This window comes from Daldinia childiae (assembly GCF_008694065.1).
Source record: "Daldinia childiae strain JS-1345 chromosome Unknown Scaffold2, whole genome shotgun sequence".
In the NCBI taxonomy this organism is placed as follows: Eukaryota; Fungi; Ascomycota; class Sordariomycetes; order Xylariales; family Hypoxylaceae; genus Daldinia; species Daldinia childiae.
In genome coordinates, this window is record NW_022984643.1 from 1,260,930 (window position 1) to 1,382,825 (window position 121,896).

At 46.7% G+C, this 121,896-nt stretch overlaps 35 protein-coding genes across 39 annotated transcripts in view; 16 read left to right on the forward strand and 19 right to left on the reverse strand.

The window, feature by feature from the left end:
- The window catches only part of GL218_01256 (Calpain-9), a gene marked incomplete at both ends in the record, with an annotated part of 3,463 nt that extends 2,065 nt beyond the window's left edge, over positions 1-1,398 (forward strand). The window contains one exon of the mRNA XM_033577716.1: positions 1-1,398. This exon is cut by the window's left edge and continues 682 nt beyond it. Within this exon, the coding sequence (XP_033439396.1) occupies positions 1-1,398 (1,398 nt within the window).
- A 708-nt stretch (positions 1,399-2,106) lies between these two features.
- Positions 2,107-3,555, reverse strand: GL218_01257 (High-affinity nickel transport protein nic1; the record flags this gene model as incomplete). The annotated part of the gene is made up of 3 exons (XM_033577717.1): positions 2,107-2,510; positions 2,614-2,749; positions 2,929-3,555. The coding sequence occupies 3 exons, from the start codon at positions 3,553-3,555 to the stop codon at positions 2,107-2,109; spliced, it is 1,167 nt and encodes a 388-aa protein (XP_033439397.1).
- A 4,367-nt stretch (positions 3,556-7,922) lies between these two features.
- On the reverse strand, positions 7,923-10,145 carry GL218_01258 (the record flags this gene model as incomplete). Of its 2 annotated transcripts, XM_033577718.1 has the most annotated exons (7): positions 7,923-8,297; positions 8,358-8,466; positions 8,525-8,805; positions 8,884-9,292; positions 9,338-9,822; positions 9,911-10,076; positions 10,126-10,145. In XM_033577718.1, 7 exons carry the CDS (start codon positions 10,143-10,145, stop codon positions 7,923-7,925), a joined length of 1,845 nt encoding a protein of 614 aa, XP_033439405.1. The 2 variants fall into 2 exon arrangements, with proteins under 2 accessions (XP_033439405.1, XP_033439404.1); XM_033577719.1 differs by lacking the exons at positions 7,923-8,297; positions 8,358-8,466 and having other exon boundaries at positions 8,482-8,805.
- Positions 10,146-13,852: 3,707 nt separating this feature from the next.
- Positions 13,853-15,662, reverse strand: GL218_01259 (Pantothenate transporter liz1; the record flags this gene model as incomplete). Its single annotated transcript, XM_033577720.1, has 4 exons — positions 13,853-14,005; positions 14,076-14,756; positions 14,922-15,392; positions 15,525-15,662. The coding sequence occupies 4 exons, from the start codon at positions 15,660-15,662 to the stop codon at positions 13,853-13,855; spliced, it is 1,443 nt and encodes a 480-aa protein (XP_033439406.1).
- Positions 15,663-16,918: 1,256 nt separating this feature from the next.
- Positions 16,919-18,673, forward strand: GL218_01260 (Acetamidase; the record flags this gene model as incomplete). Its single annotated transcript, XM_033577721.1, has 3 exons — positions 16,919-18,266; positions 18,352-18,495; positions 18,561-18,673. The coding sequence occupies 3 exons, from the start codon at positions 16,919-16,921 to the stop codon at positions 18,671-18,673; spliced, it is 1,605 nt and encodes a 534-aa protein (XP_033438453.1).
- A 415-nt stretch (positions 18,674-19,088) lies between these two features.
- GL218_01261 lies at positions 19,089-21,874 on the reverse strand (the record flags this gene model as incomplete). Of its 2 annotated transcripts, XM_033577723.1 has the most annotated exons (10): positions 19,089-19,183; positions 19,241-19,350; positions 19,399-20,274; positions 20,329-20,376; positions 20,426-20,623; positions 20,684-20,971; positions 21,048-21,282; positions 21,340-21,563; positions 21,646-21,685; positions 21,775-21,874. In XM_033577723.1, the coding sequence occupies 10 exons, from the start codon at positions 21,872-21,874 to the stop codon at positions 19,089-19,091; spliced, it is 2,214 nt and encodes a 737-aa protein (XP_033438451.1). The 2 variants fall into 2 exon arrangements, with proteins under 2 accessions (XP_033438451.1, XP_033438452.1); XM_033577722.1 differs by having other exon boundaries at positions 21,048-21,563.
- A 2,052-nt stretch (positions 21,875-23,926) lies between these two features.
- GL218_01262 (putative RNA-dependent RNA polymerase SHL2) lies at positions 23,927-27,299 on the forward strand (the record flags this gene model as incomplete). 2 transcript variants are annotated; one of them, XM_033577724.1, is made up of 3 exons in its annotated part: positions 23,927-24,314; positions 24,363-25,136; positions 25,192-27,299. In XM_033577724.1, 3 exons carry the CDS (start codon positions 23,927-23,929, stop codon positions 27,297-27,299), a joined length of 3,270 nt encoding a protein of 1,089 aa, XP_033438449.1. The 2 variants fall into 2 exon arrangements, with proteins under 2 accessions (XP_033438449.1, XP_033438450.1); XM_033577725.1 differs by lacking the exons at positions 23,927-24,314; positions 24,363-25,136 and having other exon boundaries at positions 25,281-27,299.
- A 2,284-nt stretch (positions 27,300-29,583) lies between these two features.
- Positions 29,584-30,736, forward strand: GL218_01263 (Versiconal hemiacetal acetate reductase; the record flags this gene model as incomplete). The annotated part of the gene is made up of 2 exons (XM_033577726.1): positions 29,584-29,748; positions 29,816-30,736. 2 exons carry the CDS (start codon positions 29,584-29,586, stop codon positions 30,734-30,736), a joined length of 1,086 nt encoding a protein of 361 aa, XP_033438448.1.
- A 1,001-nt stretch (positions 30,737-31,737) lies between these two features.
- On the forward strand, positions 31,738-32,399 carry GL218_01264 (putative poly polymerase protein; the record flags this gene model as incomplete). Its single annotated transcript, XM_033577727.1, has 2 exons — positions 31,738-32,053; positions 32,131-32,399. 2 exons carry the CDS (start codon positions 31,738-31,740, stop codon positions 32,397-32,399), a joined length of 585 nt encoding a protein of 194 aa, XP_033438457.1.
- Positions 32,400-33,890: 1,491 nt separating this feature from the next.
- GL218_01265 (Serine/threonine-protein kinase ksp1) lies at positions 33,891-35,837 on the reverse strand (the record flags this gene model as incomplete). The annotated part of the gene is made up of 1 exon (XM_033577728.1): positions 33,891-35,837. The coding sequence occupies one exon, from the start codon at positions 35,835-35,837 to the stop codon at positions 33,891-33,893; it is 1,947 nt and encodes a 648-aa protein (XP_033438456.1).
- Positions 35,838-41,770: 5,933 nt separating this feature from the next.
- Positions 41,771-42,946, forward strand: GL218_01266 (Enolase-phosphatase E1; the record flags this gene model as incomplete). The annotated part of the gene is made up of 3 exons (XM_033577729.1): positions 41,771-41,813; positions 41,934-41,974; positions 42,302-42,946. 3 exons carry the CDS (start codon positions 41,771-41,773, stop codon positions 42,944-42,946), a joined length of 729 nt encoding a protein of 242 aa, XP_033438455.1.
- Positions 42,947-45,299: 2,353 nt separating this feature from the next.
- On the reverse strand, positions 45,300-46,340 carry GL218_01267 (25S rRNA adenine-N(1) methyltransferase; the record flags this gene model as incomplete). Its single annotated transcript, XM_033577730.1, has 2 exons — positions 45,300-45,524; positions 45,687-46,340. 2 exons carry the CDS (start codon positions 46,338-46,340, stop codon positions 45,300-45,302), a joined length of 879 nt encoding a protein of 292 aa, XP_033438454.1.
- Positions 46,341-46,786: 446 nt separating this feature from the next.
- On the forward strand, positions 46,787-47,630 carry GL218_01268 (60S ribosomal protein L25-B; the record flags this gene model as incomplete). The annotated part of the gene is made up of 4 exons (XM_033577731.1): positions 46,787-46,814; positions 47,011-47,078; positions 47,172-47,464; positions 47,543-47,630. The coding sequence occupies 4 exons, from the start codon at positions 46,787-46,789 to the stop codon at positions 47,628-47,630; spliced, it is 477 nt and encodes a 158-aa protein (XP_033438447.1).
- A 492-nt stretch (positions 47,631-48,122) lies between these two features.
- GL218_01269 (Mitochondrial import inner membrane translocase subunit TIM8) lies at positions 48,123-48,627 on the reverse strand (the record flags this gene model as incomplete). Its single annotated transcript, XM_033577732.1, has 2 exons — positions 48,123-48,289; positions 48,510-48,627. 2 exons carry the CDS (start codon positions 48,625-48,627, stop codon positions 48,123-48,125), a joined length of 285 nt encoding a protein of 94 aa, XP_033438446.1.
- Positions 48,628-49,175: 548 nt separating this feature from the next.
- Positions 49,176-50,871, reverse strand: GL218_01270 (uncharacterized protein; the record flags this gene model as incomplete). The annotated part of the gene is made up of 2 exons (XM_033577733.1): positions 49,176-49,208; positions 49,267-50,871. 2 exons carry the CDS (start codon positions 50,869-50,871, stop codon positions 49,176-49,178), a joined length of 1,638 nt encoding a protein of 545 aa, XP_033439481.1.
- Positions 50,872-51,781: 910 nt separating this feature from the next.
- GL218_01271 (Alpha-actinin-like protein 1) lies at positions 51,782-53,977 on the forward strand (the record flags this gene model as incomplete). Its single annotated transcript, XM_033577734.1, has 4 exons — positions 51,782-51,828; positions 51,923-51,989; positions 52,051-53,030; positions 53,080-53,977. 4 exons carry the CDS (start codon positions 51,782-51,784, stop codon positions 53,975-53,977), a joined length of 1,992 nt encoding a protein of 663 aa, XP_033439482.1.
- A 1,108-nt stretch (positions 53,978-55,085) lies between these two features.
- On the reverse strand, positions 55,086-57,370 carry GL218_01272 (Vacuolar protein sorting-associated protein 9b; the record flags this gene model as incomplete). Its single annotated transcript, XM_033577735.1, has 3 exons — positions 55,086-55,268; positions 55,323-57,012; positions 57,069-57,370. The coding sequence occupies 3 exons, from the start codon at positions 57,368-57,370 to the stop codon at positions 55,086-55,088; spliced, it is 2,175 nt and encodes a 724-aa protein (XP_033439483.1).
- Positions 57,371-58,953: 1,583 nt separating this feature from the next.
- GL218_01273 (putative lipase atg15) lies at positions 58,954-60,909 on the forward strand (the record flags this gene model as incomplete). The annotated part of the gene is made up of 2 exons (XM_033577736.1): positions 58,954-60,422; positions 60,474-60,909. 2 exons carry the CDS (start codon positions 58,954-58,956, stop codon positions 60,907-60,909), a joined length of 1,905 nt encoding a protein of 634 aa, XP_033439484.1.
- Positions 60,910-61,543: 634 nt separating this feature from the next.
- GL218_01274 (Bifunctional purine biosynthetic protein ADE1) lies at positions 61,544-63,916 on the reverse strand (the record flags this gene model as incomplete). Its single annotated transcript, XM_033577737.1, has 1 exon — positions 61,544-63,916. One exon carries the CDS (start codon positions 63,914-63,916, stop codon positions 61,544-61,546), a length of 2,373 nt encoding a protein of 790 aa, XP_033439477.1.
- A 942-nt stretch (positions 63,917-64,858) lies between these two features.
- GL218_01275 (uncharacterized protein) lies at positions 64,859-65,683 on the forward strand (the record flags this gene model as incomplete). The annotated part of the gene is made up of 1 exon (XM_033577738.1): positions 64,859-65,683. One exon carries the CDS (start codon positions 64,859-64,861, stop codon positions 65,681-65,683), a length of 825 nt encoding a protein of 274 aa, XP_033439478.1.
- A 610-nt stretch (positions 65,684-66,293) lies between these two features.
- On the forward strand, positions 66,294-68,759 carry GL218_01276 (uncharacterized protein; the record flags this gene model as incomplete). The annotated part of the gene is made up of 1 exon (XM_033577739.1): positions 66,294-68,759. One exon carries the CDS (start codon positions 66,294-66,296, stop codon positions 68,757-68,759), a length of 2,466 nt encoding a protein of 821 aa, XP_033439479.1.
- A 1,234-nt stretch (positions 68,760-69,993) lies between these two features.
- Positions 69,994-71,352, reverse strand: GL218_01277 (putative eukaryotic translation initiation factor 5; the record flags this gene model as incomplete). The annotated part of the gene is made up of 2 exons (XM_033577740.1): positions 69,994-70,281; positions 70,339-71,352. The coding sequence occupies 2 exons, from the start codon at positions 71,350-71,352 to the stop codon at positions 69,994-69,996; spliced, it is 1,302 nt and encodes a 433-aa protein (XP_033439480.1).
- Positions 71,353-74,228: 2,876 nt separating this feature from the next.
- GL218_01278 (Transcriptional regulator CBF1) lies at positions 74,229-75,259 on the reverse strand (the record flags this gene model as incomplete). The annotated part of the gene is made up of 2 exons (XM_033577741.1): positions 74,229-74,551; positions 74,608-75,259. The coding sequence occupies 2 exons, from the start codon at positions 75,257-75,259 to the stop codon at positions 74,229-74,231; spliced, it is 975 nt and encodes a 324-aa protein (XP_033439475.1).
- A 2,626-nt stretch (positions 75,260-77,885) lies between these two features.
- On the forward strand, positions 77,886-79,439 carry GL218_01279 (Protein FYV10; the record flags this gene model as incomplete). The annotated part of the gene is made up of 3 exons (XM_033577742.1): positions 77,886-77,936; positions 78,163-78,708; positions 78,801-79,439. The coding sequence occupies 3 exons, from the start codon at positions 77,886-77,888 to the stop codon at positions 79,437-79,439; spliced, it is 1,236 nt and encodes a 411-aa protein (XP_033439476.1).
- Positions 79,440-81,490: 2,051 nt separating this feature from the next.
- GL218_01280 (CCR4-NOT transcription complex subunit 8) lies at positions 81,491-83,051 on the reverse strand (the record flags this gene model as incomplete). Its single annotated transcript, XM_033577743.1, has 2 exons — positions 81,491-82,540; positions 82,608-83,051. The coding sequence occupies 2 exons, from the start codon at positions 83,049-83,051 to the stop codon at positions 81,491-81,493; spliced, it is 1,494 nt and encodes a 497-aa protein (XP_033438518.1).
- A 667-nt stretch (positions 83,052-83,718) lies between these two features.
- Positions 83,719-84,189, forward strand: GL218_01281 (putative nadh:ubiquinone oxidoreductase subunit protein; the record flags this gene model as incomplete). The annotated part of the gene is made up of 3 exons (XM_033577744.1): positions 83,719-83,732; positions 83,809-83,913; positions 84,024-84,189. The coding sequence occupies 3 exons, from the start codon at positions 83,719-83,721 to the stop codon at positions 84,187-84,189; spliced, it is 285 nt and encodes a 94-aa protein (XP_033438517.1).
- An 836-nt stretch (positions 84,190-85,025) lies between these two features.
- Positions 85,026-86,186, reverse strand: GL218_01282 (uncharacterized protein; the record flags this gene model as incomplete). The annotated part of the gene is made up of 1 exon (XM_033577745.1): positions 85,026-86,186. One exon carries the CDS (start codon positions 86,184-86,186, stop codon positions 85,026-85,028), a length of 1,161 nt encoding a protein of 386 aa, XP_033438520.1.
- A 2,393-nt stretch (positions 86,187-88,579) lies between these two features.
- GL218_01283 (Eukaryotic translation initiation factor 6) lies at positions 88,580-89,504 on the reverse strand (the record flags this gene model as incomplete). The annotated part of the gene is made up of 3 exons (XM_033577746.1): positions 88,580-89,126; positions 89,220-89,378; positions 89,470-89,504. The coding sequence occupies 3 exons, from the start codon at positions 89,502-89,504 to the stop codon at positions 88,580-88,582; spliced, it is 741 nt and encodes a 246-aa protein (XP_033438519.1).
- A 796-nt stretch (positions 89,505-90,300) lies between these two features.
- GL218_01284 (uncharacterized protein) lies at positions 90,301-91,893 on the reverse strand (the record flags this gene model as incomplete). 2 transcript variants are annotated; one of them, XM_033577747.1, is made up of 2 exons in its annotated part: positions 90,301-91,051; positions 91,100-91,893. In XM_033577747.1, 2 exons carry the CDS (start codon positions 91,891-91,893, stop codon positions 90,301-90,303), a joined length of 1,545 nt encoding a protein of 514 aa, XP_033438522.1. The 2 variants fall into 2 exon arrangements, with proteins under 2 accessions (XP_033438522.1, XP_033438523.1); XM_033577748.1 differs by lacking the exon at positions 91,100-91,893 and having other exon boundaries at positions 90,301-91,038.
- A 1,925-nt stretch (positions 91,894-93,818) lies between these two features.
- On the forward strand, positions 93,819-95,386 carry GL218_01285 (DNA damage tolerance protein RHC31; the record flags this gene model as incomplete). The annotated part of the gene is made up of 2 exons (XM_033577749.1): positions 93,819-94,170; positions 94,224-95,386. 2 exons carry the CDS (start codon positions 93,819-93,821, stop codon positions 95,384-95,386), a joined length of 1,515 nt encoding a protein of 504 aa, XP_033438521.1.
- A 1,845-nt stretch (positions 95,387-97,231) lies between these two features.
- GL218_01286 (uncharacterized protein) lies at positions 97,232-100,150 on the reverse strand (the record flags this gene model as incomplete). The annotated part of the gene is made up of 4 exons (XM_033577750.1): positions 97,232-98,169; positions 98,296-99,409; positions 99,483-99,578; positions 99,662-100,150. 4 exons carry the CDS (start codon positions 100,148-100,150, stop codon positions 97,232-97,234), a joined length of 2,637 nt encoding a protein of 878 aa, XP_033438525.1.
- A 2,173-nt stretch (positions 100,151-102,323) lies between these two features.
- On the forward strand, positions 102,324-103,175 carry GL218_01287 (25S rRNA (uridine-N(3))-methyltransferase; the record flags this gene model as incomplete). The annotated part of the gene is made up of 1 exon (XM_033577751.1): positions 102,324-103,175. The coding sequence occupies one exon, from the start codon at positions 102,324-102,326 to the stop codon at positions 103,173-103,175; it is 852 nt and encodes a 283-aa protein (XP_033438524.1).
- Positions 103,176-105,509: 2,334 nt separating this feature from the next.
- GL218_01288 (uncharacterized protein) lies at positions 105,510-106,619 on the reverse strand (the record flags this gene model as incomplete). Its single annotated transcript, XM_033577752.1, has 3 exons — positions 105,510-106,369; positions 106,419-106,533; positions 106,590-106,619. The coding sequence occupies 3 exons, from the start codon at positions 106,617-106,619 to the stop codon at positions 105,510-105,512; spliced, it is 1,005 nt and encodes a 334-aa protein (XP_033438527.1).
- Positions 106,620-110,292: 3,673 nt separating this feature from the next.
- Positions 110,293-113,274, forward strand: GL218_01289 (Histone-lysine N-methyltransferase, H3 lysine-36 specific; the record flags this gene model as incomplete). Its single annotated transcript, XM_033577753.1, has 3 exons — positions 110,293-110,683; positions 110,764-112,376; positions 112,432-113,274. The coding sequence occupies 3 exons, from the start codon at positions 110,293-110,295 to the stop codon at positions 113,272-113,274; spliced, it is 2,847 nt and encodes a 948-aa protein (XP_033438526.1).
- Positions 113,275-114,923: 1,649 nt separating this feature from the next.
- On the reverse strand, positions 114,924-116,520 carry GL218_01290 (4-aminobutyrate aminotransferase; the record flags this gene model as incomplete). The annotated part of the gene is made up of 2 exons (XM_033577754.1): positions 114,924-116,130; positions 116,195-116,520. The coding sequence occupies 2 exons, from the start codon at positions 116,518-116,520 to the stop codon at positions 114,924-114,926; spliced, it is 1,533 nt and encodes a 510-aa protein (XP_033439543.1).
- Between the last annotated feature and the right edge of the window lie 5,376 nt (positions 116,521-121,896).

The following is a 121,896-nucleotide window of genomic DNA, read 5'->3' on the forward strand; positions in this document are numbered from 1 at the left end:
AGCTCCTCGCGTATGCAGGAACGTCGCAAGATGTGGGAAAAGCGACATCTAAACCGCGATATCACCAAGAAGCAGACGAAGAAGAACCAAGAGAAGCGCGATAAGTGGCGCGCAGCGGAGGACGAGAAGAGAAAAGTCAAGGCAGAGGCTGAAAAGGCCAAAGCTGAAGCTGAAGCTGCTGAAAAGAAAAAACAGGAGGAGGCAGAGGCAGCCGAGAAGAAGAAAAAGGAGGAAGTCGAGGAAGCCGAGCGCAAGAAGAAGGAGGAAGAGAAGCCTAAAGATGTAGCCGTCCAGACAGACGATCATAAACAGAGCGAGGATAAAAGCAGCCAGACTGAGGAGGCTGTAGATACTAAAAAGGAGGATGCTACTTCCGACTCTGCTGAGAAGCCAAAGGAGGAGTCAGATGATACTCCAAAAGAAGCCGCAGCGGACGGCCAAACAGACGAACCAAAGGTTAAGGAAGAGGCCGACGACACTAAGAAGGATGAGGATAAACCCGCCAAAGAGACACCTACAGAGGAAAAGCCTACCGAGGAAAAAGCTGCTGAAACGAAAGTTTCTGAAGAGAAAGCTGCTCAAGAGAAAGCCAACTCTGCTAGCGACGCCACCGCTGCTGATACCAGTAGACAAAAACAACAACCCCCTCCGTCCCCTCAAGCCTACTCATCAGAATGCGATTCATCCGACAGTCCGGTCGAAGACTGGGAGCTACTCTACTCATCGGACGACATGTCCAAGAAGCCACGGATGGCTACAGCACCGCCTGCGACCACTAATAATGACAATGTCGTAGAGAGTGACGGCGAGTCAGGGATGCCAGACCCATGGAACGCGATCTGCATCGTGGGGTTCCGGGTGTACTCGAAAGACGAGGACTTGGACCTGCGCGTCGTGCTCGAGGGCGGCGACATGGCCGAGAACGGCATGGGCGAAAAGGGCCCCGCGGACATCGACAACGCGCAGATGAACGCCGGCGGCGAGCGCGCGAAGCAGAACAAGGATACTACGGATGAAGTCGAGATCGTCGACGGCGAACTCGTTCACAAGAAGAAGATTGTGCCGGATAATGACGACGAGCAGAAGAAGAGTGATGAAGATGAAGAGAAGAAGAAAGATGAGGAGGAGAAGGAGAAAGATCATCAAGAGGTGAAAGATGATAACGAGGCTAAAAAGGAGGAGCAGGAGAAACATGAGGATGAAGAAGGCGAAGCAGACGTAGATGCTCACAAGTCAGACGATAAAGACGACTGTGCCAAATCAGACACCTCCGAGTCCTCCGTCGAATCGACGCCCATCCCAACACCTGATTCCGACTCGGGAGACTGCAGTCCGCAGTACTCGGCAGCCGAAAAGACAGCCGGCGACTCATCATCAGCAGCCCAGCCCTCGACTTAAGAGAGATATTATTTTCCAATTCCATTCCATCATACGTTTCCCGACGGAACGAAACTCCCCCCAGCATTGCGTATTCCTTTCAACAATTAATTACATAGGTACCTACATACCTATTTCATCGCGTTCGGAGCATGGATACCTTTTCTTTTTCTTTCCTTTCTCTCTCATTATCCGCGGGCATCGATGACGATTTTACGATTTTCGGCTATACAAGTCGTTACGAATAGGACGGGCCCGGTTGGTTGGTTGGTTGGTTTTACGAATCGGACAGGGGTTGTTGGGGACGGATGGCCTGGCTATTATGCATCGGTGTGGTGGTTGGCGGTGGTGGTGGTGGTGGTGGTGACGGCGGGCTAGATGAAGCTATAGAGTCACGAAATTGTCACCTTACTTAGGTAGTCTCTCTGAATATCTCTTTCCACTCCATAGGATCGACGACTCGACTCAAATAAAAATGAAAAATTTAACATCATGTCACATTTGCAGAGGTTTACTAGTAAGATATTACTTATGCTTGTTCGATAAAGGCTACCCCTGCCTGGGTAGGTTAGGTGGGTATTATTATCGACGTATACGCTTCCTCTAAGGTGCCCAATATGGGTGTTATCTCTATAGACTCTAACAGCGTCATACGGTGTGGTTTCAGCTGCACAAGTCATGACCGTTCAACGGTAATGAATACCTCCCACTAATCTATATTCCAGCGAATCAACCCTCCACATCGTGGAATGCACCATCAGCATCATCCGACGGTAACCGTTGCGCCTCGCTAGCAATGCGACGCCTCCTCTCGACCCTACGCCTCCAGGGTCTGTAGGCCAGAACGGAGCCAAGTCCGACAACGAGAAATAGTCCGCAAATGGAACCGCCAATGATGTCGAAGTGATCTCCAATCTCTCCGAGGCCGTCCCAGAAGGAGCCCTCGGGTTCGGCGACATTCTGCACGAGCGAAAGGACCTGGATGATGCCAATGAATGCTGAAACGACGACCGTGATGCCCGTCAGTACGATTGAGTAGTACAGGATGGCGACTGTATCACGCGCGAATGCCTTGGATGAGTATAGCGCCATCATGAGGGCTCCGTCCGTCGTGTCCAACATACACATTCCCGCTAGAAGTTTCGGCGGATGTTAGCGAATGTGAATCTAACCCAAACAATTTTTTTATCATTCCCCCCGATCTACTCATGAAAAGTGGCAAGAATAAAAGCATACCTGTGAACAAGAGCGGGAATATGAGAATAACCCAAAGACTCGTCCCCTGCGCTCCTTGAATGCTTGCGATACCCAAGATGGCGATCTCAGAGCTTGTGTCGAATCCGAGTCCAAACAAAACACCAAGAGGATACATCTAGCCGTACCAGGTCAGTAAATTTAGTTCAAGAAGCATATATAATGCGGTAGTTGAGTTACGAATACATGGTGGAACATGTTGCTCTTAAGGGGTCAATAAATCACGGGCTATATCCGAACCCAATGAAGAAAAAAGGGGGGAGTGCAAAGATAGCGAACAAAAATATCTGCGCATACTTTCCACGGCCGATCGACGATGCGAAATAACTTCCGGAACACAGTAGCAAGGAACCCAGCGCCCTCGAGCTGCAAGTTAGTCGCAGCCTGATCCTCGTCCGCCCCGTCTTCCTCCGAGTGATGCGGGTCGGCCTCGCGCAGGACAACACGGAGACGGCGCACGAGGCGATACAGGACCCAGCCGTTTCCCAGACACAGCAGGATGAGGAACGCCGCGCTGACGCTGGTGCCTATAATGCCGCCGATGTACTGGAAGTTGTCGAAGCGGTCGCGCAGGGCGCCGCTAGTGGCCGCCACAACGATGCAGGTGATGATGACGATGGTAGAGTGGCCCAGACTGAAGAAGGTGCCTACGGTCACGGGACGCTGTCCCGACGCGATCAGGCGCCGGGTCATCAGGTCGATGGCGCTGATGTGGTCGGCGTCGAGCGCGTGGCGTAGCCCTAGCGTGTATGATAGGACTGCCGGACTGATCATCGTTGGGTAGTAGTGCAGTACTACGCCGACCGCCGCCCAGATGATCATGTTGGCGAATATCAGCGTCCCGATGATTTGTACCACGGGTAGTGGGAGAGCCTTCAGCCGGCCCGGAAGCGGAAGGGCGCATTGTGAGGATAGTCGTGGCATCTCTACTCTTTTTTTTCTCTCTCTCTCTCTATCTAGACAGGGTGGTTGTCTATTGGAGATTTTAGTGCCGTAGAGACTTGATACCAAGTAGAAGAGATAACTTAGAAACTCTCCTAGAGCGCATTGATGTCCCAACAACTATATTTCGATATTTCGATATCAAAAATTTCAACTCCTTACCGGTTATAGTATCATATTGCAAAGAGTATAATACCATGACAAAAAAACAGCAAAAGAGGTAATTATCACAAGCTCGCCCCCGCACCCGCCGACAAAACGGGAATATGAAATTGAATAATAGACGTGTGCCCCGCGCGTACGGTATAAGATAGACGCTTGATCCAGGATGCCGGTGCTAGCCCTAACCATCCCGGGCCCGATCTGGCAAAGGCCCGCTTGGTATTGTACTATATAGTGTACTATAATATGCAACCTTCTATTCCGGCGCTGGCCGAGGCCGATAAGATAAAAGTTTAAATTGATTACTATCATCTTTTATAATTATTACAATTATTTTCTTTTTTTCTTCCTTTTTTTCGCTACTAGATTGCTTGGCGTTTTCACTTGGAGTTATTGATGCTATGCCGATTTTTATTATTCCTAAGGGCGATAAATGGTTTTGTTATACGGAAAGCGTCATTTAAGGAATAATTCATTAATAAGACATATCGAAAGAGATGCCATTCGTATTTCAATAAAGTATTGCTTATAGTCCAAGTTCAACTCTATCATCTATCATTCGCATTTTGCTCATATTAAAAACTTCATATGATAAAAGCATTGTTAACGGTGAGGCTGTTATGTCTATCTACTACAGGATATATAATCAGGTTTATAGTAGTCAAATGAGATTGACTAAGTATTTAAACGTTTATAAAAAGCTCTCCTAGTATAGATCAGGTGGCTTTCCTTCTTTTTCTTCAACCTCCAATCGATAATAATCAGGCACACACTTAAACCTTTCAAAGACATACACAAGCCCAATATTCAGTAGCAGAGAGGTGCTGGACAGGTTGTTGCAGCTCTACGTAAAACGGTACCTAGGTAAACATGGGTCATATCCATAGAGAACTTGTACTTGTGCGAAGAGGAAAGTAACACATAAAGCACAACTCTACTTGATCCCCCTTTAGGTACTGCCTAATCTCTGTCTGTAATTAACAAGTGCACGAGGTAGCTTCTACTTACATCAACGTCCGCTTATACATATCCTGCCCATATGAGTCCCGCACACAACTCCTATACCCCATAACATCCTTAGAAATGTAACTGATACCACCCGCGCTTCCTATTGGGCCAAGTGGTCCGTCCCAATGTAAGATCTCACGGTTTCTAGAGATCTACCATATGAAGCCCATATGAGCGTCTGTGTAACAGTCGGTTTCTCGGCATCTCTCTTCAAAATGCTATAGAAGACCTATGTATGGTACACATATTCTTACCAGTTGCCCACCAGACTCAGCACGACGAAGAGACAATCCACCACAAGCGCCGACACTCGCCAAGCCAAGTATTTTCATCAAATTCCCATTTAACGTCGCACCTATGATACTATCCTTAAATCACCCTACTCTCAGTGCCTTCCACGATTCAAAAGGGGCACAGGGGACTGAACACTCATAGTTATCTGACTGGGTTAGCGGTATACTGTCGTATTGAGAGTATAAAATTAACGTTCGTTGTCTTTTATCCTGTCGTCGATAGTCACTTTTAAAGGTAGACTCAAGACGACATGCTATACCTATATAAAAAGCAATGCAGGGTTCTTCCGCGTGGCCAATCTTACGCCTACCAAGCAAGCCACAAGTACCTACTAGTACCACTATCACCATTGCATGCATGCATACGAAATGCGGCGTACGCAGTCTAGTCACCAAGTATATAGTGTTCAGATCGAACAGTGCAGTCAGTATTGGGAAAACATCGAGAAGTTGCGCCTTTTTCAGTCGTAACTCGAACTTTTTGCGTAGTATCTGGTCCTATATAGTTTCCCTCTTAGGCATGAATAGAAAAAAAGTCATATACAGCTTGAGCGTTTTGGTAGTTTGAAGCGTAATGCTCTAACTCGATCTAATTCGTTATCATGATCTCATTCCGGTATTTAAGGATGAATGCCCCGTGTAAATTCGAATAGCGCCATCTATGAAAGCCCCCCGTGTTATGATGATGATATGGTAAGAGGAAATAATTTGTAATCGCCCTCGTCGAGACTATAGCTGATCTTTGAAGTCGGCTGGTGGGCGTAGTTGTACGTAAGAGGTAGGCAGGTAGGAAATTGCGTGTTTATGACTATATGAACTCGAGCCGCGTATATGATTGGGTTGTCGTATATTTCTATCGTTACTGTCGTAGTGCTTCTGCTGGATTTATGCTAAAAAAAATCCAAAATATTCCGGATTCGAGAATTGAACCGGGGTGTTGGGGTGTTCCACGAAATAATTGCTTTGCTACGTGATGTAGCATTTGAAAAACACGACCACGCCTTCGGATGATATCCAAAATCTTTCTCTTGGCCAGCCCAACTGATAAACACACCATGTTACTCTTCTGCCTCGTACCCGTCTCCTCCAAAATTATTCTTCTGTTAAGTAATGCGTTGATAGCTGCTAACGACCCTATTTGTGTAGTATTGGACCTTGGGGAATTCCTTCTATCTTAACTGGGTATCGTGGTAGTATAACGTGGCCGACTTGATATTTTCTGGTTGGGAAGGAGAAAGGTCGGGATGAAGTCGTCGGGTCTCGATGTATATTTATAGCCTTGATAGTGTGTAGTGGTACGAGCACTCAGCCCATGCTCGGGAAACCCTCTTACAAGTTAGTGACCCTGTTAGCATAATAAGGAGTGAGGGCTCATAGGATAGTTACTGAAGTTTAGTGTTAAAGATACCACGCCTCGAGAACTGGTAGGTTACCCTTTCAGGGCATTTCAATACCCGTGAGCCATACGGAAGTTTTAAACGTAAATAATTACCCGGGATGCAGATTTTATAGCCCTTCCCATAATCTGTCCGAATAGCACGGTTCTGGTTAGGTTTAGCGATGGCTATGTCCTTATCTTTGTGGGGTACCTTTATGATTCATCACTATTTATAACTTCGTCTTCCTTGGCTTTTAGCAACACGAAATATCTTGGGATGCTGGGTTATTTGTTAGCTGAGCTAGCTATCCTCACCAGTTTGGCTATACTACACAAACAATTTAAACAGAGGCCGGGCGCTCGTCGGTCTGGGGTAATTAAGGAGGGCGACGTGGACCTTTTACTTCCTCCGATTGAAGCGAAGTCTCGTCCTATGAGGGTAAATCCTGCTGGGACAACGTCCCTGGAAGCTGTTGACGGTTCCTAACCCTTTATATTAGAGGGCTTTGTGCTTTGGGGGGGTAATTCCTTGCTCATGCTACAGGTATCGAGCTCTTGCTTACCTGAGCTCGCCAGTTGTGAACTCCCGAAATATTGCCAACTCATGAAAAGCGCTCGCTAGGGTCTGTACTTGTGCCTCCCTTGGGTTTGTCATCGCTAGCTCAAGGTCGACCATGAAGCTTGCTCGGACTGTAAATTGGGAATCATATCGTTGTCCTATTTTTCTCATATCGTTTAGGACAGTGTTTGCCTCGGGTGCAGATAAAAATCCATTACGCAAGGCCATGCTTAAGAGCCCAAGCATAGTCACCTCAGCTACCTGAAAAGAGCCGTCTACTCTGAAATTAGCATTCCACCTAGAAACATGGGGGCGTTCGTCATTTCTGAGAAATACAATCCATAAATATGAATTGGTGTGATACATATGTGTTCACAAATACATAATCAAGTATTGTGAAGGAGCGGGCATAAGGAGACAGCATCACATACTGAGGAGAAGTTAGTATCTGCATGAACAATTCGAGACACAAGCTCCATAGGGGACGTTAGATTCCCGAGGTACAAGAGAGCCTGCGTTACGTACCACATATTCTCGTAGCCCGTCATGCAAAGCATGAAGTAGAACCAACACTCCGGGTTTCGCAGCTTACCAGAACGCATGGTTTCGCAGAGCATTGCGTTTGATAAATATAAGAGAGCGATATGCCACAACGTTGACGAGCACGCATTGGTGAAATTAATGCAATAAATGAGAGCAAGTCGTTTCAGCTGATTTACTGAGGATTCATGTATATCTTTTATAGCAGCCGTAGTTGTGAGGTGCTTCATCTTTAATTCTTTGTTGGCGGACTGCTGTAGGAATGGCCAAAACAATTCCATCACGGTACAATGGTAGTAAAGACTACGCCGAATTTATGTTAGAATGATGAGGCGAACTGAAGCGAGCAATTAAGAAGCCGAAATAAATCACGTCTGGCCTGGAATGGCCATATTCGGAAAAAGGGACCTTACTGTAACATCAAGTTGGAATGGCGGTTGCGTCTTCCACGCGATAGTCCAAGGGGAAGCGATGCTGCCCATTCGAACATCCTTCGATATATCTGTTCTGCAAATTCAACTGTCGCTCGGGCAGCAGGAACGGTATTACTTGTCCCAAAATAGGCCCAGATTATTTCATGAACGATCAAATTGAACTTACAAATCGCTTTAAAGGCCTCGCTGACTTGAGTCGACACAAGAGTCCGCTGGGGTGGATATGTATAGTTTGTGTGTTCATGGGTCTCATGGTACTGCCCTGGCATGGGAAGCAAGGGTGGGGTTTCGATCTCGGCTCGATGGAGATGCAAGGAACGTATGCTAGGATATGTGGCTATGAGTATTTGCTAGAAAAATAATATATGTCGGAAGCAGATTATAGATCTGGGCGGTAAGGGACAACTCACCAAGCGCATGAGAATATACCCCACGAGGTATGACTTGCAGCTCTGAGCCAATCTTGGTGGTGATCCAACCAGGTTAGGGCCGATGCGTTTTCGGAACCCACCCCGAAGACTGCCGCGCTCGGGGTTAGCATAGCCAATGATTTGCTTTGTCCAGTGCATAAAACCACAGGGACACGGGCATCTTAGTGACGTCGCCGCCGCCGCACCAAGTACGTTCCGGAAGTTTTGACTTACGGCCCATACGTTTCCCCATTTGGATACCTTCATCAAGGCATTGGTTCGCAAAATCATCACGACCTCTAGAGGCTGATGTACTATTTAGAAATTGAGCAGCCGCCGCTGCAGTCAGCGTGTTAGTGAACTTTTCCACTTGCCATAATCTTTCAGCTTCTGACTCGAAAGCAATGCTATAGGCCGCTGCCTCTGGCTGTAAACTCGAATACGATTGCTAGGTCGCGTCAGCAACCGATCGTAATAATAGCTCACCGTACTTCTTGGACGGCCCCGTATCTAGATCAAGACTTACACAGGCCCACCCCAGTAGGGCATTCATAAGTAGGGTAGAGCAGAAATGAGTCTTCCCCTGCATACAGTCATTTAAGAACAAATCGGCATCAAATAAGGGGCACCATGGATGATCAATCTCCAAGTACAACGAGATCAAGTTTGCAGCTAGCTCGTTTGTAATAGGTACGGTGGTCCAGCTCTGGAAGTTCACACTCTTCAGTCGGTCGTCAACAACCGTGTGCATCGATTGCAATGGTTCAAAGTTTCCTATCTCACGGTCACTCGCGTTTAATACAGTTGGTGACGCCCCACTTCTAATGCTGCCCTCACTCGGGCCAGCAGGGACGATTGATGATGATGATGATGGTATGTCTCCTTGTCCGGTGCTGCGAACGCACGTTAGCATCGTGGTGGCGAGGTTATAAGGCCTATAAGGTATGGTATCCACAAACCCAACCATAAGGGAAGCATACAAGCTAGACACTCTTGGCGGTTCAAGAATAATTGGGCGTAATAGATCGGCTAGGTTAATAAATGCAATCTCAACCGGAATCAACATCGGGTAGGCGGTTGGACATCGTATCATGAGTTCGTATTCGGGCGTCTTTTGGGTCTCGGGTATAAGGCCTGCCATTAGCTGCCGATTGGATAGCTTCACAGGTAAAAGAGGATCGTCCTCGAGGTCTTTTTTTACAGATGTTAAGATATCGGAAGTGTCGCTCGCTCCCTCAGCTAGATTCCTGGTAGATTTTAGTCGTCTTAAAATGTCTAGAGACACGGCGTCAGGGGCTGATTCAAGCAGATCGAATATCTCTAGCATGTCTTCCGTGGATCTCCTGAGGGATTCGACCTCCCGCTTCAGAGCCATGAAAGGAGTCTCGTCGCTACTGGCGGTGACGAAGTTGCATTCCACGCCAGCCTTGCTGCAGGCCGTGCAGGCAGGTCTTTTTCCATCACACTAACGGGCATGGGTCAACGATTCGAAGGTATCAAAACGACAGCCTTAGGGGGGGGAGCAGAAGGCAGGCAGAAAGTATGGTACTTACACGTATCTTCTTGAGACGGCAGTTATTGCAGGCAGCCTTGGAAACTGTACGTTTCTTGACGGGCGGACCGGTCTCCTTCTGAAAAGCAGATTCCGGTGCCTTGGCCTGAGAGCCGGGAGGCATGGGCGCCGGAAGTAGGCGTTTGTAATTTTCGGACATTGGATTCCTACAAGTCGTTTTCGACTTACAGACTCCATAACAAACCTCATGCCTACCTCACGTCGAAATCGGACATTTTGGCCCGGATGTTCTGCAACGTTAAGAATTGGATCTATTAAGAGAGGAGTCCTGGAAGCCTCCCTCGACATCGGAAACGATAGATCGAGTGTAGCCAATCATACCTGTGGGATGGTTCGGGCCTCACTCCGCGAAGCTTGGGGATCTAATCTCTCTCAAACTCGTTGCGCCTGGCGTGGTCCGGCCTCGATTAAGCGTAATTGATAACTTGAGAAAGCAAGTTAGGTATGAACTATCCTAAGGGAATTGTAGCCAGTGCCAACATCCGTCAGTCATCTGGCGGAGGCTTTAGATTGGAACGCAGCGTAGTCCCGGTTATACCACGTAACACGCAGCGCATCATTGGTGATGCAAAAGGATGTGTAAATTGTATCGAGTACTATCGACCTTCCTAAGCTAAAAGAAAAAAAGGCGCCTAAGCCTACCTTAGTTACTTATCCCGGACAGAAAGGTACAAGTACAGACTTTTTTTTTTTTTTTTTTTTTGCTTACAGGCAGTCAAAGACAATAAAAAAAGAGAGCATGTGAGTGATCCAAGAGAGGGAAACTTAGATCGGGGTCCCATTTTCTCATGTCGAACAGTAGCTAACTAAACTACTATTAGTTAGACCTACACTGCCAAGAGTTGTACAAGCTCTCCCAATGGTCAGGTTGACTAGACTTGCAGGGAAAATCTAACCAATCAAATGAAGCTGGAGTGCGCTCCGGACCAATCAACTTTCTTTCTCAGCAAATATTATCCCATTTTGGGATTTATAAGATGTACCATAGACTTCATGGGACTTCATAGGACTTGAATTTTTTTTAGGATTGCTTCATTCATCTTAAAGCAACTTAACTATACTTTAAGTCTACTTGAAGCTCTTTATACTTACATACGTCTAGGCAACTATCTAACAATAGTACATTGTCAGTAGATTTGTCATTAGCAACAACGTATGTAACTCTCGTTTATAAAAGCATTTCCTGATACAGACCTATAACAGCAAAAAAAAAAAAAAAAAAGATATGCGTCCTTTGCCAAACTTCGCTTAGAACTGACCTTATCCAGGCAACTATTTGTTTTCCTTGTTAGTGTTTGTTTCGAAAGTAAAGTAGCATAACTGTGCTTGTTTGTTACATACCTAACCTATGTATCGGCTACAGTTAAGCCTTTGCCGAGACTTGATCTCTGTTTTGGGGATTGAGCGCATACTAACCTAAGTAGAGACATGTTTCTGATTTCTTGCCTCTAGAAAATAACGTGAGGTAGCTCTGCGGTACCTAGAAGAAAAACTGCGTCTTATATGGTTTAATGTTGTTGAGTGGATTATCTCGTTGATGACTTTGTTGATGTTTAGGGATAAATTAAAAACTAAAAACTCTGGTCCGAGGTGTCATCGACTCTTAAAGGTGTTATGCTCAGCGCTACCTAATTCAAATACCTACACACATGTATTAAAGTTACATACATGACTGTAAACGACCTACATATATGTACCAAAGTTGCATGTAATCTGTAATCTCAGTAACTCATTATAATATAATTCTGTATACATTAATATCTCGCATAAATGCATATAAAATGGTGGCAAAAGCTTATGAAGGCTTTTGTCGCATGACGCCCGACGAGATTCTAAAATCAAGAGATCGAGTTTGACCTTGCGCAATGCAAAATTATATATACGGGTACATAGTAGTTAATGATATTTTAAGTATATAGTAGCATGTATATATTTGCCATATGTTTGTCACAACAAGTATAATAGAACATCTCACTGGTAGCACTTACAAGTAAGTTGCTATGAGGTAGTTCAGGGGGGTAAAACGGGACCCCCTGGTATTTGCGGGCAAACGTTGCCGGGTTCTATCTATTACATATATAGGTACATACTACTATTCCCACCTTTAGACATATATATTACTTCTTTTGTACCTTAGGCAGATACGTTGGCTCCCGCCACTTAGCGCCGTCTTATGGTTGCGGAGATCAACCCGCATCCAAGAAGACATATCATTGCGTCGAAGGTTCCAGGGGAAGGAAAGGTGGAAGGGGGGGTTACTCTACCTACCGTTAGCTTAGGGGGGCTACATGCCGCCCAGACGCGGTCCTCTTTCACTAGAGGGTCCTAAAAGTAGATGAAGCCGCCACTGATAAGTATCTTGTTTACACCTCGCAGGCCTCTCCGCCACCACTCACAGCTTGCCGTGGCCTTCCGCATCCGTACCCCTATCGAGATCCGACACGACAATCAAAAGTCATCTCGGAACCTCCTCCGATCCAGGATTTTCGTCTAATATTTACGTCGACCAGCGCCCCCCTCCAAAGAGCGAACCTCGTGTCCTGTACAACTAAGACGACCCATCCCAATACCAACCGAGTCCGCCGCATGCAACACCTGTCTGCCCGAGAAAGAACCAGAACGCAATGACTCATAGCATAGTCTGGGCCACGAAGCTTTTTTGTATTGAGAAGTATGACTTACGTATCAACTCGATAAAGCCGCGACGAGTCGTGGAGCTGCCGAATCGAGCTCCTTGCGTCGTCCAACACTGTCGAACCCAAATACCGATAGGTATTGCCGAGCCCTTTTTACGCAGGAATAAGACGTAGATAATCGAATAGCAACACAGGGACGAAATTCATAGATAAGTACTGGTGGGGGGTAGGTCGGTTTCGTAACCGTCACTAACAACAACAGGAGGGAAAAAAAAAAAAGGAAAAAAGAAATAGAAGTTATAGATGTGCACAGCAGCTCGTTCCGACTCCGATCCCTTCTTCGAATCATGAATAACGCGCCTCGATCGAGATCTCTCAAATATAAACGAGATATCTTCATTCGTTTACGATCGAAAAAATTTGCCCCTTTGTTTAGGCTTGAGGGCCGCTAAGCGGCAGATTAGAAAGCGAACACGCGCAGATACACCGAAAGACCATCATACGTTATACCCTCTATTATTCCTCCGCTGCAACTGTCGTGTTTTCCTAATTTAGTATATATCGATATCTCTACCGAATCATAAGCAACCCTAATACGCCGGCGCTAGTAAGAAATATATTCATTTTATACTAGATGGTCTATGTTACTTTCATGTATCATGCACATCTGTGCCGGATAAAATATAAAAGAGGCATATTTCGGGCCATTTTCCGAAGTAAGGTAGGTATTAGGCTTACAACATCATCTTGGATCAAGTTCTCACTGGTGGTAGAAGAGGAACCTAAATACCGCGTTTGCCGGAGGGCCTTGTGTCACATACGAAGCCAGGCTCAACAACGATAGCATACTCCGTTAGGCACTATACAACCCAAAGGTAAAGTATCAGGATATGAAGTGCTTAGGAGGTCTTTAGGTCGAGACATAAGAAAGCCACACTACTTACCAACGAGTCATCGGGTTGTGTAGTCGAGACCGATCTATCCTCGAGATAATCAATCATCGCCAATTCGAATATTTGTGGCCGTATCAATACCATGACCATATGCTCAAGAAATAATAAAAACTACCTAGGTCTGTCTTCGAGGTTTGTCAGACCAACTGTCACTTCTTTGACTAAGGCATTAATAATGGGCTATCACCCTATCATGTCTTCGGTTTCCTAAATCGTGGTTCCAGTATGAATGGTTTCTTAATCCTGAGCGCTAATCGTAGTGGTAATAGTAACACTCCATTCTATTATTATTATTAAGTACTGGACCTCTCGAAATGCCATCGGCCGTAAGTATCATGCATATTCGGTAACACTCTTGTGCCCACCGGCACTAGATTGCTCGAATTCCGCTTTCCGTATCCTTTCATGTTTGGCAGTCGTGTACGACAGTCCGGCAGTCCAGAGTGCCAACAAGATAGAGACGGCAATCATAGCCCACATTCCCCTCTATAGGATAGTTAGTGTGACAAGTCTTCAGCAACAGTTTCGAGATGTTGTAAGTAGTGTAAGGACTTACAGTGAACCACGGTGCCATCGACGCCCCATAGAAGACAATACTCCACCAAGCGTTCACAGCGTTACTTCCTAGGTTCATACCCGCTAGAACAACAGCTCGAAACATCTGTTCCTCGTAGCGAAGAGCATCGTTAGCCCATGCGAAGAAGGTAGCTTGGCAGGCATACACGGCGCCTGCCCAGTAATAAGCGCCAAACACCACAGAGGTCGATGCCGAACTCGTCGGGTCTTTGGAAGCGGCTAGGATCATTGCAGAAGTAGCTACGCCTGTGATGCCGATGAAATAACCGACAAGATAACGCTTCCCATTAAGATAGTCTGTGAGCGTCGCCCAGAACAAAGTCGATATAATGCCAACAGCAGGCACACCACTAGGGTAGTTGTTCAGCTGAGGAACAGTATATTTGTTCGTCGGATGACTCTTCATGTACAAGGCCAGCAGGGAGTTTGAACTAAAAGATTCGGTCTCGCCGGCAATGATCCAGAGCACAACGAACCCCCAGAAGAACCAGGATGAGAATGATTTCTTGAAGAAGGTCCAAGATATTGGCGATCGATCTTCTACAGGTGGCACGCGAGATACGGCTAAGGCCTTCTCGGATTCGGTAAGATAGAAAGCCTCAGTTGTTGATGGCGTATCTGGGAAGAAGATGAAACCGTAGAGTGCGACTGGCAATGTGATCTAGAAGTACGCATCAACACCTTGCATGCTCGCTTTCCTATCCCCCTTTTATACCAAACACGAATAAGGGGTCCCAGAAATAAGACAAACAGCATTTAATAAATCAAAAAAGGTAGAAAAAAAAGCTAATAAAAGAATGAAACATAGATAAAAGCTAAGACTTACGATGCCATCCATAATGAACAACCAACGCCATCCACGGAGACCATTTCTACCGTCCAAACTGGAGTGAATACCCGTCTGGATAAAGCCTCCAATCATAGTCCCAGCCAAGCCGGAAGCAGTGAATATGCCAGAGCGCTTCCCCAACTCGCGCTCCGTATACCAGGACCCGAGGATGTAATGGGTGCCGACGAAGGTAGTGGCCTCGACTATGCCCTGGAAGAAGCGGATAGCCATGATGCTCTGCGGGTTATGCACCGAGGCCGTGACCATAGTCAAGCAAGCCCAGATGAACATGCAGGCCGGGAAGAAATATCGCGGTTTGATATAGTGCAGCGATAGATTGGCAGGGATCTGGCCGATTACGTAGCCGACCGTGAAGCAGGTGTTGATCTGGTTCAGCTGGTCGCCTACGAAGCCCAGATCCTCTTTCATACCCGAGACGTAGGCATTGCTGAGATTGGACCGATCTAGCTGCATTTATATATATGTTTTATTAACCAAACTGATATAATCAAGCAAGACCGGGCCTCTCTATCCAACATCAAGGAAGATGGAAATACATAGTGCTGGGCGAGGGAAAGGGATTATTGCGAAAATACATACATAATTGGTAAAGTAACTCAGACAGCAAAAGGTCAAGATGAAGAAATCTATCTTTTGCACGAGTTTCTGCTCTCCAGGTTGATACTCGGTATGGAAATACTCCCGCAGCTTAGACCTCGTCGCTATCGTCGCCGCCATATTTTTTTTTCGGATTTTGAATCTTTCCTGTCCAATCAAAAGGGGAATTGAACAAAATCGCGAAGTTTGCGGTTCCACACTTTTTTTTTCTTCCTTTTTTAAGTTACGTCGCGGTAATAAGCAGCGACCGCCATGTTATATATATAGGTAGGTATATATGTAAGATATATGTCAGATATGTAAGATGTATATATATTTGCGTACCAAGCCTGATCAAGCCCAAAGAGAACGCGCTACGATGATAAGTTATCTGAGATTCAGGGCCTCTCTGCTTTGTGTTTGCTGAAATGCTTGTTCCTGGAGAGATAATCCGTACAGATACTAGGTTAGATACTAGATATTACGTATCAGGCAAGCTAGGGGGGTAAAGATCCATGATGCTGGAATTTGCGGGGAAGCTCAAGATAAGAGATAGGTCACAGGAACCTAAAAGGGGATCCACAGGGGGGATCCACAGGGGGGTTTAAAGGTCCAAAGCTCAGATTTGAAAGCAAGATAGCGTCTTAGAATCTTGGCCTGGTGTTTTTTTTTTCTCTCCTCGCCTCGGCTTACTGGTTTTGGGGAAGATAGGATAAGATTCCCTCGGGTATGATAGACGTCGGATGTTATATTCCCTTTTTTGTTGTCATCGAAAGGAAAAAAAGGTAAACCTCACAAGCGGAGAAGACAGATTCCAGTTCAGGTCGTATTAGCGCAGACGGAGTTAAGTAACAATACCAACGATATCGGATGCGTTCGAGGGGGTATCGAGTTAAAACAGCACCCCTATCTTTCCAACTTTTACCATATAATGTTAAAGATATAAGTGTATCTCGTACATAATATAAACTACATTATGTTATAATATAGTTAATAAGAAGTAAATCACCATCGAACAGTCGCTTTTAGACAGTTCACTCAATGGATGCTAGATTTCGCATTTTCCATAATAAGGTAGGTTACGTACCCCCATGAAGTTCTAAATCAGGGATCACTTACACAGATCCAGGATATAGCACAGCCTGCCATTATTTCTGCGTCGAAATTGTAAGTCATCTAAAATCCAACCGTTGTTCTTTAGTAATTGGTAAGGGAAGAGGCCTCCTAGTACGAGTAGTCGTCTCCAAGTCCGGGGCTGTATAAAATGAACAAGACTTCCGTTGCTGGTTTATAATTAACTTTATGTACAGTTTCATATTATTATAGTTACTAGACATTCGTTCTATAAAAGGCTAGAAGGGGAACATCATAGAGTCCACAAGATTATAACAGCAAAGATGTCGAAAAGAAACTGGGAAGAACTCGCCGCCAAGAAGCGACAGGAGCTGGCGAACTCCATACCCCAAGAGTGGCGCATCCCGAGCCATCTCCTCCCGCCCGCCGACCAGGACGACGTCACCGGCTTCCCCGAGGCCTCGGGATGGTTCACAGCCGACGAGCTAGCTATCACAAACCAGACAGCTTTGCAATTACTACCGAAGCTCGCATCCGGGGAGCTAACATCCGAAGCCGTCACGCGTGCCTTCTGCAAGCGCGCCACCGCGGCGCACCAGCTGATAAACTGTCTTTCCGAAACGTGTTTCGACCGTGCTCTCGAGACGGCCAAAAAGCTAGACGAGCACCTCGCGCAGACGGGCAAGCCAATCGGACCTCTACACGGCCTGCCCGTCTCGCTCAAGGATAACTTCAACCTAGCCGGCCTAGACGCGACCGTCGGCTTCGCATCGCACGTCGGCGACCCGGCGAAATACGACGCCGTGCTAGCGGACCTCCTGCGCGCGGCCGGCGCCGTCTTCTACGTCAAGACGAACGTGCCCACAGCCATGATGATCGCCGAGTCCGTCAACAACGTCGTCGGCCGCACCGTCAACCCGCGGAACCGCCAGCTGACCAGCGGCGGCAGCTCCGGCGGCGAGAGCGCGCTCATCGCGTTCAAGGGGAGCCCGCTGGGCGTCGGAACCGACATAGGCGGGTCTCTGCGCATCCCCGCCGCCTGCGCGGGCATCTACACGCTGCGGCCCAGTTTCGGCCGGTTCCCGACGCTGCGCTGCCGATCCGGCATGCCGGGGCAAGAGGCCGTGCAGTCCGTCAACGGGCCGCTGACGCGCACCCTCGCCGACCTCGAGTTCTACTCCAAGACCGTCGTCGACGCCGAGCCCTGGCGCCTCGACCCGCGATGTCTGCCCATCCCCTGGCGAGCCGTGTCGCTGCCGCAGAAGCTGAAGATCGGCGTCATGTGGCACGACGGCATGGTGCTGCCCACGCCGCCCGTGACGCGAGCGCTGCGACACGCGGTAGCGAAGCTCGAGGCGGCTGGTCACGAGGTGGTGGAGTGGTCGCCGGAGGACCAGACGCAAGGCGCGAAATTGCTAGGCCGCATGTTTTTGGCAGACGGTGGTAGAGCGATCATGCGAGAATTGGAGAGGACGGGGGAGCCGATACGGCCTGAAATGACGATGTACGCCACTGCGCGGGAGCTAAGCGGGCTCGAGTACTGGGATCTGCACCTCGAGCGTCAGCAGTTCCAGAAGCAGTATCTTGATCGGTGGTTAAGCGCGGGTATCGATGCGATCCTATGTCCTACGACGCCGTATAGCACTGTTGAAAACGGCAAATTCAGACATGGTAAGTCCTCTAAATCTCCTTAACACGGAATAGGTGGCTCCTTGTTTCTATCAGAGCAGCGATGGAGAGCTTACTACCTATTTAGTTGGCTATACCGGCGTCTACAACGTGCTAGACTATTCCTGCATCTCCTTCCCTACGGGCGTCACTGTCGACAAGTCTGTGGATGTTGCGTTAGGCGATACATATAAACCCCTTTCGGATCTAGACAAAGCCACCCAAGCCGAATGTAAGTACTGATACTCATATCTCCGACTATTTATTAAATGGATCACATTATTGACTGTCGAGTAGACAATCCCGAAGCAGTACATGGAATGCCTGTGAGCTTGCAGCTGGTAGCGCAGAGATTAGAGGAAGAAAAGTGTGTAGAGATGTGCAAAGTTGTACTAGACGTATTATCATAGACATTAGATCTGGCCCAAAGGCACCTCTATCTAGATCAAAACCGACATGGAAAAGAATAGACTAATATCGTTTGTCCAAGCGGCAATTAACAAATTTGTGCCTGTTGATAGATTCCAAAATGGCAAGATATATATGCCTAGGTACCTAACAAGGATATCTGAGGCCATAGTATGAACATGTTTACAGATAAAATAGACCAGTAAATATCCGTTGGTTCCAGTTATGATACCCCACAAACTCCGATAGACACCAATGGAGTTTCCTCGCTAAGCCATGATCAAGACAAATTTTTGTGAACCAGAATCCCAGGTTCGAAAGCTAACGTCATCGACATGAAAGAATATAAATAGGATAGTATAACATATAAATCGTCCGATCGTTCGATTGCTGGTCGCCGTGACTCACCATATAGACCTAAAAGTAGAATTGTTGTTGCGATTGCCCGGGGGGAGCTTGTGGGAGGAAGTCGAAATTCATATCAGCTCCGGTATAAAAGGGATCTGGTGATTCTGTAGAGGGTAATTAGGTAACCTATGAAGGAGGGGAAAATAGACTCGACTACTTACCCCAAAAGATTGAATCATAAAGGTCCATGGGCGCCAGGGACGTAGGATCTAGTTGGTTCATGTCTGGCATCCCAACCTGTTGTTGGATTGACGGTTGATACGGCATCGTCCTACTAATCAGTCAGTAGCTTGCTTAGTGAAAGCAATAAATAACTCACGTTGAAAAATCCGGCATATTATTTCCATTCTGCAGCTCCGCCATAGCAAGAGCAGCGTCCTGGTGTCTATCGAATCCGGGCTGTAAGCGGAATTGTTGATTCATATTTTGAAGCCCTTGGGGAATTGCTGCTCCAGTCGGCGTGCGAGCCCCAGACGCGCTCTCGCTCTTGATTCCAGATGCTCCGTGTAGAGATCCATAGTCGTATATGTTCTTCAGCGCTGTTAACGCTCGAGAGAGAGGGCCTGATAATTCAATATCTCTGTCGATCTTAGGAATATGCTCCGGGGTAGGGCTTGTCTGTTCCTTTGCCGCTGCAGCTGATAGAGCAGAGATCAGATCTCCTTGGAGCCGACGAACTTCGGGATCCTGCTTCGTCTCACATAATATACCAAGGAGAACTGCGGAAGAAAGTCCGTGATAGGTGAATGCCCAACTTCGAGTCGGGATGAACGATAATTGGTGCATCGATAGAAACATTCGTACAGTCTCGGTTAGATTATCCTTGCATTTATCGGCCAAAGCCTTTTTCTCGACAGCCTCTAGCCTAGTACAATCTCGACGGAGAGCTGGGCGACAACAAACGGATACCACGAAGGCGGTGTGCAAACGTATGGCGTAGTGCTGTAATTTATCAACCACACTCTTGCAAGCTTCTTTGCTGCGCAATTGGGGGAAAACTCTTTCCCGGATGGATTCGATAGCTCGGCAGTTCTCGAGTATCGTTTCGTACGAGTAGTCGGCGGTAGCGTCTGGGTTGAGTTGTTGCGAGATTAATTGGCACAAGGTGTACATCGCTTCAAGATACGACAACCCCTCTATATTAGAGCTAGGCGACAACGGAATCGGACAGCATTGAATGTTGGTCATATTAGGGCTGTAACAAATATAAGCGACGCGGTTTGGACTATAGCGGATTGGGATTCATTACCGGTCGAAAGACAACGATGTCAACGTATCATGCCATACACAGGTCCACCTAGGCTATATTAGTAGATAGACTCAATGAGCCCTTGGATTATTCTTACCATAACTTTCTTCGCGCGTATGTCTTCAACGATAACTCGACCGAACTAGACTCGTCTTGTGCAACAGCCCGGTGAAGACCAAGTGATTGTGCTAATCGGCATGTCATCCCGATCAAGGCCCATGAAGCCTCAGCTTTCATGTCGTTGAGAAGACAGAACCCCGTCAGCAGGAGCGCTTGGATAGAATCTAGGTTGGGTCTATTATAAAAAAGGTCAGAACGAATAAGAATACCTATGTTCAACTGACTTATGGCATACCGTAATAAAAAGTTCCCGAGCCTAAGGAAGTGGAACGATATCTGAACGTATCTCTGGGCATCTCGCGTCCGAATATGGTATGGCGAATCGCGGTATTGCGAGCCGACGGCCATTACAGAAAAGAGGATGGCTAACCATGATGCGGAAACACGCCGGCTTGATTTGCTATGTTCCCTAGCATTTTTAGCTCGTTCCTCGAGATAGATCATAATACGAGATTCTAAATCATCGATATCAATAACAAATCCCCAGAATGGGTGCGCAATCTCTTTATAAGCTCTGAAAAGACTATATTATCGGTGTATTAGTATGCTATTTCGAAAGCCGGTAACAATCCAGCTAGTGATTTTCCTTCACTACTTACATCATTACTTCTCGATCTGAAGGAAGCTCAGAGAATATGTCTTGTGTTAGTCGATCAAGGTGCTTCAAGGACATTAGCGGGAACGGCGCGGAGTTGTCGAGCCCGAGGATTGGACGCATATCACGACGAATATCAACCCCATCTTTAGTATCTATTGGGGACGGCTGATCTCGTAATAACGCAGGAATACTATTTTGGCCAACGTAGCGTGTCATCTCTACAGGCTCGGGTTCATCTTCCAATATATACCAGTCAGCGCATTTAGATGCCTTAGATATTTGATAGAGCACACCTATTGCTTGAGCCCAACCCTCTGGCTGATGATCACTACCCTGGTCATTGTTGATACTATCGACGGGAGAATGAGGTCTTTTTCTCCCCTGGCTACCCTCGACCGACATGGAGGCCTGCTTGGAGGCGCTCGAGCGATTTGGTTTATAAGAGCATAGCTGTGGATGTTCCCTCTTGACACAGTTTTCACAGGGTTGCTTGTTGTCGCATTTCACCTTCCGCTGCCTAGATAGATGGATAATATTTAGTTTAGATGTTCACCTATAATATAACGAGGATAGATCGAGTATATTTAATCGCGACACACCTGCATGGCCAACATGCCGTACCTAGAAAGTGCTCGTAAGCTAACGTGAAAGTATAGATTCTACAATTATAGACTGCAGATATATAGCCCTATGCAGAGAAGCAATAAGTGTGGAATGGTTTAACATACCATATCGTACTTTGCGATGAGAGTGGATAATATGACTAGCTTGTTCTGGGGTCAGGTCCTGAATAGGGACCTGATTAATGTCTTGTTGTTCTGATGACATGAGCGATGATTCCGATTGTCTACCTATGAGACAAGACCCCCGCCACGTAAAGGCTCAAGCTACCTAAGGCTTGAACTTGGACTTGGAACTTGGAACTTCTTCGGGCTTTGGTTTGGAACTGGGAGCTTTCCGCCTCGCCCCAGAAAAAAGCCGAGGCTACCAATAAACGAATAGAAAATATAATTCGGTTATAGTAGCCGATCAGGGATGCGTAGTTAGCGCAAAATGATTGAAAGGTAATGTTAAACAAGCAAGCAGGTTGGCAGGGTCGGCCAGCCTTACGCGATGCGATGGTGATCGTAAATCGAAGGAACAATAAGACAAGAAAAATACCGAAGACCGAAGATCCTCTGGACCGCTGTTTTGAACGGAGCGGGGCAAAAGTCGTTAGAATAATCTTTGCGATTTGTGAATTTTAGAACCAGAAGTGCCTTAGCTTGCCAAGCTTTTCAAACACTCCGAACTTTCCGAACCTGCCATAATAGCTGTTACAGCTCATTTACTGCCCGTTGCAGCTGTCATTACATGGGAGAACCCCGCAGTTCCCCGCCTTTTAGGCCCGGACAAGACAAACAAATTGGGTACCCACATGAAAGAGCTCGGGCCATCCCGCAACCTTCAAGATCTAGCAGTTTGGCAGTTTACCTCCAAATCCACTTTCTCTTTTGGCAAGGGATTACATATCCAAACACCAAAAACGGGCATCCCTAAACCTTTTCTAAGCTTCCCTAAACCTTTTTGGCTCGATTTTGCGTCACTAGTATATCCTTACTAACACCTTTATTATTACGATCGCTTTATTGCCAATCGATTTGATGTGTCTTACTCTCTTTTATCCTTAGCTGCCCCCGCACCTAACGGTCGTATACTCGACATCCAATCGAACTGAGTCAAAGTTGGTTACTATACATGAAACTATCCTCCGCAGTGGAGATTCGGGATTTGAGATTTGAGATTTGGTAAGGATCACTGATAGATTTCCTGCTGCCTGTCCTGTGCCTCTTCGTTACCGTCTAACTTAGCGTGTTGTACGCACGTAAGTTGTGTGATGGTGAATAACACTGATTGGCCTAAAAGCTAATATGTCTTACTAGTCCTTCACTTTAGCCTCTCAGTTACATCCGTGGAACCCATCCCATCCTGTCAGCTTGTCTTGTCCCGTCCGTTTGGTTTGCCGAATCGTAAGGCGGTATATGCAGTAATATGGCTCCGCATCCACGGCTTGAACCAAACTCTACATACCCAGTTACACCATCTAAAAAACGGCTTAACGCTGCTGAGTTTGACATTTGGTTTCTCGAATTTTCTAATACCTATAACCTCAATTTGAGGCGAACTCCTCCAGACTTGTCTCCGCAGAAGAAACGATCTTTACCGTACTATCCAGAATTGCGATATTATGAGCACCTTAAAGTTCAATACTTCAAGGGAAAGCATGTGTTAATACAGGACTTGTTTGCCCAAGGGGCGAAAGAGATTCATAGCAAGTGGATAAAAAAGCCACATGCGGAACCTGGAGTTATCCCTTTCCCTAGCCAACTCCCTCGGGCAACTACTGAGCCTGAGCGTTGTCAATTGCTGGAGCTGCTTGGGGCAATTTTGGATGACATTAGCTCGCTAAATGTGTCACGACGTTCTTCCGTCGCACTTTCAATCTCGTATCAATTTTATGATGAGCCTTCGTCTCCCACGAGGGACCAACGCTCCAAGCGTTATTCCGATGAATGGCGGGGAAGCCCTACTCCTAAAAGGAATAGGAGCGCACCCTCAGAAATTGACACAGAATGTGATCCTGATGATGAACGGCCACCTAGTGTGCTTGATGCTCTTGATAGGGGTCGCGTACTCACGGCTAGTCCCGTACCCAGCCAAATATCGTCGATTCAAGGGCCGAGTAATTCAAAATTAGGTCGAAGTAGAGACTCTTACCGGGTAGACGTTACTGCGGATACAAGTAGGTCAACTTTTGCGTCTCGAGTGTTCTCAGATCATGACGAACATCAACCCATTCCGGTCTCTCAGGAGACCCAAACCACTGTAATTGCGAGCAACATGGGGAGCATGAAGTTTCCGTCCTCGCGAGTAATCGGGTCTGATTCGGATTCCCTGGCACCGTCTTCTAGCACCGAACGTGCCCTCCACATCTCATTCGATCACCACCATCAACTACTTCAGCAGAACGTGAGTGAGCTCCTTAGAGACAGATCGTCAATGTATTCCGACTTCAGCTATTCAGAGCAAGAGACCACACGTTCTGTTACCCCTTCTCAACTTTCTCCCTCTTTGCGTCCAGCTTCTCCACCTACAACTATTCAACATCCGGTGCCTCCCAGAGTTCCTTCTCCGCTCTCTCTTGACAATGGAAAAATAAGGAATATACCGCCACCTGTAGTATATGGAGGTAGCCAGGAATTTGAGCATCGGCTTCATGATGTTTGGGGTAAGAATTGCCCCTTTTTAAAATAGAATTGCAGTTAACTCTTGCTAGCTCATCTTCCCGATCACTATGATCGTGCCCCATTTGTGGTTCGCTGGGAAATTCTACGGATTGCTCTTCACTGTGACGTGCAAGTGCAGGACCTGCGCATTGAATACGATCCATCGTGGACCGACCAAAGGACGCTATGGGCGAGGCTTCAAGCTTTACCTATATTCCGTGGCAAGTCCTTTCCTGAAAGGTCCCGACCTGAAGCCTGGACTGCCGCCCTAAATGATAAGTTTGGTACCAGGGATCAGGTAGTTGTGCTTACTGCCTCGCTCACAGCGAATACGTCAAGGAATGGGCCTTCATTTCTTCTTAGGCTTAATCCTCTAAAGTTGGATCTCCCTCATCGTCTAAGTCGTAGATTTGGATCAGACCGTTTCCTTGAACTTGTGATACCATCTTTAGCTTCCCAGGATGTAAAAAACTTCGGTGAATCCGCTATAGAGAGTATCCAGCAGTGGCTAGTCAATGGATCGCACGTGCTGCTTGGCCGTGTATGGGCTTCGTTCTATCTCAAATCAGCCTTGCCCAAAAAGATTACTAACGAGAACGCCCTGGGGCCCCAGTCTAAAACGATACATCAAGAGCGGATATACCTCTTCGCTGAAGACGGTAACGATTTTCGCCGTCTAGGAACAAATGAGCGTTTTTCACCAAAGGGTGAGCCAACGGGAATGCATAGCAAGATGAGACGAGGAGATCTTATCGAATGGCTCTTACAAACCCCCAACAATCAGACCCAGCCAGTGCTGAAGCTCTTTTCGCGTATCGCGCTAGGTATGATCAGCCAATATCTATAATCCCCCATCAAAACATTACTAAGGGCATTTAGGTCTAAGTCGTACGCATCCGACTATTATTCTCCAACCTGAACAGATTCGACACCGACCCAGTGACATCTTATCACCCACCGACAAGGTTATGAATGACGGCATTGCCCTCATGTCTTATGGCCTTGCGCGAGCTGTACGTGACATGATGGGTTTGCAAGACGTACCGGCAGCTTTTCAAGGCCGATTCGGTAGTGCAAAAGGTGTTTGGCTCCGAGATGCCAATGATACCAGTGATGCGATATGGATAGAAACAACTCCGTCTCAACGCAAGTGGAATTGCGATTACATCGAGGACGACCACCGGACATTCGAGGTTCGTAACGAATCCAGAGAGCTTAAATCTGCCAATCTCAATTTACAGCTTCTGCCGATTCTTGAAGACCGGGCCATCAATGCAGCTCAAATGAAGATCCAGGTTGGAAACTTCATGAGAGACAGCCTCATGAGAGATCTCGATGCCCAAAAGGCTGCTATGCAGAGCCCTACCCAGTTTAGACTCTGGGTTTACGAAAACTCACCGTCAAGCCGTCGGGCGGAGCGTACAAAGCATTGCCAGGTGCCGTTCACAGCTGGTCTCCCAAGTAGCCGGGAGGACATTATGGCCTTTCTTCTAGATAGCGGTTTTGACCCCGCTAAACTGAAATTTCTGAGCGACATTGCTTGGAAGCTACGGAAGGAAAAATGCCAGGAACTCCAAGAGCGGCTCAATGTAAGAGTTGGCCGTTCTACTTACGCATATATGGTTGTTGATTTCCTCGGGATTTTAGAGGAAGATGAAGTTCACCTTGGATTCTCCTCCAAATTTACCGATGAACAATCCGGGTTTTCCGAAACCTTCCTCCACGGATTTGACCTCCTAGTTGCTCGTACACCTGCGCATTATCCCAGCGATATCCAAAGAGTAAAAGCAGTTTTCAAACCCGAGCTAGGCTCGTTGAAAGACGTCATCATTTTCTCAACAAAAGGCGATATACCCCTTGCTGAAAAGCTCTCTGGTGGTGATTATGATGGCGATATCGCCTGGGTATGCTGGGAGCCGACGATTGTGAACAACTTTCATAACGCAGACATGCCTGACGCTCCAGACCTGTTCAAGCAAGGCATCATACGCAAGGAGGCTCTGAAGTATAACGAACTTGCGACAACTGATGACATTACCTCAGAGTTCCTTCTAAGAGCATTTAAGTTTAACTTGGAGCAGAACCTACTTGGTGTATGCACAAATTATAAGGAAAAGTTATGCTATGCCCGAAATTCAGTGCAAGATGGGCCTGCGATCCTATTAAGCACGCTTATCAGCAACTTAGTTGACCGGGCCAAGCAAGGCATCGTTTTTACGGACCAGGATTGGGCTCGGCTGCGCAGAAACCTGAGCAAAGCTGACCCGCCAGATCCTCAGTACAAGAAGAATAGTTGGAGTGCTCAAGGCAGGCCTACACATATAATCGACTATGTGAAATTTGGCGTTGGTCAGCCTATAGTCGAAAGAGAGCTGAAGACATTCCATGAGTCTCTTAACCAAGCCGAGAATTTTGATAAGGACCTCGTAAGGTATTATCAATATTATGAAAAACTCCAGAGACCATTCACCGAGCGGAGGGAGGCCATAAAAAAGCAGACTTGGGAAAGGATTCTAGAAAAGCTCAGGAAGGATATTGATGCTGTTGCCCAAGATTGGCCGAAGTCTCGCGGCGAATGGGACGCCAGGCTTGCCGGTATTTACGACAAATGGCAAGAAATTGAACCGACGGACAAAGTAAAGTCGGATACAGTCAAATCTCTGCTACTACAAGAAGACCAAGCTAGAATTGGCCTTTCAAGCTGGGATCTATTGAAGGCATCATTTGCCTTTAAGATGTACTACAGCAAATTCCCGAAATTTGTCTGGTATATCGCGGGCAAGCAATTGGCGTATTTAAAGGCTACATATACCAGTCAAGAGTCGAGTGCTCCGCCAGTGCTCATGACTCCCAGCATGTACGCCGGTTCAAAACCTGACAATAAATATGCCCGGGTCCTGGCGGCTAAAAACGACGGTCGTAACCTAATCGAAGGCGAAGCAATCAACGAAGAGGCGGCCACGACCTTATCAGACGAGGAGGTTTAGGAGAGTTCACCGACTAAGGACGACACGTCTCGTTTATGGATTGTTATCATCCCGGTCATTTTTGGCCGTTGGTTACGTTACGTTTTATGAATGAATGATGATACCCTTTGATTGATTTGTTTCTTGGATCCGATGCGAGCAATTCACTAATATTTAGCCCTGCGCCACTGACACTGAGCTTTATAGCATATGATATTAGAGAAATTATTGGTAAGTGAGCGTGTTCTCGTCAATAGCGGCTCCGTGCGCTGCGGCGCATGCTCGTATAGGTATTACCTACCTAGGTACCTAAAACATATCCATCGATAATAATCATTTCGGCGTGGCTATAAGCGAGATGCGTTCGCCGAAGACGTAGTTGTGACTTATCCGAGAACCATCTTAACCCGTCGTCAGGTAGATCTGATATGTAAAGTTTCTAAGCATATACAGTACCATATTCTCCAGCTATTAGAGTTATTTTTGGCATATTCTTTCTAGTTCGAGATGGAGCCTTATGTGAAAGCCATTCCTATTGGTTGGCATTACGTGACAACCGTGAACAACGCAACGTGAACCGTGCCATGATACTTTCTCATGATTCGGTAGATATGTCGATACGGTAGCCAAAGCCAGGCTACTATGTATGTAGATGGGATGTTCGGTTCGGTAACCACGCTGCCATGGCAAATCATGGCCCAACCATCCGGCTCGGTAGCTTACTGTCAGCATCGGAGGAGTGGATCATAAGACAACCTCATCTCGATGCTAATTGGATCGTCGTACTCTTCACGACTTCGCTCTTCAGCTTGAACCTCGTATCAAGTATACCTAGGTACCTCACCGCCCATCGGCTGTGGGGATTCCAAGGCCGTCCTCCCTGTGACATAGGGTAAGCGAACTGCGCCCGTAGGGACGGGAAGCAATAACACCCGTTGCGGTGGCGTTGCTCAGGTCTATTGACTATCGATGGCGACTATAAGTATAAGCTATATTTCTCTTTGAAGATGTTATTTGGATATCAACCACATAATTCAGTCATCAGTCAACTCTGCATTTACATAATATTTAATAACAATCTTTAATAATAACTAATAACTTAGAATTTCGAGTCTAAGAGCAATACCACAAACATGTATTTCAAGTCCGGAACAACATTACTCGCCACCGCACTCTTCTCTCACTTAGCGGCGTCACAAGGAATCTTCAGTTGCCATACTCGAGAGGAGTGGGGATATTACCCAAAGTGCTGCATGAACATTGACGGCCAAGTTGGAACAAACTGTGAGTTTCGCAATAGGCGACACTATTTTATATCCTACGAAGAAAGATAAGAGCACGTGCTAATATATTCTTCAGGCGTCACGGCGCATCAAATGGGTGCAACGGATCCGATTTGGGAATGCAACTTATTCGTATACAACATCACGGGATGTTGTCAGTCGATTGTAAGTTCATAGACAGCCCATATACATATACATATACATGTCTAGGTTATAACTATATGTATAAAAATGTATTCGAAAGTGTTCTAGTGCTGACCGGCATACAGGGATACAAGAACCCGTACAATAATATCACGATCGATCTCTGCGCAACTTCAGTAGATCCACGATAAATAGGAGGTGGTACCTATTAATACGGGGCCGGAGTTAAACAACAACTAATTGGGAAGTGTAGTGGGTTAAATGGAAGCAAGACGGAGATAAACGTATATACGTGATGTGATTTTAGCTAATAAGATGGGCTAGTAAAGATTAGTACATAATGTCCGTGGTTTGTAACAAGATACAAGTGTTGATATATGGGGGTGTGGAGGATGTTACTTTTTTATCATCCTGGAGATCCATAGGAAATACGACTCATACTTTGCTATCTTGCATATTTTCATGCCGGTAGACTTGGCGGTGATGTGATTAAATTACTTTATATCCGATCTACAGGGTATGAAAATTCAGCTAGTGTGTTGTAAATGTCAATGTCATAGACCTTTTAGGTACTTCACCTTAAACCCTAATGGAGATTGGTGATAACTTCACCTTATTGGCGTTAACCCCGCCACCATGTTACAGTTATGCCGTACAAAGGACCGGTTAGTGCGGGGGGGTATTTTGGAGATCAGCCAGAATGGGGGGGTAACTTGAGTATATCAAAGTAACCTACCTTTATATCATATAACTAAGAAGTATATATAATACCTGAGATCGACTAGAAAAGAGCATCGACTACTTCTCAACATCAATTAACACCTACTCAAACATCCTATCCTATTAGACTAGTTACTCGAGTTTTGATCGTATTCACTATGTCTACTACTACACTTCCCCTATCTTTAAAGGAGTCTCTAGACAACACTAAAGTCGAGTACCGTCGACTTGGCACCAGCGGTCTAAAGATATCAGTCCCTATATTCGGATGCATGAGTTTTGGTGATACCAAAGCGCAATCATGGGCTGTCGATGAAGAAAATGTAAGTTGAATTAGACCAATAACCACTTACTACTCATCTATATAGCTCCGCTAATACCATCCTACAGGCTCTGCCTCTACTCAAGGCCGCCTACGACAAGGGCTTAAATACCTGGGACACAGCTAACGTCTACTCCCAAGGCGCCAGCGAGGTTATCGTAGGGAAAGCCATCAAGAAATACAACATCCCGCGAGAGAAGGTCATCATCGCGACCAAGTGCTTCTGGGCCGTGGGCGAAACCCCCGACGTCCGCCATTACTACACCGGGGAAGCGGTCAACCGGTCCAAGGACTACGTCAACCAGTACGGGCTATCGCGGGCCGCCATCTTCAACGCGGTGAACGCGTCCCTGAAGCGCCTGGACACCGACTACATCGACCTGCTGCAGATCCACCGGTTCGACCCCAACACGCCCATCGAGGAGACCATGAAGGCGCTCGACGACCTCGTGCAGTCGGGCAAGGTGCGGTATATAGGGGCCAGCTCGATGTGGGCGGTCAACTTCGCGCGGATGCAGTTCGTCGCGGAGAAGAACGGGTGGACCAAGTTCGTCTCGATGCAGAACCACTACAACCTGCTGTACCGCGAGGAGGAGCGGGAGATGAACCGGTTCTGCAACGACACGGGCGTCGGCCTGATCCCCTGGTCGCCGCTGTGCCGCGGCCACCTCGCGCGCCCGTCCGCCGCCTTCGGCTCCACCGAGCGCAGCAAGCTCGAGAAGGACACCGCCCCCGGCTCCCACGGCACCGTCGAGCCCGACCTCACCATCATCAAGCGCGTCCAGGAGATCGCCGACAAGCGCGGCTGGAAGATGGCCCATGTCGCTCTCGCCTGGATCAACAAGCGAGTCGCCAGCCCCATCGTCGGCTTCTCGAGCATAGCCCGCATCGACGAGGCCCTGGGTGCGAAAGACAAGGTCTTGACGGACGAGGAGGAGAAGTACTTGGAAGAGCTGTACCAGCCGAAGCAGATTTCTGGCCATGCTTAGACGTGGTGTGCATATATGTATGTATGTACCTAATGTATGGGAGCTTGTATATGCGCCGGTATTGGTGGTGCTTTGGAGAGCTTGCATGGTATGAGCGCGAGCTGAACGCACGCGGTTCGAAATATGAAAAGTGTTGAGGATGAAATTAGTGTTATATAAACCTACCTCCTAAGTATGGTCTAGTTTTGACCATCAATTTATATTTATGTAAAACTACATTATATCTTGTGTATAGTTATTATATAACTATGTCTATCACAGTTGTCAGAACTACATCCCTACGTCTTAACCCCTTTTGGTTCAAATTTTGATAATAATATTATTTACTCTAGATTATTTAAACATAGCTTATTAGTCTATTTACATGTCAGCAGTAGTGCTTTCTGTTTCACGAAATACCAAACATGAATTACTTCTCTCTGCTAGAAGATGGGATTCCACACTACCCCTATCCTATGTAAGTCGTAAATAGGAGTTTACTTACATAAGTCATATGCATGTCCTAAAACTAGCAGTTTAATAGTATCAATGATATTACTCGAGTGGGTTTTTAGAAAAAGCCCCTTTTCGGTTTGTTATGTGATGTTGAATATCCTCATGATATGCAGTATCAAGAACATAGAACAGAAAAATTGATTGTCAACAAAGACATATTGATGTTCGCCGTCTAGCTGCTTCCTTTTCCCTGCAGCTTTTCAGGAATAAGGCTATACGACTCATATACAAAAGGCTCAGTATGTTTATACACGAGAACGAACACTTTGCTTCTTTCTCTTTGTGTCAAACAAGCTTATTTTTAAGGATACTTCCTTTCTTAAGTATAGTTTTCCTCTGACGTCTATATAAACCATTGGATATCCCGAACAGAATGTCTATGCAAGCGCTGCATACTCAGCAACTTAATAGACTACGAAAACCCCTTTCTACACTACATTCATACTGAGCCCCCTATTTCCCACAACGCTCACAGCAAAAAAATCAAAATACAGCAAACTTGCGCCATGGCTTGCACGAAACCGACAACTGACGAGACTACAGTCTCCGAAGTTAATAACACGGACGCCAAAAACCGAGAGTTCGTACAGCTCTGCGGCTTCCGTACCGAAGCAACTGGCCCTGTCCTCGCGGACCTAGCACAGAAGCTCACCCGGGCGTATCCAGTCAGCGACGACGTTATAAACCACCCCTCGGTGACATTTGAGCCGTTCTACTTTTTCTTCTACGGCTCGCTCCAGGCCAAGAGAACTCTAGTGCGCGTATGCGGCCTAGACGACGAGAACCCAACCCTAATCCCCGCGTCCATCAAAGATTGGAGAAGTAAGTAAAAAAAAAAAAAAAAACCCACCCCGCCCCTATTCGTACACGAGAACAACTGCTAACTTGAGACGCTCCAGTCATGATGTGGGGTGAGTTTCCCGCGTTAGTTCCCGCGGAAGGCAACGAAGTCAAAGGCATGTGCTGGAAGTGCGAATCCCCGGACCACGTAGGCTCGCTCCGGAGCTACGAGACCGACGCCTACCGCATGGAGCTCTGCAAGATCACCACAGACGAGGGCGAAGTGATCGAGAACGGACGGATATTCGTGTCGACGGAACTGGAGGAGGATCTAAGCGAGGGCGGCTTTGATCTCAAGTCGTATATTCGTCGCCACGCGCACTTTTAAGGGCCATTTAAGATCCCTGAGATGAAGAACTCGGCGAAGGAATTAGCCACGCTGTAGAGTTTGCTTATGAGGTCGGCTCCTAATGCAGTTGTGGAGAGTATGCACTTATTCTCAAGATTATCATTATTTATGTATTATTTAGAAATTAATTGCACGTATTGATTAAAACTAATTAAAAAGTAAGAAGAGAGTTTCTAATACTAAAGAACAAGGGTATTGTTAACTTAGGTATGTAAAGTTGAAAGAGTTAGACAAAACGATGCCTGTGGTACCCCTGAATTGCTCAAATAAATGTTGATTAACTATACGATATGTATCCGGTACTTAGGCACCTAATTATCCCTAATTATTCGTATTTTGGGTGTTTTACAGGGGTAGTGTATAATTCGCGTGTTTTATTATAAAACACGTGTAATAGAATAGAACATAGAAACCTCACCTTACCTAATGTTTCCGAGAAGCGCTGAGATGACTAACCGGGTTACTTCGCCGATTTACGGCATTGATGACTCTGTCTAGGACCCTGATATTGAACACCAACTAACATACCTTACATAGGTACTTTATCTACATTATCTAATTCCATGAGCTAGTCCAAGTAACACTACTATAATAGATCAGTACAATTAGCAAAAGCATTTTCATAAACATATCTACACATCAGAAATGATTTCTCCTTCTAGTAGACACTATGTCTGGATATCCAACAGTAAATAGTAACACTTAAGCGCAACGTAGTAATAAACGCATTAGAACACAAGACATTTACAACATAGCTATACAGTCACTTAGAAAGTCAACAATTTGTGAAGCTATATACGTATCATCTATTACTATTACAAGATATATACTAGTTAACACTAACACTAATCGTACAAACCTTCCAGCGTCCTCAGGTATCCAAGGACGAAGTATCACACCAAGTCATCAAGACAAATCACCAATACCAAGCGAGCCAAATATTTGAGTGGGTAACTTCTGGTATTCTTCAATAATCTGGAGATATCTAATACCTAGAGAGCGAGTTGACGCTAGATCAATCCACCGGGAAGCTCTGCTGCCTGAATAAGGGAGTGCGTGTGTCTAAGTCGTTGCTTGCTTGCTGCTGCCGAACATGAATTTTGTTTTGCCAAACTGCGAAAAAAAAAATAATCATGATTGATTCCATGATCCCAACCAAGAACCAAAAGAAGAAGAAAGCCAACATATTTTTTCTCGTCCTTCCCCTTCCCGCACCTTGTCTGTTGGGGAAGGGGAAAAGCAAAAGTCGCCATCCTTTTCAACCTCCTCTTCTCCCTCTGTTCCGAGCTGACCACCAAACTTAAATATTAAGAACAACATGTGGCGGGTAGAGAATACAACGAAAGAAAGCAGCAAGCAGGGCGACATCCCAAATCAGACAAAAAAAGCATCCCATGTGGTGGTGGTGGAAAGATGAGCACAACTACAAGTGGCGACACCGGCTAGGAGTTTAAAAAGAAGAAAAATGCTCTAATGAGCCTCCTGCCAGTGGCCAACCCACTCGACGTCACCGAAATCGTGGCGTCTCTCCTTACGCCAGTTCCAGTCTCGACCCTTGTTCCATGGGCATTCGCGTGATGCCGAGCGATGATCACGATTCCATTTGTGGTTTTGCTGATTGACTTGGTCCCAAATTCCTATTCCTCCTCCTGGTAAAGTATTAAATCCGATACCGAACTGGCGTCGGGATTTCGTTGAAAAATCCGGCGACTTAGGCTCCGGTGCTCCTGCGTATGCCCGGCGACGTTCCCCTAGGACCGCCCACTTGTCGACGCCGCTACGCTTCGACGGAGGCGAGTACCGACCAGGAAAATGCTCAGGCTGTACAACAGCAACAGGCTCGTGAAAGAAAAATCCATCCGCAACTAGGTCCCCATCAATGTCATTTGAAATGGTATCGTTCACAGGCGAAGCCTCTGGCTTCTCATTATCAGACGCTGGCGCCTGGTGCAAGGATACCTGATCCTGCCGTGGAGTCCTAGTAGCCTCCTTGCTCTCCTGACTCCAGGTCCTAGAGTTAAGCTCCTTGAGCGCTTGTAGTTGACGGGCGCGCTCCTCTTCGTCCTCCTCTACATCCTCGTCCCACATGTCGCTCCAGCTCTTAGACACGGCATCCTTCTGGCGACCAAACACCATCGACATGGCACTAAGAGTAGGCCTAGGCCTCGACATGGTAATGGGCAATGAGCCAGTCATCGGGGACGCCCTAGCAACAGTGCGGGCGGGCATATCCATAGGTCGCGATGCGTTGAGCGAGTTCATGGATACCGCGAGATTGGAAGTCAGGACAGACGAGATCGAAGGCGTTAGAGCAGAACCAGACATCCAGTCCGTAGTATCCGCAGACTTGGAGAACAGATCCTCCGTGTAGCTCTCGTCGTCGGGGATAGCACTGAGTTGACGGATATTCTGAGGCTGGGTTGCGTGTAGGGCCTTGGCCCACGGGAAGGCGCCTTGGTCCAGCTGGGGGCTCTGGATCGATGGCGTCCGGAGCGGCTCGCGGTTGGCAGTGGCGACAGTCGAACGCTCAGTGGTGCAGAAGTCATCCAGGGCCTCCTCGAGGGTAGTGAAGCTGACAACGCGGCGGAGGGCGCTCTTAGCACCCACCAGGGACCGCTTCTTAGGATCTAGATTCATGCACTGGACGATGACTTCGTACGTATCCTGGGACATGGTAGGGAAGACATCAAAAAGAGATTGCTTGTCACGCGAGAAATCCAGAAACAAGGGATCAGCCTCGGTTGGAGTAGTGAAGGGGTTTCGAGAAAAGAGAATGTTTAGGAGGCAGATACCGATCGCCCAGATGTCAGCCTGGGCCGGCGAGTATCCAGCCCCGGCCGAATCGTATTGCTCAGGCGACATGTATCTGTCACTCCCGACCGTATTCTCGTAGCTCCATCGGTCCGTGGTAGCCAAGCCAAAATCGCCAAGCTTCATCGAACCCGACTCGGTAAGAAAGATGTTCTCGGGTTTGATGTCTCGGTGGTAAATCCCTTTCGAGTGCATGTACGCAACGGCGTCCACCAGTTCGATCATGAACTGGCGGACGTGTTCCGTCTCCAGGGGGCCAAGTCCAGTGCGAATGGCTTCGTAGAGATCACCACGCGAGCAGTATTCGAGGACAAGGTACACGTGGGAGTCGGTCTCGAACGAGTGGATTAAGTTAACGATGTTGGGATGGGCACCTAGTAAGCGATGAGAAAGTAGCTCCTCGGAGTTCTCATCGACCGCAAATTCGATCCCGGCTCCGTCGGCAGCTGCCTTCTTAGTTAAGCACTTGATCGCAACGAGCTCATTGGTTTGCAAGTCCCTTGCCATGAAGACCATGCCAAAAGATCCATGATTAAGAGGAGAGATGGTTTGAAATCTCCCGTCGAGCAAAACGCCATTGTGAAACTTGTTTCTCAGGCATTCCATGACCGTTGTCTCGACGTGAGACAAATAAATCGAGGTAAGATGAAGTAAACTAGATGTAACCACGAATGATCGTACAAGCTGTATAATTGTTTTCCCCCCTTACCTAATGTCTATTTGGAAGGGAGAAAAGGGGTATCGGAATGCTTCTTGAAGAAATTGATGAAACTTTTTTGAGTGCTTGTACAGAGAGCTAGAGCTAGAGCTAGAGCTGCCAGGAGCGAGGAAGGTAGTAGTAGTAGATAAAGTAAATGTTGCCAATCCAAGAAGAGTTGGGTAAGTCGAGATAGTAGGAAGCGATATACAAGATGCCGGTTATGGGAAAAAGAAAGCAAAGAACTCCAGGTCGTCAACAGGTCAGAGGCTCATCCAGGGTATGTGAAAATTTGTCGGACAAATGAAAGCAATCGAAATAATCGTGAATAGTAGTTGGACCTTTGGTCCTGAAAGAGTGAAAAGGAAAAGTTCGTTATAAGGACATCGATACGATGGTCTCAATCTGAAAGAGTGTGGTTTAAATTTGTTGTCACAAGCCTCAAGTTAGAGGAGCTTGAGAAAGATTTATTTATATTGCGCTGCTGTTGGTTACTGTTGATGTTGATGTTCTCGTTGTTGTAAATGGTAGAGCGATGAGTCAACAATCGATCGATGCAACTTGTGTCCAAAGGCGGCGTACGTCCTAGGGATTTATTGAGCAGCTGAACTACTCCTCGGCTCTAAATATCATCTAAGCTGGATGGTAATTCGAGATGAGAAGACTCGTGAGAAGGATACGGCGGGATGATAGATATTTTACGAAAGTGGCTCTTGATGACCAAGCCTTTCGATGACTGGTCGGCCACGAGATCGGAGCTGGCAGAACGGGATGTTGGTGGTTATATAGGGCGTACCAAAATATGAGCTTCACGGCAGTCGACTCCCGCTAACTCGGCTCGATAGTTTGCTAATTAGGGAGCGAAGTTATGACTCCTCGTGACCTTGTTTAACAAGTGTGGATTGATAATAGTCGTTGTTCCAAGGTGGACCTGGTTCGGTGCGGATCCAGGCAATCAAATTACGAGTCAAGACGGGTGTGACGTGGTGAAGGCGCTATGAAGTCTAGTATCCGGACTTGATGGTTGGGAAAGTAGTTGAGAAGAGTACGGCGCTGGGTTATTGTTCGTCGGTTTTCTTTTGTCAGTGGTTGTTTTTTATTAACTGGTTCGACTGGACAAAGACCGCTGGCCGGGTTTGAATGGATCAGATCAGGTATGCGGAGAGAGATGTCGTGACCGATTTAGGGGGGATCGAGTGGAAAGGAGGAGCAAGAGTTGTTAAAAAGAGACCAATGGTCACCCTCAAAGGAAGGAGAGCTTTCTATTAATTAGGATAATGGGGATAGGAAGCTAAGATCCAGATCCCTTTCTCTCGTTACGTTGGTTGGCACTTTTTTTGGGAAAACGGAAGCAGGGAATCAACAGCTAGGTGGATAAGAGAGAAGGGGACAGAGAGTGACGGAACGAAGATTAAGATAGAGAGATGAGTAAGTAAGATGTTGAGGACGATCGGTAAAAGAAGAAGCGGTAGGAAATGGATGGATGAATTGGGAGAGAATAGTGAGAAAGAGAATAATAGCAAAAAGGCTAGTATGACCCGAAGGGGGAGATTGAACAACGAACTTGGCTGTGTGGAGGTGGATTTGGCTCGACCTCACTGGGTCCACTAGAACCAATTGTGGCTACTAAGCTACTGGGCTGGACACTTTTGGGTGGTGGGACGACCATGGAGCGATGCAGGCAGGCAGTCAATGGATGGCGTGAATGGATAGTGGAAGGAGAGAACTTGGTACTGCGCCTAAGTGGAGCATCATGTACGTATGTACGTAGTTCGTGACCGGGGGGAGAAGAAGGAATAAGGAAAGGACAAGGGGACTAAAAGGGACCTAAGGGGAACACAAGGACAGAAACAGCAGCAAGGAACAACAACAACTGCTGCTTCTTTGTTCTAGTACCTAGTTACATACCGTTGTGAACCTTGGTACTTAGGTAGTGTATACAGATATATGTAATAGGTTAAGTATATGTATAAGTATTTACCAGGTAACCTGAGTAACAGTATTTATACAGTAGATAGAGTAATCAATAGAAGGCGATGACGATAGAAGGACTAGATTAATTTTAACAAAATGCCACGCCATCAGATAACAAGGTACGTTCCTGAACAAGACCTGAATGGTGGAACTCCCGTGTAAACGCTTGGGGTGCATAAGGTACCGATATAGCTGTTTCGTCAGACGCGACGTTGAAATTCGGCTCGGCCGTAAACTTATTCATAGTATAAATAATATAAAATAAACACTGTATAGGAACTGAAGAGATTCGATCGGGATTGTCATGTAATCTCCCAATGTCCCTGCTCCCCAATCAATCTCCCAAGCTTTGTATGTACATATGTACCTAATGGTAGGCCGATTGGAAGCTTATCGAATCATGTACCACGCGGACAAGCATGAATTTTAGTAGGAATGTTACTAGCAGATGCACCGTATACAATAGTTCTAATAAGACTACTACCTTTAAGCACAAGCTAGTCTAGGATCGCCACACCGCCATCTACCTAATAAGAGAGTACCCCGATAACAAATTCTCACTGCAGAAAAGCTGACAACAGGGGTTTGAGAGACTAAAGACTCATGTATTCCTCCTTCCTAGTTGAAGGGATCTACATGTACACTCTATATCCTCGACAAGGTATTGCATTAACAAGCCATTGAATAGCATTGAAGGTCTGCTGGAGATTTACAAAAGTACACTAGAAAAGGGAGACTTGGACACGTTGCTACATACAAGACCCCACGATCATCTCTTGATGACAACCAATAATTAGCGTCTCGATTCTTCCAGCATATTCGGTTTCACATAGAAGACAGGATGCTTACTTATTGGTTTAAAGGTTATGCACTCCTTTTTACCTGCATCAGTACATTTATCAATACATCTTTACATAACATTTTAACTTCCAAGCCTTGCCTAGTTGGACTAGTAGCTTGACTTATACACAATAGTTGGATGCCTTTTTTTTGCTCCAAGTTGACCGCCTTTGTGTATAATTTCAATTTCTGCAGGATACCGGACACCATATTCATACACAATACCTAAGTTAGGTCTGCAGTAAACATTTAGGAAGGCCAACAAGGTTAAACATATATTTAAACATGTACCCGATACCTACTCGTCAACTTCCAAGTCGGCCGTAGCGTCGTACGTAGGAGATTATTAAAAGATCGATTCATATTAAAAAAGGGTGAATCACAGCCAGCTTGAGGTTTGACAAGCGCGAACACTCGAGCATCTGTAAACAATAGAACAACATTGAACGATAGAGAATTACGAATTGAAAGTTACCCGACATTGGATGGCACCTTACGGCGTCAGAAAGCGTATCGCAACCCCTGAATTGTTGGGTTCTCTTGGTTCTCTTAGTCCTCTTGGTATTTACCGGCTGAGTCTGGGGCAATCCTAGTCGGACTTTAATTGATACATCTGATGCGAGTTGGCATCATCTTTCCTCAAAAGGCGACAATGTAGGTAGTGTATGTAAATTCAATCCTACAGTACACTACACTACGCGAAGCAGATCTCACGATGGAGAAGACTACCGAGTTACATACAAGCTTCAATTGAGCATGATGCAATAACGAGGACAAGATGACTGATCGTCTCGCCCCCTTTCGGCAAGCATGGAAGAAGACATTCCACAGTACCTAGTGTACCTAATGCTCCGTAAAACAGTAGAACAGTAGAACAAATGGACACAGTCGTGTCCCAAGACTTGGGACGGATCTCTGTCGTGTGACCTAAAAACGGCAGTGTCTTAGTATTCCCCCACTACATTCCAGTAGGAGCAATACCTTTTCTCGTACACGTTCGTACACTTTAGTGTAAATCCCATATGGAAACTCATAATAGACCGGAAACAGTAGCGTCTTCCTACCCTTTCCGACACGGCCGAGATGCCGTCGTCATGCATGACTGACAACGCAAAGAAACGCGTTCGACGGTTTCAAGCCCCAAAATATTTTGGATCTCGTCCGAAAAACCATCCCCCCAAACAACACGCGAGCGAGTCAGACTTTTGCCGCAAACGGCCTCAAAGATAATGCGTTACGGAATCCACTTATTAGATCGAACGCTTTTATGTAGAGATCGCTGGATTGCGTGAGGGGGACGACCCCACGGCGGGATCGGGCAACGTCGAAATAACTAACGACACGCTGCCCGAAACACATTGATCTGTTACAGCAAGCGAAACGTGGTTCATTAACAGAACACAGATATAGAGCCGATCCGGCGGTGAAGGCGGAGATGGACAGACGATGGGCAGATTCGCAGCGCTATATCACTAGGCCGAAGACTTATCAAGTTTCCCTATCATTTTATGATTACGCTAAGTTGACGGAACTTGGCGTTGAATGACACGATCTCATCATATTTAGATATCATATCAGATAACATATGTATTAACTAGACTGACCTGATAGACTTGTCGTCCATACATACGCGTAGTGTAGTATAGTATACATAGTCTAGTTATTTGCCGTTAGTTAGAGGTGGACCGTAACTACAAACGCCGTGGCTGATAGCTGAGGATGGCTGAGATGCATCGTGCAGCTAGCCTCTCGGCGTTGTCTTGAAGTAAGTGCCCTTCGTGCATGAGGTTTGCTGCAAGCATGAATAATAAGGTGTCAATACTACATGTAGTAAGTTAACATATATGTAGGTACTAATCGGATAATACTAAATCGGCCATGGACTTTCCTAGCTAGACCATAATCATCCCGTTAACGAAGACACATGATAACTAAAAAAGAATCGAGTCGACTTACTGTCTTAGACTTGTTTATTGATATTACTACACTACGACACCATACATTGCCGTGGAACCAACCGTACCAGTTATCCAGTTGGATGGACACACGTCGTACCACCACAGCCTTCCTATAATACCAATCAAGTGATTTGTTTACTTGGTTTATTTGGAGGTTAGCAAGTTGAAAAGGTGGGTTGGCTGGGACTCCAATGTTTTCCGGCTAAGTAGCCGATATGCAGAAACGATGTAAAGAGGATGCAAGAAGACGCAACCACGCAAACCCACGATGTACAAAGATGCACAAGATGCAGTAGTCTCTTCGATCTTAAGTGGTCTATTCTGTTTTTAGCCTTATCGATTTAGTCTACTGATCCACTAAGTCCGTTTAAGACCCGCTAAGTACGTATCTGTACCCGCTTAGCACGTTGTCCTTTCCGGTTTCTTAAGATTTTAAGATTTGTTATCGAAGTTTATCGTTATCTGCCCTGTCAGCCTGGCCCCCCTCACCCCTCCATCTTGATATTTCCCTTGTCTCTACTTTTCCCATCTTGGAGTTCGTCAATTATCTATCCTCCGCTTGGAACACTTGGGAACTGCTACTACTTAACTTTGGTGCATCAAACTTTACCAAGACCTTGTTGGTGCAGTAGCGCGATACAGAGTGCGTTCCTGGGGGACAAGGCTAGGGATCCATTTGATTTTACTACCTTACCATTCGAGCATTTTTTTTTATTTCTTGACCGCCTTCTCGACGACACGCATCAAGACGCGGTGTGCCGTACGGGCTGTTTTTTCTTCCCTTAAACATTACTATCCTATTCGGTGTTATCCTCGGTCGGAACTGAACCGCAGAAGCAAGAAGGAATAGAGAAAAATTTTCCTCCTGCACGTCAAATTATTATTTCATGCTCTTATTACCACGTTTTTTTTTTTTATATCTTCGTCTTCACCGCTCTGCACCGACGGGTAGACTAGTGTTGGTTTCCGCCCCCAGCCCGATAGAATTTTTCGCTGAGATCTTAAGATCTTGAAATCTTGAAGACGCGATATTCCAAGAGAACGGAAGACCCACGGTTCCAGTTGCCGTCATGACCCCATCCAGCCCTGTGAAAGTGGTGCTTTTAGACATCGGTAAGGACAGCTTCTGAGCCTGACCTTGCTTGCCCTTGCTTCATATCATTATCATCGTCTAGTAGTTTAGACCTCTGGACGCATTAGCCTGGGCGTGCTGGCTAATACGTATCCTTCTAGAGGGCACAGTTTGTCCAATCTCCTTTGTCAAAGATGTCCTGGTAAGACATTCCGTTGGAAACCTCGTGTCTCCAATTCTCAAATCCCCCAACCCTACCACCCTTGTAGTATAACCCTGTATACCAGTACGTATGGCGATCGACCGCTCAGATAGTGGATGTGTAATGCGCCGTCCGTCTACAGCAGTTTCGGACCACTAAACTGTTATGTAACCTGGGGTTAAGTTGTCCTAGGATAGTTATATTCCGGCTATGACGAATTACGTCGCTTGGTATCTCAGCATCTAGCAACGCTGAAATGCTGGATTACTTTCGTTGGCTTACCGGAATGTCGATAAGGAGTCCACGTTGACTAATACGTGGTTCTAGTTCCCCTACGCACTAAATGTTCTACCGGAGACATTGAGAAACCAATGGGATAGTCCAGACTTTGCAAAGTATAGAGACGCGTTTCCATCGGAATATTCCTCGTCTAAGGATGCGCTAGAAGCACATGCCAGAGACCTTATGGAAAAGGATGTAAAAATCTCCTATCTCAAAAGCCTCCAGGGCTACCTATGGGCGGAGGGCTACGATTCAGGTGACTTGAAAGCCCCCCTATTCCCGGATGTTGCCGCGAAGTTATCAGAATGGCAACGCAAGGGCCTAAAGATAATGATCTATTCGTCTGGGTCTGTGGCGGCACAGAAGCTGTTCTTCGGACATACAGACGCCTCCCCGTCCGATCTGACACCGCAGATCTCAGACTGGTTTGACACCGTCAACGCCGGGCTCAAGACGGAGACTGGTAGCTACAAGAAAATCGCCAATCAACACCCCGAGTTTTCGTTTGGGGAATGGCTATTCCTAAGTGATAACGTTAAGGAAGTGGAGGCTGCTATCCAAGCTGGCATGCAGAGCGTAGTTGTTCAGCGTCCTGGAAATGCACCTTTATCGCCCGAGGTACCACAGCGGTTACGAGTCATAGAGACCTTTAGTTCCCTCGACGATGATCTCAACGTGCACACGAAGTAACTGGCCGCTCGGAAAGGGCCAGCAAGGCTAGCCAACGAGCAGAATACCGCCCCCGTATCGGGGGCGCTTACTATAAATCGAGAGGAGGACAGGCAAATAGGACTAAAAGGAAATAGTTGGAGTGCAACTTGGCTAGCCCGGCGGGCCAATCCGAGCTGGTCTCTCCGGTTGATAGTATCTAAAGAACTTGCAAATCGGCCGGCACTCAACTTGACGTGGGGGAGCTCACGATTTGTAGGCTAGTTAGCAGACTGATCGTTTCCTAGAGGATCCAAGTGTTCCCTATATCTCAAGCTTGATGATTAAAGGCTAGCCACCCGTAGCTTCGCGCGGAGCGGGCCTGTATAGTCAAGCGACTATTGCTCTAGTAGGCAGAGAAACTATACCCTTTCAGAATCATCCGTTGTTCCAGTATGAAAGCCGAAACGCAGGAATTGGTGTCTCTTCGAATCGATCGGAGACAGGTACACTTGCGTAGCATATAGTTTCACCGGTTGTTGATGTCTCGGAATCGTAGACGGGTTTCTCCAACGACAGATATCGCTGGTGACCCCTTACAGCTGGCATTATCATGAACCCTCCAAGCAAATTTCCGCATCGCTCGGGAGACGAGTAACGCTCGACGTAAACTAGCATATAGCCCATCAAAAGGTCCCGGCAATAACGCACGATTACACTACACGCATTGATTCCGTGAAGCTGAGGTAGCTAGCCCGTCTCTAACGGGTCTATCCTGTCTCCGACCCCGCAGCGCCCCCCAGGGATCTCCAACGCAGACGCACGCGTGATGATAAACTAGTGGATAATTTCACGACGCCCCCCCGGCTAGGTCTATGTAATTAAAAAAAAAAAAAAAAAAAAGGTCGGCGATCGTGGCTGGGACGTCGTTTCCGTGCTACAGGGTGGAATCCGGGGTAAACGAACTACGTACATATGGACATAGTGTACACTACATGACTCGTAACGCCAAGGGTGTCGTCTATCATTCTATACATGCACATTATGTTAGGTAACGAACGGCGTAGTTGATTTGATTGCTTGATCGTCTGTCTGTCATCTGACCGAAGCGGGGTCTGGGCTTCATCAACTGGAGCCAAGCCCCATCTCCATATGTACTGTGTGTATGTATGTACGTCTGTATATGCATAGGCAGGTAAAGAAAGACATCCGCTTTCGCCGTTGCCGCTGGCAACTCTCGTTCTTGAATCGTAATATCGTGGTATTGTGACTAGATTCCCGGTTGGAGTGACGCCGCCTCAACGTACGCAGGGCCTACTCCCTCCCACGAGGACTTGTCGCCAACCTACGGGTCTAGAACACATTCCAGGAACGCCATCTTGACAAATAAGAAGCCCGACTAACCAATTGAGCGTCTAGCAGATGTCGATATTATGTAACTAAGGAAGTAATGGCACTCAGACGCCCTTGAATTCATAATCGTTTCGAATCGCATTGGTCCATTGCTGGTTTAACAACCTGCCTCTGGTTGGAGTTGACCTGACTAAGGCGAGTCGGGAGATAGCCTTATCTATGCCCAAGGAATAGACACGCGCTCGTCTGGCCTAATATCGTCGTCGCTATGACATTCCCATAAACAATAGTCCCAGTAACGAAGCGTGGTTGCAACGAAGACCCCGGGTAAAGTTGCCGCGTAGAACGCTAGCGACTAGAGGAGAAACGGTGGTATACGTTTCAAGTAGGATCGCCAATATATTCCCTGATATCACACTAGCTCAGGTAATCACATACGACCGAACGAATTGCTGCATATTGTGAACTATAGCAATTGATCCTTGCCGGGAGTGAGATATGCGTTTCCATCACCAATCATCAGACAAATATATCGTCAGATATTCGACTGTTCCCCTTAGACGGGAGCCCGGAGTGCCCCAAAAGCCGTTTAGTCGGTTCCCATACAAATGGCTCGGACGTCGCCTGACCTGAATTTCGATCCAAGCCTATCGGGTAGATAGACGATTGACTGCGGGGTAGACCTAGCACCACACAAGCCCACTGACTGGCGATCTCGATAGATAGATAGAAAGGTGCCCTCCCTACTAACCCAGCTGTCAGAAGCGCACCCAGTGGGATACGCATCGGGCAGATTGAGGGACAATAAAGTAAGGGGTAGGGCAGAAAGACGGCTGACTGACACTAACCTGAGGTGGTAGCGCACGCAGACTGCAACCCTTTCCCAAGAATAAGCGACGAGAGCGTTATCAGATTAACGCGGCGACGGTACCCACCATCGCAAGTTTTGTCGACATGTTCGGATCGATTAGGTGGCTATGCGTTTCATTTGCGAGCCTTGTGGGTGTGAGCGGCACTTAGAGTTAATTGAAAAAACCGGCTGTCACCCTGACGAGCCACGAATCACGATGGCAAAGTTGTTTCTCGAGTGGCCAGATCGAAGTTCCAATTTCTTGAACGTCGTAAGAGGCGATTGGAGCGGCGACTTCCTGACCCAAAGGTAGTAGACAAGTTTCTGAGTGGTCTTGCTCTGAGCTTTTACGTATCCTAATGTTCTCATGATAGACTCTATATGAGCCTCGTTCATATACCTTGAGTTGGTGACGCACTGTCGTATGCATTGGTTAGCAATGTCCGTACATAGTATCAGCAAGTAAACCTAAAGGAAATTGCTTGCATGTATCACATGCAGATACTAATAACCACGCACCTAGAAGTCGGCGAGACCCGAAAAGATAGGAGACAGCTTTGATACTGAGATGCAACTTACTGGTGCTGGTAGAACCATAAACAGACTTGGAAAGATATCACGTAGCTGAGATGAGCTGTCTGTATTAGGTTCTTTTAGAAATTCCAAAGTTCTGAGAAGCATTTCACCTCGTCCTATAGCATCAGGGACAAAATTCAAGACTAAAGAAAGACTAATGATATCGAAACGTTCCGAGTTATCCTTAGGTAGCGGCTTTTTCATGAAGTCTTGCTGTGTGATGCCATCGCTTTGACTGTTCAAGTCTATCCTTTCCATATCGAAGACACCGCTCCTCGAGCATACATTCGTAGTGCTTAAAGCACCGACCTCAAGCATTTTCAGCCGAGTCTCTGCAGGGGAAGCGAGACTGGAGTCCATCGACTTAAGCCAATCCATAAGCACACGGGAGCTGTCTCCCCCACGGTCAAGGCGTTGGCCCTGAAGGCTGGCTTGTTGGTACTTCTCAAGGCCACCCAGGGCAGCAATCTCTGCTTCAATCGTAGTCTGCGTAGCTATATCGCCTTTAGCGATAGCTTGAACTTTCTTCTTCTCTAGAACATGGTGAGAATTAATTAATGTCCTAGTAGCCTTTCTTGATATCGACTTCGGTTTTAAGACGGTTGGAGGCCGCCCTGCAGTCAAGTTCTTCACTCGACCTCTCTTATTTACCCCCATCACACCGGCCAATATCAAGTTAGTGGCCTAGTTTCTGTTGTGTCGTATAAATCGTAGTAAGTCTAATGGTTGTGTTAAAGAAGAGTCCGGTTGTCTGGTATTGGAAAAGTACAAAGACAGTGTCGAGTTGTTACAAAGCACTGTATTGTAGAGTATAAATCAATAGACAGACACAGTGTATAAAGTTTTAGGAAGTCCGTATATGTCACGTGCCAGCGCATGAATTTTTGGCACTGGCTAACTAATTGAAATCCCCCGAAGTTTTACAGAAGTTTACCCAGAAACTTCTCAGTGGGTCCACAACGCAAAATTACCCTAAGCGAATTTTGCAAAATCTACCTTCAGCCAATTTTCGACCACTCGAACTTCGCTCGATCTTTTTCAACCTCCTCGAGACGACAATCGCGAAGTCATACTAACAGCCAACATCCGCCAGCACAATCATAATGGGTCCCAAGGCTCCTGTGAAGAAAGGTACATCATCATCACCACTATTACCACCATAAAATATAAAGTCTCCAGTCGTCTTCGACAAAATTTCCCACACGATGATTATTCGTCGGAATTGGCGCTGCTTCCGCGCGCCTCTTCCCGGCCGATGCGTCGAGCAGAGCAGATTTTGCGAGTTCTGATTCAAGAGCGATTGCTGATGCGTTTTTTCTCTACACAGGCGGTGCCTCCAAGGCGCCGAAGGGTCTGAAGCAAGCCAATGCTGCTGCTAAGGCTGCCCTCCGAGGCGTAAGTTAACAATAACAATGTCGATATTAATATGATTGATGATCGACTCCCAATGAAAATTTCTAGCTCTCGTAATGCTAATGGTCGGCGCAGGATAACTCGCACAAGAAGCGCAAGGTTCGCACCTCGACGACTTTCCACCGCCCTAAGACCCTCCAGCTCTCGCGCTCGCCCAAGTACCACCGCAAGTCGGTTCCCCATGAGCCCCGTCTGGATGAGCACAAGATCATCATCCACCCGCTCAACACCGAGAGCGCCATGAAGAAGATTGAGGAGAACAATACCCTCGTCTTCATCGTCGATCCTAAGTCCAACAAGGCCCAGATCAAGCAGTCCCTCAAGAAGCTCTACGATATCGATACCGTCAAGATCAACACTCTTATCCGGTAGGTTTCCGACCACTATCAAAATTTGGTCTTCATGGTATTTTGGGTTGGTACGATTTTACTAACTACGTGATACAGACCTAATGGCTCCAAGAAGGCTTACTGCCGTCTGACCGCTGACGTGGACGCCCTCGACATTGCGGCTACCAAGCTCGCCCTTGTTTAAATTAGCGGGTTCGAGAGGGGGATACCTGATTCGCGCGGTGGTTCGGCAATGATTTGGCAAGTGATGACATGGCAGATTGTGCTGATTAGATGCACATTCTCGAGTCCGGGTGGACTATATGCATAAAGGCCGGCGTTGCGTTGCCTATGGATGGCTAGGCTTATGAGATCAACGGAAAAGAATTGATTTCTCAGACACGAATTATTGAACTTGTTTAAAGTGATTTGATTGTTTAGTTATGTGTTTTTGCTTCTCAAATGATCTATTAGTGGTGGTGATTTTATGGCTACACGTTTTATACGTCCATCTGGCGCCTTTAACCCGGTCCCCGGATACCGCATTGGAGATAGTTCGTTCCACGCAATGCGCTTCTAGCCCTCCAACTCTTGATTCCCGTAGCTATTCGTACAATTCCTCATCATACCTAACGTATTCTCTCATGGCCGGTGCATGTCGATCGTAAAATCCCATATCATCGATTTTCCGCAATATCTAACCTTGGCGCAAGTTCTGCAGATGTTTGACAGTCAACTGGCTCACGTCGATGAAGCGGTTCGCGCAGTTGACCATGCAGCCCTCCTCGCCCTTGTCCAGTTTTCCGCTGCGGACCGTGCCCGTCATGCACTTCCGGAAGCACATGTCGGTTAGGGAGTGAACGGCTGCGGAGGGGGGGGGAGGGAAGATATGTGTTAGCTAGGTGGTTTAACCGATAATTCCGGATTTCTGGGTTTTTTGCGCGGAGGCGGGGGTGAGATGAGGTGAGTGGGTGGATAGGTTAGGTAGGTAGGTAGGTAGGTAGATAATTTGTACAGCAAGGTTGAAGGGTTAGGGTTCTGGAGGGAGAGAGAGAGAGAGAGAGAAACTAGGTACGTAACGTACTGGTCTGGATACGAGCCTTTTGGCCCTCGTTCGCGAAAAACTGGCGCAGCTCGGCCTTGTCGTTCTCGTTCAGCTTGCTGAGGTCGAAGTCGTTGAGATTGATGTTGCCGTCGGCCATTTTTGCGGTGTGCGTATGTGCTTTGAGAAGGTAAGGTAAGGTAAGGTAAGGGATCGCGGCGGTTATGTAAGGGCGAGTGAGTCTGACGCGGGGGGTAGTTTTGTACTGCGAGGTTGGTGAGGGCGATAATGATATCTATTTACTCGAGGACGAAGTAAATTTCCTGGAGGAGCTCTTTTTTTCGTCTTATCAAATTCAATGTGTATTGCTTATCGATAAGACTTATACCCACTCATATATACCCATACTTTGAATATTGAGATTTCATGAAGATTCTGAGCTTTTCACAAGGGATACGCCGAAGGAAGTAGGTGTATGTACTTGTGAATTTATATATTTTTTATATGGTAGTATAAGTTTCCATGTAGAGCCAGCGTTTTCTCTACCTATAGAAAAATTTCAGTTAGTTTACCTTACAAGTTGCTCACGGGATATCCTTTTCATTTCCAACCTCCTTTTGAATCCATATATACAATGACCTAGCCTTGGAGTAACCTGAATTCATCTGTTGAAGAAGCTATAACGTTTTATAAGAGTATAATCCATCTCTAAATGTACTTGTAAGGGTTCATAATGCCATTCTAGAGATTATGTTAGTATAGCCTAAATATTAAATAATCCTAGTGAGGGGATACTGACCGGATCGTAGAGGTTCTTAATTTGCTTCATCAATCCTATCGTGGTGTCATTGCGGCTATACCCGATGTACTTCTTCTTGGCAATACCTAAGCCGTGCTCGGCACTGATACTGCCATTCCTCTTGCTGATCCACTCGTAAACAAACGGCTCGAGAGCCTCCTCTACCTTCTTGTCATATCTTCGCACTGCAATATTTAGGTGTAAGTTGCAATCTCCCATATGACCGTAACCAACAACGTCGACGACAGGGGACTCATCGGTGCCATCCTTTAGCCCTGCGTCTTCTAGCCTCTTCCTAGTATCTTCCACAAGCTGGTACATTTCTTTTATGGGAATAGACACGTCGTATTTGTATACACCACCCCAATGCCCTAAGGTCTCCGTAATACCTTCTCTTTGGCTCCATAGCGACCTGAACTGGGTCTCATCTTGTGCCATGACACCATCGCTGACAATCTCCTTGGTCATGAGATCTTCGAGGAAGCTTTCCAACTTCTCGCTATCATGTTCCGAGTTTGAACCGCTTGTCTCTATTAGACAGTAGAAAGGGTGTTCGCCATCGAGCGGTCGCTTGTTTCCCTTGACCTTGTGAAAAATATCCTGACTCTGGGAATCCATCAATTCGAAGGCAGATAAGATTTCACCAAGCTGCGTCTTAGCTTCTCTGAAAGCCTGCAGGAGCTTATCGTAAGATTCAACACCAAGGAACGCAACATTAACAGCTTTGGATCGTTGGGGGCAGTGTATCGATACTGCAGTAATCATTCCAATGGTTCCTTCTGCGCCAATGAAGAGCTGCTTCAGGTCGTAGCCGGTGTTGTTCTTCCGTAACCTGCTCAAGTCATTCAAGATTGTCCCGTCAGGAAGAACAGCTTCGACGCCTAAGACGGTCCCGTGTAAACTTCCGTACCGCAACAACCGCAGTCCGCCAGCGTTGGTCGAGACATTGCCGCCGATGTGGCAGGAGCCCTTAGCACCAAGGTCTAAGGGGAAGATATAACCCTTCTCGGCAAGGAACTGGTCGGCTACTTCTAGTACGACGCCTGCATCCGCAACTAGGACGCCGATCACTTCATCAAAGAATCGGATCTGGTTCATTCGGCTAGTGCTGACGACGATCTCATCGAATACAGGTACAGAGCCGCCGACAAGACCGGTATTACCTCCTTGAGGGACAACAGCCAACATGTTTTCATTACAATACTTCAGGATCTTACTGACTTCCTCGGTAGATCCCGGTTTCAGCACCAACTTGCAATGACCCTTGTACTTCCGCATCCAGTCCATATTGAATGGTTCTATTTCATCTTCCCCAGCATTTCCGGTTACACCGTCGACGATAGCCGAATCCTTGCCGAGAAGGTTCTTAAAATAGTCCACGTGCTCATTTGTTATCTGAGCAAAACGGCCATCCCGCTTGATTTCGGGGTAGGAATCGGTTGTGAATCCGGCGCATCTTACACTAGATTCTCGGAACCTCCTCGGGGCCGTGCTTGATATACATCGCACAGCAGATGTGACCGGGTTGATAACCGCTATGGATCTTCTTAAACTCGGTATTGCTACCCGGTTCAAAGCGGGAGCGAGTCTTGACCTGCAAGCCATGTCTAAGATGATCAAACCGCTATCACGGACGACGATTATAAAAGTAAAAACATTCAATTGAGTTTTAAGCTTGAACTACTGGGATGATGCAGCAAAAAATAATTAATTCTATGGAATTAGCCGATTCTATAATGGCGGCGAAACTCTATTCCCGGGCAACCGCTTTTTGTAATACCTACTACCTACCTATACGTAGATACATCCGATGTACATAATGCAACAGGCGATAGGTACATTATGAGGTACATAGATCTTACGAGGGACCTCAGCCCATAGATCCACTTCCAACTTAGGAGTCACTCTAAGGCCGAGACCTTGTATTTATCTCCTTATCGATAATTATTAAGACCCCGTAGCGGGGCTGGGAGAATAAGGGGGAGGATCCCCTTAGCAACCAATTATGGACGTTGAAAGAGACAAGAAGAAGTAGACAAAAGTAGACAATGTACACAATCACCAAAGCATTCCCAACTCGGCAGTTCAATGCAACGTTAGCAACACCACGAGAAGAGAAGAGAAACAATGATTATGCAGAATTAATCTGTATTTACTATTATTTGTCCAGCCTCTTAATTGTTGCACGACTTTTAAGCCACCAGTATTTCAACATTTCAACCCGATTCCGCGCTGCGCCGCGCCTGTATCCCGTTACAACATTTCTACAAAGCCGAGATTCCGCAATAAAGGAGACCTTTTCGAATAATAATTCTACCCAACCGATCGGAGCCCGAATTTAAGTATTCGCGATTCACGCCCGCCGTATTCCAGTATCTAAGTCTTCGACTTCTTCCGAAAGCGATAAATAGTCGAAGGCAAAAAAGATCGCAGAAATACGACTTCGAATTGTATCGCGCCCGCTCGTTCTACTTAAGCTGCCCCTGAGCGGCCGGGGGGCCTCGCCTCATCCAAGATGGCTCATCAATGGATTAACGTCCAACAGAAGACGTTTACAAAATGGTTAGCTAGCAAATCTCGATACTTCTTTTATTTATGATGAGAGACATTGTGTCTCGATTGTTAGTAGTAGTAACTAACATGACTGGAATGTTAGGATGAATAACAAGATTTTGCCGAGGGGTTTAGTGGTTAAGGATCTCGTTACTGACCTCAGCGATGCTGTAGGTATACCCGCTGCCAGACTGATATATATGTATTTTAACTGACGATTTTGATTCGTAGGTACTTCTAATACACTTGCTCGAATGCTTATCTAGTGAATCGTTGGGACGATATGCGGCGAAACCGAAATTGCGAGTACAAAAGTTCGAGAATGCGAACACGGCGCTCAACTTTATTAAGTCGAGGGGGATTCAGATGACCAATATTGGTGCAGAAGATGTAGTCGACGGAAATCGCAAAATTATTTTAGGTCTTATTTGGACTCTCATTCTGCGATTTACCATTAGCGATATTAACGAGGAGGGTATGACAGCCAAGGAGGGTCTTCTCTTGTGGTGTCAACGTAAAACAGCCTGTTATGACGAAGTCGACGTTCGGGATTTCAGTACCAGTTGGAACGATGGACTCGCCTTTTGCGCGCTGTTAGATATTCATCGACCCGATCTTATCGACTACGACGCTTTAGACAAATCCGACCACCGAGGGAATATGCAACTAGCATTCGATATCGCTAGTAAGGAGATCGGTATCCCCGATTTGCTAGATGTTGAAGATGTTTGCGATGTTGCTAAGCCTGATGAGAGGAGTTTGATGACGTATATCGCCTACTGGTTCCACGCGTTTTCGCAGATGGAGAAGGTTGAGAATGCTGGCCGACGAGTAGAGAAGTTTGTTAACAACATGCAAGGAGCATGGGAGATGCAGAGCGCCTACGAGAAGCGGATGGCAGAGTTGTTGCGACAGATCAGGGAGCAAGTAGAACAATGGCAACAAGCAACTTTCGAAGGAACGTACGTCGACGCAAAGAGGCAAGCAACCGAGTTCGCATCTTATAAGAGGGGCAAGAAGAGAGAATGGGTTGCCGAGAAGAGTGACCTGGCTACGTTATTAGGAAACATTAAGACTAAGCTTGGTACTTACCGACTTAGAGCCTATGAGCCTCCTCCGGAGCTGTCATTAGAGACTACGGATAGGGAATGGGCTAAACTAACCGAGGCCGAGATGATGCGCGCCCAACTAATTAACGAGACTATTCGAGAGTAAGTTATTCAAGCATAGTTAGTTACCATTCGCTGACCATTACCGCAGTATCAAGAACGCTCTACGTAAATCGTTTGCCGACAAGGCCAACGACTTTGCGCTAGCTCTTAATACAATGCAAATCGCTATCTCGGGTCTCGAAGGAGATGTGGAAGATCAACTTCTGCACGTGCGAAAATTAAGCGATAACCTGCCGCCGTTAGACGCTTACTTGGAAAAGATCGCAGCCGTCGACGCCAAATGTCAGGAAGCTAACATCGAAGAAAACGACTTCACAACTTACACGTACGACGAGCTACTATACGAACTAGGTCTCATCAAATCGTCTGTGCAGAAGAAGCTCGCCTTCCTAGAGAACCAGATGGTGGCGCGCAGCATGACGAACCTAACACCAATCCAGCTAGAGGAGTTCGAGTCCGTGTTCCGATACTTCGACCGAGACGACACGAACTCGTTGGCGGAGCTAGAGTTCTCAGCGGCACTGGCGTCCTTAGGTCTGGTGTTTAGCGAGGACGAGATGCACGACTACTTCGCGGAGACGTCGCGGGGTCGCGACAGAGTCACATTTGAGCAGTTTATCCGATTCATGGTAGACGTGACAGAAGACCAGAACACCGCCGAGCAGGTGTTCCAGAGCTTCCGCGAGGTAGCCGATGGTAAACCGTACGTCACCGAGATGGACCTGCGTCACTCCCTCGTCCCTGACGACGTTATCGAGAAGCTCTGCGAGATTGTGCCTCACCACAATGGCCCTGATATGGCGCAGGACCGCGGCGTCGCCCAATTCGATTATATCAGCTTCATGGAGAAGCTGATTTCTAGACCTGAGCGCCGCGGTAGCGATAGCGCCGGTGCTGCTCCTGGTTCTGCGGGGTCGGGGGCGCCGCTCCAGGATATTACGAATGGCAGGGCTAGTCCGACGAAGAAGGCTAACGGGTATCACTAAATCCCCCAGTCGAGTCGAGTCGAGGCAAGTCGAGCGTGGCCTGACTTATACAAGAGCGCCAGGGCTATTACAAACACACACATACAAACATACATACGTATTTAATAATAAGCAAGGCGAGCAGAGGGAAAGCTCTGGGTTCGAAACCGATCAGCTGCGTTAGACTGCATTTATACTTTTTTCAATGTTGCGGACTACCCCCCTGGGAGGAGAAAGGAGATAATGGAATTGTGGTCGGATTACAAAAAAAAGAACCTTCGCAGGGACGACAATGGCTATCTATGTCGCTACGAAAGCAAATTAATACAGAGAAGGGGAGACGAGAGACATGCATGGAAAGGGGGAAATATGAGGAGGAGGATAAAAAAGCTGACTCGCTAGCTGCGGCTATGAGAGCTTACCTGTGCTATGCTATGCTACGCTATGCTGGGAGGTCTAAGCTTAAAGAGAGAGAGAGAGATTAGGTTAGGCTAGGCTAGGCTACCTTTTTAGGGAACTGCACCACATCGATTGGGCTTCGATGTGTGTGTATGTGTATGTGTGTATGTGTGGTATATTGTGCTGTGAGCCAGCCAGCCAGCCAGCCAGCCCGTTTCACTACTACTAACTTAACTACCTAAGTGTTTCCGTTTCTCGAAAGTCGGCGTTTTGCTTTGCTTTACGAGTTCGAGTTCGAGCCAAGTCAAGTTGAACAAGTCAGGGTCCTGTTGATAGTTTATATATCCCATCCCCCCCTTGATTAATACAATACGAAGATAATAGTTGCACATTGCCATCATTGTTTTATTTTGATGTACCTGTCTGTGTATTATTTGATTTCATTTTATTTTGATGATTTGTAGCTGAGACGTGAGGTATAGTGTAGTGTAAGTGTGTGTGGATTGCCATCAGCGTCTCACTTAGATTCTCTCTCGGACAACTCCCATTGCCTTCCTCTATATAAGACCAAACCCATCCTTCCATCTTAGTTGCGACGTTCCGTCGAAAGAAAAAAAAAACTCCAAAGCCATGCAAAATGCGCTATAGATAGGATCTCACAAACCGTACACGTATGTACGTTTCTAGTAGTCGTAGTCAGTAAAGTCTATATAAAGAACGAACCGGTCGCCTATTCCTTGAAAGCATCCATATCCTTAAGAGCACCAGCTAGCCGACGGTAGTCTCGCAGTAGCTCTAAGACATCGCCAATCCTTAGGTCAGTAGGATTCTGGAGTTCCATAAACTTCTTCTTGGGCGGATCTATTTTTGGTATATCTTTCGGCGGCAGCGCCGTGGCGATATCTGGAAATGCCTAGGCGAGTATGTCAGTATAATAACTCCGTGTGAATATTCGTAAGATTCTCACCGTGGCCAAGTCTCCTCCGTCTGTCGTCTTAGTAGTACTATCCTTCGTAGGTGTCACGGGAATCGTTGCCGCGCGTCCAAACCCGCGCATCATGCTTATTCCTGAGAAACGGTTCATGGGATTCAGAGAATTGCCTAGATTCCGCATCGATTCGACCAAAGCCGGGTTGGTAGATGCAGGCGACGATGTTGCGGTTGGAGTAGGAGTTCTCTCCTTATTGTCCTCCGCGAACAGTACCTTTTTAGAGCTGCTTGCACTCTGAGCACTCCTTGTACTGTCCGTGCTTCGATCCCTTGCCGGCTTTTTACCACCAACAAGGGATAATAATTTATCATCCTTTCCAGGCGTTGGCCTCTCGGGATCCTCGGGTCCCTGTGCGGAATTCCCATCGACAGAAGTATCATCTTCTGGAGGCGGTGTGCCTATGAGCTTCCGTGCCTCGTCTAGGGTTCGCGGGACAACTAGTTCTCGTCCGCTGGCGGAACTATCTCGAAGTTTACCAAGTAAGAACTTATAGCTATCGCCTAGACTGGTTCCGATGTTCTTGAAACCTTGGTCGGCTGTGTTAAACAACGAGTCACTTGCATTCCCAAAAGCCTGGGCTGGACTTTGAATAAGGTCGCTCAACCTGCGGCGTTGGATAGCAGCTCGCAAGCTGTCGGATGACGGCGAAGGTTTTGCACTTTTAGTATTGTCAGGAGTTGATGTTGTTGCGGATAAGCCTGCCGTGTAAGCAGGCGGGAAGGTCTCCGTCCTTTGCATCTCAGGCCGGCTCTCTGATTTTAAGGGGCCCGACGACGCCTCATCTGCTCTAAGACTAGCAAGATCTACTGTTTGTAGGAAAGTGATTGCGGCCTCGAGGTTTGTTAAGCAATATGCGGCTTCTCCCTCCAGTTTCTCTTCCCATCGGAATCTTTGTATGAAATTGGAGTCGCTAATTACACCGAGTTTCTCAGGCGGCATCGTTATTAGCGTATAGATGAGCATCGGCATAATCTCGTCGGCTGACGAGGAAGGGTGGAAGTGAGACAACGTGTCAACGATGCTCTTATGAGCAGCCTTGAGGTGATTGAGCTTGCCTAAGGGGTACCTCTTCTCATGCATCAACATCAAGTCTTTCCGGGCTTGGTCTAAGTATTCTCGAATTTGCTCTTGCTTCTTCATGCGGGCTTCAGGAGTGTCCTCGGAAACTTCTCCGAGGTCAACGCCTAAATCTGCAGGCCCAATACCAACAAGAGCTAAAGCAGCCGTCTTAGATCTAAGCTTGTCGTCCTGCGCCTCATCTTGGGTAGTCCGATGCCGGTATATGCGGTCATAAATCCCTTCGCAAAGCCGTCTTTCAACCGCCTCTTCCAGTAGGATCCTCTTCTGCTCCAGCGCTTTCTTAGCTCGCTTTCTATCAGCAAACTCCTCAGCCGTGAGCATCTGTTGCTCTCCCTTGACTACAGTTTCTTTAGCTTTCTCCTTATTGGCAAAGGATGCCGCTTTGGCTCTTAATAAACTGGCTGCTGAACTTTTAGAATAACTCGACGGGGTTGGCGAAGTTTCTCGCATTTGTCGGGTAGCAAGGCTGTCTATATGGGTTCGGATATGCGAAGCAGCAACGTGATAGAAATCTTGAAATAGCCTAGACAGATGATCGATATTCGGTGGTGAGGGGTGAACCTTAGCGGAAAGCGAGTCGATAAAGCTGAGGTAAAGGTATTAGTCGTGTCCAGGCAAGACCAAGATTCGTCTGAACTCAACTTGTCCGCCTTGCTAATCAACTCAATCGGTATATCGTCCATGTCCACCGAAGCGCGGGGTGCTTCAACTACATCATCAGTAGTTTCTGACTCAAATGTATCCATCTTCTCTTTCTGCCTTTCTGGTGGAGTTTCCTGGGTAATTGTAACGGGCGGGATAGCACCATTCTCTGTGGTATTTGCGCGTTGAGGAGTGGGTCGAGGTTCTTTCGCTTGCGAAGGAGATTGACGAGGGAAAGTGCTCGAGGTTGTAAGCGACCCGGGTTTCGGCTCGGAGCCTTTGGAAGGGGTAGTGGGCGCCATGAAGAAGTATGAGAAGCTAGATGTAATGTTAGTTAAAGAGCTAATAAGGCAATGCAGAAGAACATGAAGTATTTAACAAAGGTATGAAACATGTTGCAGGGACACCATACCTCTCCACTATAGATACGGAAGACACGAGTTGGCTCAGGGTATATCAGATTATGGTAGATAAAAGGAGAGCCATTAGGGCTAAGTAGGGCAAAACATGGATACAGTATGTATCAAGGCCAGATATAATAAGTAATAGCAAAGATTATGAGAGACGGGAACGAATGTGTTATGTTTAGCAGTTGTGTAGGTGTGTAAGTGTGTAAGTGTGTAAATGTGTAGGTGTGCAGATGTGTAAGAGGGAGTTTGGCTATTCCGGGAAGCTCTCTGCATTTGCATGTACAAGTTACTGCCTACTTAGAAACTACACTTAGATACATCTTGTAGCACCTTAGCTAAGTGTAAGGTGGTAGAAACTACGCTCCACATCGATAGGAAGTACATGGCCTAGGTTAAGTTAGTCTAGTTACAAGTACATACATACACTAGCGTAGCCTTGCGTCAGGGGTATAATTCATACATACTTAAATACTCCTATAACAAATATATATATATATAACTATATATATTCTACGTACCTAATGTACCTACCTAATTTAGACATGTTATGTGTTTATATTTTGGACTATTTTGTATTATATCAGCCTACTATATATTGGTTTCGGACACCTCGCTTTAAACGTAGACCTTCCACTTACTGTTCTCAATTAGCACATGATAGGGAGTTACCAACTTATCCTTGTAAGCCTCGCATGTAAGCTGGTAGGTACCTGCTTATTGTACATAGGACCAACGTTCATGCAAGTTGATTGAGATACGGTTACAATAGATTGTGTAGGATAGATATGTATATATGTGCAGCCTGCGAGGTAGATCAGTAAAGTAGATGATAATACCTTTAGATGACACCTATGTGAAATCTCCATATTTGGAATGGATAGAAACTAATATAAATGTTGACAGATCTGCTAGAATGTCTTATTCTTATTCTTATACGTAAACCTAATCCGTATAAGCCAGCATTAATACATACCTTATGTATCCGTATCTTAGGTACCTACGCATGCGGTAATCGAACTTTACTTATGATAGATACTTCGTACCTTGTACTCTTAATCGAGGGCTAGGTACCAAGTACATGTCCAACCTAAATGGTAAGGTAAATGGTAAGGTTAGAGTAAGGCTCGGTGGTCGGAACTTTCATAGCCAACAGCCTAGGTTATGCAACTATATACGCTAGGCTGTCCAGGCTGGACCAATGTTGTCATAGGGAGATAACCCGATAGGCAGCACCACTGTCCACGCGATAACGGCCCCAGGTTCATGTGGGGACTCCAGGTGCCGTGACCACTGGACATACACCTAACCTTACCTTTATCCCATCATTCAACGTTTTGATCTTCACCTCCTATCGAGACTTCTTTTCTTTTTTTTTTTCATCTACATGTTATCTAATCTCTATCCATCAATAACCTTCCAAAACTTTACTACACATTCCTTTTTCCTATTGCCCTGACTCCGATATAAAAGCAGACATGGGTTCGAGGCGGAAACGCCAGGCTTCAACATGTCACTCCGCTGGCAGAGTGACAGCTCAACTGCTCTTGTCGTTCCTCGCAATATCCGCCTCCCCAACAGCTGCTAGCCTTCAGAACCAAGGGGCGACATTCCCAGACACGCCATTACTTACACCTTTAATACCAGAACCGCCGCAACCAGCCGAACATACCTTTACACTACGTCACATATACCATCACGGGACGTACCGCCATCCTGGGCTTCATCGAAGGAAAGACATTCTTGAGCCAGAAGCTGAGGTATGGTTGGCTGGCGAAGATGGACATGCTGCGGAGCGGATAATGCCTTTGAAGGCAAAGAGTCAACCTCGGAAGATTGAGCGTCTAGTCGATCGACGGCCGAGTACTATAGATCCGTTAGTCGCCGAGGCTCGCCAACGAGGTTATGTCATCGCAAGCAGCCCATCCGCATGGGCTGTCGACGATGTCTTAGGCCCCGATGTCACCGATAAAGAGACCGTCTTGACCATGGCGTTGGTCGCGTCCGATGCATATGTGGAGAAACCCGGTATGCCGGATTGGGAAGAGGTTGGAGAGCCGTTCAACAGGAGTGCTGATTTCGGCTGGGAGACCGATGGACTCAGGGGGCATATCTGGGGCGACGAAAATAATTCCACAATCATTATTGGCCTCAAGGGAACGTCGCCGGCTGTTTTCGATGGAGAGGGTACAACCACCAATGACAAGATCAACGATAACCTCTTCTTCAGTTGCTGCTGTGCCCAGCAAGGCCAATGGTCGTGGCACCAAGTCTGCGACTGTGCAACTAGCACTTACAGCTGCAACAACACATGCGTAAAGACCGCTCTACGTGATGAAAATCGATACTATCAGGCAGTAAGGGAATTATACGCAAATGTTACCGAGATTTATCCAGAATCAGATATCTGGGTTGCCGGACATTCACTAGGTGGAGCAGTTAGCTCTCTACTTGGTTTGACATATGGGCTTCCTGTTGTGACCTTTGAGGCCGTCCCCGAGGCGTTGGCAGCCGGAAGATTGGGTCTTCCTGTTCCACCACACGCAGACCCCAACTTTCCTCAGACGCGACAGTACACTGGAACGTATCACTTTGGACATACGGCCGATCCTATTTACATAGGAACATGCAATGGCGCAACCGCCTCGTGTTCTTTCGCAGGATACGCGATGGAGTCGGCATGTCATACCGGCTACGAGTGCACTTACGACACGGTTGCCGACCATGGCTGGCGAGTAGGTATCGGAACTCACAAGATACGATCTGTGATCAACGATGTCATTCGAAAGTACGATGACGTTCCGGAGTGCAAGTTTACACCAGACTGTAGAGACTGCGCGAACTGGAAAATGTACGAGAGCAATAGTACGGATGGGACAACAACCTCGAGTAGCTCTACCACGACTAAGACGCGCACTCGAACAGCTACCTGCCAGACGCCCGGATGGTAAGTAGATTAACGACCCTTTCTAAAACTAGTATAACTAATGACTTATAGGTGGGGTTGTCTTGACGAAACTACAACGACGGGAACTCCTAGCATTACTACTACAAGCAGCTCGACTTCGACCTGCAAAACCCCAGGATGGTTCGGCTGTAAAGACGAGGTTACTACTACTACCACCACGAGTACTACGTCCGTCTCTACCCCCGTCACCACAACCTCGTCTACCACCTGCATATCACCAGGCTGGTGGGGATGTAAAGATAAGACGACTTCAACCGTCAGTACCACCACCACAACCTCCCCGCCCCATGTAATCACCTCGCCCCCGCCAGCACCAACTCCTACTTCCGCCGCCCCCAAACCAGAACCTACGACATCCCACTGCATCAAGAAGAATTGGGTCGGTATGTGCAAGGAATGGGAGAAATGCGCAAAAGACGCCACCGGGGCCGTCGTATGCGAGGAGTGGGTTAATGACGAGATATAGGTGTAGGGTATGCATATGTAAGTTTAGGCATTCGCAGCCATAGATCGAATTGCTTCATTGTTTTGTTTATTCAGTTGGACTAGATTGGGATTCATCGGCTCACGAGCTTGTTGGCGCTTACTTGTTTGCTAACTTTGGATCGCATTGTTCGAGTTTTCTTTCTTTTTTCTCAAATTTTAATAACTCGAACTACGACTACGGTTGAGGCGCAGATGTGGATTTTGTTTATTATCATCGTTGTTATTATTATTGTCGTCATGGTTAATATGACCGACCGACTGATACGAGCATGAGCATATCATATCATATCATCATATCATAACGCATCGTTTTTATACATATACACAAATATACAAATATACATATACCTCATATATATATCGTCTTATTGGTTTTGTTGTCACCGACGTGGTATATAAAGTAGCTAGCTAGCTAGCTACAAGGCTATGCTATAACTATGTCTTTTCTATAAGTGTGTATGAAGTCCAGTCAATCGGCGAGATACAACTGAATCAAAAACATTTGTGAATTTTAGTATAAATCCCCGCCTCCCTACCGACCATATCCTATCAGCTCAACTTCTTCGAGCCAGACTTTACCCCTTTTTTTCTTTTTTTAGTTACCCCAGCCTAACCTAACTCCAAGAATCCAGATTCTTCAACACACAACCCGGCGCTCCCTCTGCTCTAGCCGTTAACTTGCCAATAGTATACACTGTTTCTCCGTTCTCCTGAAATTTCTGCGTAACAGCCTCCGCGTCGGCGGGACTAACAACAGCGACCATACCCACGCCAGTATTAAACGTTCGCGCCATTTCCGTAGGCGCAACGTTACCCGCGGCGCGCAGCCAGCGGAATACAGGAGGAAGTTGCCACGTGCTTACGTCGATCTCGGCAGCAAGGCGAGAGGGTAGCATGCGCGGCACGTTTTCGGTGAGGCCGCCGCCGGTGATGTGTGCAAGACCCTTGAGTTGTGGTAGCGAGGCCAGGACAGAGCGGACGTAGATGCGGGTTGGTGTTAGGAGGGCCTCGCCTACATTCTTGGCAGAAGAGTCCCAGGGGGCGGGGCTTGCGTAGTCTAGCTTCTCGCGCGCAAGGATGCGGCGGACGAGGGAAAATCCGTTGGAGTGAACACCGGAGGAGGCAAGACCTAGAAGTACGTCGCCGTCGGCCATGGCGTCGAGACGTGGAAGCCGGCTGCTTGCGCGCATGACGCCAATGGCAGCACCAGCAGCATCGTAGTCCTCCTCCTTGTACATACCCGGCATCTCAGCAGTCTCACCACCGACTAGAGCACATCCAGCATCACGGCACCCAGCGGCAACGCTCTCAACGAATACGGCAGCAACTTCGGGGTCGAGGCGGCTGCAGCCGAAGTAGTCGAGAAACATGACTGGTTCAGCGCCTTGGACGACGAGATCGTTGACATTCATGGCAACCAGATCGATTCCTACGGTGCTATGGTTCTTAGTGGCTTGCGCGATCATGAGTTTAGTACCAACACCGTCGATAGCACCAACCATTATGGGCGCATCGCTCGAAAAGCCAGCCTTGGACAAGTCAACTTCACCTCCGAAGCCACCGATTTCAGCGTCGGCGCCAGCACGCCTAGTTGATCGGACGGCGGTTCGTATTCGCTCAACGAGCTGGTTTCCGGCGTCAATGCTAACACCTGCTTCTGCGTATGTCAGGGCTTCTTTAGTATCGGCCGTCGGCTTGAAGGCACGGTGTGCAATATCCCTCCGGTAGTACATCTTGTTGAACTGGATGAGCTTTACTCCTTCATAAGCCTTGTCTACGGCAGCCCGGAGGCTTTCTGCAGCAGTAGCGCTAGCGGCTATCACTCGGCCACCCGCTGTTTGCAACTTGTCATTTGCTAGTTTCGTGCCAGCGTGGAAGATGTTGATGTCTTTAGGAGGGGTTTGGACGGTTATCTCGTCACCCTTTGCGTAAGACTCGGGATAACCACCAGCAGCAACGACGACGGTTGCGCTGAATCTAGGTTCGATGTTGATAAGGACGCTGTCTAGGTAGTGCTCTGAACAGGCCACCATAATCTTAGCTAGATCTGTGTCTTGCGATAATAGAGGCAGGACAGTCTGAGTCTCTGGGTCACCAAATCTGACGTTGTACTCAAGAACCTTGGGACCAGTCGAAGTGATCATGAGCCCGGTGAAAAGGATACCGACAAAAGGCATCTCATCCTTGCGCATGCCATCGATAGTTGGCTGGATAATATCACGATCGATTTGGGCCACAAGGTCCGGTGTAGCAATGTTAGTCGGCGCATAGCATCCCATACCACCTGTGTTCAAACCTGTGTCTCCCTCCCCTATTCTCTTGTGGTCTTGCGCAGGGGGTAGAGATTTTATTGTGTAACCATCGCTGAAAGTCAGGATGCTTAGCTCGTCACCAGTTAAGAATTCTTCGATAACGACTTCATCTCCCGCAGACCCGAATTCCTTATTTTGCATAATATCCTTGAGAGCTTGGTGTGCCTCCCCTTTCGATGTGGGTATAATAACACCCTTTCCAGCAGCTAGTCCGCTTGCCTTGATCACTACGTCGTGTTGCACGCGGTCGAGGTATTCCCGGGCCTTGTCGTAGTCGGAGAAGTTTTCGTATGCGGCCGTTGGTATATTATGCTTCTTCATGAAGTCCTTAGAGAAGGTTTTACTACCCTCCATCTGTGCAGCCTTTTTTGAGGGACCGAAACTCTTAATGCCCGCATTTTCGAAGAAGTCAACAGCTCCTGCGACAAGAGGAGCCTCGGGACCAGGGATCACATAATTGAGGTTATTTGATTTTGCTAGTTCGAGTAAAGCTGGGAAGTCTTCGGCAGATACTGAAGTATTGTTGGTGACTTTAGGGCATGTCGCTGTGCCTCCATTTCCTGGAACAGCTATAATTGACTCTACTAGAGGCGACTGGCTGAGCTTCCACGCAATTGCGTGTTCTCTCCCACCATTGCCAATGAGAAGAACACGGAGTGGATATTCGATCCCCATGGCTAAAACGTATAATTCGTTAAGATGAGATTAATTGTTAATTATAGGGACTATAACCTAGCCCGGCCCTGGGTTTTAAGGGAAGTGACAATTATGTGTGTACATGTTGTAACTTTCTTCTAAATTTTTCTGGCTGTAAAAATGAAAAATGAAAAATGCCCCTCACCTGAAAAGTTACCCCTCCCCCGCAATCTAGCGGGGCCACTAACCTGCATCATAGCCTGCTTAATGCACTTACATACCTCCTAGAGGCTAGACATGTATAATACAGTGCCTATTGATTGATATGCAAGTAATTGCCGGAAGAACAGTTTCATACATGTAGATAACTTGGAAACGTAACCTTCCATTGAAACGGGTTGTCTACATATTTGAGTCACTAGCAAGTTTAAACATAACTACATGTAACTAAATACCAGGCAGTTATATATATGACATAAGTATAATAACTAGGTACCTAAGGTACTAGCTTAAGAGAATATTAATAAGGTTAGGCTAAATAGGGGTTATTAAGATCTATACCGGAGTTTAGATCGTCTATCACATAGTCTTATTTAAAAAGCATTGACATTTTATAGAATCTGCAGCATACGAAACATGCATACATTCTTTAATAGAACACCTCCTGACACATATTATATGCAGTACTCCAATGAAGTATGTACTCCCAAACAAGCAACCGAGTGATCAAACACTAGCGTAGATTAGATAAGGCACGCTTAGCCTAGATGAGACAAGGAGTATGCGGCTCATCGGCTCATCTACCTCGAGGGTAGGAGGGGTGACATGATCACTTGATCCAACTGATCCAACTGATCCAACTATATCGAGACAACTTCTCTCGATGCAGTTTCTATGTTTTAATTGACTAACTACCTATTATACAAGATATACAAGATAATCCACGCAATAACTATTAACGACTAGTTAACCATCGTCGCTATGCTCTTCATTGGTTTGACAGGTTCGATTGCTACTGGCAAATCAACCGTGTCTTCCATCCTTTCCTCGCCGCCTCACTCACTACCAATCATCGATGCAGATATACTAGCGCGCAAAGTTGTAGAGCCTGGAACCAGCGGCTATAAAGCCATCGTGAAGCACTTCGGCCCTACAACCCCGGACTTGCTGGTTCCCGTCTCCGAATCTATGCCTGTCGACGGTCTAGATGGCAAAGGCAGACCACTGAACAGGCCGGCGTTAGGTAGACGTGTCTTCGGCAACAGCGAAGAGCGCAAGAAAGATCGAGATGTTCTAAATCACATTGTGCACCCAGCTGTGAGAAAGGAGGTGTACAGATCCATCTTTCGAAATTACGTGAAAGGCCACTGGGCCGTCGTCTTAGACGTTCCGCTGCTTTTCGAAAGCGGCTGGGATAGGTTATCCGGCGTGGTGATGGTAGTAGCTGTCAGAGACCCCGAGGTGCAAATGAAAAGGCTTAGACAGCGTGACCGTCATCTAAGCCGAGAAGACGCGCAGAATCGCGTTCTAAGTCAGACAGACGTGAGGTTGAAAGCGAAGAGATGTGAGGCAAGAGGGAAGGGAAAGGGAATAGTTATATGGAACGACGGTTCGAAGGAAGAGCTAAAGACAAATATAGATGCCGCTCTCGCAGAAATCAGAAAGAGTAGCCCTCCATGGTGGAATTGGATATGTCTCCTTATTCCTCCGGTAGGCGTTGCTGCAGGCACGTGGGTATACTGGCAAAATATTCGCGCCAACAAAAAGTGGAAAGAGATGGAGTTGGATGAGAAGTCAAAGTTATAATTATGAGTCTTACATGGCGATTTTTAAGCTAAGTATACGCGAATTTTATTAGGTACTTTATTGAAATGCATTGTATGCAACGTCATATCGAATAACTATACCTAGATACATAATGTGTGTATGTCGTTGTTGCCGTCGATAATCGAATGGAAAGAGCGACGAGGGCGACGCGACGTAGGGAAACATTATTGACTCACTACCAAAAATAGTCACTTACCCAAATCATTCGTGATTCCCTTTTTTATTTTAGGTAGTCTACGTACCCGGATATAACTAACTTTCAAAATCCCACTTCAATTTCTAGACAATTATATTCGTCCATTGATAAGCAAACCCAGCTTCATCACACAGTTTCAACCATATTCAACAACGACCTCCTGACTCACACACAACTTTGGAAGTTTTCTAACTCTCCCGCACAATCCTGTCAATCCTAATACTATCCTTCTTTTTTATAATTTACTACGATATCGAATATTTATCGTACGATTAATTATACTTATTCAGTGCTCGATACCGCCTTCAAGTCCCCTCCTTTATTTTAAGGAGTTACTCGACACAATTGAGGATTTGATAGGTCTAGCCTGAAAAATTAATTCGACTTGGTAATATGCCGCCCAATTCATTTTATGAGTGGGTGGCCGGCCAAAATGCACCTCATAGTTCGACGCCCAAGACACCTCGTCCAGTTTTTGCGCTCCAACTCGAGACTGACGATGAATATGAATCCGACATTTTGAAGCTTACATATCCTAGGACGGGACGAACTAGACTCCCCTATGGAAAGAAAGTTCGATTCACAGATAACGCCCATAATGTTAAAGCCAAGGAACCACATTTCCAGTCTTCACTTGACCTGGACACAGATGCTAGCAGTACAGCGGTTGAAGTTAATAGCGGCGATGATGAAGCTGCTACAGACGAAGATATAATCCTGGATTGTCCCTGTGCAAACTGCATTGTAACACGGAAGATATTGAAGAAGACAAATCGGACTAAAGGAAAGAGTAGGAAGCAGCAAAACGTCTCGACCGCGTATGAAAGCAATAATGCAGCTGTTGTACACGCCAGACACAAGGCGAAGAAGGCTAAGGAAGCAGAAGCACTGAAGTCCAAAGGAGGGAGTAGCAAACGAAGAGCTAAACAAAAGTCTAAGCATGCCAATAAGAAGTCAGATAGTGAAGTGGAGACGACTGAAACTGAGACTGATACCGATACTGGGACTGGCGAAGAGACTGGAAGTGAAAGCGAATCCGAAAGCGAGTCCGAGTCCGAGAAAGAGCATCACAAGGAAAGGGGGAAGAATAAGAACAGACAGAAGAAGCGGGATACCCAAAATAAGAAAACGAAGCAGGGCAAGCAGAACAAGAAAAATAATAAGCAAGACAGCCAGAAGACCAAGGAGGGAAGATGGGACAGGGAGGATAATAATGAAAAGCAAGACGAGCAAAAGGACAGTCATAAGCAGGGTACCAAGGAGGAAGAAGGAGTATCTGAGCAAGGCAACTTGGCTGAGGATATGATTCTTCAAGAGGCCGACGCAATCAAAAAGAAGCGAGCGGAGGCGAGTCAATACCCACCCCAGAATCCCCCATATGCACCCCAGCAAGCAAACTTCCTTATGCCACCTCATGCTCGTATGTTGCAGGTTGAGCACGCTGTCGAATTGCCCAATGACCCTCGACCCAATGCTTTCTTTGACGGGGTACACGGAATCATGCGAGTATATCATGGGCCGCACTACGGCAATGCCTATGGACAACTCTACCCCAATGCGCCATATGTAAACCAGAACCCAACCGTCAACGTGTCATACCCAGTACATAATCCATGGCAGGCTGCGGGGTTCCAGCCCTTCCATGGAGGACAGCCTCCGCCACCCGCACCACCGCAACCACCGCAACCATCGCCTTATCCTCATCCACAAGAGCACCCTCAACATCCTCCAGCCGCAACTCGGAGAGCTCCTGCAGATAATTCCTGGTTCCAAGGATATGGTAGCGTGACGATTGGTAAGCCTCCTGAAGAGGCCCAGGAAGCCAAAGACTCTAATTCTACACCAGACCCCAACCGAAAGAACAACGAAGCTTGGTCTGAACAACATAGTACACCTGCGAAGAAGTCAAATTCAAGAAGTGATCGCGGCGGAAAATCGAATGTCATTCCAAGCATCGAGATTACCGACCCCGAGAAACCTCAGGGGAGCGAAGGGGCCAGAGGCAAGTCATGGGGCACTCAGAGTGATCATGGCTCGCAAAAGGTCTCGGAATTCAAAGAGGAGGGGAAGAATGATAGCAACGATTCTGACAAGGCTCAGCAGTCTGGAGGAGGCGGGTTCTTCGAGGATGTGATTGCAAAGGCAGAAGAAGTATATAAGACTAATTCGGAACGCTTCAGTCCTGCACCCCTAAATGACGATAACCAAGCCGGTAACGGAAGCTTTGGTGATAACAACGGTGGGGGTTGGGGAGGTGGCGTCAGTTGGGGCGACGGCAATAATGACACTGCCGCTGGTGATAATTCATGGGGCGAGAAGGATGCGCAAGAAACCACTACAGGGGTCACAGATCCATTTAAACCGGCCGAAAATAATAGCAATGGCAATTCTTCCGACCCGGCTGGAGGCAATGCTAGTATTGATAATGTGGCGGTACATGGGGATCTGAGCGACAAGAAGGATGGCGACAATGGCAGTAATAGTGGTAGGAATAATGGCGGCAAGAGATCTAAAGCTAGTTCTAAGCGCAGTACTCCGCCTAAGGGACCGCCTGGGTGCTGGGTCAGTAATCCACCATCAGAGAACGAGGAATCGAAACCTCGCGCCAGTCCGGACAACGTTGGACCCCCTGCTAGTGGAAACGGCAATGGCAAGAAAGGGAAGGGAAAGGGGAAGGGGAAGCAAAAGGAAAATGGTAAATCTGAGAACAATCAAGCTTCCGGGAGTGGTAACGGTAACGGCGGCTGGGGCGTCAGCACGGGCTGGGGAGATCCAGACGTGGCTCAGAGCTCCGGCGGCGCCTTCGACGACGACGATAAGAACAAGGATGGCAAGGAGCAGCATAGCGTCGAATGGTAGAGCTTATACGATTACGCCCGCTCTTCTTTCAAACTGTGGAAATAGTCGTTCCATGGTCGTCCTTCATCCCTTTTCACACCGAATCAGTTTCCTAAGCGAGATCCCGGGGAAATTCATGGTCTAATACTATTCTCGTTTGGGGGTAGAGCTGTTATAAACTCGCTTGTATTACTTATTTTTCCTTGCTGTTACTGCGTACTCGGACAGGCGTTTTGGTCGGCTAGGGAAGGGAGATATCAAAGCCGTTATATGGAATCAGGGGTTAGGGGTTAGGGAGTTCAGGGGTTCAGGAATCAGGAATCAAGGAGAAACCAGCTAGCTACGTAGGTAGTAGCTGGTTATGGGTATAAGTAGAGTAATACGATACAATTAAACCCCCCACGCATGAGTATACGTGATTATACCTAAGTAAACATAAGGCTAAAGTATAGAAATGCGAGTTGTCTCCTTGGTATATCTCACTCTGCCCGCCGTAACGAGACTTATTATCCCTCTGAAGTGCTAACTTAGGTACCTACAGAGTACCTAAATCATTTAGCTAATAGAGATTTAGCTGAGGATTAATACATATTCTGTGAGAATAGCTTTTTTATATTTGAGCTAATTAGAAAATTTTTTTTATAGTAATTATAGGAAGGATCATCTATAAGTCAGTACTTGGTACTCTAGTAGATAGTAAGCTAACTTGTATACATCATAAACCGGTCCAAAATAAACACCTGATACAACGATGTTATTGTAATTACTTGAAATATATTATTATTATGCTTGGGATGGGAGATGCCGATATACCCGTCCGATATAAAAAAAATATCTTGACGTATCGGAACCCAAGATATTTCGTACCAATGAAGTCTCCCCCCTGACGTTACACCAAGCCCTAATCGAATTCACATATCACAAGATGCCTACAATAAATATAGCAAAAATCATTTTTAGAGTGGAATAGTTGTTATTAATTCGGCTTGGCAGACTAAAAAACAACTCGCATCTGCGTATAAGCAGAGTAGAAAGATATACTATCTGTTTTGCTGGTCGAAACCACTGTAGTTTTCTCTACGCAGAAAAAAAGTGAATTACTTCACCAGCGCAAAACTTTTTTTTGGAGCCAATGACGAAAGGAGAACCTCAGAAGCACACAAGCAGAGAATAATTATGCATGGAAATCAAATCGACAATCTACCAATGATATCCACCAAAACACAGCTAACACGTGCAATTTTAAGTCCACTACTTACTCCTCATCGGAATCCTCTTCGGCCTCGTCCAGCCACTTGATGAAGGGCTCGGCAGCGCGGCGGATCTTCTTGGAAGTAGAAAGATCCACGTATTTCTTGCTCGCCTTGGATCCCCACTTCTTGATTATGTCCTCACTGACGATGAGGTCCTTGTCGTAGAACTGGTGAAGGATCTTGACAATCTTATCACTGGTTAGCAGCTCGGGGTGTTCCTTGCTCTGAGCGGCAATGAAACGTTCGAGGCCGCCTAGCAGGGCCTTCTCATGACGCTCCGACGTTATAATCTAAGAAATGTTAGTATATAATTTACATAACTAGTATAGCGTTATTATAAGACATACCTGTTTGAGCATTGCAGCGCGCTTGGGAATCTGAGTGAGGATGTTCTCATCAAACAGAGTCTGGATCAAAACCAAGACAGTCTTGTGCTTGGTCTCGATTCCAAGTTCCTTGGCTTTCACATAAATTTGAATATCATCAACCTTGTTAATACTACCAGCCTTGGCGGCTTCCTCCTGGATCCAGTCACCCAGGGTGTCGTAGACGGTGTGACCACCGCTCTCTCCTTCATCGTCATCATCCTCGGCACCACCGAGGACGAGTTTCTGACGGAACTCGCTGGGGAGCTGGCTCTGACGGGCCTTGACGGCCTTCTCGGACATATCGACAGCCCAGTCGTCATCTCTGACGACAGCAGGGGCGTCAATAACTTGGGCGTCAGCATTAATCTTGCGAGTGAACTCATCGTCGCTACCAGCATCGTCCTCGTCTTCAATCTTGTCACCACTCCCGTTGGAACCGTTCTCGGAATTCTCACCGCCGCTTCCCTGACCGTTCTCTTTGTTGCCGTTCTGCAGAGCTTGCTGCTTGGCCTTGCGAGCGGCCTTGCGTTCAGCTTTGTCTTTCTTGCCGCCTTTCCTAGGCTGGTTCTTCAGAATGAAGCCACTAAGTTTTAGACGAAGATCAACGTCGGTGCGTTGGCCACAGGCCTTGCAGTCAAGCACGATGTGGCCATCCTTGATGACAACGTCTGTCTCAGGGTTCTTGCACTTCTTGCAGAGGACAAACTTGTTGATAAAGCCGTCAAGATGGTCCTGAAGCTTAGAAGCCTCGTGAGCACCGTTGATGATCCAGCGGTCATCCGGAGGGTCAATATTGGTTTGAGCGCCAAGCTCAAATCCGAAGTACTTGATGACATATGACCCAGGGCGGGCAAGAGACTGAGCAACGCTGCTCAGATTGACGACGACAGTCTTGATACCATTGCCTTTGCCTTCAATCTTTGTCTGAATTCTTTCCATCTTGTAACGATAGAAGGCATCGGTGACATCACGACGAACGTTGACGAGCGCCATTTTTGCGGTATTGAGTTAGATAGACTGTCGAGGTAGAGACACGGTAGTAATTTTTTTATCGGTCGGGAGGATCGAATTCCTTGAATATAGGGAGGAAGGGGACTAGATAGTCATTCGCAAGTGACGATGACGAGTGAAGCAGGAGGGGATTTGAGTGAGCCAGGATCTCAGTAGAGAGGACTGTTCCTAGTGGACATAGGGAAGACTGGATTATAGTTGCCAGCGTTGGAAGGCATTAACTCGGGCGATTCGTAGTCGATTCGTTTTCAACCAACGGAACTGATATTGGGGCTACAAGGTTTTCGCGGTATGCGAAACGACTGCAGCGTAAGAGGGGGAAGGTGTCTAAACACAGCGGGCTTGTCGTGCTGATACATAAACAACAGTGTATCCTGTTACCCTTTTATGTGTAGGGTGTATTTGGTCGAGGTATTGAGATAACAAGCAGAAGCAGACCTTGAATGCCGAAAGGTTGTTCACAAGGCCTCTTGTATCGGTGCGCCTGAAGCGTAGATGTTCAAAGCGTAGGTAGTTTATTAGGGATAGAGTAAGTTTGGTTTATGTGAAAGCCGGCGTAAGATGCCTAAATGCAGAACAGGAGATGGCAGCGATTGCCGCAGTTTTTAAATCCTGTTGTAAAAGTACCTAATGAGCAGAGCTGAAAACACAGCCGTGGTCTGGCGCGAGTTGTGCTAATTTGGTTGCTGTGATGGGCGGTTGTGGTTGTAAGTTGGAAGGATTAAAAAGAAAAAAAGAGGGAAGTTTGTTGGGAAATGTGGAAGAAATGGAAGTGGGAGACTAGAAAAAGAGGAGGGCAGTCAAAGAAATGGCCCTTAAGGAAATCGCGGCGGTGGTGGATGAATAATGAAAACTGTGCAAAGCACCGCCTGGCGCCTGCAGGTAGGTACATAGGAACACATCCCACCTAAGCCACCTAAAACTGCAAACTCTAGCACAAAAAAGCTTTCCCGCAGGTGGGGCTTAAGGCGCCTAGAATTGCATCTTTGTCCATTAGCGTTGCCTATGTCGGTACCTAGCCTTTTGGCCCGTGCTTTAGCACTTAGCGGGTACATTTAAACATTACTCGTAAAAGCCTTTACATCAAGTACCTCCCTCTTTACATACCTAAGGCACGGATTGCATGCAGTGGCGATTGGAAGACATAAGAAACATCTAGGGGCAGCTACCTATGGGAAAAGAAGTCCGAGGGAAGGAAAAACCGAGAGGTTCTCGGAGCTAAACTAAACCATTGTACATAATGCTAATGTTAATGCCAATGTTAATGTAGCATAATGACTTTATTGGCTACGTCCGTAAGAGCAAGGCGAACAATTCTGGTATTTAAGGCTTCAGCCGGTAGAAAATACCCAAGGTTGCTAAATACATAATACCTACATATAGGTACCTCTGATGTAGGTAGGTGCATAAGTACATCCAAGTCAAACGCCGAAGTCAAACGCAATGGTATCCAAGACTTTTTACATCCGAGAGGATTTATGAGAAGGAATAATTATTGCGTGCATGTATTACTTGACTAATCATTTCCTAGCGTCTGTTTCTAGTAATATAGTAATATAGTAACACATGTGACCATCACTACTTTTTACATAGATGATATATTAAGTACCAGGTAGGTAGCATACTTGGGAAGGACTAAAGAAACACTTCGTACAAATATGGATATATCGATTTTCTAAGGACGTCACTATGACTTCTAAATAGTACCATCCCACTACAAATATTGATATCTCATTTTTTTAAGTTGCGAGCAGTGCAGCGCCGGATGCATACCAACTCCTTTTCCGGACTTTATCTAATAACCGGAAGCTGACGTTATAGAGGTATGGTCCTGTAATGCCCAAGGTATATGTAGGTACCTTAATTATTTACGCAACACCCGTCTTCTTGACGTACCTTGCCGAGGCATCTATCTGTAAAGCCTTACTCATATCGGGCATGTATTCCCCGAGTAATACATAGCGTATGGCAATCTGCGCCTTACATACAGTCTGCAGCGTTTGCAGCTGTCTTGCATTATATTTGTACATCTGGCACCAATCATTCACACCGTGGTCTGCTAAGTCCGTTTGATTAGTTTATTCTGTCTGGGTTTCCCTTGGTCGACCGGGATGCACGATCCCAGATTTTCTATCCGCATTTCTCTTGGCAACCTGGGGGGGATGCATCTACAGTATTTGAGATAGCCTAGTAGTATTAATCTCAAGCTGAGCAACAAGAAACTTATGGGATGTACAGGCATTAAAAGTAGGCATCCGTTATGGTCCTCTTATTCATAGGCCATAGGACGTCTTTCCCGAGATTCCGTCCCCTTGCTCTAGCTCCTGTGTTCCTTAATCCTATTATCGTCAAGGTCTTAGAGACCGGCTTCTTTCGCCTTGCAAGAACCCGCGGCAGCTCGCATATGCACAATGCAACATGTAGATGCATGGTACTCCTTGCCAAGACGTCAGTGTTCGAATTCCTGTACAAATAAATATAATTCACAATTGGCCCAAGGCTTGTATTCTTGGGGGAAACCCTTTAGTTTGGTATCCGTACCAGGGGGCGAAGTAAACAAGTTTTCCACCAACGCCTATGCCTCAAGACTCATTCCGACCAGTTGCCAACCAAAATTCCTGAGCCCGATATCCAGCACTACTTGACACTGCAAATGAGGCGACTTAAACATGAACAGTGCTGACTTGTGTGTTGGCTATAGCCAATCCTGCGCGGAGCACTAATATCCTCGCAAATGATTGCTGGTATAGCAATCGGAGAAGTATTAATGTCGCGATAGAATAAAAGTCGTCGGGGGTATAGAAGTGATAACGCCAAGTAATAAAAGACTATCGAGTCTGCCCATAGCCAAATCAACATCATGAAGAACCTTCATCCTTAGACTGGGAGGGCTGAAGTCCTGCGTTCTGTGCCACTTGTTTCCACATGGCCAGTTCTCGGTAAGCTCTCTCACACTCCTGCTTGAGCTTATCGTTTGAGGCACTGAGCTCCTGGATCGCCTGCTCGGTTAATAGCTTTTCTAAAGTCCACTTTTCTAAGTTTTGTGCCTCATTCTCTTTAAGCTGAGTGATGAACATGACTGCGCGTTGCAAGATTGAGCCTTTGTTTTTCTCGCATCCAGGAACGATCTTAGCAAGCTCATTGATGCCCTCATTAATGGTTTCGCGGCGTCGGCGTTCAACTAAAGCCGAAATTAGTATGCCACTTCTAGTATCGCGCGAGAGATGTGTAACTCACCCTCTTTGTGGTTATCTTTTCGCAACTTGTGCCACTCTTCTGAACCTACAGCCGGTTTAGAGGCAGATGAGGACGAAGTATAGGACGGCTGTGTGGATCTGATGCCATTCTGCGACTGTGAGAGGCCGTTAGTAGACGTGTCGGGAAGGCCGTCTGCATGGAGCATGTCGTTATGACCGAACGACGAATCTTGGTGATGTTCTGCCTCTGCCGCTGCCTGCGCGGCAAATGTCTCTTCTGTAGATTGAGGAACATGGATGGTAGGATATAAAGTTCCTAAAGCGGCAGCAGCGGTGCTGGATGCGTTGGCGTGGTCCGAAGTGTCGTGATCGGCTGTAGCCTGTTGTAGAGCCGTGAAATCTGCATTAGTTGCTGCTTGTGCGGCTGCCTGCGCAGCTTCGACAGCACTCTCAACATATGCTGCGTCAGGAGTACTTGAAATGTTCGGAGGTACACGCTTAGCGCGTCGCAATTCGGGAGAGGAGTCTGGCGCGCCACGCTTTCTCTTCTGACTAGGACTAGACGGAGATGACGCGTTAAAGTCGTTCTGGTCTGCAACAGCCGCGTCCGCCATGGCAGCTAGATGTTCTCGATTGATATGAGTTAGAGGCTCGAGGAGTGCCTCTGTATGAGCGTAACCGTTTGACTCCATAGTTGCTTAGCTGAAGGAAGTGTTGTGGTCGATTGACGACACCTACAGTAGGCCCTAGCACCTATGCGATCCGTATGATACACGTAAAGGTGCGTACCGGATATTAGGGTTATCACGAGAGGTCTGCCGATGTCAGTATATGCGTGGTACTATAAGTATGAAATATGAATAACTAAATTGCATTGCTGCCATCACTTGTGCATTTCGTATATAATAATAGTTTAATGAGCTTTTGTCACGTTTTCATGAAATTGCCCGATAGAAGCAGTGACACGGGAGACGGCAGGTGTGCCTCGATAAAGCAGTGACTAAATAGAAAATACCGCCATGGAAGGTCTACGAGGTCGATTTGACATAGGTAGATGATAAGATATGATCAGATGATCAGATGAAGATAACGCTTCTGAAACTTGGAGACTTCTCCTTAGAACAACAGGCTCGATTGTGATTGTCCATGAACGAGGTGACCTTGAAAGCTGCGATAATAAAGATAGATCTCGGGTCATTCATAGAATGGTATCTGCAAGCAATACCCTTCTTCGTATTCAGATATACGATAGAATAGATCGCGAAGAGACGATAGACGCGAAAATTTTCGCATTAATGAGGGTGAGGCTATTGATGCGCGCGCAGAGAAATTATCCATCGCGTTCGGGAATGATGACGAGGATCACGATGGCGGCGATGCGAAAGTAACGGGAAATGAATGACATACCGTAAATCATGTGCCAGGTCTCGTGCAGTGCTATGCTGGGAACTGGCGCAAGTGCTTGGATCTTTCAGCGTCAAGTGACTTAACTTCACGTGCTTTCGACTCGAATAGTGGGAATTATATCAATTCAATGAACTTGGACCAGGCAGAGCCGCCGAATCAACACCTGCTAACCTCAACGAGGCAAAAAAAAAAAAAGTTAAGGGCTTTCGAACTTGAAAAATCCGGCGTGGTGTAGATAGATTTCTTCGATAGAAGAAGTTAAAACTTTCGCTTCAGTAGAAATTAATAATTGGAAGGAAAGATTTGAAGAGGGAAGAAGGAGCATTGAAGGTGCTTGAAGGTGCATGAGACCATTTGACCCGCACGGGCCACTTAATTGCGTCCTCGTTGCTTCCCTCTTCTTGTGTCCCTCCCCCCTCCCAATTTTCCCTTTGCTCTTTCGGCAAGGTTCTTAAACTACACTACACTACATATACTCGCTCCAGCTTGTTGGTTGGTACTTTTTTAAATGTTATTTTACCTACCCGATCCGTTAGTTTTTGATGATAATGCTTCCCATTTATTTGAGGGCAAATATATAATTGAAATCAACTACCTAAGTTATTTTACACAACTTAACTCTATTATATTTAAAACTCAACAAAGTCAAATACAACACAGGAATTACTATTACTGAGTTACAATACCTTTAATAGGTGTTGGAGGTATTAAACCCCTTAGCGATTTAATTGTCCAATACCTGCAGATGGATAGTCTGATTTCGGGGGCTCGGCAAATGATTTCGTTTTGCGTATCTCCTATCTCTCGTAGGTACCTGGCAGGTCTAGATTATAGCGAAGGAGACGGTATAAAGTCTCAGACCAACAAGTCAAGTGACCTCCTTAAGCTCGACCTACCTTCTCCTTCTGTTAGATGCAGTTCTACCAACCCCTACGATGATGATTTTGGTGTTAGCTTCCGAGTCCCGTGAGCCCCCGGCCGACTGCTACTTGTTCCTGTGACCAACGGCGGATGTGTGTGACTGCATATAAGTCGCACTAGGCAATTTGCGAGCATCAAGGAGACCACTCGGGAGTACCCGCCTCCACAGAAGCACGGAGGAGGATAGGCGCCACAGCGATGTGGTATTAATATATATATTAGCATAAACAGGAACAGGGTGACAATTTACATTACATACGCGCTTAGATGATGCATGGTATCTATATCACTAGGACGTATTTATAGAATTGATTAGGTACGTATGAAGTAAGCAGGGAAAAAGGGAGAAAATGGTTGTCTCTTCATTGCTACACGATGAGTCGATCACTTATGACAATGGTTCGTCACAATGCAATGTTAATAATATAAACAAGTATATCCTAATTATAGGACAAAGTGTAAATATACCTTGGTACTTACGATATGACCTGTAAGAATTTCAATTTCATGCCAACTAATAAAATTAAGAAAACGAGAGGCACTTTTACCAAGGTACCAAAGAAGCGTTGGTAAGAAAATATCTACGGTTATATATCTATAATTTGACTTTTACCTAATATTGGTGTAATCGACAGATCGATCGAAGTTATAGGTGAAAAAGGGAGGTAAGCATCGTATAAAAACAACTCACAACAACGCCGCAGCGGCATTAATAGGCTTGGGTCACCCACCGAGCCACTAGAAGGGAAGGAAAGAGAGCACTCTTATTGGCGAACCAATAAGAAACCAAGCTAGGAGGGGTTATGTTTCTTTTGAACTCTGGGGAAGCCGGGCCGTTGTGGGGTTTCCCACCGCGGTCTAAAGTTCGCTTTGTCCTCAGGTGCCAACCTTGCGCCAAAGCTTCGACCCTCAAAACCCAAAAAAAAGTAGAAGAACCATTCCAATACACCACCACCCCTTACATCGAAAATCGAGATTTTATCTGGAAAGATGGGCGACATTGCAGCAACTAAGTTAGATCACGAGAATCACCTTCTCCTCGTGAGTAATTCCACCCCTTTTTCTTTTTCTTTTTCTTTTTTTATCTCATAATGTTAGGGAAAAGATGATCAAGATGCTACGTATGCCGGGCGTTAATTGGGTTACATCATAGCTCATGGCTGTCCTTACGCCCCGAGTCAACCCAACCAAACAGCCAACCAACCAACCAACCAGGCAAGAAAGAAAACAAGCACGCGAGCTAACACATAACCTTTCTACCTTGTAGGACCAACCTCTCCTCCGCCTTCCTATCGAGCTTCTGCGGAAGAACTTCCGGTCCGCCCACTTCGAAGTCGAAAAAGATGGCACATATATCAAGAACACGCTAAAGGAGACGGCGACAGCATGCGTGAACGGGGGCGCTTCGCAGGCCGACGTGCTCAAGAACCTCGACACGATGATCGCCCGGATGCGCGGCGTCAAGCGGAAACTAACCGCCTTTGCCGACGAAGAGCAGCGGCTTCACCGCCACGAGGAGGCCCGCGTCCGCCACCTCAATGAGCTGTACGCCATGTACGGCGTCGACGATGTCAAGTACGAAGCCTGGAGCCGCACCCGGCTCGACCGCCTTCTGGTCGATTACCTCCTGCGCCACGGCTATAACCAGAGCGCGAGGGCTCTCGCTCAGGAGAAGGGCATCGAGCCGCTCGTAGACCTCGATACTTTTGAGCAGATGAGCCGGATCCGGAAGTGCATCCTGAATCGGAGCGTCACGGAGGCGTTGGCGTGGTGTACGGCGGGAGATACGAAGAAGGAACTTCGAAAGATGGACGTGAGTTGCCCTGTACTATTACATCCTAACCATTGCCACTCATTCCTTAGATATTATGATCGATCTATGTAGTCGCTAACCTTCACCACCAGAGTAACCTAGAATTCATGCTCCGCTTCCAGCAATACATCGAGCTAGTCCGGGACCACTCCACCAAACCCACCGACATCCTCTCCTACGCGCGCAAGTTCCTTCTCCCCTACCAGCACACCTACAAGAAAGAAGTCATGCAAGCCTGCGGCATGCTAGCCGTGCGTCCCAGCGCCGAAACCAACGTCTACGCGGAGCTATACTCGCCGGATCGATGGGAAATGCTCGCCAACCTATTTACATCGACGCACAACGCACTACTCTCGCTCCCGTCCGTCCCGCTCCTACACGTCGCGCTAAGCTCCGGGCTCTCCGCTCTGAAGACACCAGCCTGCCACTCCTCGCACCCATCCTCCGCCGCCGGCCCCCCCTCCCACTCGACCTCTCTATCCCTAGCCTCCAGTGTCTGCCCCATCTGCAGCACTGAGCTAAACGAGCTAGCCCGCGGTGTGCCGTACGCCTTCCATAGTAAGAGCCACGTCGAGCCCGATCTGCTCCTGCTGCCCAACGGCCGCGCCTACGGCAAAGCCCGCCTCGACGAGTACGCCCGCAAGGCCGGGTTGCTCGACGACCAGGTGAAAGACCTGCGCACCGGAGAGGTGTTCGGAAACGACCGCTTGAAGAAGGTGTATATTACATAATTGGTGGTTTTACCAGTTAGTTGGCTGGCTGGCTGGGCTAGCCGGTTACCTAAAGGGGAATGCTTTACGTACGACGTTTAAGATATGATATAGAATGGTTATAATGGTTAATGACGTGGTGGACCGTGTATTCTTACCTTCCCCCTACCCCCTTCCCACCTACCTACCTTTACCCCGGCACTTGTCCCGGCGGTAGAGGTTTTACTTCTACGTATTTACCTATATAGGTTAGGTACGTAGGCAGTTTTTATAGTCTACGAGACGGTGCCCGGTGGCAGGTACCCGTCATCGTCGTTATCATCATCGGCATCGTCACTCGGGGAAAACGGCGTAATGCATACATGCGTGGAGCTTGGGAATTTTATTTTATGATCAAACTGCTTTTTTATTTTTGGATATGAGTACCTACTGATGAAATTGTTGCTATATATATATATATACGGTGATATGATATGTATTATTTGTTTATCGTGCCAAGGTTAGATTTTACCCGAATCTGACGGTTTCCTAAATGCAAGATGAAATATCAATTACGAACTGGAATATAGTTTTTGAAAATGCGAGACTTACCTTAGGTAGATCTAAAGGGGTCCATAACATGAACGGATTCTAAATCTCAATCCTTTGCTAATATTTTGAGGAAAGGGGCATTTAGCAGGTCCCAGTCCCTACATAATATCTTACAGAACAACTTTTAGATGGCAACTCAAATCACCCATAGCAAAATGTAAAAAGTAAAAAGACCTCGAAAATACAGAGTAACCTCAGCGGGATCAACTAACGTGTGATCCTCACCGAGTATATGTATTGGCAGCAATGATTCCGTATCCGACCAGCCAAGCTAACCCCTAAAGATTCGCCTCCCCCCGACCACTAGTAGTACATTCATATGCAGAGATCAAACGCCTCGCGATAAAAAGAAAAGAAATCCATTCGCATGCTCCTTATTTCAGATAGTTGCCTCCGGCTCACATCTTCGGCTAGGGGAAAATCGTCCATGCCGATAGGAGATAATGCTGACCAGATACACTTGGTCATTAGAAGGTACAAAGAACCGTCCGTGATTGCATGATCGCAAGACGTGAAAACTGGAACACAAACGCAAAGGAGAAAAAGAACCGCATAGTACCATGATCGTCGTGAAAAAATTAATGCCACTATCCATTGTGAATTGGACGCATGAAATTTTTGTTGCCATTTTCGCCTAGTAATGGTGCTTGCATCATATTGGGAACAGTAAATTGTTGGAGCCCCAAATACTATTCCGGTGACTGGATTATATAGACTATTTTCGTGGAGATGTGAAAATTCGTGCGTGCCCTCGACACTCAAATGGTAAGAAAACCGGTAGCTTTCCTTAACAATCCCAGATCTCTTGATGTTGGAGAGGGGTCAGGAGAAGGATCACGTTGTCCAGGTGGTGTTTTGGGGACTTCTTGAACTATGGGTGTTTGAAAAGTCGTAATTGTTGGAGTCTTAGGGGGAGATCCTTCAGAGGCATCCGGTGTTGGTGGTCTATTTGATGGCCGCTGAGGAACCAAACGAGTCGACCGTGATCTTGACCGTGAACTTGAACGCCCTCGGACAGGTCTAGTTCGGGATTGGTTAGCTATCCTAGCGGCATGGCTTCGAGAATGATTGCCACGTCCACGTCCACGGATATGTCCTTGGGTCAGCAAAGGTTGTGGCATAGGAGGCTGTGGTAGCATAGCAAAAGGTACCGGAAGTGGATAGTTCGGTAGATGCATCATCGGTCCAAACGGTCCAAACGGCATCATCGGTCCAATAGGTAGATGTGGTCCCACTGCCGATGGTGTTTCAATTGCCGATTGTTGTTGGATTGCCGACTGCTGCTGGGTTACCGACCGAGATCCGGGGGGCAAAAGCGGCCTAGGTACCGGGAAGCTCCAAGGATGAGGAATTAATTGCGGGAAGAACGGCGGAATAGAGACAGGTAGGTTTGGGTTAGGGTTAGGTAAAAGACCAAAGGGAGCGGGTAAGGCGTAATCTAATTCTATCGGCATACCAAAGCAATTTCCGAAATTCGGATTCTATCTAGGATTCCCTGGAAAGTTGAAGGCTCCAAAGACACCTCCTCCGCCACCTGGGGTCATGGGTCCCATTCCTATTCCGTTCGCGTTGTGCGCCTGCGCAGCCGGGGTGCTAGCGAGTCCAGCGCTCACCGTGCTAGGTGTAGTGGGACCACCGTTAACGTTTCCATTTCCATTACCGTTGCCAGGCGAAGCATTGCCTGCATTGTTAGCCTGACTCTGTGTCATGGTAGGCATCTCCATTCCTGAGAATCCAAGACCCCAGACTTTGCCGATGTGGTCGTCCGAAATCTCACCGTTGTAGATTCTCTCGCGTAGCTGGAAGAATACTCTTCCTGTCAGGAGACTGTCCGAACCAGCTTGATGAGCGGCGCCGACTCTCTTTATCTTCAGTGCATCTGCGATGCTCTCTAAGCCTGACTTCTGCTCAAACTTCTGCATGATCTCGGCAGTAGCGGGATCTGAGGGGGTGAGATGACCAGTGCTATGGAGCTTCACAGCGTACTTCATGAGGTGCTTAACATCATAGGTTGTCGGGAACCACTTCTTCATGATCTTGTCGAACTCACTCTCGTCATTGGCTAGCTTTTCGTTGGAGAGAAGCTTGGTAAGGTAACCGAAGTCATAGCCACCGTGGAACGAGATCCACTTCACGTTGTCGAAGCAAACGAAGCCGGAAGGTATGAAGAGGGCTGCAAACTTCTGCGGGTCGATTCCGTCACGTTCCAGTTGGTTGAAGTCAATGCCAGCTTGCTGCAGGGACTCGATGGAGGTTTGGTTGTACATGTCCTCCTTGAGAGAGAAGTTGAAGTTGAACTGCCACGCGAGAGGCATTTGCGCCTGATTTCCTCGGCCTCGGGCGTTCGGGCCAACCTCATTCGACGCATTAGCACGGTCGGCCGGTGTTTCCCCCTTCTCGTTGAATAAGCTGAGTCCTATCTGGATCACCTTAAGTAGGTCGACATTAACTCGTAGGCATTGGTAATGATAGTCACTCTTTCCTCGAAAGTTACCCATAGGGCGGCCCACAATACCGGGGAATTCGGTATCCTATTTCCAACAGGTTAGTAGGTGCGATGTTTTCACAGTGAATACCCTTAGCAAGTAGAGAACAAACCATAGCTACGTAAGGGTAGTCATCCACTAGATCCATTAGGATAGTCATCTCCTCGTTGAAGTTGTGCTTCCAGACCTCGCGTACACGAGGTCTACCCGCGCCGCCAGATCGCGCCTGTCGATCACCTCCCATAGCGTGGGCTTGGTGTGAGTGTTGCTGCTGCTGCTGTAGTTGCGCAGCGTGCTGAAAGCCCGATCGGGCTGCGTGACTAGCGAAACCTGTCTGATCTCCGACGCCAAAGCCGGCGGCAGCGTTGATACCGCCACCGAGTCCTAATCCACTAGCCGCAAAAGGGCCAATTTGTGTGTTGCCTAGGTAAGCAGAGTTTCCCAGCGCGGGGGGTTGGTGGCCGGTCGCATGGCCTTGAGACGGGTGAGAGGGGAACTGGTGTTGATAAGGCGGCATGTTTGGAGGGCCACCCCCGAATCTTGAGGGGGGAGCCATTGGATGAATGTTCGCGTGTCGCGGAGGTATTCAGTTACGTTTTCTGGTTGTTGGTATGAAGGGAGGAGTAGAATCGGTCGGCATTAGGGAGCTTTGACACTGGATGACCCTGGCCAAAGGTAGCTGTTGACGCGTACAGAAGCGTGGTGCTCTGTTCGTGTCAATTTGTCAACTACTGAATTAATTACGTAGGACCTTGTTGCCAAATATCCGGTATAAGTAGGAGGAACTTTTAGATTCACTGGCGGAGGAGAAGATTGAGTGAAGATAGGATGAGGTTGTGGATTTGGTCGAGCCTTCCGAAAACCCTAAAGTGAATCGTCACTGAAAAGCGGCAGGTGCAAACGTTAGGTAGATCGGCGCGGAGTAGGTACCTTACGGTAAGGTACGAAGTACTCCGGGTGTTATTGAATTACAAGGGATAAAAGTGGTTTAAACGCAAAGATATGAAGTTACCCCTTTTGGGGAACCCTGTTCTTTCCCTAAGGATTCAATTACCAGATAGCGGCATACCTCAGGCTGCTCAGGCTAAGAAGGTACCTTGCAAAGTACCTTAGGTAATGTAAGGAACCACCTGAACGACGACTGGTAATTGAGCTTTCGTTGTTTTGCTACGAGAGCTCTTACAAGCTTTCCTCCTACACTAGCATATACACATTTATTCACAATGTATCCCTCAAGGTAAGGCCCTCTATCCACCGTATTTTAAAAGTGCATCACAAGACGAGCAATTGCTAACTAGGCCTGCTGCAAATAGGATACTCCGAGCGCAGCACGGCGAGAAGCCGAACATCACCGGCTTCGACATTAGGAAGTTTGCGCACTCGGCCGGGCAGCCGAGATACGATCCCTGGGAGCGAGCGTCAGTCTCCCCTTTTCCCATTCTCCCTCTAGCCCAACTACCAACAATCCAGGACAAGCTAGGATAGACCCCTAGAATAAGTCTGCTGACATAGGTCTTCGCACCCACAGGGAAGCATGGCGATACACGGGCCAATTCACGCGCTGGAACCGCTTCAAGAACGCCTTCCCCGGCCTAGGAATCGCTACCGTAGCCTTTGTCGCATACCTCGGCTTCGAGAAGCTATTCCTCAAGGACGAGCACCACGGGGACGAACACGGCGAAGGTCATCATTGAGCGGATGCAAAATTAAACTAGATGGAATTAAATGCTATAGAGGTTTCGAACACGGCATTGTACATATATGCGCATCCGACCCGTCCGCAGCGAAGATCGGATGGGACTAGCTCTCAATAAATGAATGTACTTGGTCACGATCAAGAGACTCTGATAAATATACATATCATGACGTATTTAGTTGCTAGATGATGATGAATTCGTCAGTGTCTAGTAGGCGTGCTGAAACTATATACCTGAAGGCCTCTATCTTTTTACGCTTAAACCTGTCTGGTGTATAGGGCGTCTAGAGTACTGTAACTGAGCCAGCGTATCGTCTGACAAGAGAATTTTGCATATATACCTTATATATCCGATACTGATATTGACCATAGAGAAGATCTCATTTAACTTTCTAAATATTTACATTGAAAATAGAAATGCCAAGTTTCTTCCAAGCTATAGTGGCTTAGATGCGTTATGCCTAATATCTGCAAATGCTAATTGATATATCTTTCCACCATACCATACCATAATTCGACGATGTTGATGTTGATGTTGATGAGCACGAACATGATATGTGCCTAAGGTAGGTATATGTACCCAAATGCATGCACGCAAGTATGCAAACTCCCAACCGACATAGCCATGTCAGATAATGCCACCATACCGTATCCCCCTAGCCTAACCTACCTACATACCTTTAGGTAGTATCTTCCACTTCCATAATACAAACGTGTACACACACACACCCACCTACAAACCGAGGTAGACATCCCTATCTCATCTCATCCATTTCATCAATCTCTTCCCCTAAAGCCTTATCTTATAGCAAGCAAGTACACCTCCCTCCCTCCCTACATCCCAATCCCATTAACAGCATCCAACGCGCCCTCGACCACGACCTCGAGCTGCGCAACGCGGTGCTTCAAGCTCTTATTCTCGTCGCGCAGAAGACTAACCGTATCCCACGCCACGCTCGCGTCCCGCCCCCTACAATTCCCACACCCATCCACCATCTCCCCTCCTCCACCTCCTCCCGAGATCCCCTTGACCAGCTTCTGGAACGTAGATAACTGCTGCTTAGGCTTAGGAGATAGGTTAGGCGTGTGTGGAGACCGGATGGCGAGGAGCTCGTGCTGCGGCGTGGGCGGGACCTCGTTTTCGGTCATGGTAGTAGTCACCGTGGCCGTTGGGCTGCGGCTCCGACTAAATATGCTCTCGGCCTCGACGCTTTCGCCGTCTGTCACGCTGGTCCCCGCAGACGTGTCGATGCTGAGATCCGAGCGCACCGTGCCGTCGCTGTTGCGCCAGCGCTTGCGCTTGTCATCTGCACCATCATCATCGTCGTCGTCGTCGTCCACGCAGAGATCCTCCGTAATCAGCGGTGACTCGACTAACGCCCTCCCGCGACTAGCCCGGTCCTCGGCCTCGCGCCGCGCCCCCCTTTCCGCCTGCAGTTCTGCGACGAGCTGCTGCATGGCTTGTTCCTGCTCGGCGGCCTTCGCCGCCATGCTCTCGAGCTGGCTCTTGAAACTGCGGATGCGCAGCTCCGTCTCCGCCATCTCTTCGCCGTGGGCCTCGCGCTCGGCGCGCATCTCTCGGATCGTGGCGGCGCGCTGCCGGTACGCGTCTTGCATCTTGTGCAGCAGCCCCGCCGCGTTGGTCTGCAGGTTTTTGTAGGCCGCGGGCGAGAAGGTGTCGCGGTCGATCGCGGACGGGTACAGCGCTGCTTCGATGTCCATGTTGATCATCTCGTCGTCGACTTCCTGTGGCGACTGCGCTGCTGGGCTGGATAGCCGCGTGGTGAGCGACGCGAAGAAGCCGAAGCGGGATTGCGTCGCGCTCTTCGGTGTGGTGTCGGATGTTATGATGCTGCGTTTGGATTTGGGTGTGGTGTTTGGAGAGACAGCCTCGTCTGCGGATGAGGATGACGGTGTAGCGCTCAGCCAGGTGCCGTATCTTCCTGGGGAGTTATCCGAGCGTCGGCCGGCTCGCCCGTCACCGGTAAGTGGCATGTCTTGAGACTGATGCCTGAAGTGACCTGGTTTAGGGGATGGAGACCGCGAATCCGCGTTGGAATAATAAAGATTCGGAGCCGACTGCTGCCGTTGGTGCCGTATATTCGATAGTAAGGTATTACTTCTATCGGCGAGCGGTGTAATAAGACCAGGTGGTTTTAATGAGGTGGAAGAGTACTCCAGAGGTTCGAAGGTCATGGTTGGTTCGTTATACTCTATTATTCTCCCCAGTTCGTCAGTTGCCGCGTACGCCTCAGTATCCATGTTTGTTTCTTAAACGGGTGGTCTTGGAGCGGCGGTACTCCTTAGCATAATGGGATATTGTTTCGGGGTGTGGGACGACACAGGGAATCGTCGGGGAGGAAAGGACCCTTTTCTGGTTCAGGAAGCGGAACCCTGGGTTTTTTTGTGCTGGGGTCTCAGTAGTGTATATGTTGTGTAAATTCGACCTTTTGGAGTTTTAGTCTTTATTCGAGTTGGTTCGAACCTTTCCTAATATGCTCTATTAAAAATAAAGATAAGATCTAAGAAACATATTCTCGTCTTTATTTCTTAAAACCCGTTAAGCAAGTAAAAAAAAAGGAAAAGATGACATATGTCGTCTATCTTACCAGCCTGCCAGCCACGAGCCTGATGATCAGCAAAACAACAATACTGGAGACAACCACTGGAGACAGCAAAACAGGTCTACCAACTACGTACTTCTGCAACAATACATACACTATGGTACATAGGTCGTACGTAGTTGGTGGGTCGTCCGGTACGCCGGGATTCCAGATTTATGTGTAAGACGGGTGGTTGGCAAGGGTGATTAAACAGGATCAGAACCAATCATTTCGACATCTCTGCTCAATACGGTATGTAGTACTGTAGAGAGGCACAGTGTTTAAAGCACACTCCCTCGCCCACTTCCTTGAAGATCCACCAAGCCAAGCTTTGAACTTCAAGTCTTTTTCTTTTAGGACCAGGGGAGCACATGGGAGATCGTCTAGATGGGTGAATAGATAAATAACGGCAGAATACTTGTAGTCTCGTTTCGAGTTTATTAGCTCTTCAGCCTTATGTATGACGGACAAGTTTTAGGTATCTTATTAATTCAAGACTTTCAAAGTAAAAAATTGGAGAGAATACACAGCTTTGTACATAGAAGATGGTTTAGGATGAGCATAACTACCTACTACATATGTACATACACACACATAGCTCCATTACCAGCCATCGACCAGCATGTGAGCGTGGGTCTTGTATCCTCGAATCTCTGGCTTGTGATAGGTAAAATGTCCAACAGACTTGCATTAACTGGAACTCTTCAACGAGACTTACGTACATAATTGTTTCTACATAACGCTAAGCCATCAGCTCTAGACCTTCGAACAGGAACATAGCCACTGATATTCATCCAACTGGAACGCTGTACTGTACGTAGTACGTAGCTTGCGTAACGTCTCTACGTCCTGTCTTGAACCAGTTCAATTTCCCACTGATCCTAAGTTTCTGGCTCTCTCTATCAGATATTTATGGATTTCTATGTACATATATACATTTTCTTACGATCCCAATACGATCCCAATACCATGTTAAAGGTTTCGATATGTGGATACGATGCTTCCAAAGTTAAGCGGTTACCCATCGCATCAAGTCGACGCACAGTCGATGCACGTGGCACATCTAACCGTATACCTGCCTACCGCATACCGCTACATTTTGGTTAGGTATTTGGATAGATATGTATGATTTTAAATACGAGAAGATTTATTCGTGCAGAGACCAATGCTTTACTAAAACAGAGCGGACTAAGTACCTAAAGTTAAAGGAGTAACATATATAATAGCCATTGACTTTAGTAGTATATCCATAAACTTCAACGAATACGGACGACTGTAGCACGTAAGTTTTGCTATTATTGTTGTTTTAGTGGCCTTACTACTTTAACCAGAGGTTTCCTTATAAACATCATAGCACGTTAAGATCAGTTTCACCAATACGTATCCAGCTAATACTAAAGAGAATCAATGTTTTACTTAATAGGTCACCTCGACGTATACACTATTGTCTTAATGTTTTAACTCGCTTCTTACATTACACACGATGCAAAGTTCCATTGACATTAACACCCAACTATGTATATCTTGGAATACTCCTCAGTTACAGGTAGTCGGAATGCTTCATTGAATAACTAATTGCCATGCCCTCGTCCCGGCATAACAACCATAAAGCTGATATTCAGCTGTCCGTTATACTAGTTGGGCGGCTGGTATATTCATCCGCAATAAGACAGTAAGCTGTTTCCATCTGAGGAAACTCGCATTCATCAAGGTAGGCTTCGGGATTTTATAAACCCTGATACCAATTTGAACCCAAGTCCTGGCCAACTACACAAAATTGGCTCTTCAGTAGAAACTCTCCACCATGGTGTCCTTCAGTTTGCCACCGACATTGCCCGGCGCAGCGCCCTCGCCTAGTCTGAAGACACTCTCGATGACACTAAGCTCCGTCGCCGTCGTATCTAATCCCGTCACCGCCAACCAGTCGTTAACCACCATACCAGCGCCGACCACGTTGCTGCCTCGGTTCACGCTGCCCGCAACGAGCGGTACTTGCAGAAGACTGCTCAGCTCGTCCTGATCTTGGATACTGGTCTTAGGGTGCACTAAACCGCCCTGATTACTCAAGCTCATGTAGCTTCCGACAAGCACGTTGTCCGCAATCGTCTGCCGGAAAACCTCCACACCTAGAACATCTGAAATAATCTCCTCCGTCTCGCGCTCCAGATCCGGATGGACTAGAGCTATGTGATCGTTCGAGACGATAACATTGCCTAAGGCGGATAGACGTTCCTCTATTCTTTGGATATTGATCTCGTCAGGTAAGGAATTGCGCAGATGTTGCAGTTCTTGATCGGTAGTAGAAGTGGGCACGAGAAGACCCTTACGATTCCTAAGGACAAGAAACTGATTAGTCTCACACCAACATATAAAACACGTACGATAGCTTTAGGCCATCGTATCAAGAAACACAGTTATTTCTTACCCCGCTGTTAACCGGCCGATGATGCGCGTGCCGGCGATTGTAGTTCGGCAGATAGGAATGACATCTTGAAGTTCAGCCTCGAAGACGCTGTAAAAGTTTTCGCTCGCGCCGACGGCAGTCAGAGCATAAGAATTGGTGAGTGTCGCGAAGACGCCGACCCTAAATTATAAAATTGCATCATTAGCACCTATCCTCTATCACACAAATTTGCTTTCGCGGGGTCCTTTAAAACTAGGATGGCGGGGCTTACTCGTTGGAGTTCTCGAATTGTGCGCGCACAGACATGATTTGTCCACTGCAAGTTATATTGCTAGACACTATATCGGCCGTAATTGTAACGGAGAGGTTATTCAAGTTTTTAAAGAGGTAAAGTAATGTAGATGTTAAAAGAAGAAGAAATCGATTGTTCTGCTATGTAAGAATATGTAAGTAAAGACACTAAGGCATGGGATAATGCTGAGTATTAATCTAAAATATTCATGTGGGGCTATACAAGTAATACTTCTTATTTCGTACTACCAAGAGGCTCTGGAACTAAGAGACTGTAGTCAAGTTTCCCGGATGTGACTCAATCTGGATGACTCTAAACAAGGGTATTTGTATCAAGTACTTATCATACACGCTTAATTGCACCTAATATAAAGTGCCAAATACATTTATAGTGCATACTTAGCCACGATGATTCATACTGAACTCAACTCAATTCAATCCAATCCAATCTGATCTAATGCCCATTTCATTCTAAGCACATCGTAGACCTCTACTTTATTCTGCATTCTATTTCGCATTGGGTAACAACCTAGTCTCAAGTAAGCCTATTAGCTCAACGAAGTGCCTTATAAACCTATAGTAATTTTATAATCATAACTAGGCTTATAATAAGAGCACTCACTACCTGACAACTAACATAAAAGATCACAACTAAAATAACAAGTAGCATCATATTGGGTATGAAGGAGTCAATTCCATGCACGCGCAGTTTAGCGGGAGCCAATGAAGCTAGGTACTTCATAACTAAATCTGCTTCTATAACGGATTATTCCTCCTCCAGGAATGCCGCCATTAAACACCCCTAAACTTGTCATCTCAACTCCACTGATGGGAAATATCTCGGTCCCGCAAACCCTTTGGCGATGACCGCCTGTATGTCGATATTTTCACTCGGATCCCGATGCGGACTCCACATCTTCAACAATATAAACCGTCCAGAAACCGGAGGATCAAACTTAATAGTACACTTGCTTTTGTTCCTCTCAATAAAGAACCGCGCGTAAGGAACCATCATCTCCCCGCCCACGGCACGGACAGCCTCCTGCGTAGCCACCTGTGCAGCCTCCACCGCCTCTTCCAGTGCAGTACTCGGTCGATTACGATGCCGCCGGAATCTTTGATATGCTTCGCTGAATGAATTATCATTCGTATTGCCCTCATCGTCGCTTGTTTCACTCTCGAATGGCAAGGACCCAATCCTATTGGGCGGCCGCCAATCTCCCCTCGGAGTCGGGTCATCCGTCTCGTCGTCACTACATTCCGTAGTGACTCTAAATGGGGGTGGTGCTACATTAAATTCAGAGGGAATCTGAGCAACTCGTACGTTGTTGTCTTCATCGTCCATGCCGATATTATATAGTCGCCTCGCTCTAATTTGTGCGTGCGTCATGGTGCTTCCATCTTCATTATGCCTAACGGACAAAATAGGTGTCAGGGGTTGGCTATCCCGCTCCCCGCGCCTAGGTGAATTTCTAGAAGCCGAGTACTGAATTTGGTACTGGGCCGTCCGTGTCAGGAGATGGTCAGACGTCATCGAAACGAAGACCATACCTTCCTGTACACTATGAAATTAATTAGTAAGAGTGTAGACAAGGGAGAATGTTACTCACGGGGAAGTAAAATTAGACCTGGGGGCTTTTATAATTAACTCCTTTAGCGTAAAGACAGTAGCACCTTGGTGTCTCAGTATGATATTGCATCTTGGTCCTTCGGTGCAGTAGACGGTTTGATCATTTTTGAGAATATTCTCAGCTGCGTATCTCTGGCCATCGTCGGAAAAGATGCCCCCATCGCAGCTCACCAACTCCATAGTCAGTTGACCCGGTTCCACTTGTCCATATTTCCCATATCGAAAACCTTGGAAACTGCTAGACAGACGATCAGAGTCTAATTTGCGCCTCTTGACTCGACGATTATCCTCTGCTGGATCCTGTGGCGGTGGCGCTGGCGGTAACGTTGAAAATGTAAGATCAGAATAAGGGTGGCCGGGAGGATGAGTAAAATCCAAAAGCGCTCGTAGCTCAGAATTTGTATCTTCCCGTAAACGTTCCTCGTCTAAGGAAGATTGTTGCGAATCGGCAATCTGGCCGGTGGCGGAGCGTCGGGTACCACGCGAACCCCTGTCAAAGGGTTCTAATCGCTCCCAGAACTCGCCCGCTTCGTCATTGGTCTCGCCCCGATTCCTCTGCGCAGTCCGCAACCTTGCCGCGTACATGCGGTCCGCCGCGCGTGCTCGTGATAGACCGGACGGAGGCATTGCCGAAGGTCGTCGGGTACTTGTTAGAGATCGCAGCGGCGGCAGGTAAGGAATAGAGGGGGGTAAGTTATAGCGGGGTGATGCGTCAGAACTTTGCGGCTCTCTCGAGAATCTTCGTTGCGCTTCCGAGCTGAGCTCGAACGGCATACTGTTCCGCGACGACGAGCGCTGACCCAAACGGGTTAAATGGTTCCGAACGAGGTCTGGTCGCGGGCGATTAGGCGGCCGGGAATAAGGGTAATACCTCTCTATAGCCCGGTATAACTCTCCAGAAGGGCTGATATCAGAAGGCGAAGCATCACCATCGAGTATGGAACGTACTATCTCGTCGGCAGTGCGAAAAGGTCCTGGGTTTGGCGGAGGCTGTCCGGAAGGATCGTCCGACTATTGGATAACGGTATTGTTAGTATAATAATAGGAGAGCACCCAAAAAGCATATGGGCGGGGACGCAAGTTGATATTTCGGTATAGACTGGAGGTAGAAGCCGACTCCGGAGGAAATGTGGTAGTATATGCTGGATGAAGCTGAGACTTACCATTAAGAGACTAGGGACCTGTAGGTATTCGTTGAGATGTGCGTCAGCGGATCAGACCGCAGCTGATGTGTACCTGATTAAGCCAAGAACAGTCAAGTAGTGATATAGTGATGAATTGGTATTATCAGGGATTTCGACAGGTATATGTTAAGATGATCGAGTTGATGGGTTTAACAGGTTGGCAGACAGGGAGGGAGATGAATGGAGTAATCAATGGAGTGTAGTTGGAAGTTGAAATGGGAAATCCCTTGGGAATAAGGAATGGACATGCAGGCGTGGGATGTTGTGTGAAAGGGCATTGGTGAGATGGAGTAGGTAGGCTGGTTGGTTGGGTTTTAGGCGGGGGTTTTTTTTTACTTATAAAGTTGTACATATGTATGTAACGATCTATTGGGTAAAATTGATAAAATGTACAACTACACTACATAATGATTACCATATAATTAGGGTACCTCTTAAACATGCACTAGTCATGCTCACGCAACCCCCCCTTCCGCCCAATTATTTAAATCTTATCCTAGTGGAAGGTACATACACATACATAAGGTTCCATAAACACATGCATGTGGACAGCAGGGTTATCTACACATATATGTAGGTATCTACCTTTTGTTTTGTACCTCAGCTTTATTCGGACCTTGTCACACTCTTTGTGTAGCCTTTCAATTTCTTTCAGGCAGCGATACCAATCATAATTGAGTAAGAAAATCAATTTTTGATGCCATTTGCTTGTTACCTTCTCCTTTCTTGTAAGCCTCCTTGTAAGCCACGAGTTAGAGATTATTGAGCCTGGTGCACCTATATATTAGGCACTTATAGCATGTTGTATTACCTATTCGTACTTTGGTAGGTACAATTGGCTACTTCTGTAACTTCACCTCAAGCTGTGACTTCAACATACATCCATGCACTATGTACTATGCTTATATCAGGTTGTTATGATCTTCAATTTAGTCTTGGCTTTCCAAATAACGAGACTTATTCTTTTATCCTGACGTATCTGCGTATCCACATTGATTTACCTAATGCAAGTTACACCTATTATAGTGTTACCTAAAAGGGTGACCTAAAAAGGCGAGGCTAGCTCATCGCATCTTGCCTTGATAAAGGTATAAACTATACGTGATTTACATACATGATTATATTTCGTCACATCTTTAGCAAACAACTAAATACAACATTCAATACCAAAACTACCTAAGGGTTAGACTATCCTATCGTTAAACCCCCGAAACAACTTTTTACATTAATATTTACGGAATAGGAAAGAGAGACTTGTTAGTCAGCATCCAAGTACATGTCCAAGTACATGGAAGCAAGTCGCGCCGCGCTTCTGCTCTCGTCTCATCTTCACGCATGATCTTCACGCATACTACTTTGAACCGTTCATCTCAGTCGCAGACTTGACGAGTTAATATCATTTTATGCCTTTAGCTCTTATTAAGATACCCCTTCCTGTATCATCCTGTAATTAATTCTCATACTTCTTATACTTCTCATACACATTTACAACCCGGCGTTTACGACTCATCAGAAATGGAGACTCAAGACCAAACCGCTCCCCCGAATCAGCAAATAATCTCGGGTGAAGCTCATGTTCCCGATCCGAACCAGCCAGTCAGGGATGGTGGGATATCCGGACGAGATCCACTACCGTTACCAACCTCCGGCATATCTTTACCACCTGAGAACTCGATTCCAGGAAATGGCGTCCCTGTGTTTCCTAATACAAATGATAGCTTCGCCACCCTCCAACAAACAGTCTTCAACAATGGCAACTTCACTAATCCGGGCATGATAATACATCCTCCAGCTCAATCACATATTGTACCTAATTTCAACAACCCCATCATACCTCAGCCGACCAACGGGAATGTCTTAAGTGCAGGTAAGATAGCATTTCACTTCATTGCTTAAGTTCTCATCTAATACAGCTATCAGATGACATTGCCCTATATGACCGCCAACTGCGGTTATGGGGCATGGAGGCGCAACAAAAGATACAGAACACCAACGTTGTTCTTATCACTATGAAGGCTCTCGCGAATGAGATTGCCAAGAACCTAGTGTTAGCTGGTATTGGTTCCTTAACCGTTGTTGATGACCAAATAGTCACGGAAGCCGATCTGGGGGCACAATTCTTTCTCACCGAGGAGAATGTTGGCCAAGGCCGTGCTGAAGCAGCTGTTGGTAGGATTCAAAAGCTGAATCCTAGAGTCAAGGTCATTGCCGATTCCGGAAGCATAATGACCAAAGGCGCGTCGTTTTTCGGCAACTTTGATATCGTCATCGCCACTGATCTTAGCCCCACTGTCTTCGCCTTCATTAACACCGCTACTCGCCTTCACAACCGCCAATTCTATGCTGCTGGTACCTACGGCTTTTATGGTTACATATTCTGTGACCTGATCGAGCACGATTACGTTCTGCAGCGAGACAAGCCCAACGTGCCAACAACCGTGGGCCCAGAGACCCGGACTCGTAGCATTATTAAGGTGGAAAGCGAGAAGGAAGGCGGTAAGACCATTGAGAAAGTACAAAAGCGCGAACTATACTCTACCTGGGACCTCGCTTCTGAAACAAGTCTCCTACCTCCTGAGTACCTCAAGTCTAAGCGCCGTCTCAAAGCCGTCTCCCCTGCTCTCTCCTGCCTGCGCGCTCTCTGGGCCTTCCAACAAACGCACAACGACCGGTTCCCCGAGCACAACAAGCAGGACCTAGAGGCGTTCACCCGTTCTGCCACGCACAACCACCAATTGCTGTCTCTCCCCGCCGAGACCCTACGCTCCGAGTTCTTACGCAGCTTCCTACAGAACGTGGGAAGCGAAATTGCGCCGGTTACCGCGATCCTCGGTGGTCAGCTCGCGCAAGACGTCATCAACGTTCGCGGCCAACGCCAGCAGCCCATCCAGAATATGGTCGTGTTCGACGGTGATAAGATGGAGGCCGAGATGTATCCGCTGCACCCGGAAGGAAAGCTTGGTAGGGCGCAGCTAGAGCTATCGACGGCGCCGGGCATGATACCGCTTGGTGGGGTTGATGCCTCGCAGATGCTGCCTATGGACCATGCTGCTATGATGATGGCGCCTGTTTCCGGTGTGTGATAGGAGAGGTGGTACGCGTGGGCAGTTTATGCAGGAGAGACGATGTTTCCTTGCGTTTGGACACGGTGGGTGGGGCCAAGTCTCGGGCGTTTTTCAGAATTGGCATAGCAAAGTCCAGATTACTCAGATTCCAGTGATATTCCTGATCGGTTATTTCCATCTTTCCAGGGATTAGCAGGCGGATTCCAGATAAGAGATTTTTTCTTTTTATTTGCGAGAGTTCTAAAAAAAAGAAGAGGGATGGATACGTTCGATCATCGCTCAGAGTTTCTTTCTTCGGTTGGGTGGCAAAAGAAAACTACCTGGCTAGGTAGACTAGGAGATAGTAAGAGAGTACTTAGGGGGGAAATGAAAAGAAAGAAGCATGAAATGCAGACGGTGCTGCCCTGTATAATAGGTAGCCGGATGCTTTATTAATCTTCAAGTCGGTGTCTTTTGAATATCTAAGCCAAAATACTGTGAATGTTAGTACTCGGACATATACCCAAGTATAGTTATACCCATCTCGCCTATAGCAACTTGGGGTACTCAAGCCTACGAGTTTACTAGACCTTAATATAGAGAATGTGCTAATATGCGATGTTATGACTTAGATATAGAAAGCTTAGGTAGGTACTTTTGAAGAAAATAGATTTGTACACATACATAGGTACGCAGTGAAAGAAAGGTTGGCAAAGTAACGCTACGCCGAACATAGGAAATAAGAGACAAAAATTACTCTTTATTCCGGTTGGGATTTATACCGCATAATTAGGTAAGGTACCTACAGTCCGGTTTGTTAGAAAAGGACATGGGTGTTTTCACTCAACTCAAGTCTTCGCTGGTATACTACTATTGCTTAGCCTACGCAAAGAACAGAGATCCTTAAAGTCTACCGACAAGTATCATTGTCATTCATTTACGAGAATCACTAGACAAGTCACGTTACTAAGGAAAAACACCAAGAGGTCTTAGGTGTATTATATGTTTGTGCAAACGGCGTTCATTGATCGCTCTATACAAGGTCGGTAGCTTAGACACGACCGGCCACAACCCGTGGCTCTATTTTTCGGCGCTCCCACCTCCCTCCCGCGCGCCCTCCCTGCCTCCCTGCCTGCCTCCCTCCCTCTCTATATTCCATCCGCTGTCCTCCTCCCTTCTCCTCCAAGGGCAAATCGTGCCAATGACCAACTGATTATAATGCAAACCCTCTCTCCCCTCTTCTATCGCGGCCTGTGTCAGATACACAAGATGCTTGCTCCAATAGAGCAGGAGGGGAAAAAAGACAAGACGTTGAAAAAATTTCCCTTAGTTATTCCTAAACTCCGAGTGTTTATGCAATGATGATGACGATGATGATGAATTTTTTGGGGCGCGCCTAAAATAGGGAAGACCCCGATATGCGAATCCCCTGTCCAATGCAGCCAGCCTGCCCGGCGCCATGCTGTGGGATACCAAGTGTGTCATGATATGATGATGACGAGAAAATACAAGTTTGTAGTAATGGCAAAAAAACGAGGCTGAACGCCGAATGTGTGCGAGAAAAAAGTAAGAATGTTGGGTTGGTATCCACGGGGCGGTAGTAGTCGTAAAAGAAAAAAGAAGTCGTGCAGTAATCAATAAAGTATTCAATTATTTTCTCGTATCCGATGTTGTATCATGGTATCATGCGGATTTTCATTTCCTAGCTTTGTAGGAATCGATTCGTGAATCAGTTTCGGTCGGTATATATGGTATGGACCGAGAATTCAAAACTCTAGTTTCGCTCGGAGGAGTTCCATTTGCTGATGTATGGTTGTATCATGCTGTGAAACGGCAATGGTCAACACGATAGATAGTCTTAGGGTAGTTGTCTTCTGTTGAGACCTACTTTGGAGATTCCTTCTCCTCGGAGTCCTCCTTCTTCACATTCTTGTTTCGACTCTTGGAAACGTTGTTTACATTCCATCCCCTGATAGTTGTGGGCCCGGTTCGCGGGGGCGGCTCGTTGGCTCGGTAGTCTTTGATCGCTTCCTTGTGATCATAATGAGCGAGTCTCAACTCGGTGCCACCGTTGGAAGGCCAAGGGCGGTTGTGGGGAATAGGTGCGGCAGCAATCTTGCGGTATTTTCCAGCGTTGTTGCCGTTCGATGATGTAGATCCCCTACCGCGGGGTGTATGAGCGGGTGACGAAGGTGATGTCAAAGGTGGGCCAGTCGGTGATGTAGACGGCACAGGAACTTCCATCTGTGTCGATAGAGGGGCTAGGTGTGGCTGGCTCTGTAGAGGGGGAGACATTTCAAGAGGATAAGCAGACATATGAGGAGGTATGTGAGGTTGGTTTAGCAACATGCCGGATCCGGACATGGGCGGGCCTTGCTGCATAGACATAGGCATTAAAGTCGACTCATGTTGAAAACTAAGACCCTGGTGAAAGGGTCGTGACGGTGCAGGTGCAAAGAAAGTCCCCGAATTCGAGCGAACTAGTCCGCGGGGAGAATCGAACTCCTGCTGCCTGTGAGAGGGCTGGGTCAGAGGAGGTGGGGCTATATTCAAACTCTTTCCTAGACCATCCGCTCTATTAGGCCGTAGGGGAGGTAGAATCGGACTCTCCTTCACGCCGCTCTGGCTTGAGAATGGGATCCTAGGGGGCAAAGGCTGCTGCGGTGCTTCCATCATTGCGGTAGGAGCTGGTGCAATATGCGCGAAAGTCGAGGCAGGGTTCAACGCGGTCTGCAAGAATGCGTTGGGGAGAACCGGAGGCTGAGAAGGTAGACCGAGAAGACGAGGATCGATCATAGAAGAATCGTTCATAAGTGCAATGTCTGCTTGTTGCTGTTGCTGCCGCTGCTGTAATTGCTGCTGCTGCTGTTGGTGTTGCTGCTGCTGTAGCTGTTGGTGTTGGGACAGCTCTAAGGCAGCGTCCGCAAACATAGAAAGTGCATTAGCACCTCCTTCCGAATAGCGTTCTGTGCGGCTGGGAGCCGGCTCCGCGCTCGTAAAGACGTCTCTCACCGCATCATAAGGGCGAGATGGCCGTGTAGTAGGAGACGGTTGAGTAGGTTTGTCAGCGTCTGAGATCTCGGCAGCCTGGAGAAGAAGAGACACATTGTCTCCGTGGATAGAGCCATCAGTTTCTGCTGGCTTGGTATGGGCTGCTCCCTCCAAAGAAAAGGTGTCATCGGAGGACCTGGTTAGTCTCTCACGAACTCTGCGCTCGCGATCTCGCATTTCATCGGTGATGATTTCTTCAGGGTCGACGTCTTCCTCTTGGCAAAACTTCTGAAGCATTCCTGCCATAGAGCACTTGATTCCATCCTCCTTCAGCATCATGTCCATCTTCATAGGTCGAGTAGATCGAGATGCATGCATAGTAGTATTCTTGTTGGGTACGACAACAACAGATCGGGTTCCATCGACACGTTCATGGTCATATTCCGACTCGTTAGTAGAGTTGGGGAGGAACATGCCGTATTTTGGATGTAATCCGTGCTTCTTTACAACCTCTGGGTCTAGGGTATCGTCCTTATAGTCTCGGGCGTCGTAGTCCTTGACTGTGTGGTCCCAATGCCAGGTATTAGAGTTAGGCGTGTCGAGGAACATGCCTCTGACCGCGCGTGTGGCCTTCCGGGTTGAGTCGTTGGTGGAATCTCGGAATCCTATTTCATTATCGTCAAATTGAAATAAGGGCGGAACAATAAACCTGTTGCGTGGGCTCTTTGCTCGTTTATTGACGACGCGAACGCCATACTCGTCGGGATCGCCAGCACCGGCGGGAAGGTCTGGGAAGTTTTTGCCGGAAACAACAAATTCCTGCTCATCAGGTGGCGTCGGTGTTGCGACATTAGATTCTGGTACACCATCGGGCTGTTGCTCTGAGGCAAGCAGGCCACCGGTATGTCGAGGCTTCTTGGAATGGGCTTGGCCATCAAGTTGGTCGTCTGCCTTTCGCTTACCACTGGCCTTCCCTTTACGGCCTTTGCCTGATGTGACAGCATCATCTGATTGACCGGTAAATGAGACGTAAGGTACGTGGTCAACGTAATGGTAACTCATATCAAGTGTCTGGGTAGGCTTGTTAATTCAGTTAGGATTGGAATAGAGATGTGGGCGAAGATAGAATGACAAATTTACTTACATCAACAGCTTGGCCTTCACGGTGGAGCTCTGCTAGAATGCTGGCGCGGTTCTCAGCGCCATCGTAAAGTTCTTCGGTTTGGTATTCGAATGAGTCCTAATACGATTGTAAGTAAGATAAATTTAATAAGGGAGCGAGATTGAGGTTGAGAAGTGCATATTGAAGGGAATAGTACATACCATAAATCTCTTCTGGGTAAATGTGCGATCAAGCTCGTAAGTGCGCTGCGAAATCATGTCTCGCGTGTGTCGTTCTCGGTCAGCAGTCTCTATAACATGCTGGAGCTGTTGGTCTAGCTGTTCTTGAACGGTATAGTACTCTTCTACGTCCTTATGGCCATCCATAGATTCCGTCAGCTTCTTGAGAGTCTGATCGGCAATCTCTTCGAGAGCCGGCCTAACAGCTAAAGCAACTTGTGAGTAGAGGTCTCTCAGTTCCCTCTGGCGTTCATAAGCAGCTTGAACGCGTGTATCGCTGTAAACTTTCTTCTGACCTCGTCCCTTACCACGACCAGCGCCTTTCTTGGCGGCGGGCTTGCGTCCGAGTCGCTTGGTAACACCATTTGCGGGAGCTTTTTTAATTGTAGTAGTGGTGGCGGCGACGGCAGCAGCTTTACCCTTTGCAGGGCTCGCCGCTACAGACGAGGTGGTTTTGGGAGTACTACCCATTGTGATAGAAAGTGTAGAAAGTGTAGAAATTGTAAAAAGCGTAAAAAGCGTAAAAAGTGTATGGCGAGAGTTGGATTAGAGAGGGATTGTGGATTAGAAAAGGTGTGAGACGTGTAAGAGTTGAAAAGGATGCGTGAAATTCGTTAGGGGTTGAATTACACAGAAATTTAGAAGTAAAAAGTAGGCTGCTTCGCAGATAGAAAAGAAGTTAAAAAAGAGTGTAAAGATAAGAGAAAAAACCTGTTTCCTATGTTCTGAGGTACAGTTGTAGAGGCTGCAGGTGAATGAATTTTTGGCTTTTGGTTTGAGAAAGTAATGTTGTAATATGTTTGCGTGTCAGTGAAATGTGTCGTGTGTGTTGATGGTAGAAAAAAAAAAAGAAGGCAGAAAGGTTTTAGTCTTCAAGTTGCATTGACCAAAAACAATTAACTAAGTTGCGGGTGGTAGGAAAAAAAAAGAAGTAGAGTTAAAGAATTGAGAATTGAATTTTTTGAACCAGCCCATCCGGTATCCGAGTTATTCTCCAAGGTGATGAAGTCGTGGCAATAGGAACAAATTCGAAATGCTCACTTTCATATCACCATGAGATTTTCTTTCCAAGCACAATTAAACAGCAAGACACACACCCTTGGACTTCCCGATGCAGTCAAGTCCCTGCGCTGTCTATTGCGCTTGGCCCTCTGCGGCGAGCTAAATCAATTTTAATTGGTTCGGAGAAACCCCTGACCCGCTTCCGTTTCCGGCTCAGACGAGTTAGGTACCTACAAATTTACCTACAAATTTACAAAACCAGCCACTTCTATCAGTCTTTTATTTGTTGGGAATATTAATTTTTCATAGCATTTACTGATTACTATGTTTAAACAGACTTATCTCGAAGCGTAGTGTATTTTAGTTAATATAATAGCGATGCGGCGAATCGCTAGCCGGTTATCTGTAGGTACTTAGGTACTTCTAAAATGCCAGCTCGTTTTATCTGCCACTTATATTCACCAACCGTACCCTGTCTTCCTCACCGCCAACCAACATAGAAATATACATATATATGATTAATCTATGGGAAGACATCTATAGTGACTAAGCTAGGAAATTCTTCGAGTCACATTAGGACCTATCTAACGGTTTCTAGAGACTAGATGAGGGTTTATACGCGTAGTCATTAAGTTACCATAACCCTCTTTGAATGAGTAATATGGTAGAAGGTTTGACAAGCTTTAGTTAACTACCTAGTCTACTTTCTTGTATATCTACAAGTTAGGACGGCCTCTGTATAAACGTAAAGTAAAATACTGAGGTTATACGCCAACAACTTAGATCGGAGTACTCTTAGACACGTTCGCTATGATGCTTCTGATTGTCTTGAATCTAAAGACAGCTGTGTTGGTCTTTCGTATATGTACATTACATAGTACACACAGGGCACAGCTAACTTAAATACTCTCAGGTTCGTTTACTAAATTATCAACTTCGTAGCATCACACAGCATACTCACCTTAGATACCTAGTTACATTAACAATGTATACATTGATATGCATTTATCCTAGGTGCAATATCTGAGTCATCATATTATCTCTGAGGTAATCTAATCAGTTAGTTTTCTATTACAGTCATATATTGTAGTTATCTAATCTAATCTAAGGTACTATGATTATTTTGTTATCCAAACATACCTCCTAAGGTACGTCTTCTTGTAAGACGGGAATGGCCAAAATCTGCAGCTACCTAAATTAGGTAGAATTAGGTACATATGTATGTGTAGCCGTAGTGACGTACCTTATGTACCTAGATATGCCAATAATATGACGTCTCATTGGCCAAAAATAACCCCCATCCACCTTAAATCCCCGGAATTACTATATTAAGACTAGTAAGTTCCATGCTTCGTCCCGCAACCGCAATCTAGCCGCAGAAAGTGGGATGCGGTTTTACGAGCCACTAATTTTTCTTCCCTTCCTCGGAGCTTCACCACTACCGACATCACCTCACCTTAACCTCACCTTACTTTACCTTACCCTTACCTCTTCCACCCGGCATCCCCCAATTCCATTACACGACGAAGGCCGTTTAATCCCCGACCTCGGCACCTCGCATACAACCATTGCGGCAAGTCCCGCGTCTGTTGTCCGTAACACGCGACACTATGCGCTACTAGCAGCTCACCAGCAGGAGAACATGGGGAAGCGGCGGAAAGTCACGCATAATGCTCGACCGTCGCAGAAGTCAAATACCGGCGGTCAAAAGCCGCAGGGGGTAACAAGACCGACACCTCAAAAGCAGAAGCAGAAGCAACCACAGTCGCAACACGACGAGCCCACGATACCCTTCGCACCCGAAGACAAAATCCTATTAGTTGGCGATGGCGACCTCAGCTTCGCGGCCTCTTTGGTCGAGCACCATTACTGTGCCGACGTGACAGCCACGGTTCTTGAAAGGAATCTTGAGGAGTTGGTAGAAAAGTATCCCCACGTACCGGAGAACATCGCCAAAATCGAGGCCGAAGATAGCAAGGTGCTCTACGGCGTGGACGCCACCAAAATGGTACCCTTCGTAGACAAGAAAGGAAAGGATAGCACGGGAGTCATGGACCGGATTATCTTCAACTTCCCGCATGTCGGCGGGAAGAGCACCGACGTCAATCGACAAGTCCGGTATAACCAGGAGCTACTAGTAGAATTCTTCAAGCACGCGATGCCGTCCCTAGCACCCGGGGGCTCGATCATCGTCACGTTATTCGAGGGCGAGCCGTATACGCTGTGGAACATTCGAGACCTCGCTAGACACACCGGTCTCCAAGTTGAGCGCAGCTTCAAGTTCCAAGCAAGTGCGTATCCGGGTTATCACCACGCAAGAACGCTTGGCGTGGTGAAGAGCAAAAGCGGAGAAGCGGGCGGCGGTTGGAAGGGTGAGGATAGGCCTGCGAGAAGCTATATATTCGTTCGGAAAGACGACGAAGCTCGACCGCGTCCGGGAAGTAGTAAGAAGCGCTCGAGGGCTCGGGATGATGAGTCTTCGGACGATGATTGATGTGCAAATTGCATATATATATATATAGGTACCTAATATATAATACCCCTATGAATTTTCTTCGATATTTATGAAAAAAAGGCATGGCGTTTATACATAAGGTTTTAAGCATTTAATCCTTAGGGTTATATCATTTCCAATTGTACGTCACTTGCGAGCTGATGTATTCTTAGATTACTACAGCTATGTTTTAGGATAATATAGGTATGTCGAGAATTCGATTTTGAATAATATTACAAGTAATTATAATATTTAATAAGAGCATCCTAGTATAAGGTAACACCGGTCAGGTGCTATATGTGTTTCGGGATATAATTTATCTAGATGTTACCCCAATGGATGTCTCGGATTTAAGCATTATCTCGCAGCCCGGCATAGTAGCCGGTTTAGAAGCTTAACTGGCCCAATATTCTTAAAAAAAATATCAAGGTAGAGTTTACTAGTATCGATAGATGGTATTGTATAATATCTCAGATGCCTCTATTCTAGCTATTACACTGTTAATGTATCGAGCGTATATACAATTACTGGTTTCCCTGGATAGCCTCCTCGTACATTTATGTTAAGACTTCTAGTAATTTTAATATTGACTTATTAGCACCTTGATATCAGTGTTAGCAAGATTGTAATCAACCTCTAAGGACCTCCTACTTAATAATATTTCAACGATAGATAGGTGAGGCTTTGTTTAGGTCCTTTGCGCAATGGTAATTTTAAGATAGCTCTCGGTTTGCTACTGAGAGTCAACAACATACTATTTAAATAGTCTATTTCTTATCGAATAATTGGTATTCATTAAGGGTTCAATAAGGGTTATCTACGCTCTACTTATACCGTCCGGATGTTTATTCTAATTAGTGTAACTTTGAGTATGTCCTATAATAACTAGTTTTAGTCTAGATCTTAAGTTCATATTCGACGACGTATTCCAGGAATGATGCAATAAATCTCCCTCCACCCTAAACAGACGTGGCTAATTAAACATCTTCATGTAGCACTTCGCATTTGACATATCTATACCTATATATATGTTCGTACACACGAACGACCCTGAAAGTCCATGATCACGGCAACTAGCCATCTCGTACCATCCAAGATTTATAATACTAAGCGATAGCACCGAATGTTTCTCAATAATCCCATTCCACAATCATAGTTGTAAAGCCCATGTCAAATAACCAGCAGCGCCAAAGTAAAAAAAAATTAAATTACTCTACGCCCCAAAGCCAAGCTCCGCCAGACGTATATTAATCCCCGTAGCTCTTATCCAATACAAGCGGCTGCTAATTCTGACCTATCACGGCGTCCGGGTTATGTCTTGCAGGTTGACGTTTGATATTATCCTATTGGCTAGTTTCCTATTCCGCCCTACTACATGCTATATAGGACTTGTGAAACCAACCCTCATCGCCCGTCCGTGTAGCTAGCATTCATTACCCGCGCTGCAATATTCTAGGCCAAGGCTGTCCAGATAGCTGTTAGCGTAATGTCTTAATAATGATGGAAGACTTCAAAGTTACATTGCACGATGTATGATATATGAACGTCCAAGTTATACGGTGTTTTATACGAATACGCTTTTGGAATGGTCCGCGGAGAATTGGTAGGAATACATGGACTGGCTAGACTCAGAGTTTACTGTCTTATGAATGTGCTGGGAATATCTATTCGTATAACTAGTACAATCCACATTTTTCGAATAGTCGTATCTTCAATATTCTTTTTGATAGTGTAGTTTTCGCTACTTTTTGTATTTGCCCGTAAACCTACACTCAGCCATATGTACATACATGTCGTATGTATCACTACCCTCCACCACACCCCCCCTACATAACCAAGAACGCCCCGGAGAATCGTACACGAATAAAACAGCATTTGCCAACCACCAGGAGTAGAATTCTGAATCCTATACCTCCGGCAACGGAACTGCGCCAGTAAATGCTATAAAAAAAGGCCCAACCAAATCCCAGTTGTCCGCCTGGCCAGGTATCGTTAGAATGAAGTATCGAGCAGGGTTAGTTAGTATTGGCGAAACCTATTCTCTCGCTAGAAGTGGAGAAGGAGAGAAAATACAATGTAGATAGCCGCCGTCCAGCAGTAGAACAGAAACAAGAAGCCGTATGGGTATATCATGAAGCAGTATCCGATCCTTCCCGAAGACGTGAAGTGCCTAGAACATGCAGGGAAGTTTGTTGATCCCTCGAAGCTTTGAAAAAAAAAAAAAAGAGCAAATATGCCTCCCAACCAGAAACCTTCGTCTATAAATCCAAACCACCCGAAAGGGATTGTGACACCGTATGACCCTATTGGTCGTCTAATATACTACACTCTTCTTTAACTCCGATTCGATACCGTGGTTACCGGGGGGTGGGCGTCTTTTAGTGGCTCTGGGATGTTTCTCGACCTGTCTCTATCCGGGAATATGGGATCAATGCCCCGGTGCGATTCATAGGTGTGCGAAGTTCGCGGAGATGGCGGAAAAAGAGGCGGGTGTAGGGACTGAGTTCGAGGTTGTAGGGGAGGCAGTCCTTGTGACGAATCCTGTAGTTGCATATTTGGAGGGTGTGGTGGTGATCGTGAATCCAACGCAAGTGGTCCTCGATCCCGAGGTGATAAGTTAGTTCTTTCTACTTTTCTTTCTACTTGGTCGATAGATTCCGGGAGAGCACGGGGCGTATCTGTAGTCGAAGCTGGCGATGCTAATGGGAAGGAGAGATTTGCTTGCTGAGGGCTGTCGACTGCACCGAAGCCTCGTTTCCTCGCCCTCTGATCGATCGGATTGCTTGAGATCTCGTATCCAGGAGAAGAAGCGTATTCACGTTGGGGCTGAACTGCGATTGGGGCCAGAGGGGCGGGTGTGATTGGCGCGTACTCTGTCAGCCGCGAATAGACTGCACGAGCTTGAGCTTCCTTGTCGGCCTTAGAAGGACGGCCGCGCTTTTTGCCCGTCGAGGTTACAGGTGGACTGATGCTGACCGGTACGGCGGGTGGGTAGCCATTTGGAGGGGGCCGCGGCTGGATGATGCGCGCTGAAGCCATAGGAGGCTCGATAGGGCCCATCATCGCTTGTCTCTTCGCGGGGTGTTCGACCAGATCGCTTAGGGACTTGCGCTTGAAGTTTGTTAAGTTCGGTGGCGGATATTTAGTCTGGAACATATTCTCGACTGCACCAAAGCACTGGTTCATATTACGACCTGCTGTCATTAGGGAGAGGTCTCATGGAGGCGGGCCTAGAATACATACCGCCGGGGAGTTGCATCGACATCCAGTTCGGCTCGACCTGGTGAGCCTTGATAAAGTCGACAAGGGTAGAGACATCTATGGTGCTGACTTTAATTATTTCACCTAAGACGAACCGCTATAACATGCGGAAATTAGTTAAGTAGCATCAGAGTGGCCAGATGATATTATTACCTTCTCGTCGTCCGAAAACGTAGTATCCATGGCGAGCGACTAAGTCTGACACGGGCAAAGACGATTTATGGGGGGGAGGGGAAGGGGAAAAGAAGACAAGGGATATGCCAGCAGAGCTGCGAGTAAGTCATTTGAAAATAAAAAATATTCGAAGATATCACACTTAGGAGGCAACTGATCGTAAGGCAGATGCTGAGGCGGCGTAGTGTAGTGTATGAATTGCGATAGACGCCTATTGTGCCCGAAGTTCTAGGCCATCAGGTGGCAGTGATGGGCTGGGTAAACTTCAGATAGCAGGGAGGGTGGTGTATGGCGCCGGGGATCCTAGGAGGGTAAAGGAGGGCGCGGGAGTATCGCAAGAGGGTAGAGAGACGCGCGCAAAAAATGAGTACGACGCAAGCGCGCGTCTTAGTCGAAGAATAGAACCTAGGAATAAAGCGAGCGTGTCTCGGTTGAGTAAGTTGACTAACCGTTAAGTTGTACAAACGAGGGAGTATGTAGGTATGAGCCGTGGTCGTTAAGAATGCGCGGCGATCTCCTAGGTTGCGTTGCGTCTACAAGGGTAGCGTGGTGGAACAGGGTGGTCTTCTGTTAACCAGGGCTCTCCTTGGTACTCTGTGTACATCTGAGGGCAAAAAGGTAAGGTAATAATAAATTGTTAAGATGGACTTGGATTTCCCCTAGTCTGCCTTTGTCCCAAAAAAAAAAAAAGAGTCCCGAGCTTTTTCACGCCATCAAGCGAGCCGCCCTCTTGCAGAAACCTAATAAGTAATAAAACCAAACCGGGAAAAATCCTTAACGATGAGGCGTTGGTACCGAATTTCTTTTTTCCTTCTCTAATGTCCTTCTCTATCTCTCTGCGTCTGACATCGGCATATAATTTCAGTCAAGTCCACCGGCTTCGCATGAGTCGCGAACTGTAGCGTTAGATCGAGATAGACAAGTGATCGGTATAATTGCTGGCTCTAGAGCTGGCCGTCCCGTTCCCACCCCCCAGATCTGGTATCGGAGGCTATCCTGGTTCACCTTAGCCCATGCAAGAGTACGAGCAGAGATATGTGAGCTTGCGAGACGCGCAGATTTGGTGTAGTGCTGCCGCTACTAGCCAGCAGGTCATATGCTGAAATTATATGCCATTAGGGAAGTATCGTGCATAACCACTGCAACCATCACGATTTTGGCTCGATAGTTGACTGGACTGTCGATATGCAGCTCTCTCCTTCTTGCAGATGGGCAAATACATCCATGTCGTTGGCTGTAAGCCAATCCCGCTGACCACTTAGACAAATCGGGTCGCCTGACTAGGCTCTTCTTGCATTGGGCTGGTAAGAATCGAGAAACATTTTTGAATCTCGTCCTCCCTCATAGAGGCTAATTCCCACACCACCATTATTTAGAGATCTTCTGCTAGCAGTGTAGTGTTTTTCTACACCGCCAAAGTGCAAATAGCAAAGAGACCAACAGATTAATGGCGAGAGATGTAATGTGATCGAAAAGGCAACGAAATAGCATAAGCCATAAGCACGGAACTGAGAATCCCATTAGCTCCCGTGCAACTAAGAGCGTTTCCTAGGTGGATTTGAATCTCATTGGCCATCCTTCCTTGCCTCCGCTCGCTCGTTTTTGTAGTAGCTCTCGAAATCATCTCCGCTCTCGGTAGCGAACATCGTTGGGGGTCGCTTGACTGGCCAAGAGTCACTGAAATCTCTCCAATCGCAACGTTGGGGAAGTACTCCTAGAGCATTCGCACGTTTAGCGACAAGCACAGATCAAGAGTTCGTTACCTACATATGACGAGCTGCCAGCCGCCAGTCGCGAAGCCGCATAGGGTTTGGGTTGATCCATCCTGGACTATAAAAGATGCCAGATGCCCATGAGCATAGACATTTCTCGATCTGAAGAATTAAAATGCATCGTTTTGCGGAGCTCCACGTTTTTACGACCTGGGATTGCGTAGTTCCGGACGCCAGCCCTTTATATATATATATGTATGCTGCTCCGACACCCATACCGCCTTTTTCCTACCTCAACTTCAGGCTCTGTTCTATGCATAATGAGTTGGCAATTCCTCATAGGGGACCCACCCACTCAGGTATAACCCGTCATTGTTCGCATAGCAAAGATCCTAGACGTTGATCTTGACACGATGCAAGACAGATCGATAAGAACGATGATATTTTCCTAGCGTCCTGCCCGGATCCATGATATACTATGTAAGTGTTGAACCCTATTACGTATGTCAAGGTCGAGGGACACGACAGTTGTCCCTTCAAATCCCCTTGTTGCAACCATCACCGCGGCTTCGCGGGCCTCGATAGTGCTTGTACAACGTTCCATGTTGATTGATCCGGTTCTAAAGATTTGAATCTAAACAGACCGGACTTGCTGAATTTGAGAATGGTGTGGTTCCATGATTCACATATTGTGCTGTCTCTGGATCCCCGTAGGTGTCCAGACCTTTGTTACTCACGATTCTTAGACGTGGGGGTAGTGGTGACAACTAGTGGTGACAACTGATGGTGTTCTTGGTATTAGAGTATACAACTAATAAGTAACAAGAGCAGCACAGCACATTCTGCTTCTTTTTGATATATGGAACGTTGTTGAAGTCTTAGATGCCTTGGAACGCCGTTTCTTTTTACTAGGTACCACATATGCCTTCAAAGAGCATTTTGCAATACTGCATATGGTAAGCATCTACATGCATTGTACGTAGGTATCTCATATACCTAGGTATGGTTAGATCTAAAGTAATGATAAGAGCCTTGAAGAAAGAAAGGAAATGAGATTCACTTGGAATATTGTTAAGGTTCTTGGAAGGTTTGTAGATACATAATTAAAGAATCACGTACCTAAACTTAAGTTTATTCTACATCGTGCTACTGCAACGCCAACCCACATAACTGCATAGCTCCAAACTGGTACAGGGTAATGTATGGGATATGTACGGGGCAGTGTCATACAAAATACCATGTTAAATAGGTAGCGCTAAAGGACCAATGATTAGTGGGATTAGTGCGAAATAGTGGGACGAAGTCATAAACCGTAGGCGTCGGATAATTGAATTCTGCCCCCGAATTTACAAAGGCTGGCGCGCCACGCTTTCACGCTTTCACGTACAGTGCAGCGCTTTTGCAGGTCAGAGTGGGTGTATCGAGTACTTCCAGCACCTCCAGCACCTCCAGCACCTCTCATTTGGCATAGGTTGGGGGAAAGACGCAACCTGCAAGCAACTCTTTTTTTTCGGCCATGACAGCGCCGTCACGATATTTTCATCTTCACAACAAAATTTAACAAACTAACTAACCTTGCACATTAAGACTTATTACTTTTACTTGTTTGGCGCATGTTCACGACCTTCTTGATAAGAACATAAATTGGCGAATTATCCGCTTGCAATGTCACAGACGCAGTACACGAGATAGCACCGACTTTCCGCCCTCTCACCTAAGTTCCGCTCTCATCTTTCGCCCTAATCTACTTCTCTCCCTCCTACCTTCTCGCCTTTCTCTACATGTTCGCAAACGAGACATTGGAGTCGCGTAACCTTGATAGCCTCGACAGCCTATCAAATCCGATCTATCTCTTCCAACCGCGTCTCCAGCTAGCCAATTGCACCATCATTCAACATAATTCTATTCATCCGCTACTTGGTGCATTGTGACAATAGAACAGGAGAGCCTCGATTGGCTTTTTCGCCATCATGGAAGATGAGGAACATATCAAGGATGGCTTAGAAAGTCTCGATGTCAACACTGCGCCCTCCTCGCAGCAAATTATCGTGAAGAAGGAGAGCGATAGTACTGCTTCGTCGCCAAATGTTAGCAAAGATTCCCAATCAGGGAGTTTATCCCCCGACGATTTGAAAGATCGCAGTGATAGTGCATCTACTCCTGACGGACACCCCCCTAAACTTGCTCGCAAAGCATCTCGCAAAATGGCGGCTCCACCTGCTCAACTTTTCAACGACCTACCAGACGTTACGTCGGAGTCCTGTAGCCATTTCCAGTTGATCCCGGATTGTCTTTACGGCTCTAAATCTCTTGGGTCGACAGATCACGACGCGCTAGATTGTGACTGCAGCGAAGAATGGCGTACGTACATACATACATACATACCTATCTTAATTCATTGGTAATATAATGTCTACAGAGCACTGACAGGGGTTCTTTAGGGGATGGCATAAACCATGCTTGCGGTGACGATTCAGATTGCATCAATCGAGCCACCAAAATGGAGTGTGTTGATGGTGATTGCAACTGTGGCGAAGGGTGCCAGAACCAACGTTTCCAGCGCAAGCAGTATGCTGACGTCTCAGTGATTCGAACCGACAAGAAAGGTTTTGGTCTCCGAGCAAACGCATCTCTTGAAGCTAACGATTTTATTTTCGAGTATATCGGAGAAGTCATCAATGAACCGACCTTCCGAAGGCGAATGCTTCAATACGACAAGGAAGGCATTCGCCATTTTTACTTTATGTCACTAACCAAAAATGAATTTGTAGACGCGACAAAAAAGGGAAATCTAGGTCGCTTTTGCAACCACTCGTGCAATCCCAACTGCTATGTAGATAAATGGGTTGTTGGTAGCAAGCTTCGCATGGGTATATTTGCCTCAAGGAGGATTCAGCCCGGCGAAGAACTCGTTTTCAACTATAATGTGGACAGGTACGGAGCCGACCCTCAACCCTGCTACTGCGGGGAACCCAATTGTATTGGTTTCATCGGTGGCAAGACACAAACCGAGCGGGCAACCAAATTGTCCGACGCGACCATCGAAGCTCTCGGGATTGATGATGCCGATGGCTGGGATACTACGGTCGCGAAGAAGCCCCGCAAGAAGAAGATTACGGAGGACGATGAGGAGTACGTTAATAGCGTACAAGCTCGCGGATTGGATGAAAAGGATGTCACTAAGGTCATGGCTACGCTCATGCAGTGCAAGGAGAAGTGGATTGCAGTCAAATTGCTCGAGCGCATTCAACGTTCTGATGACGACCGGGTGCGCAATCGAGTTGTGCAGATGCACGGATATCAGATTCTCAAGACCGCGCTAAACACGTTTATGGACGACAACAACGTAGTCCTTCAGATCCTTGATATCCTCTACAAGTTCCCTCGTCTGACTAAAAATAAGATATCCGACTCTAAGATCGAATCGACTATTCAACCTCTAACAAACTCGGAGCATGAAGATGTTTCTGCAGAAGCTATGCGACTACTAGACGAATGGAGCAAGTTGGAGGTCGCGTACCGGATTCCTCGAAAAAAGCTAGACCCTAATGCTCAATCAACAGCTAACGCACAGTCTGTCAACTCTTTCGAGGAACGTCGCGCAAATCGCCCCGAAGAGCCGCTTATCAAGACTGTTTTTACCCTTCCTGAGAATATTCCCAAGGGTCCACGGAGTAATGTTCCTCAACGAAATCCTAATTTTTTTAATAACCAGCGCTTTCGGCGTCCTCAGGCTCAGAATCTCCCTCCCGGTTGGTTTACCGCCACCGATAAGCGTGGCAACTTGTACTACTACACTCGGACTGGCATTACAACATGGCAAAAGCCGACTGCGCCACCCGAGTCAGGCCCCTCGCAGCCCAAGGGACCTTCTAAAGCGGCACAAGAGCAGAAGACGTTGCAAGACATCATCGATTCTGTTACCAAACTGGAAAATGTGCCCAGGCGGTCAGCGTCGCAAACTCCACAGACCAGCACTCCAACCCAAGAGCCCAAGAAGGAGAAGTGGCGTTCTCTACCAATTGAGAAGCAGATGAAGATCTATGAGAATACGGTAAGCATTGTGTTGCACAACAGTATTGCGCTACTAGATTGCTAACTATAATCAGCTTTTTCCTCATGTGAAATCCGTCGTAGACAGATTCCATAAGAAGCTTCCCAAGGATGACCTGAAGAAGTTCAGCAAAGAAATCAATAAGAAACTCGTTGCATCAGATTATAAGAATAACCGCGTGGATGATCCGACCTCAATTTCCGAAAAACAACAGAGGAAGGTCAAAGAATATGTCAAAGATTTTTTCAACCGTGCAGTCGCGAAGTATAGAGCTCGCGAGCAAAAGAAGGCTGAGCGAACTAATGAGCACCATGACTCGCAAGCAAGTCAGGATGCCGATTCTACCGCGACGCCGATAGCCAAGGATGAAGATATCGTGATGACGGATGATGAAGGAATGGGCTCGACCCCCGGCAGTCTCGATCGTAAACGAAAACGCGAGGATGATGCGTGCGGCTCACCTAGCTTAACCCCTTCCGAGACGCCTTCGATGAAGCGAGTTAAAGAGGACGAGAGCGATGTGCCAAGTCCACCCCCTCCGCCTCCTCCGCCACTGGACGATGAAGCTGTGTTGGATGTAGTGAGTGAGCCAGATAAAATGTTTGGAGAACAGGACACCGGCTTGCTAGAGGAGAAGGAGGAAGTACAACGTGTAGCCGCCGAGGCGGAACGACAGAAGCTTCGAGAAGAAGAAGCGGCACTTGAACGAGAAAATGAGTTTAATATGCTCGCTTTCGAAAGGGAGCAACACGATAAGTTGGTAAATGGTAATAGTCATACCACTCCGGAAGGTCTTCCCCAAACCCACGAAAACGCAAACGGTGGATTAGACTCAGCCGGCGAAGACGGAGCTGCAATACAGCACAGCGCCAGGAAGCATGAGGTTATGAGCCATTAATGCACCTACAACTGCATCTAGATGCATGTCTTACATTGATGATCCAGCATGCCTAAGTCGTCCATTGTCAACTTCTAGTCAGCCCTATCAATCAGGGTGTTTGGCGGAGTGGCTACCATCTTCAGGAAATCCCTCACCCCTTAATATAACCTACCTACCTATATAAACCTCAACGATCGCCCTAAGCGCGATATGTATCACCGACTATTCATGTTCATTACCTCGCACACTGGTATTCAAATCCAATTCGATTCTAAGGAAGGGCGTCATATGTTTCCTTCAAGTTTTTATTTATTATGCTGTACAGCGGTGTTTATGATTGCATTTTCCTGGTAAAAAGTACGCGGTTTTAGGGGTTCAGGTTTCATCGGTGGCGTTTGGTAAAGGACCAGCTGTATTTGATTGCATTCAACCATCCACCATCGTCAGGTCGCGGAGCAACGCACAAATAAAGGAGTGTTTTTTAAACTTCGGAGAGGCAGCATATCACGCAGTCGACTAATAGGGGCACAGCCCCGGAGAACAAAGGAAGGATGAGGCTCGGTCCTCGAAGAGACATCATGTCACGGCTGCTTAGGATAACAAGTAAAGGGGGATATCGCACTAATATGCGGACTTCTCAGAGTCTTCATTCAGCATGGCCGAGTTGGGAGCGACGAGTAACAGCGAAGGGCGATAGTCGGGCCAGGTCTTTGTGCCATAATAGAGAAGGGAGGCGAAGGCCGGATTTCGTGGTCCAGTATATACCTCCGGTGATCCATACCAATCATCCATCCTGTCAATAAAAAAGGGGACAAAAGGGTTTTCTTCGCGAGAAAGCCTCAGTTCGCAATTTCTTGTGCAAGCCAGTCTTCGCGATGTATGGATGAGACCAGTGATTTTGTTACGCGTTTATTTAATATGGCAGGTCTCTATGTACTTCGCTAGGGACCTACGAATACAAGTTAGGTTGTGCTTTATATCTAGCGTAGCTTCGATAAGTAAAGCATATTGCCGGTCTCGTAAGAGGTCCAGGTTTCTTGACTGCCTAATATCGCCTTAGAATTCGATTACCAGCGAAGTCAGAGCCAGAACATAAGTGGTAGTCTTCAAGTTTGTACTATAATAACCGTTATTACCTCCCCCTCTCTCTCTCTACCTGCCATGATGGGACGAGCTGACAACCGAACTCAGTATCGATCCAATTCAAAGTGCATTCACATTTCATTCTCCCACACAATGCTCTCTCATGTAACAACATTCGTCTCGAATACCTGTTAATTAATAGCAAATCTAACGAGCACCTACGTAACGTGTAGGTATACCAAACCAAATCAGATATAAGCGAAATAGGTAAGGTAAGGTAAGGTAAGGTAAGGTGAATAGGCATAGTAGTACCCGAATCAATGTAACCACATTTTCCCGGGAGACGGGATGACCTCCGTTCATCCATCCATTTCACGGTTCCTTTCCCCTCTCCTGCATTTTCTTCGTAAATTCATACGCATCCGAATTACACAAGTAATCCATATTCCATGTCCCAGGCAGCCAGCCTTATTATTCCCCCTTCTGATATATCATATAGTCAGTCCAAAGACCGTCCAAGGAAACCAACCCATCGCATCGCATCGCATCAGTTTAACAAGCAAGCAAACAACCCACCGGCCCAATCAGCTCGAAACAACCTTCTCTAGCGCCTCGACCAGGATATCAGCATGCTGCTGTTCAAAAATCAGCATGGGCCGCAGACGGACCGCAGTAGCGCCACTGCCGCCGATATTGACGCCGAATTTCTTGGCCTTGGCGAGGAACGCGTCGCGGTTCGGGTTGTCGAAGGCGATGAAGGTGCCCTGGCCCTTGCCGCGTAGGTTGTCGAACTGGCCCGGGTACTTCTTGGCTAGCCCTTCCAACTTGCCGAAGAGGTAGTCGCCGACGCGCGCCGTGTTGCCGACCAAGTCGTGCTGCTGGATCTCCTCGATGATGGCGCGGAAGAGCAGCGCACGCGCCGGGTCGCCCATCCACGTGTTGAATTGCCGGTACGGCTTGTTGGGGCGCAAGGTCGGGTCTCCGTAGTAGAAGCCGGCTGTCTGGGCTTTCTTGCTGAAGGTCACCATGTCCGGCGGGTCGGGGAGGTCCCAGTGATCGTGAGCCCAAAACTTGCCGGTGGCGCCGACGCCTGTCTGGACTTCGTCCACGATTAGTAGGATTCCGTGCTTCTTGGTTAGCGCACGTAGGCCTCGGAAGAAAGCCGGCGAGGCGTGGTTGTCACCGCCCTCGGATTGGATAGGCTCTACGATTACGGCAGCAGGTGGTACGTGGTAGTTCTTAATGAGATGTTCGACTTCGGCGAGGGAGTCAGCTTCGGCCTTGGCGTTCTCTTCGGCGTGTTCCTCAAGAGGGTACTTGAGTTGAGGGAAGGTAGCGTGGGGCCAGTCGAAGGCGGGGATGTCGAGTTTGTGGATAGGCTTTGACCTGGTTGTCGAGAGGGTGCCGAACAGACGGCCGTGGAAGGCAGTCTTAAAGGACAGGATAGAAAGCTCAGACGCGCCGGGAGATTTGTTCAGCATAGACGACTCCAACTCCTCTTCGGTGAACTCGACGGCAGGGCCACCCCGCTCGCGTTGACGACGCCACATGAAAGCTGCTTTGAACGCCGTTTCATTCGCATCGGATCCAGCCATACCCGTGAAGACCTGGTTAAGTCCCTTAGGTGCTACCTTCAGAATACCGGTCTCCAGAACATCAGCCCAGTCATGCGAGGGGAAGTTACCCAGAGCCGGTCGGTTAATTAGTGCGCTAACCATCTCCGGGCTCTCGGCGGCTTTCCTCAAAACCGGGTTGTTGTAGCCGACAGGTATCGAGGCAATTTGAGCGTAGCTTTAATAACCAATGATAAGCTTCTACCGAGTGAGAAAATGATGATTTCTTTATGAAAACTTACACATCGAGAAGAGCGTTTCCATCCGGATCGACAATGTAGTTACCAACGCTCTTGGTGTAGTCGGCGAGCATGTTCAAACTCCGGGTATCAAAGACCTGAGTCAATTTGGTAATGTATTCTTTGGATACCGGACCGGGAATCTCCGTCTTTAAGACGGGACGCTCTGGCTCTCCGGGAAGATAACTCGAAGCCATCCTAGTGCTAGACACGGAGAATTGACTGCTTAGAGTCCGAGAGAAAGATTGTCTCGATATCGACGCGGCGGACACAGATCTCGAAACTGTAGTGAGGGGTCGCAAAGCAACTCCATGATGAAGAACACCCATCTTTTTTTTTATCTATATCCGAACTGGGCTCTCACTAAGCCCGGATTATAAGACAGATAAGCAAAAAAAGGGGTTATAATTGGTCTTCTATTCCACTTCTACAGGAAATTTCTCTACCCTCAACAACAAAGAAAGAGAAGCTCGAGGGATTAACGGGATTCCAAAAAGAAAGGGACCCGATGGCATAATAAAGCTTCCAGCTATCAAGCTTTCTTATCGTTCGCAGCGGCCGAATCCCAGCAAATCAAGCTTTGCGGGGTCCTCTATAACGCGTTATTACTGGACAATGAGTCGTTGGTGAATTACGTCAGCGATATCCGGTCTATACTTATTTACGTAATAATGTGTTTCTCGTCCTATCGTTGGTTCCTGCCCCGCAACGCGACGAACAGATCCGGGTCCGTGCCGAGCGGCCAAGCCAGCGTCCCGGCTCCTGGAGAAGCTCGAATTAGCAATTGCAGAATCCGGAAGGTCCATGCGATATCAATTCAGTGCCCTTAAGCGCGTATCCACTAATCAGCTTCCCGACATCGCTGCTAGAAGCCGATATTTTAATGTTATGATGAGGGAATGGGAATGCTATCTTTTACGAATTGAAGTAAATATTTGTAAGTATTTTTGTCTCTGGAGAGGGGTTACAATTTTTTTCATTTTTTTTTGGAGAAGTGGTAGCAAGATAAAGGTGCATACATATGACTCGTGCCAACGCGCGTTATCTCTATCACTAACAGCAAGCACGATATATAAGTACCTAAAGCTACATTTCCGGGTTATCGGTGGCATTGTGCTTATGCGGCTGTTATATGCATGCAACGTACTCAGCGAATTGATTGCATTCAGTATGCAGTTGAGACTGGGTGAGTTATGTTATAGATGAGAGGTTAATATAACTTGCTCCTATTATATTCGTTTTAGCAACACCCCTTTCAAGCGTGCTTAATAAATCTTTTTGACTAATACGAGAGAACTTATGAGTTATTTTAAATAAGGAATTTACTATTTCTCGGATTATGTTTATTGAAGATTGTTAGTTATAGCAAGTAGTTGTTAGTACTTTTCTCTCTTATCATAAAGTGACCATCAAAATAGAAATAACTAAGGTAGGTAGCTACTTTATGTTAACACTATTTATATTTATTGGAGATTGTAAATGTGTTTTTAGAAAAAAGAAACGTTATTTAACTGCTATAGTATTCGCTTAAGTATTAGCTACTAAAGTCATGTAGTTGGTCTAGTTAGTTAATACTAACTAATATATAAGTGCAACCAACAATTGGGAAGATGACTGTTGGGAAAATGTGGTTACTTTGAAAAGCTGTGCAATTTACAGATTACCTTGACAGTCCCTCCAGACAGTTTACTTTTTAGAATATTAGCATGTTACCTGCTACTAATCTTACTAACAACGAATCAATAAGTTATAACACCCAAGGTAGACCTTAAACATCCTAACATGTGCTTCATTAAGTCACTCGGCAAGCCTTTAAGCTTTATCATACAAGCTAGAGCTTATATAAAGGACAGTTCCCTGTATTACTAAGTAGCTCATTGTTAGAGATCACCCTCGATATATTATACTACCAACAGGGTGGTAGGTGGCTGGTTGGTATATAGCCCATGCATGTCTTACGTCAAAATATATCTTAACACCAGCCTCTCTATAAGTAAATAGGACACCTCAGTGCCCTATATATATCCTCCTATCCTGTAGCTGAACAGCAAGTAGTAAGGTTTAGTAACCTCTTACTAGGTTACCTAACTATCCTTCACCCCTATAACCTAACACTCACTTTTATAGCTAAGCTATAACAACTTTGAAACACCATATAACGAACTAACACGTCTTTGATGCGATCTGATGACTTGAGTGTGTTTTGATAATAGGTTCGACAGTATTTTGCAGATTATAGTAACCTCAGGCGTCGCGTAGCTTATGAAATCATATAGTTACATATGAGTCTACCTACAAGGAGCCCTCCGAGACGCAAACTAGTATGCCGATGGATATGTCATTTACTCATAATAGAGAGGGAAGGGGAAAGAGGAAGGAGGGAAAGACAACTGAGTCTAAATATTATACTCAATACTTACAAGGATGCCATAATAAACGTTTGAATAATCATTAAGACACAAATTAAGGTGAAGAGGCAGTAGGTGGTTTGGTATAACAGATATAGTCAAGCAACTAATAACTACCTAAGGTGGAAATACTAATACGTAGGAGCTGCAAGCACATATGATATTTGAGATACATCTAATCACCACGCGCTTGCATTGTTCGAGCATTAGGTAGTTAAAACCTAAGATTTACACCGCACCATACCTAGTATTTATCAGGTATTGTATCCTTGGTAAATATTAGGATATATTGAACTATAAATGCCTACCTAACCTTTCACCCCTCTCACGAAAATGCTGCACGCACCTTATATACCCATTCCTAATAGATCTACCCCTGAATTTACCCCTGAGTCATTTATACCCTGATAAGATTCTATCTCCTTTATCATTTGTTTTTCATCTATTTCTTACTACTTCTTATAAGACAGGAAAAAATCGCATAAAGTAATAAGGCATGTGTCCTGAATAGGAAACCTTTACTCGCATTTGACACAGTATCCTATATCCTAATGTAAACCTTAGGCATAGGCACTGTAGATATATACCTCACATGGAAAGGTGAAAGTCATAAGTCGTTATAAGATATAAATATTCATATTTTAAGTAGTAGCTAGGTAGTTTAGGTAGTAAATTTTGAGATTACTTTCGTGATCCTTTCGGGGTTATTTGCCCAGTATGACATATATTATTCAACAACACGCAGTCTCATGAACTAAGTAGTCAACCAGCAAAAGTAAGAGACGATGAGGTCACTTCTGAGCCTTTCATTAAAAACCTCTTGAAAATCCCTAATTATGTTTTCTTAACTTATCCCTGGCATGTGAGACGAAGGCTATATATTTTATTCTTAAGGAACTAAAAACTGATATGAACTGGGTCAAGTGGTGAAAGCAGAGTTCATCTCTGCCGAAATTACTTGTCAGCCCGGTTCTGTTCTTTCTTTTCGTCTTGCTATTGTCCTCCCTAATGTGCAGTAAACATAACTTTTATTTCGACGACACCTAAGCTGTAGTAAAAGCCGTAGCACCATCGGCGCTCTTCGTTACTACTGGAATTACTTATTCGTTCCAGCCCATTCCATTCTTCTGCTTCCCCTTGTACATTCTCCTAGTGCATTTATATGAGTGATATCATTTTCCTCTCATTTTGCTATATATCCTAGCTTTCCTCTTCTCTATCTCTTGTCATATGGGGATGATAATAGCTTGTAAAATTCCAAAGCAAAGTGGCTTTATCCCATTGAATGTAGCAAGGAATCCTGATTATGTGCGAATAAATTTAAATGCCCTGGTATTTAGAATATATTGAACCGTCCGGGGTTCCTCCCTAAATATTTAAACTGATTATGACATGCTTCTTGATGATATATGATATCACTTTATTAAAGGCGACTACTAAAAGAACTAAATATATCACATGCCAGGGGAAAAAAGGGACCAACCGATGCAAGAGACGTACAATATATCCTCAGCTGCCCTAGTCTAAGAATCGTGCTGTTGGCTGAGCAGAAACAAACACTCGGTACCGAAATGAGATATCTCAGCTCCAGCCTCACAGCCTAACCCCGCCATCTTCTTTGCATATGAGCATGTATGTATTTCGTACAGCGTCCAGTACACAGTGAGTAGGTAATGCCCTACGAAGCACGACATCGCCCGCATGAAATAGCCCTCGCGAACGCACTCGATTCCTACCGCTGCAAGGTCCGTGTACCACCGCAGCGCATTTTGATCTATCAGATTTTCGGCCGTTGCACAGCAGTAGTAGCGCATTGCGGGATTCCTCCCGCAGTAGCAGAAAAAGTCCTACCTAGCTGATATATACCTACCTACCTACATGCCTACACTTTATCTCATAGTAAGTAAATTACAACCATCTACCTATCCCATGTGAAGCCAATCAAAGCGCACCTGTGCCTTTTTTTCTTCTTTATTTCTTCAACGGCACAGTAATATATACATACATATATCGGGTACATAGTGTACATAGAAGGAATCCCGCCGGAAGGATCGTATGCTAAGCTAGAATCTGATTAGCACCGACGGAGCGTTCGGAAATTTGACTCGACGCGATGACACAGCGACGATGGGGAAAAAAAGGGCGAAACGTGGCCGCGTAGAACATCCCGCGGTCCCGGGGTATGTATTTTGTCCTGGGTTGGTGAGATTTCGAATTGGGCGGGCATTGACTGCTAAATTACACTCTTTAGAAAGCTTACGCCGAATTGGTCTGTTTTCCTGGCTTATATGAAACCGCTGTTATGAGTAGGTATTTGTTTACTTTCCCACTCTGTTGGGAAGACTGTTTACACAATACGCATACCTATATACAACATGGATATGGATATACACTAACTACCTTGGCTACCTAACACTAGGGAGAATATTTTTGAATATTTATGACAATTACATACCTGCCATACAATCATCTAGCGCACATAGCATTTTTTGCACTGCCGCGGCCCTAACGCACGACGTCGGTGAAAAAGAAAAAGGAAAAAAAAAAAGAAAAAAGACTCGACCTTAGCAGAAGCGTACCCTAATGCAGGTACATTAGTCCAGACCGACGAAACCCTTAGCGCTGCGGAGGACATGGCAAAGCGAAATTGCGGTGGGCCTAGGTAGGGCTGCTAGCCTGAGCGGCTTGGGGGAGGACTGGGGGGGCTCGTGTTCGAAGTCTTTGACGTAGGTATGTCCATGCCTAACATACATATGTATATTAGGTACCTAATGTATATATGTATGTAGGTATGTGTGTTCCTGGGTTGAGGCTCAGATCGTCTTGCGATCTTGGATCAAGAAGCGAAACCCGGAGCGTCGGGTACGACTGAGCGTAGCAAGAAACCACACCCACGCTGCAGATAATATATGTCTTAGAAAGTTGTCACCAAGGGCGGCGGGTTTAAGAGACATGGTGGTGTATAGGGCATGCAAACCCCACGAGGTATCGCACCGATAGAAACATACATACATACATACATACATACATACATACATACATACATACATACATATATCGACTTGTGGCGCCGAGATCCTGCATGGCGTTGACCGTCTGTCGGCGGTGGACCTACTACGGCCTTTAACCCCTCCGGCTAGAGTTGTTGAGAGTGAAAATCACGGGATATTCCTTGATAGAATGGAAGAACCAGACCGTAGTATGTCGTCATTCGGGATTTACTTGGTAATAGGAATTACCGTACGGGGTTTTCACCGACATCGAGATTTGAATGCTCCCAGGTTATAGATACATCTT